The 121,682-nt window shown below is 37.9% G+C and overlaps 6 protein-coding genes across 13 annotated transcripts; 2 read left to right on the forward strand and 4 right to left on the reverse strand.

The window, feature by feature from the left end:
• The first annotated feature begins 9,603 nt into the window (after positions 1-9,603).
• On the forward strand, positions 9,604-20,814 carry LOC116266967 (ubiquitin-conjugating enzyme E2 variant 1C-like). Of its 3 annotated transcripts, XM_031648515.2 has the most exons (5): positions 14,273-14,342; positions 14,569-14,708; positions 18,489-18,614; positions 20,470-20,619; positions 20,708-20,814. In XM_031648515.2, exons 1-4 carry the CDS (start codon positions 14,273-14,275, stop codon positions 20,608-20,610), a joined length of 477 nt encoding a protein of 158 aa, XP_031504375.2. In that variant the 3' UTR covers positions 20,611-20,619; positions 20,708-20,814. The 3 variants fall into 3 exon arrangements, with proteins under 3 accessions (XP_031504377.1, XP_031504375.2, XP_049937142.1); XM_031648517.2 differs by lacking the exon at positions 14,273-14,342 and adding an exon at positions 9,604-9,864 and having other exon boundaries at positions 20,470-20,814; XM_050081185.1 differs by having other exon boundaries at positions 20,470-20,814.
• Positions 20,815-26,146: 5,332 nt separating this feature from the next.
• On the reverse strand, positions 26,147-27,231 carry LOC116267008 (probable CCR4-associated factor 1 homolog 11). The gene has a single exon (XM_031648552.2). The coding sequence runs from the start codon at positions 27,037-27,039 to the stop codon at positions 26,203-26,205; it is 837 nt and encodes a 278-aa protein (XP_031504412.1). The 5' UTR covers positions 27,040-27,231; the 3' UTR covers positions 26,147-26,202.
• A 4,324-nt stretch (positions 27,232-31,555) lies between these two features.
• Positions 31,556-57,399, reverse strand: LOC116267025 (mitochondrial-processing peptidase subunit alpha-like). 6 transcript variants are annotated; one of them, XR_004175507.2, is made up of 14 exons: positions 57,160-57,399; positions 40,970-41,221; positions 40,593-40,892; positions 40,325-40,492; positions 40,008-40,175; positions 39,814-39,894; positions 39,661-39,727; positions 38,951-39,048; positions 37,891-37,963; positions 37,722-37,792; positions 37,586-37,635; positions 35,592-35,704; positions 32,241-32,393; positions 31,556-32,118 (listed from the first exon to the last, which is right to left on the reverse strand). XR_004175507.2 is itself a non-coding variant. In XM_031648573.2 (13 exons), the coding sequence occupies exons 1-13, from the start codon at positions 57,193-57,195 to the stop codon at positions 32,347-32,349; spliced, it is 1,521 nt and encodes a 506-aa protein (XP_031504433.1). In that variant the 5' UTR covers positions 57,196-57,399; the 3' UTR covers positions 32,126-32,346. The 6 variants fall into 6 exon arrangements, 4 of the variants coding, with proteins under 4 accessions (XP_031504433.1, XP_031504434.1, XP_031504431.1 ...); XR_004175508.2 differs by having other exon boundaries at positions 31,558-32,059; XM_031648573.2 differs by lacking the exon at positions 31,556-32,118 and having other exon boundaries at positions 32,126-32,393; positions 40,593-40,889.
• Positions 57,400-77,992: 20,593 nt separating this feature from the next.
• Positions 77,993-79,484, forward strand: LOC116267144 (uncharacterized). The gene has a single exon (XM_031648729.2). The coding sequence runs from the start codon at positions 78,124-78,126 to the stop codon at positions 79,261-79,263; it is 1,140 nt and encodes a 379-aa protein (XP_031504589.1). The 5' UTR covers positions 77,993-78,123; the 3' UTR covers positions 79,264-79,484.
• Positions 79,485-98,828: 19,344 nt separating this feature from the next.
• Positions 98,829-99,980, reverse strand: LOC116267193 (transcription repressor OFP6-like). The gene has a single exon (XM_031648798.2). It carries the CDS (start codon positions 99,551-99,553, stop codon positions 99,068-99,070), a length of 486 nt encoding a protein of 161 aa, XP_031504658.1. The 5' UTR covers positions 99,554-99,980; the 3' UTR covers positions 98,829-99,067.
• An 18,206-nt stretch (positions 99,981-118,186) lies between these two features.
• LOC116267138 (uncharacterized) lies at positions 118,187-121,012 on the reverse strand. Its single transcript, XM_031648722.2, has 3 exons — positions 120,825-121,012; positions 119,199-119,531; positions 118,187-118,527 (listed from the first exon to the last, which is right to left on the reverse strand). The coding sequence occupies exons 1-3, from the start codon at positions 120,898-120,900 to the stop codon at positions 118,379-118,381; spliced, it is 558 nt and encodes a 185-aa protein (XP_031504582.1). The 5' UTR covers positions 120,901-121,012; the 3' UTR covers positions 118,187-118,378.
• Between the last annotated feature and the right edge of the window lie 670 nt (positions 121,013-121,682).

The following is a 121,682-nucleotide window of genomic DNA, read 5'->3' on the forward strand; positions in this document are numbered from 1 at the left end:
GGTGCTATAAAACTCATGGCAGAGAGGTTGCAAGCGGATCGTGTCATTCAATTTCTAATGAGATTGAATGACACATTCACTAGTACTAGAGGACAAATTCTATTACGTGACCTTTTGCCTTCAGTTTCCAAGGTTTACTTTCTTGTGCTTCAAGAAGAAAAGCAAAAAGAGGCCCAACAATCCAGTTGAGAATGTTGGTATGTCTGCTATTGGTGGTGATCTCAAGTTTGTTAAAGGCCGAAACAACAAAAAATCTCAGTATTACTGCAGCTACTGCAAAATGTACCAAAGAGAGATGCTTCAAACTAAATGGATATCCTTCAAATTCTAAAGATGGCAAACAGAGGTGTGCAAAATCTGCTTCCTACTTGGCTTCTGATGACCACGATGGTAAAAAACCTCAATCTACAGCTTTAGCTTCTACTACAATAGCCAAAGATCTCAATTAAGATTCTGCTCCTTCTTTTACAATAGAAGAATACAATCAGATCAAACTTCTTCTTAAAGATCACTCATCAGCCCAGTGCAGTTTTGCAGGTATGTCTGTTCATTCTTCTTGTACTTAAATTTTGGACAGCGGCGCAAGTGATCATATGTGTTCGTCATTAAATATTATGATCAATGTGTCACTTCTTCAATCCCCATTTCCTATTAGACTACCTAACATTAAACTAGTTCCAACTACTCGTATTGGTCAAGGCCAGTTGTCTCCTAACCTTACACTGCAAAATGTCTACTATCTTCCCAATTTTGAATTCAATCTTATTTTCATAAGTAAACTTCTTCTCAACTCGCATTTACGAGTTCTATTTTCTGCTCGTGAGTGTTTTATGCAGGATTCGACTTCAATGATGATGACTGGACTCGGTGAGTTGGTGAATGGGCTCTACATCTTCAGATCTCTTGACATTTCAAACAGTCCAGTAGCCTTGAACTCGACCACAAATTAAAAAGATATCTGGCATGTTCGACTTGGCCATCCATCTCAGTTTAAGAGCTCAGTTTTTTTAGAATGTGATAAGTCTATCGTGTTTTCTAAGTTTTTTTGCGAAACTTCTAGGCTTGCAAAACAGACTATATTACCATTTAATAGAAGTGAATCTGTTTCAAATAAGGTGTTTGATCTCCTTCATTGTGACATTTGGGGTCCATATTTTCAGGCCTCCAGTTCAGGAGCACACTATTTTCTCACCATCGTGGATGACTACTCTAGGGCAGTATGGACCTAAATGATGAGATTCAAAAGCGAAACTTTCTGTTTACTCAAAAAACTTTATAAACATGGTTGAGAAGCAATAAAGTTGTGAAGTACTAAGCATAAGATCTGACAATGGGTCAAAATTTTTCTCAAATGAAATGAAAGATTTCTTAAGTATGAAAGGCATTTCCCATCAACATTCTTGTTGTTACACACCACAACAGAATGGTGTTGTAGAACGTAAACATCGCCATATTCTTGATGTGGCATGAGCATTAAGATTTGAAGCTGTGTTACCAATATGTTACTGGGATGAATGCATCAAAACAGCCACATACTTAATAAACAGGATTCCTTTATCTACCTTAAAAAATAAAACTCCCTTTGAAATTTTATTCAATAAAAGGCCTTCATATTCCCATTTAAAGGTTTTTAGATGCTTATGATTTGCATCAAATCTAATGCCCAAATCTAAATTTAATTGTAGAGCTAGTCGTTGTGTGTTTTTAGGCTATGCTATTGGACAAAAAGCTTATAGAGTGTTAGATCTAGAAACCAACAAGATTTTCTCTAGTAGGGATGTTGTTTTTTTGTGAGACTGAATTTCCTTTAAAAAATGTTCAAATAGGTTTGCAGTCTTCTATAATACCTCTACCTGTAGAAGAAATTCCTCTTGAAAAAACTGGTTCTAGTGAGAAGGAGCCAAGTCGAGATGAAGAAACTAATAAGTATCAAAACCTACAAGTTTCTGAACCTAACGTACTACTTCAAATTGAAATACCCAATCTGAAAGTCCAGAAAAATCTCATGATCAACAAGAACCAGTTTCTCAGTCAGAAAATAATATCTGTGAACAACATTTTGTCCATGAGCCATCTTCTATTCTAAGACGTTCAACCAGAAAACCTAAACCATCTGTGCTCTTGAGAGATTTTTATTGTGGAGCTGCTCTCACCAAGGCATCTGGTTCGGCGTCAACTAAAGAAAGGTCTTCATCCAAGTACCCTTTGTCCAAAACTCTCTCATTTGATCGTCTCTCACTTGCTCACAAATCCTTTCTCTTGAATATATCACAATATGCCGATCTAACATCCTATATTGAAGCCAAACAGGATTATCAGTGGATTGAGGCTATGCAAGCAAGATTAAGGCTTTAGAAGAAAATCACACATGGTCATTGGTCAGTTCTCCAAGTGAAGTTAAACCAATTGGCTGCAAATGAGTTTATAAAATTAAACACAATGCCAATGGACATGTGGAGAGGTTCAAGGCGCGTCTAGTAACTCAAGGTTTTTCTCAAGTTGAAGGGATTGATTTTCATGAAACGTATGCTCCTGTGGCAAAACTCATGACAGTGCGTTGTCTTCTTGCTGTTGCGGCTAAATGTAGGTGGCATTTACATAAGATGGATGTATATAACGCCTTTCTAAATGACGATCTAGATGAGGATATATATATATATATATATGAGACTGCCACTAGGTTATGGAGATCAAGGTGAAACACGTGTTTGCAAGCTACATAAATCAATTTATGGGCTGAAGCAATCCCCACGAAATTGGTTTGCAAAGCTATCAACAACTATCACATCATTTGGTTTTTTTGCAGTAAAAATGTGACTATTCCTTACTTACATTCTCAAGCAAGGAGAATTTTATAGCAATGCTTGTTTATGTCGATGATTTAATCATCACATGAGATAATTTGCAGAAGATTGAAAGTTTTAAGAGATATTTGTGTCAGCAATTTCGGATGAAGAATCTTGGGAAATTGAAATATTTCCTCGATTTAGAATTAGCTCAGTCAGAAAAAGGAATTTTTTTGTCACAAAGAAAATATACATGTGACATTTTGGATGAAGTGGGTTTAATAAATTCAAGACCCATTGAAGTGCCTATGGAGCCTAGATTAAATCTCTCTACATCAAATGGTAAGGCGTTAAAAGATCCCTTTGTTTATCACAGGTTAGTTGGTCGGTTAATCTATTTGACAATTTCAAGACCAGATATAATGTATGCAGTTCATTCTTTAAGTAGCACATGCAAAGTCCATCTACTGCACATTATACTGTTGCTTTGAAGGTTCTACACTACTTGAAAAGTAATCCAGGACAAGGTTTGTTCTTCCCTGCAAATTCATATTTTAGGCTTATAGCTTACTCAGATGCAGATTGGGGAGCTTGCAGAGACACTAGGAAATCAATAACCGGATATTGTGTGTTCTTAGGAGAAAGCTTGGTTTCTTGGAAAACCAAAAAACAACCAATTGTGTCTCGATCTTTTGCTAAAGCAGAGTATCAAGCATTAGCAAATACTTGTGAGATACTCTGGCTCAAAAATCTATTGGGTGACTTTCAGGTAAAACATACAGTTGTAGTTCCTCTTTTATGTGATAGTAAATCAGCATTACAAATTATTGTTAATCCAGTCTTACATGAGAGAACTAAACATGTAGAATTAGACTGTCATATGATTCGTGATCTTGTAAAAAATGGAACAATTATTACCAGGTATGTGCCTTCATAGCTTCAAATTGCATATTTGTTTACTAAGACAGTGTCTAAAGAAATATTTCAAAGATTAAAACCCAAACTAAGCATATGTAATTTGCATGCTCCCGTTTGAAAAGGGGGTGTGAAAGGTTAACGCAGGAATTTCATTTTATGCACCGTGGTAGGCCACGATGCCTTTTCTGTTATAAGCTCCCATCAGGGCTGTTACGCTTAGCAGAAAATATCTCACCGTGAAAGAGGAGAAGAATAATTCTGTTACAGAAGAATGTTCTATACTATTCCAAAATGTGAAATTATGATTCGATAAAATTCGTTAATTCTTTTCTTGTTTTCTTGCGTAGTACTTCCTTATTGTAACTATAAATAAGTGTTGAGTAATGAATTGGTGGAGTGCCCTACTCTGTTTGTCATTCTTCCTACCCTTTCTCTGTACCATAGCTCTGTTTCTGTACAGTAGGCAGCAAGATTATTGACACTATTAATATTTGTACACCCATATTGGTTTGTGTGCAATAGGAATAATATTCATCTCCTTTAATAGAGATTGACCACACCACTTCAGCTGCAGCACTAGGAATACCTCTATACTTGACCTTTGTGCTTGACCATGGAACAACATATTGTTTTCTTGAGCTCTAGGATGCCAAGATGGGTCTTAGATACGCAGCATGTCCTCAAGTAGAGTTGTCATCTAGGCATTCCACCCAATCAACATCAGAGTAAACATATAGATGTCTAGCTTATGAGGTCGTGAAGTGTAAGCATATCGAATAGTATATTTTAAATATTATCGAAGAATATGTTTTATCGCAGACAATGAGCCACAATAGAAGCATAAACTAGTAAACTTAATGTATTAACACAAAATGCAATGTTGGTGTGCCTTATAAGATACTACAGAGCTCCAACCATGCTCTTATATAGTCAAGGATTATCACAATCTGCAGTATCACCAACCTACAACTTAGTTGTGGAAGTTGTCACGACCCAAGTCTATATATATATATATATATATAGCATAAACAAACATTGAGTCTTACTCTAAGCAAACTTGAGTAACGACCAAAATGTAAACAAATCAAACACCAACAAAACATCCCACACTATTTTAAGAGACATCCTTTTTTAATCTCACATAAAGACACTTAGACTCAAACAACTAGAATAACCTCAAAGCCCAGACTCGACGCAGTGTCTAGATTGCCAATACCAGTCCATCACAAAGACTGAGGATGTCAATCCTATAGCCACGATCTCTCAAGAACTACCTGTAGAGATAGAAAAAAGGGTCACATTTGATCTGAGTATGGTAACATCCAGCCATGAATGAAACATAGTTAGGGAAAATAAGTATATAATTATGTCAAACAAATTCATATGAGGACTTTATGGTCGACATCCATAAGTAATCAGTCCATAATGCACCTCAAGGTTATATCGTATTACCATGAGTGATGTATACATGACTTCCATATGTTGCGAAACTACAACGGTGATCCATTAATAATGATCATGGTCATCGTGACGAGCAAACAATAAAAAACTGTGGGCACAACTCACAGGTAGCACAAAACATGTCTTCACCAGGCGATCCAAATAGATCGAAGGTAACCTGTAGTGAAGTCTCTTGAGATATCCCAAATCGCGTTATAGCAGCAGGGTCCAACCACTGGCATTACCTGTAGTGGTGGACCGGCCCCTCTAGGCACCCGGGTTGAGGGACCAAGAGATGTCTCGCTCTCCAACCAAAAGTATAAAAAAATCCCCGGCTCTTGTGCTGCCCAATACCCTATGGGCCATTCAATGCAGATGGAGGAGCGTGCAACCACCATGATCTCGTGTTATGCCACTACCTCTTGGGATAAAACCAACCCTAGACCCGCTCGCACTTCACATGTCATTGTTGAAGCAAAATTGATGCTTTCCTCAATATAATTATTTATGAAATTATGAATCACGTTTTAGAGTTTAAAATAAAGCACAACTTGGCCACAAATCCCAATGCACAATCAGTCTAATCTACTACTTGCCTAAAAAGCGCATCAGCATAAGGGAAATGACAAATCATAACAAGATCCCATGTCAATGTCATCTAGAAGTCTATATTTATATGTGTCACGACCCCGCCCTTATGAATGCATTTGCGTAGGTTTATATATATATATATATATATATATATATAAACCTACGCAAATGCATTCATAAGGGTGGCACACATAAATGTTATATATATATAAACCTATGCAAATGCATTCATAAGGGCAGGGTCGTGACACATATAAATATAGACTTCCAGATGACATTGACATGAGATCTTGTGATGATATATATATGTATCCTCGTTTATATATATATATGCATATATATCTATTTATCCATATCTATGTTTATGGTTGAACCACACTATGGCTTTATGCTTAACCATCCCCTTGACAATCTGTTTATACTAAAGTACATGACTATTTGCATTTAAGCACATGAGGGTTAATCTATGTTTCTATGTTTATTATTAGTCTCAGTCCTAGGCCCATGAGGCAGTCCTATTACACCCTACAATAATAGCTTCTATATTCTGGAATTTGGTGGTTTCAGCCAGGAATCTCAACCCAATATTAAGATGTTTAATTGAAGACTTCAATAAGTTTCAATTTGCTTTATTCTCATTTTTTGTCCTGTAAATTTCTGGTTCAGATCCTACTTCTGAGTTCCCTATTTCTTGTTACCTTTGCTCATTGAATGAATTTCTGTAATAAGCAAAATGATGATTCATTTATAACATTCATAAGCTAACCTTAATCAAAAGGGATATTCTAGCTCTTTGGATTTGTTTCCTTTATTTTTTTCATGGTTAATTCATAGGTAACCTGGGAATTATTCTATCCTTTAATTAGATCTGCAGATTCACCAAATGATCTTATTTTCCAACTTTCCTAATTCTGTGAAGATACTCACTCTTGCCTAGCATGTTAACAGAAGACAAACGACTATTTCAGAAACCCATCACCCAAATCAGATTGAGTTCTGTTATGTGTTATGATATAAACATATGAAAGTGTAAGAACTGCATGCTTCTATTATGATAAAATATTTCCCTACATGTCTAGTATTAATAACTACAAACTGAGTGATATTCATAGAGTGCGAAGCAGCCCCCTGCTATGTAGGCCTTCTATCAACTGTATCATGCTTTGCACAGGTTTAGTGTAATGTAAATGCAAGACTATCACTCTTTTTTTTTTTCTGTGTGTTCTGTTATGATTTATACATTAACATAATGTATGAGTTCTTTAGAAGGATAGGACAGAAACATACTAGAAATAGTTTTGAACTATCTTGCTCATACTAATTTACACATATATACTTCTCCAGTTTTCCTATTATCACCAGGCCCATTCATGAAGGAACTTGCCACCCATATCATTTCAACATGCAGGAATGTTTATATTTAGTCCAGCTACCGAAACACACATCCCACTATATGAATACATAGCTATGTATGACTATATATAAGTATATACTGTATATTTATACACACACATGCGTACCAATATATATATATATATATATATATATATATATATATATATATATATATATATATATATATATATATATATATATATATATATATATATATATATATATATATATATATATATAGAACATGAATTTTCCCTGCTAAGTTTATTTTTAAGCAACATAGGCTATAGAAATATCAGTTTATGCACTTCTGAAATTGAGGTATCATCATGTCAAATCGCCCTTTCATTTACCATATGTCATAAGGCTGATCATGCAACATGCTTCCTTAATAAATCTGATTATATTATAAATTGCAAGAGCAATTCTATAATCATGTTCAACCTTTCATTTTAATGTAATGCATATTAGCAATTTCAAGCTAACAACCTACTTCTTACTCTACTTACTCGTATACATATTACATATTTACATTTACACATCTATATTACCATAAGCATAACATACATGAACTACATGCTGCATACATGTCTGAATATTCTCATACCTTATTGCTCAAAGGTGCAGTCAATTCAATGTACTTGCAGTGCTGTCACTCCATGGCAATCCAGCAGGATTCCCAGGGTCACTCTAACTGTGCAGCCCCTTGTTCCGACCAGCAGCTTCCCAGCTCCTTTGATCCTCCAAGACGCGGATGACAGGCATGTAAACCAGTCCCTCTTAGCTCTTGATCTTGGCCCCAAGATACAGGAAAACAAGAAATAGCTCCCACTCTTTCCCAATTTCTAGTTGTTGGGACCTTTCTTCTATGGCTTTAGCAAATGGGAAACTAAAATGCTGCAGTATAGAGTTAAATAGGGCCAATACATGGCCAGCAATACCTCCTTATGAATTTTCTAAGAATGGCTTCTCAGCTGCCCTCAATCTTCCTTGATTTCTCATCTAACAAATTCAGTTACTACCTCCAGCCATGTGTATATTAATTAACCCCTTTATTTTACAAGAACTGCAATTCTTTATGACATAGTTGACACTTTCAACTAGACTTACCTGTTATTTAAATGTACCATTTATAGCTTATACCCATATTAAAGTTTTTTGCAATAAATAAAGAAAAATGAAAAAAGTTGGGCCTTACATGTGGAGGAGATCTGTCGAGATTGGTTTGCAATCATACATATCCACTTTCTTTAGGCCTCGTTTGATGCACAGAAAAAATCCTGTGCATCGGGTGAAAAACATACGGCGAGGGGAAATTTACCCGGTGAGTGGTGTGTGCATCAAACGCCGGAAAACTTCACCCGCAAAATGTGTACGATGACAGTAAAATTCACCCACAAAAAAGTCCGACCTCAAAGCTCGGACTTTTTAACACAGATTTAAACAAATCTCGTTTTCTCTCCTCTTTCCCCTCCGTCGCCTCTTCCCCTCTCCTCTCTCTGTCTCTCTTTCCTCTCCTCTCTCACAAAGCCTCTCCTCTCTCGCTCTCTGCTTCCTCTCTTCTCTCACTCTCTCGTTCCTCTCCTCTCTTGGTCTCTCGCTCTGTCGTTCCTTTCCTTTCTCGCTCTCTCTTTCTTCACACGCAAGCCTTCAGACACCATCTTCAACAAGAAATTTCTGTTCTTCCCTCTTGGCTGCTTCTTCTGTAATTATTTGTGGATGGTATGAAATCATGTTACTTGTTTTTGTAGCTTCAATTTTTTAGGCACCGGATGCTTTGTTTGTTGTTTTCAAAAATCATCTTTCAATTTGTTTCCACGTGAAAAAAATCAATAACTACTAATGGTTTTAAAAAAAGTCTCTCATGCATCAAACATGGTTAATTTTACTATGCAAAAAACTACTTTGTATCAAACAAGGTTAATTCTACCATGCAAAAAGCTACCCTGTCATCAAACAAAGCTTTCGATTGAAAAAGGAAAAAATTTCATCCTGTATTTTTTTTCCAGTATTTTTTTTATGGTAAATTTACCAGGTTAAATTCTTTCCGATCATCAAACGGAGCCTAGAATCTCTATGACATATTTTTGTTGATACAGAGCCGAGTGACTTAGAGTTGAGTAGTGAGTATACCATTCTGTGCAACCAACAAATATGACAAAAAATTACGTAGAAGTTAAGGTATTATTATAGAGATTTTTAGAAAGGAAATCTTTTAACCTTTTAAATATTTTTTTTATCTTTATAAAATGACTCCCATTTTTTTACTGCTGGTCAATGGTATTTTAATTTTTTTTTTGTGCTGCATATAACCAACCAGCTTCCATGTATAAAAACCAGACCACCTCTTTAATTTAATTTTAAACAAAAATCCCTTTAAAAAGTTTCGAACTTTCTAAAGAATTTCATTTTCGAACTTGGTCCGTCTCGTACCCTCCGGATAGACGCAAATCTTTATATCCCGCGAAAAGCGAAGCCCGCCTGCCTCTGGAGTTTGCTTTATTCTTGCCAAAGCTGGACCCTCGATGCATTTTTCTCGTTTTGCTTTTCGCAGGAGGGCTTGGCATCTAAAGTGATTGGTCCCATTCTTTAACGAGAATCCCCTCCTCCATCGTCCGTCTCATATATCCACCTCGGTGTTCCACGGGATTTTTCTTTTCTTTCAAAGAAGGGAACGAAGGGAAAGAAAGAGCAGCGCTCATGACGATTGGGTCTGGAGGATCTAGCGTTGTGGGTATGTGCGTTACTCACGATTTTGTGGGAGAAGTGTGCGTCTTCTGAGATGGGTGGTCCTTTTCTTCTGTTTCAAGAATTGGTTCGTGGTTTTAGCGAGTTGTTTAAGACCGCTTCATGTGATGATTTTCGAGTTCTTCTCGAGTTGATTGAGTGTTCTTCGTGCACCCTTGCTTTCTTCATTTTTCTATTCGGCCCCAAGTTGTTCCGACACTGGCAGGAGATTGCCTTGTTATTCATGCCTACACTTTTTGGTTTCTGTAGTTGGAAAAATTTTGTGATACATGTTTTCTCTTCTCCAATTCATCCTTCATAGCAATCAGGTCACAGAATTGATTAATCTTCGCTAAGAGAGTCGGATTCACGCAATTGGGTCAGCAGACTGTTACTGTTAAGCGCTTCTAACTGGGTAGAATTCCACAAATATTTTTCCCTGAGGAAAGGTTTGTTCAACTACTGAAACCAAACAATATGTTGGGGTTGCTTTTAGGTTTCTTTTTTTTTTCTTTCTTTTTTATTTGTTTTATTTTCTGCTTTAAAGTGAGGTGCTGTCGAAATTAATCCTAGAAAAACTACTTATTTGATGGAAAGAATTTCAATTTTCTTGGAACTTTGTATAGGGAAATGGAAGTTAGTCTGAACGTGGAAAGGCGGAATCGCAGAACTCTATCCTTTTGAGGAATATGGACAGGTGGTACCAGATAAAGAAAGGTGCAGTGAACGAGACAGGCGAATCGATGTTAGTGGAATTTCATAATCTGCTAGTGGCGTAAAAGATAAAAAAACCTTATCTTGAAAACGTGGGAATCTGCATATCTGGAGAGTGGCCATTGAGGGAGATGACGACCATGTGCGTACTTTGAAAGTTAAAACTGGATCCTACATGTTTCTAAACGACATTGACATCCTTTATCATGGCCTGAACATATTTCACGTTTATGCATATAAAAAAAGAATTAACACCCATGTTTTAAGTAATATTCCTTTTGTCATTTGCATTACACCGATCGCACGACGTGCTTGTTTCTTGCATGGTTTCTGCGAACGTTTTTATTGCTTATTTGTTGCATATTTACTCTATGTAGCACACATAAAAATAGAATTAACATGCTGGAATTTGGTTTTCTTATTACAAGTGCATATATATATATATATATATATATATATATATATATATATATATAGAGAGAGAGAGAGAGAGAGAGAGAAGGTGGATCCCTCCAGCCAGGAGGGTTCCCCTCCCATCAAGCCCGCCTGAATGCTTTTCATCTGGTCTCCTTTCATGCACGTGCCCCAATGCACACATTGGAGCACTATAGTTGGGTCTTGGACCCACCATAATAGTCTTGTATCGATGTAATTCATGATTTAAACCAACAGCATATCATGTATATCAGTATACTTATGAACACAGAGTCTCGTGATGAGAAAGACTTGCAATTCAAAAATTCGGCCGGTTTGGGTAAACCGGGCCCCTCTTAGCATTTCTCCTCAGCCATTTGCTGTGAGGGGCTGGATGAAGATGGGGGATTCCTCCAGCCAAACCCGGCCAGAGGAATCCAGTAATCCTTTATATACCTTACTTTCTTACCTGATAGGCTTTTGGTCCATGAAGCATAGGATTATGTTGTAGTTAACTTTAAGGAAAATGCAATGATACTTCCGTGGAGGACGCATAGGCTAGAACAAATTTGGAATTTGCCTTGCCTTTCTACGTTCCTTTTGGATTTTGAGGTTTGTGGGAATAGTTGATCACACCCTGGCTTGTTTATGCCTGTTTTGCCAATTCAGTTGTTTTCGTGGTGTGCATATGTGTGTCTTCTGGTGCGGACACAAGATGTGCATTCTAACTTAAGTTCTCCATGTGAAACAGCTTTAGATTAATACATGACAAAAGAATAGCTGAAGGTATGATATGCTTGAGAATATGATTTTAAAATCAAGCCTTGGTGAGGTGTCACTTTGCATGAAGACCCTGCATGACTTAACACTGGGTTATGGATTTGTAGAATGCTATAATTAAAATGTTACTATTGTTGTTAGGTCCATAAATTGCAAACTAGAAGTTTGAGTTGGCAATGTCTCGATACCTTATGAGCTATTTAATAAAAAAAAAATCAACTTCAAAAGTATTTTCTCTATTTTGATAAAAACACAAAAAACAAGTGAAACAAAAATCAAGAATCTACTGTGATATTTTGAAAATACTGTCAAAATGAAAATACCACTATATTTTTCGTGATATTTTCAGAAACTCATTTTCTGTATGTTTGAAACACTTTTTGCCATTTTAATAGCTATTTAAATTTTGTCAATGTTTTGGAAGAAAATTAGTAGAAGACTCATACTTAATTTTGTTCTCTGTAACTTTGCTTTCCCAAAATTTTCTTGAGGAAAACAAACTTTGCAATTGATATCCAAGAAAACCTTGCCAAGAAAAGCACAAGGTGGTGCCTAGAAAGAGGGCCTTTGAAAAGGACTAAGGCGAAGCCTAGGCAGGCCAAATGAATATATAAGAAAAAAAATGAAATACAGAATATTGGAGAGTCAAAACATATGATATGCCTATAAATAACGTGCAGCTGAGCATTAATATATATATATACACACACACACACACACACACACACATATATATATATATATATATATTTCATATATATATATATACATGTGTGTGTGTTTTCTCATTCTCCCCCAACCCCCTTCCCCCTCTTTTTTTAACAGAGTAGACAAAGTACCTTTTGTTTTCTTTTGATATCTCAAGGATGATGAACCTCAGTTTTAAGAATTGAATAGAGGAGAAAAGCCCAAAAATAGAAACATCTAATTATATGGGGGAACGGGCAAACAAGGAAGAGAAAAGAGGAAAAACACAAAAAAGGAATGCAAAAAAAGAGGATAAGATCGATTTTCTATGGATTGAAAAATCCCTTCTCTCTCTTCTTTTTTATTATAAACGATGGAATTGACCCCGGAGATATATAGAAAATGATGTAATCACTCTCTTCTTTTTAAAATTGCACTGTATCCCCACCCATGTGACCTAGATACCCTAGAAAAGTTTGCTGTTAAAAACAGAGAAGAGAATGTGTGACAAGATGTAGTTATAACAGGTATAAGTAACAATGTAATAACAACAAAATGTATACCTGACAAGTTTTGACAGTATATACAACAGCAAGGAAGGATATATAACAATAACAGACTATGTAGAGGGTAACAGTATATAAATGGACAGATGAAGAAAGTGGTGGAAGAAGAAGTAGAGAAAGGAAGGAGACATTTGGGTGCGAGGGTGCTGGTGAGACATATCCCAAAAAATTGAAGTGCGAGTGTGCGGCGCGGGTGTATATATATATAATATATTTATTTTTTATATATAAATGTATGTATTCATAATATATATATTTTTAGCTTGTTTCTTAGCTTAGTCTGTCCTTCCTTTTTACTTTTATTACTATACATAAAGAAAGAATTAGAAAGGGACAGGGAGAAGAAAAAAAATAATGGAAAGTATTTTGAACTTGCATAAGAAGGGACACGGTTGGGGTGCGTGTCGGAGCTGCACCAGTACCAGCACCAGCGCGTGTCGACACGGGTGCGGCCTCTTTTTTGAAGAGTCCGTGTGACATAGGAAACGTGATTGAGGGCCTGCTATCTTGTTCATATGATGTTCTCAAAACAAATTAAAGGGTTGATGGGTTGTTCATCTTTGCATGAATGCTTTCTACTTGGTCCCAGTAGAACAAAAGCAGGATTACATATGAACTGCATACTGATACTGCCATCATCAGTCAAGGAACCCATCTTGCTTCATGCTAATAGCTTCTTAGATAAATGATGAGCATATTAAAATCAGCGAAATGACCTTGTCATTTTGCAGACATAAGACTAAACCATGATGGTGCATCCTTTCATTGTTTACATTTATAATTGGTTCCTCTGAAGGTTACTAAATTGGTTATTTAGCTCCAAAACAGTGGCTCTTGCATGGAAACCTGTGATGCACATAAGTAATTGCTTTACTTTCATTTTTCAGTATCATTAATTGCTTTCTGAACTGATCCTGCGTTTGTGTATAGAATTTGTGAATGTTGGTCGTCTAATTTGGAAGTGTGTCCATGGGGCCATCTGGCATGTGCTACTTGTGCTGGTTGTAAGGAGCAATTTTACCCATCTCTGATTTTTTCAAAAATCTGTCCTCATAGATGAGGTAGGATTGTCTAAGTTTATGAGCCTGAAACAGAAAGGATTTGTAGAAACCTGACATGCAGGTGTGATTTTATGGTCCCCCTTATCTCTTGAAAAATATGAAGCATCGCTTTTGATCCCTTGTAAAATTTGATTTATACACTCATTTTCATGATTTTTTATGCAAATAAATTTGGACGTTTTGCGCCATTCAGATGGTTGAGTTTCAAAAAACCGGCTGGAAGAAGGCTGGATGGCTGATAGTATTGGACAGTGAAATCCATGGTGTGTATATATATATATATATATATATATATATGTGTGTGTGTGTGTGTGTGTGTGTGTGTGTGTTTGGGTGTGTGTGTGTGTGTGTATACAGGACGTGGGTTTCTCTGGCTGTCCAGATGCTCCAGTCTCTCACACACGCAGCTTGATGCATTACATCGAGCAAATGTATATATATCATGGTCAACAGTTATGATTTTTAATTTTTTTTTCATCTGTTGTGCAGTACCTCGAAATTTCAGATTGCTGGAGGAGTTGGAGCGTGGAGAAAAAGGCATTGGTGATAGAACAGTTAGCTACGGAATGGATGATGGAGATGACATTTACATGCGGTCCTGGACGGGTACCATAATTGGTCCCCACAATGTAAGGGGATTTTCCTTTCCCATTGCTTAAGCAACTGGCTAAACAGTTTCAGGAAATGCCTATGAGATTTTGGGGATAATATCTCGTCTATTTTACTTCGAGTGTTGTTGGTGATATCATTTCCAAAATGGATGATAAACTTATGCTTGTCATGGCTATTCTTTTTCGTGCACATTGCCAATTTCTAGATTGTTTTTTTTTTTAGCATTTATTATAAGGAGAGAATCTTGATCCCAATTTTCTGGTTTGATTAATCTCAAGTTGTTGCAGTGACCTGGAGCATTTTAATGACTCTAGCCTTAGTGGGATAGAGAAAATAAACATTTGTTGGTGATCAGGAATGTGGCTAGCCATATGTAAAAGCATGTAAGAAATATTTATTATATTGATTTGTCAAATACTTAAAGAACATACAAAAGGAGGATAGATGACACTGTCTGTACACCAAGACTGAATGATTCAGGGCTCGACTTGGATTGGATTGACCTCGTGCCTCATGGGGACAACTATGTGGCTCAAGCTAGTTTTGACAACATTTTTTACGTGAAGTATACTTACATATGTGAAGAATAGTGTTCTTAGTTCAATGCAAGATTGATGTATTATATATAGTATGCATAACAACGTATATTGGTATATAAAATGCAAGGATTTTAATAATATGCTTACTACAATCATGTTACTAGTATTTCTATATGCAGATCTTTGTGTGTAATATAATGAAATTTGATAGCATATATGTGTGTGTGTGTGTGTGGGTATGTATATCATTGTCACTAACATAACTCTTGGTTTTTTAACGGCTAGGTTTTTGTTGGTTACTTTTTTTGGCAAAGTTGTTTTTTAGGAAATTTTGGGAAATTTTTGGGCGACTTTTCTAAAAGATAAAAAATTCCTAAGAATTAGGTAAAAATAAAATGAATGGGAAACTAATAAGAAAACATAAAAAATTAACTAGTTGAAATGATGAAAATTATCAGCAATGATAGAAATGAAGGTAATAATTTAACTTAACTTTTAAACTTTAAAGCAAAAATAACGTAAATGATCCAAAGAGAGCGTGATAACGTAAATATTGGGTGTTTTTGAAAAAGATGTGATATGTGCGATATATATATATATATATATATATAATATAGCAACACATATTTAAGTTATCCATTTTCGGCTTCTTTGTGTTTTTTGAGTCGTAAAAAGTCAATGGCTTTTATATAGCATGAGAAATTAATGATGAAAATCAAAATTTTCTATAAAATTTCCTTGGGAATGCCTTATTGTTATTGATTATTGTTTTATGAAATTTTAATTTTCTAACTTTCTTGAGGGGAAAATGCCTCCTATATCAATAATTCAATGATATCTAGGATGCTGGTTGCGTGGTATAGTAGGAAATCTGAGTTTCTACATTTTTGCCCATTTACCTTTGAGGAACAATATCTGGGAGGAATAGCTTGGGCTGGTAGACGTGAACAAGGGAAGGCGAACAAGGCAGGTCCACCGGAATTCCTGGGTGGAAACAACAGGATTTTAGTGATATCAGCAATTACAGGGATAGAAGGTTTGTTGTGGAGGGAACTAGACAACTAGTAAACAGAACATACCACTCCCTTTTCTTTGTTGAGAACTGGACGGGAAATGTGACGACTGCTATGAGGATAATAACCAGTTGGTTATCCCCCACAACCTAGACAAGAAAGGCAGCTAGGTGTTGAAACATCAGGGGGTCAAGATGCTGCTAGAGCGACATGTCTATCCACTTACGTCAACTGAATCTTCAGTGTCTTTTCATATTTAATTCCATGTCAGCTTCCCTGAACTTTCAGATGCTAAAACTTTGGTTTCCTGGCTATCATATGGAACCCAGTAGTCAATGGTCATCTTTAGGAAGGCAGATCCCATGTTGTAGTTGGATGGATCCGATGGATCCATCCAAGCTCATAGCTAGGGTCACTAACATCAACTGGTTCTGGGCTTCCCCGACTTTGTTATTTGTGTTACAGTTCCATGCTTGGACAACATGGTAAAAGAGGACATGCTCCTAGCTTAAAAGTGCGAACAGAAATTGAGAACTTTGTTATTAGGAGTGGCATTTAGATTATTTATGGTGAGGAACAAACCTTCACATCGTTTAATAATTGCAAAGGTGAAGAGACCATTCTATGCTGTTTGGACTGGTTTGACATTTTCAACAATTAGAAAAATCTTCAATGGTAGCACAAGCCTCAAGGTTAAGACAAGGACAACCTCTGGCCTCAATGTGCTGGCTTTTTACTCAAATGATAAGATCATAAGACCAGCTTCTTTCTCGGCTGCTATGCCTTCAAATACTTCAAGCGTTGGTTGGTCAAACAATTATGTATTCAAAGTTTCAAACTATGAAGGGCAGATGGAACATCCCTATTCATGGCATCCCGTGATTTGGACGATGTCAGTTCTTGAAGCTACCTGCTGAAACCTGGCTAAGTGGAACATGAACTGTGTTGGTGACATCCCAAACAGGATCCAAGTCTGCAGGGTAAATTGAATGAATGTAATGGCGAATTGACACTGGGGGCTACTGTGTGGCTGATGAGAAGCAAGTTTTGTGGCTTGACCTTGATAATTTTCTGGGACAAAGAAAAGCGCTACAAAGGCAAATTACTTGTATTAGTGGTGTGAATTGAACAATGAGACTGGAACACCAATTTCTTTCACAGCTTGGTTAAAACCCAAAAGTATAAGATCAAGAAAAAACATTTTTTCTATCACTCTACAAAGGGAAACCAGGTCTGGCCTGAGAGAATTCACCAGCTTTGTGGAAACTATTTCAAAGACCTTCTCTTGGCTGATAATTAGACAGGGATGCTCCCAAGGAGCTTGCCGGTCTTTATGTCAAGGACCAGGATAATGCTTTGTCACTTAGGCAGGTCATGGATGAGGATGTGAGGCATGCTGTGTTAACCTCAGATGTTTGAAGTACCTCCAAAATCAAGATTGGATGGTTTTCCTGTAAGCTTCTGGCAATATCACTGGAAAAAACATTAAAAGTGAAAAAGGTGTTGCAGTTAAGAGCTTCTTTCAAGTTGGTGAAGAAAGCACATCATTTCTGGTTCTCATCCTGAAGACACGGGGTGGCAATTTTGTCTCCAACTACAGCCCTCTTGCTCTTTGCAACGACCTCTAGAAGTTCTTGAACATAATTATAGCCACTAGAATGATATCTTGGTCACATAATATCTAGGGTGCATGGGAACCTTCTTGCCAGTGGATGATTTAGGACTGGTTTTAGTGCACCTTTCCTTTTTAAGGGTCTTCTTGAAAAAATGATTATGCAGATGTGTTTGCACTTTGCATGTTTATGAACATATAATCCAACATAAAATCATGCTTTTATGGACATGAAAGACGAGCTTTAGAAGCTAAAAGGGTTCAGACTGTTGGTTTAAAATCTTATCTACACCTTTAAAAAATATCATGTTCTTTTAGATTCATAATGTTTTGATTGTAAACATCACATCCAGAGAGTAAATTACTGAAAAATAATGAAAAATGTTAAAAGTGCAAGGTAAAACAAGTTCCATTTTTTGTAGGTTATTCATGTTGGTTCTCTGCATTCATAAAATGCTGCCTTCAAATTTTCATCATTTTTTGCAAGTGTAAGACTATTTTTCGGTGAAGTCCTTTTATGCCATTTATTGTAAATGAAAGGATGCTTCTTCTGGTAGTTGTTTCTATTTGTTTCTTTAAGAATTTGTCTTAGTGTTTAGAAGTTATTTACCAGTTTACTTTTTCCGTTTGCAGTCTGTACATGAGGGACGTATCTATCAATTGAAACTATTTTGTGACAAGGACTACCCAGAAAAGCCCCCAAGTGTCAGGTTCTACTCACGAATTAATTTGACATGCGTGAATCATGAGACTGGAGTGGTAAGAGTACCATCTGTGCTTCTTTCTGTTGGTTCATGTTTTGATAAAACTAATTAAACTGACAATTAAAAAGAGCCATATCTAATTTGGATTACATACTATATATATATATATATATATATATATATATATATATATATATATATATATATCCTTTGTGCCCTAGGAAATCACAATATTCGATCCAGCAGTTCACTCCTTGTTCCCTTCCCTTCCTAAAGATATCTAGCTAGATAGGTGTGCAATCCACCACTCAATTGATCTAATCCACTTAAAAGTTCGTGTAGATCCTGTTTCCTAATGTAGATGGTCTTGTTTTTACCTATTCGTTGTTTTGTCATTTCCTTTTTAATTGGTGACACTTCTAAAGACTAGAACATATAGATCATGAAAGCTGAACATTTAATAACGATATTACTATAGGTTGTGCCTTAATCTGGGTTGAGAATGAAAGCTCTACAGTGTCATTTCTGAGGGTGTTTTTGGCATCTTACATTATATTTGTTTGATATAAATGTCGTACTGCAGATCAAGACAACTCCAAATGATGATGCTGATATCTGCACATACATGCTATTATGAGTCTATTTCCAATATATGAGAGGAGAGAGAAAGAGGGACAGATATATGTTAACGTAAATAAAACTTTTGTCTCTTTTGAGGGGTATTTCGAGCTCTTGAAGAAACCACCTGACTTTTATATTTGCAATTTAACCTCAACTGTCTGATACATGAGGTCTAGGTGCTACCTGTTTACAACTTTACATACATACATACATACATACATACATACATACATACATACATACATATATATATATATATATATATATATATATATATATATATATAGAGAGAGAGAGAGAGAGAGAGAGAGAGAGATCTGAAACTGCAAGGAGTGAGGAGTGGATGGGATCTAAAAAGCTGGTCTAGTAGAGAGGAGGATCTTCCCCACCAATCTTCTCAGTTGGACACTGCAGTGTCTTCCTAGAACTTGTCTTCTTTAGAGCAACCCTTCATTAGACGTTGCAGTCATCTGTTCAATTTGACGTCCTCTGCTAATATCCATAACGGGATCCAAGTGTTGATAAAACTCATCTTTTATAGAGCAACCCTTCTCTCAGTCCTGTTCAAGTTGATTCCTTCTGGAAATAGCTGTTTGGGGTCCAGCATTCATACGTTGTGCGCCCTACTCCAGCCTCTATATGTTTTGTGTATCTTTATTGTGCATCTAGTCTTGTCCCCTTTTTTGTTTGGATGGCAATATGGGATTTGCGGAGCCCAACCAGATTGTTAAAAAAGGAGAGGGATACAAGAACGACCAGATTATGAAAAAAGGAGAGGGATACAGGAAGTGTAAAATTAACTTAAAAAAGCAGACAGGTAACTCAAAAGATATTCATTATGTACAGGATGGTTGGACGGTCCTATCCTACTTCATTGCTGGACTATGCTACCAATCACGGCTACCTGCATGGCCTCCGTGCAACATGGAATTCTTCTCACTGCTGAATAGCATTGTAGCGCTGTCTTCTACAGATATGAACATGTATCTGGTGATATTGCAAAAGAAACTGCAACTCTTCAGCTGTCCCTGCAGTCTTCTCACTGTTGAAATAGTGCCGTCTGGCTGGCAATGTTTGGCCAGCTTGGCAAAGTGCAGTTGGCTTGAAAAAAGTGTTCATTAATACTGCACTATATTGGGCTTGATACTGCTGGAGTTTATTCTGAAGAACTTGATCCTTAGTAGACCTGTTGAACTTGCGTGATCAATCGTTACAACTGTTGACGTTTGAATATGATATTTTGTCATGTGAATTTTGGAGGAATAATGATGTGTTTCTTGTGGGTGCAGGTTGAGCCAAAGAAGTTTGGGATGTTGGCAAACTGGCAGCGGCAGTACACAATGGAGGACATACTGACGCAGCTTAAAAAAGAGATGGCATCTCCACACAACCGGAAATCGGTTCAGCCACCGGAGGGAACGTTCTTCTAGCAACAGCTGGTACTGTATCTGCCACAGTTCCATTATCTAAATGCCCATGTCCGCAAACACGGAAAGGCTTTTCACACTGATTTCTTCTCTCTCGTAGGCCTTTGTTACTTGCTGGAGAATTGCTGTCTTGGGTTTTATATTTAAAATGACTTGAAACATAATGTTAAATATATTGCAACTGTAAATAGTTCTGGTTACTGTTTCCGCGTTGGTGTTTGAAAAGTGGATCTTTCTTGGAACTTTCGATGTTGCTAGAGAACCAATCGTTGCAGCTAGAAGCCAAAGAATTGTTTATGCCGCTTTCGTCAGGGCCCTAAAAAGTGATTGTCCATCTTCTCCTGCGTCACATTCTGCGAGTAGAGAAGTGCACGCAACGAATGTCCTATATTTTCCAGTGGTAGAAATCATCCTCTAGTTTGTGGGATTCAGTATCCGAATATGGGTGTTAGAGCACTGGCTTGGGTCAGTGGCTTGTAGGTGGGCAGTTACTTGTTTTTGCATGGATGCGCACACTCTTTGTGCCAATGAAGAGAGGCGATGCACCAGTTGATGTGCAATGTAGGCGCTGACGCAGTCCTGAACCTTAAGAGCATGGGAGGTGGAGAGGGGGGCTGGAGTTCTCATTTGAGGGGTAGAGAAATATGCTGGTAAGAGGAAAGTTGCGATTGATGAAGACCCGATGTGGCTTCAGGGATCGCAATAAGCGCAGTTGTTACTGATGAAATGATATCCAATCGCAGAGCATGTATTTGGGAGGTTGAAACGAGAAATAAGCCAATCTTTAGTTACTTGTTAAGTCATTCAGTAATCTACTGTATCCACCTCGATTTATGCTTCTAAAACAAGCTTTTGGTCACATTTAGTAAAGTTCAATCAATTTAGTGCTCAATTACCGATTCAACGTGGAGTTCTCTTACTAAATCTGATAAACACCCCTGGCGGATTGATATCATAATGGAGATTACGTGGAAAATTGGATTTTACGTTGCCTCTGGCAACTTGTGAACATGCATGCATTCCTGGAATCAAATCTAGGGGACGTGACAACGGCTTATTTGGAATCCACTTCTTGCTTTCTTAGACTTTGAAGAAGGGACCGAATTCCATGTTTTTAGACGGCAGCTTTGGCTAAGATGGGATTCATCGGGGAAGCACTCAGCAGAACAGCCCCACCCAGAAAGGGAAAAACAAAGGATTCCATCAACTTGGTTGTCTTGTTCTTTACACCTGTGAAGAGGTGAACCCAACTAACCAATTTATAAAACAAGGAACAAAAAGGAGACCTTTGAGTACCTCGCAGCTACCTTGGATCCACTGCGCTTCCTGCACCAACGGAACGTGCTTGCTTAATACTCTTCTTAAATGGTAAGCACAACAAAGTTGAAAAACACGATTTGCTTTTATTTTATTTACATATATGGGGAGTGCGGGACAAGCCAATGGTGTTATCTACTTTTTTTGTTGCTTTGAAGCTTACTCTTTTTAAGCTAATATGTATGACCTATAGTTCTGCCACATTGGGTAACCACACAATTCACTAAGGCTGGGCACCGGGCCTGGCCGCTGGTGGGTAATTGGTACTCGGCTTGACTCAGGCTTGGAAAAAAAGGGCACCGGGCCGGCTTGATAATTTATGAAGCCAGCCTGGTTGGGCCTGATAAGCTCAATTGAGCCCGATAATTTTTTTAATATATATTTTATTGATTTATGTATATATATATAATATTTTATTACAATTAATTACATATATATATTTATTTATATTAAAAATATATTTTTTAATTTAATCAGGCTGGGCTCGGGCTCGAGTTTTAATGGTCGGGTTGGGCACCAGGCCAGATTTATGGTGTTTTTTTTTCTGCTTGAGCCCGATGCCCAGGCTTACAATTCACCCACAATAACAGGTGAGCAAGAGGAGACTAACCCCACCACCCAAATGAAAGCCGAAGCTTTCTCCTTCCTCTCTTCTCTTTAGGGTCCATGGCTGTTTTCCTGTGCTTCGAGGTGACACCTCCGCTATACACTCCCTCGGTTCCACCAACCCCATCAAAAATGGGAGAAAAATATAATTCACTTTCTTGTATAAGTATACAAAAAATTATATTTTCTATAGAACTTGCATCGAGGATTTTATATCCAAAAATGCCTAATTTTCAATTGACGTGAATGCGATCCTAAAGTTGATTTAGTAGAAAATGTAAACTAATTAGTTACCATTTTTTGAGTTTAAATGTGTTTCTTGAGCAATAATCGACTCAAGTGTTCCTATTACAGCAAGAGTTTCATATTGGAAAATATAATTGACGAGTTAGTTATGGCAACTAGTGGGAACTTGTGCTATGGTGTTAGACAAATGACTCAAAACTTTCCCGTTCTAGAAGGACCATTTAAAAACTCAAATGATAACCACCAAATTGATTTTGTAAAGTTAGGTTTCATCTAACAATGCAATTTGACCTAACCACAAAATGGAATTGTGATTTCTCATATTTTAAGAACCAAAAAATGACAATGTCAAATCATGTTCTCTCTACTTGACTAGCTAAATTCAAGACAATACAACCAGTCAAACTTTAGGTGCGCCAATCGTCTTCTTCTTACCTTCCAATGTTGTTGGTTGGACATATTAAATTCAATCGGCTTTAGTCTTAAAATCCATGCCGTTCGAGGCTGCCGGAGCAACTCCGGCACTCCCTCTCTCTCGTTTTTGACGGGGTCGACGGTCACGCTAGAAGAAAGGCAGGTCAATAATGATAAATATACAGATGGAAAAATTGAAACTTCATAGCACTTTTTCTCAGATGTCTCACATCAATTTAAATTATATAACTAGAGTCTTTCGTCAAAATTTTCGGGCTCACTGTAAATTGCAGGGCTTTTTGGTCGAGCGTCGAAATATTTGGATTCGTGAGGCAGTTTGAATAGTTGGTTCCACTATTCATTTTAGTAGGCACTACCATTCTTCTGTCATGGGGATTGATTTCTTTTGTTTGAGTAAATCTGTTCAACATGGAAGGAAGTTTTAGTAGATACAATAATAACTAAAGGTACGTGAGTGGATGTCAAAACATGTCGGAACCTTACCAAGAAAGTGCAGAACAGCTACGGACCTTCAGTTACCTCAAATGGCTTCCCATGGCTAATGCATATGCAGGCACTTTGTATTAAATTTATGATGTTCTTTCAAGGCATCTGTAAAGTTTATCAGTCCCTTTTGTCCACTATCCACAATGATAATTTATTTTTCTTATTTGACATGACCATTAATAAAATGAAGGCATTTTTAGGATGAACAAAGTTAATGAGAGAGATCGGGATCAACAAACACAAAAAATGAGAACAAAAGCCAAATAACTTGGACGGTCGTTCCAGAGTACTTTTGGAAGAACAAAAGCAACGGTAAAAACTTCGAATAAATGTTCACTCAAGTAGTGCTGCATTTATCATATCCTCCACTAGAACAGATCAGAAAAAACCAAGAGTGAACTATTTTCAGTACAGAAGTTAAAAGCATCGCACAAGGTGACGCATCTTCTGAAGTATGGAGTAAAAGGCCAATCACTATGAAGTATGAACAAATAAGTATCTATGTAGAAACTAACAATGGGCTTCTGACTAGTTAGTAAGAGCAATGCAGCCCACCACCGACTTATGTCATGAAGAGTCATTGCATCTAAAATCCGACTAGACATGAACAGTAATTCTCTTGTTCTTCTGTTATTTTCCCTACCAGAAATTTACACAATATTTGCACAATGAAGACCAGCAGTGAAAAAAGAGTCCATGTTGCAGTACCTCTTGCTACATGAATTCCAAAACTTGCAAATGAACATTAGAAGCATGTATCAAGATGATGACCAATCCGTCAACCAGTGGACTGCTTTAATCACAAACTTTCCAATGAGACTTGCACGAACATCTTGCTCTCAAGAGGAAATAGTTGCCCCCGCAAAGTCTAGGTGGAGCCTACGCAGACCATTTGATTGTACAGTGTGACGTCCAGTACCATTAAGTATAATGTACAATGTTTCAGCTTCCAGGTTTAGCTCAGTCACCGCCTGCAAGTACTCTGGTGAAAGAAAAATTGAAATTTAACCTTGTTCAGCAGAAACTATGTTCTACATGAAATCGTTAAACTTCAATTCCTGTTTCCTTCTTTTCTCTTGAACAGGCCGATAGTCACGACCTTCTACGGTTGTAGACAAACCAGTTTGGCAGGAAGCACGAAAGAAAAAAAGAGAAAAATTTAATATAATGAATCAGATTGTCCAACGCACAAGATAACCTGCCAAGACTTAAAAGAGTTGGCAGGCACTTATCTTACCACAAAGTATTGTTTGTTTGAGTCGCTGGAAGCATGCATCACTGTGAACTTACCTTGCCCGGATGAAGTATATGCAACAGGTTGACGTGCCTATTATTTGATATAATCATTTTGCCATTGCTGCAAGGATGACGGAACCCAAATAGGCAATTGCTCAAGCTCTTCACGGAACTCAGAGGCTCCACTGGATGGTATCACCATCAATTGGAACCATCAAGACCTAGTCTTCTATCTTTACCTAGGCATTAACCTCATCAATCAGGAGGAATGAATGGCTATGCTATTCATGAACCCCACTCTCGAGCCACCGATAGGAAGAGGTTCCATACTGAAGAAGAAAAACTACAATTAACTTGATAAGAGAGTCATCCTGTAGACAAAGTCTGATACAGAATAGCCTGCAAAAAGGTTCAGGTACAGATATGATATTCAACAAGGGGTTAGCAATCCTATCACAGCCTAGACCATCTACCAAGTGGGAGACATAACAAGCTATGGACAATCATGGATAAAAGCAAAAGCGGGTTAAAGTTATCAGCGGGTGAAAGTGCGCCTCATGAGTGAGAGACGTCCACCTCGGCACAAACATTGAGCCATCGGAATTTTGAACTTCGGAGTTCAGGCCTTCAGGGAGAGCTCAAGTATCGGAAAATCCTGTCAACTACTGGCAAAATGTGTAACTGAACCCTGTTTATGGGAAGAATTTTCCAGAGCCAAGTAGAAGGACCATTCATAAGAGACGCATTCAAGTGGGCAGGAAGATTATACCAATGTAGTCAGAACTCTATGCAAGAAATATATCGAATTGTTGGCACGAAATGAATTTCCACGGTTTCCCTCATCACAAGATCCAAAAAAGGCCGAGTTTCTGTAACCTAAGAAGGTCGTTCTATTGACTGATCTTCTTCTTCTCTCACCCTTCCCCAGACCAACTTGACCAGAACTAATCTAATTTTAATGCTAAATCGAGCTCACATAATAAGACTATGGAGGCACAAATTTGAAGCAGTTGCAAGGAATAAGAAATTTTTTAAAAAAAAAGGCCAGTAAACCAAGAAAACATTTCCCTATGCGAACTGTTCAATGCATCGTTAAATAGAAAGGTAAAAGAAGAAAATTTAAGGAAAAGGCGAAAATATGGAAAGGCAGAAAAACATACGACGATAAGGATAAGGCTAATCAGCAGGTAGAAGAGGAAGAAGAAGAGGCAACTACTCAAAAAGAAACAGTTTTTCATTTTTTATTTATATTATTTATGATCATAATTTTCAATAGCCAACACCCTCGAGTCCATAGAGCACACCCGCGTACTTCTCCGTTGTGCCGCGGAGGATGCTGTCCTTCATGCGGAGGAAAGAATCCCATGTGAGCAGGCTGTCAGAGCCAGCCTGGTGGCACTTTCCTGCCCTGCGCTCAACGTTCAGCGAGTCGGCGAGCCGATCGAGCCCGCCGTGGAGACCATCGGCGTACCGCATCAGGTGCTTGAGATCGTAGACCTTGCAGAAGAAGATGCTCAGCAAGCTGAGGAAATCAACGCGGTTGTCAGGCAGCGACCGGCAAGTCAGGATCTTGAGCAGGTAACCAAAGTCGTAAGCGCTATGGAAAGTCACCCAAGAGATGGCATCATTGCAGACGAGACCGGACGACATAAGGAGCTCAGCGAATCTGGCGGAGTCGATCCCGTCGGTGCGGTTCCGGGCGAAATCGATGCCGCTGCGCTCGAGGATGGCGACAGAGTCCGGCGCACAGATGTCACGGGCGGGATCGAAGTCCCGGAAGTTGAACTGCCAGATGAAGGACGCCGAAGGGTCGCCGAGGTCCGGCAGGACGCCGCACTCGTCGGAGAGGGTCAGCCCGACCTGGATCAGGTTAAGGACGCCGACGTTGGATCTCAGGGTGTAGTACAGGTAGTCGGAGTGGTGGAGGTACTGCAAGGAGGGGCGGAGGACGACGCCGGGGAACTCTGTGTCCATCGCGACGAATGGGAAGCTGTCCACCGCCTCCCGGATCAGCTCGAACTCCTCATCCAGGTTGTGCGCCCACACCTCCCGCACCTTCACCGGCCTCGTCGTCGCCGTCGTCGTTGTCGTCGTCTCCGGCGGCATCGTTGTCGTCGCTCCGGCTGCTGACGCTCCCGGAGAGAGGTTTCCAGGGCGGGTTTCCGCACCGAACGCGGTTTTCCACACCTGTCTTTCGCTTTTCCTCCTCCTCCCCTCCTTTGTCTTTGTCTTTGCCTTTATTTTTTTTGCTTTTGTTTTTCTCCCTTCCCCACCGAGCTGTTTCAGTGGGAAATGGTGGGTTGGTGGTTTCTCTGCCATTTTATAGAGAGAGAAAGTTAGAGAGAGAAAGCGGGGGCTAGTCTTTCGAGGGGTTCGAGTTCGGCACCGTCCTTCAAGGGCTCCCGCTCTTTACCCTTTTCTTTTCCATTAAGGACGTCGGAGTCCCTTACTTCTACCGCCCGGTCCACGTTTTGGTATAGGGCTAAAAATGTAAATATCCCTGAGTTCTCCATTCGAACTCTCCCTTGAGAGTTCCTGCCTGCCGACCTCGAGGCAAAGTGTCACACCGGGTTGGATCGTGGACCCGAAAACCAAATTAAAGATTGGGCTCGACTCACGAGTATTTTGAAAAGGAACTGGATCGAGTGGGTAATTGACTTGATCCCGTTTACCCAACTTGCAATCTCCAAAAGGCCTAAATTTTGATCCACAGTCCAAACCTGGAAATTTGATTCGGGTCCGGATCCACCGGGTCATTCGACCCGCTGAGAAAAGATAGTTGGCGTTCATGGCCTGTGGTCCAAAATGAAGCCACGGTCCTCCTCACCTGTCCACACCTAGACATTTCATGTCACCCTTTCAAGCCCACACCATAATTGGTCGGTTAGTAATAGCTCAATTTGGTCGGTTCATTGATTTGATTTTCATAGATACTACTCTTAAACTGCGAACGAACCCACTTAAGTGGTTCATTTTCATAGATGTTATTACTCTTAAACTACGAACCAACCCACTTAAAACATGGTGATTGATCAAAACACTGGACCGAACCACTGAGCTCAGTGGGGAAGCTCAACTTTGACCAACGTCCACGTCAGATGGACATGGAACCCCCATGAGGTAAAATTACAAAAATGGACAAAACTCTCAGTCAGAGACACAAATTGAACTGTAGAGGACGAGCCAGGCATACGTAGTCGGCTACCCTGTGTGGGCCATTTACCTCTTTCATATTTATTTATTTTATTTATATATGAATGTTTCTTACATTTTAAAATTTAAATAATTGGTCCGAATATGGGCTTAGGGTTCACTAGCTTGATGAATCGCTCGGCAAATTCGACCAAACTTAATACTTTAATTCAAAATAGTGAAACTTTATTATATGACGTAGACTGATCTGTCAGCACCATAATTGGCGTTTGGTCACCGGTTTTATTCTCTCTCTCTCTCTCTCTCTTTAAATCGAAACATCTGTTTTGAAAAATGTTTTAATTATGTGGAATGAAATTGACCCGACCCAATAAAAAACCCGGGTTCAGTTGAATCGTCTCGGTCTCGCTGAACCGAGTCGAAAAGGAACCAACCATGTTTGACTGTTGAAGGGAAGGGAAGGGTTTGGACCGTGTCGTGTTGAAAAGAGGGACGTGGGCCCCGCTGCCGCTCATTATTGATCAACCCGCGTTGCCAGCTACCTGCTGACTCGACGGCCGCTCGACGTTTCGTGTATCTTACGGCAAAGTTCTCAACAGTTGTCGTAAATTGTTTCTAATAAAACGAATACCATTAAAACATAGATTATTTGGGTGTTATTAAATAATAATAAAGAATTTTGATTTTGGAATTTTAAAAGTTTCAGTTTGACCTATATACAAAATTTGGAAAATTTATATTTTAGCATCCCTACAACAAAAAATTTTGTGGTTTCCCTTTTGATCTTACCTGAATCCAAATTTTAGAATTTTTTTTTCATTTCCTTTTCGGGCACAAAGCACGAAAATTTTAGTTTCCAAATTCTAAAATTGTAATTCTTTGCAAAACAAGAATCTCACACTATGAAATTGAAAGGAAAATTAGAAGTGAAAAATTTTCATTCCAATGAAGTGGAAATTTGATTCTGGAAATAAAATTCTAATGCCCCCTTTAGTCTGGTTAAGAGAACAAATGAAAAATTGAAAAACGTTTGACAAAATTGAAATTGGTCAAAAAATGCATCCTTGTCAAAATCAATCCCTTTTTTCATACAATTACCGATTCTAGGTTCCTTGAATTCTGCCAATTTTAAGTTGAATCGCTTCATAGGTGATTCAAAGTGAACCACTCGGCCCGAGCAAGGGCCCATCAAGCCGGCCCAAGTAGGTTTTACTGGAGTCTGATCTGACCCGATAACTTTTAAATAATTAATTTATTATTATTATTATATATTTTATTATTAAAAAATATTTTATATTTAAAAAATTTATTTTATAATTTTAAAAATAATTTTTTATTATAGTCCAGCCCGAGTTTCGAACAATGAACCCGAGCTCGAGTTTCGGATATCAAACTGACCCGAACCAGTTGTTACGGCCAGGTCTAGCATCAGCCTTCCTAATCTTGGATCTAATCGTTGATCGAAGTTGGTCCAGAATCTAGGTGAGCATGCTTTCATAAAGTAGCTCAACTTATTTTACATGTAGATTTAAACTTTAAACTTACGAATACTTTGTCATCAATTGCCTGCCAACTTTATAATTAGTTGTTTTAGATACGTGCAGAATAAATTGCATTTTTGACCAACTTTTTCGACAAATTGGTTTCAAAATGTTGAGAAATGCTTATATACTTTATGAAAATAATTAAATAAGTGAGTACTAACTAGCAATTGGAGAGGTGCAGTTTATCTATTCATTATTTATTGAAGCATGAAAAATGCATTTGCTCAATCAATAAAATTGTTTTACAACAATTGAAGGCAACATCAATTTTCGACCGTTTTTTTACGAACTTGACAATATTATAAATGGTATTTAGGTTATTAAATATGTGGGCACATGGCATTCATACAAAAAATTTATATATAAGGGTATTTTAGTGTTGCTGATGTTAAAAAAGTTTGGGTAAGGATGTTGAAAACCTTAAACTACGTTTGACAAATTAAAAGAAATAAAAGTTTTAGATTCTGGAAGCTTGATTTTATATATTTTATATGTTACATATACATATTAAAATAATAGAAAATTTAGACATTGTCAGCTTAACAGAGTTTATATATATATATATATATATATATATATATATATATATATATATATATATATATATATATATATAGAGAGAGAGAGAGAGAGAGAGAGAGAGAGAGAAATTTGTGCACGTTTTTGGTGTATCGGAGATCTTAATGAGCGTAGAAAATAAAAATAAATATTCTCAGAAAAGCAAAAAAAAAGTAGGACAAACCATTTTACTCCTTGTACGGCGCATAAAAGACAGATAAAAGTAGTTTTTGAAAGAAAAAGTGTGAATGTATTTGCACACGATGCCTATTTAGGTTATAATTAATTCATATATTGCTGTTGTATGCCATCTTTCACTTATTTTCATTTATATTTCTTTATTTTTTTATGAAGTGTTTAAGATTTTATATTCTCAATTTTCCGATGCTTTCATTTTTAAGAAAATTTTCATCTGATTTTTTAAGTTAAAGCCAATTTTTTTTTATCAACGATTCTGATTCGATTAGTCTTCCAATCTGATCGAAAACCGATTTTGATAAAGCAATGGAAAATGTTATTTTTGAGTTTTTTTAACGAAGTATTTTCGTTTTAGAAAAAATAAAATAATGATTACAAATCTGTTTTAATAATTTTCAATAATAAACCCTATGTTGTGCGACTTATTTAATTTCTCAATCAGAACTCGCATGTCAGTGTGAGTATTTTCCATTTCTCAAACGAGAAGTCATTATCGTTAAAATTCTCAATGTCTTAAATAATTCTGCATTAGGAGTTTACTCTCATTCTCAACTGTTTTGTCCCATAGAGAGGATAGGTGAAATCGGGTGGTCATCCCATAAGTACCGTTCTTCTGAACTGTGATTGAGGGATGTACATTAATTATTATTATATCTCAAAAAAACGCAAAGATTACAGCCTCTTTGAGCTATCTCAACAAAATCCAATATTTTATTACAATTTAATTATATTTATATATTATTTTATATTAAACATTCATATTTTTTAATTTAATCGAGCCGAACTCGAACTAAGTTTTAAGTGATAGGCCAGACTCAAGCCCAGGTTTTGAGAATCAAGCCGGCTGGGGCCCAGCTTCTTATTGGGCTAAGCCGGCTGATGTCCAGAGATCCATTAAGATTTTAGGACTTGCTACGTTCACTTTTTTTTCCTTTTAAGTAGATGATAAGATTTATTCAAAAGGCCACGATTCTGGTGTCAATTTTCAATGTTTATTTCTCAAAAAATCGCGTCAGCTTTTGACAAACACCAAACAATAAAAATCGTGATATTTTTTTTCACAAACGAAGCAGTATGGGGCACATCACATGGCGCAGCATGGAACAGCTAAAAAACAATGCTGGAGGGTTCACAAGAGGTCCCAATCAATAGCGTTTTATGAACCAAACACGTAACGAAGCCACGCCTCCCCAATGGGGCCACACCATTAGCAGGTTTCATTGTCAAACACAGCAGAAAGATGAAGACCAGAGGAAATAAGTGAGAAGCCTCCATAGAAGACCCACCTTTTTTATTTCTTCACGTTTGGCACCATGTTCTTTCAGTCCACCACAATTCTCCTTTTCTTTTCTTTTTTTTTCTTTTCTTTTCTTTTCTTTTCTCCACCCTTTTTCAGTCTCCAATTTCCAAACCACTATCACATATGACGCATCACAAATGATTGGTGCCGAAAACGACAAAGTATTATTAGTTTAATCAGTCTGAGGGTTTCATTGTTGTTTCCAACCAATCTGAGGTTCTTTAATAAGTTCTGCTCGTCGGATGATTAAAAGGAAAAGAAAAATCAACGTCCGAGTTTTATTGATTTTCATGGAGACGGGGCTCCTTCTGTCAACCCCCTAAAACTGACCAGGTTCCTGTTTGGTCAAGTCGGCTCTCCTGTCAACATCGAGCTAGAAAAAGAAACACGTTATGATGCCATGATATGGACAGTGCATGTCAAAGCAGAGAACTGCAAGGGCATCAACAACAGTAGTGAAATTTTATATTCAATGAATTAAAAGATATGCATCAGAGATGTACATAAAAGGAATCAATTACTATTGCAGCGCCAATGACATTGGAATACAGTACCTCCAAACAAGCCACAGGAAGTCCATTTCCTTCATAATGATAACATAAGTTATGGGGAAAACCAGATGCCAAATTTCAGCAGGTTTGGAGCAACCAAAACTCAATTTTAGTGGAATTGCTGACAGACAGAATCATAGCTCGGGACACGACCAACTGCAAAAAGGAAAAAGAAAAAGGAAAAAGAAGAGTTCAGTAAAGGGCAAGCCGTCCACGTAATGGAATGCAATGAATGGTCCATCGCCTAAAAGAACTATTTGGAATTTGTAACAATGCGATGCTACCAACAAGCTTTTACTCTGGGCGAATTTTATAAGAAAAATTGAAACATAAAAGAAACCGAGTGGTTAAACGCCATTTGGGAAGCAAAGGAAAGGTTCAAGAGCAATAAAAAAATAAACAAATATTCAGCAAAGGAAAATCAAATGTCACCAAGTCGGATGAAGAAGAGGAAAAAACAAACCACAAAGAAAGGAAAACAAGCATGCGAGGAACTGAGGATATAGGCAAGTTCCCAGGACAAATAGCAACAAGAAAGAAAAATGCCTGGATCGATTAATATGGCAAAAACTCTTGGTAGCACAAGATTCAACAAGAACTTAAAGTGTAATGCTCCAATGTCATACACAGCTAAACATGAAAAAGAAATAGATATAAAGTTTTTTTTTTTTTTTTTTTTTTTTTTTGGTGCAGCGAAAGCAGAACATTCACACACCTACGAAGTTGGCGTAAGCACGAATTGTCTATTGTGTACAAATAACTTGCTTGCATAATTAGCCCACAACACTATCTGCCCTAACAGCTAATGGTGCTACGAAAAACACCTATTAATAAAAAACATTACTTTATATATATGTTGGAGAGCCACAACTCTCAAAGTCTTATTCTCAAACAACTTAAAAAACTGTATAAGTATGTACAAACAAAAGTACCTAGAGAAAATGTATATGACATTATTGCATCTCATGAATTTTTATGATGCATACACATGGACCCGCATAAGGCTCATCGGTGTATTTAGGGCAGACCATTGCACAACTTAAGGTCCCAAACACTGAGTCATTGGGAATACTGACATATTTTGGGGTAACCATTGCCATGACTCACATTTCGTTGAGCTCAATTGTGTTACTGCATTCCCCACTCGTTGCCTCACGCCAGGGATGGGCTCTCTAAGTAACCCGAGAAATGAGCACTTTATACATCAATCCCTACATTCAGGGAAGGTTCCAATCACGCGGGTCCTCGGACCCCTTCGCCACCCAACCTGGCCCCTTTTATGTTTTACAGTTGAGTTTAACTCTTTATAATCGCAATATGTACCGATCACAGACTTTTCATTTTCGATATACTGGGTCGTTCTTAGACTCTCCTTATACCATCAATTTGAAAATATAAAACTGGCCCCAGGCCATTACCCCCATCATAATGATAACTTAGGCCATGAGCAAACATTTGTGTAAATAAATAAACAACCATCACGCTCAATAATTCAATGCATGAGCATACTTTCACATCTATCATCACTACCCTGCTTGCATTAACTATTTGAGTGGCACATACTTCCGAAAACAAATACAACTAAATAACATGCATGTATCCATGAACATGTATTCAAAGAATTAAGCTGAACTTAATTAACTTAAGCCATTTGCTTAAACTTACAACTTAGTTCAAGACTGTTAAATCTCAACTTTGCTAGTCTAAGCACGCTATAAACTACGTGATTAATCTAATTACGTATTATTAACATTAAATCTTAACTAAAACTCTGTGTAGTCAATTGCCTGTCCGGCTTGATCTCAACTCTAGGTCCGACCAACGTTATTTAACCAAAACTGCTTCATAGCAGACCAAGATCTACTAATAATCGTGGCCGATTAAGGCTAGCTGGGTCCCACGGCCTAGCCTAGCCCACTGTCAAGTTTCACGATACAGTAAACCAGTGTGCGGTTCAACATAGATTTCGATGCAGCCTACATAATTAAGCCACGTGAACATTGTTGGCATCCGGTTGCTCGTATGCACTACACGCAAAACAAGAGGGTTCAAGGTTTCTAACGAAAACTCAACAACATCTCATTTACCGCTTTTGATTTTCTGGATTCCGATCCATTAGAATCATGAATATTAGCTACAAAGTGCAGCCTAAGAGAAACAATTAAAATTTCTATGGCAAAAACAATCTTAAATTTTCCATGTAGTCGGAAAAAATTGCAATAACTTTCATTATACCTGATATTTTGGTAAAATCTCTGCTCCAGGTGATTACAATGCGTGAGAGGAAGGATTCGGCAAAGTTTCATCAAAGAAGGATACTTTCTCTCTCCTTTCTCTCTCTTTTTCCTCTTCTTTCTCTTTCTCCTTCTCTCTCTCTTTTTCTCCTCTCTTCCCTCTTTTTCTTCTTTTCTCTCTTCCTCCTCCTTTCTCCTCCCCTCTTTCTCTTCTCTTCCTCTTCTGCCTTAGATCCAAAAGGGGTAGCAACCCCCATTTATAGCCAAAAGTTATTATTCTTTTATTACTCACTATATTCTATTTTATATTATTCTATCTTAAGGAGGTTTAAAAAAACAATAATATATTTTGAGGAGGTTTGTTCAATTAATTAGATTTAAATGATTAATTTCAATCCAAGTACAACTTAGTGTCTAATCCTAGCTTAAGAGTTCTAATCCGTCATTCATTGGGTGCCTAAGCTCTTAAACTGTCATTAGCTAAAGTTAATCATGATTTACATAATTTAATCTCGATTAGCCAATTACTAATCTACCCTTGATCATGGCTGAAAATTACAAGTTTGCCACTGACCAATGACCAATATAACTCGATTTCACTAGTTCTTGGACTATTTTAGCCTCCTAGTTTGATTGCAAATTTCGTAACCACCGAACATCCATTTCCGTATGCTTCAAAAGGAGCAAGACTAAGTTGCATACTTTTTATAGGTATTATTAGTTTCAAATTCTGATAATGTCATAACAATATACACACAGAAACACAGTAGGGTCCAGAACTTTTAGGGCTAAAACTGTAACTATAAATTGTAGAAACACAGTAGGGTCCAAGAACTTTTTGGGCTAAAACTGTAACTCATAAATTGTTTCTGATGCCAAGAAGCTGTATGTTACATAAAAAGGTCAAAATAGCACACAAATCATAAACTCTTAGCACAAAATAAGAACCATCCAGAACTTAAAAGGGGTCATGTTTTTTATTCTTGAGACAGATTCTTCACAAATAATAAGAACAATTTAAACCTTTCTATTTCCAACTGGAAAACATATATGGTAAGTTGGTAAACATATATGGCAGAAATGCATATGAAATGTCACGGAATAATAAAGCAGAAGATACCATCCCCCCATGAAGCCATTGTAAGTGGAGAAGCAACGATCTTCTTAGCAATCATTGTAAGGCCATCAAGAGTCAATTCATCTATAGCCTTCAGAAAATGCTCAACCGGCTTCCTGTGAACAAGCATCATGTCTGGTTATCATACAGACAACAAAAGTGTCCAGTCAATGCATGGATAAGGAAAGTGGTACACAATTTTGCCCCACGTGAGTTTGTATATGGTATTTTAGTTAAATGGACGTACCAATATCTTTTGGAAATACTATTTGCATTGCATACTGTTCAGAAATATGTTGAAAGCAGCAATAATTTGAATGGCCCTGCCTCACCTGAGATACCCTACATAAAACATCTCGCAAGTTGTACCACGGGAAAGATGACAACCAATCTGATAAATCCAACAAGATGGGTATCTTGTTAGTCAGACCTCTCTCTCTTTCTCTCTCTCAACTTTGGAGTTAGGCAGACCCTGACCAGAGACATTCAGTCATTTATATATCTGAAAAGGCAGGAGCACAGTCGGGCCACACATGCTCCTGGATCACAAGGCTAATGGCCAATACTTGATCAACAATAACAATATTTCCTTTTGCAGAACCACATAATTTACTCTGTTCTATCCTTAAAGTTTGGTGGCAACCTCCAAAGCTAGACCTGAGTTTTTACTCCTTCCTTCAAACTCTCTCCTCATTTCACTCACTACATCAATCGTTGTAGAGGTCACTATTAGATTATCCACAGGACCCACAAAACAACACTTCACTCGCCCTCTGAAAATGCCCTATATACACACAGAACCCAACAATGGGAAAAATGCCGTTAGAATCTCTAACTGCGTAGCTAGCATACCAAGACCTCCTCCAATTTTGAGATGCTGATAATTTGAGCCACTCAGTAGGAGGTGGCCACCATCTTCCAGTATCAAGCTATCTTTTAGTATAGTTTTAGCCTTTTAGGAATAAGATCCTCATGCCTGGCACCATGAAAGATGTGACTTCAAATGGTGCCAAAAATTTAAAAACAACAACTATCTTCAAACACCTGAGAAGCTAACACACCAAAACTCCTTCAATTTTGAGATGCTAATAGTTTGAGCTACCCAGTAAGAGGTAACCACCATCTTTCAGTGCCGAGTTATCTTTTAGGAATAGGATCCCCATGCCTGGCACTATGAAGGATGCAACTTCAAACGGCGCAGAGCATGTAACAACAACTACTATCTTCAAACACCATATTGTAAGAAAATGTTCCTTATCACCGAAATACAGCTTATAGCCACTTGAGACACCATAAATCAGTACGCTGCATCAGTTCATCACATAAACTTATGCCAAACCAAACATTAGCCAACTTATCATCAACACTGCTGAACATCTCCCATCTCTCTCTCTCTCTCTCTCTCTCTCTCTCTCTCTCTCTCTCTGAGTCTCATGCACACACACACACACACACAAAAAAAAAAAAAAAGCACATTAACATCCAAATCCTCTCAATCCAATTAGATAAAATAGATAGTATTAGAATACCGAACATATCACATTTAATGCAAAACACACAATAAATTCAATATATAATAAAACATAAATTAACCTGGCAAATATGATACAAACTGAAGTTCTTAACAGTCCTCTCATGCAGGCGTGACAAAATAAATCACTTGAGGGCTGAATCATAGAGGATCACAAAAGTATATTTGCAACTTATTCTTACAAAATGACTCCTACAAATCTTGGACACAAATTACTCTTCAGGACATTGGTTTTACATCCATGACAATTCCAAAAAAGGTTTGCACACAAGGATCTTGCATCACGCTAGGCCAAAGGAAAATGCCAACAAAAGGAAGCTACAGATAGGAGGAATGGACCAGACACAAGATAATAACAGCTCCTTGCATATTAAGACTCATAGATGATAGGATGAACAAAACTATGTATACAGGAAAGTTCAAGAAAAAACTAAAAGTTTCACAGATGAAAAAGTTAAACAAATACCAGTTTCCATATGTCAAAATTTGTCTGCCAATATCTTCACAAATGATCATCTAAACAAAAAAGAAAAAGAAAAGAAAGAAATTAAAATAATCAACATGAATAAAACTTCAGCTCAAGAAATATATGAGAAACCTACTCTTGATTCTAGGTTCATCAAAACAGCTGATCTGGTAGCATTCTTGGCTCGATACAATTCCGCCTCAGTAACTGTAAAACCAGAGTAATATATAAATAAATGAAACAATATGAAACAGGGGCTGAGGAATCCATAATACAAAAGTACTCTTTAACTTAAGGAAATAAACCTTCTCCAGGGATAGCAACAGCCAGTAATTCTTCTGTTGCAATTTCAACTGCATCTGCCACAAAATCTGATCCCTGAAACAGTCACAGTTAGAATCTTTTAAAGTACATACATACATATATATATATATATATATGAGAGGAGAGAGAGAGAGAAAGAGAGAGGGAAGTGAATAATGCCCAACTGATGCCTATCAAATCCATGCCTAAATAGAAAAGGAAGATCATTAAAAAATAGGAAGGGAAAGAAAAACCCACTGTCTATCCATGCAAGATTGATGGTTTTAATGATTAGGCATGGATCAAGTAGCCACCATTCTCTCTCTCCCCCCCTCTCTCTCTCTCTTTTTATACACACACACACAGTCACACACACACACACACACACATATATATAAGCATAAATGTGTACCAACTTACAGTTCACTACACCTACCATGTGAGTCAGATACAGGTGACTAAGCCCACCCTTTCCTGTCCAAGGCAGGTGTGCACCTGACCAAAGTCAACATCGGGTCCAATGCGGTCAGACTCTACAAAAGGTTAGTGTTGTCCTTCTATGGAGTTAAGAAAAAAACAACCCCCTTAGGGTTTGTTGCAAGTTACAACATCACCAGTCACCAGACCACTGAAAAGCATGATTATTCTACTTTTCATCTCTCTTTGATTTCTGCAATTGACGAGTGGTACAAGGATGATGGGCAATCAACCAATAGCAATGGTGAGACAGTGACTGGCCACTGACAACCAGCAACAGTTTGTTTTCAGGTTTCTCTATTCTCTGCCTTTGGTTGACCAGCGACTAGCAAGGACAAGTGGAAACTGGCAACTGGTGACTGTAAGGGTGAGGCAGTGACTGGTCTCTGACAACCAGCGATGGTTTGTTTTCAGGTTTTAAATTTTTATTCTTTGTCATGGAAAAAAACTCTTAATAGAACGTATCTTCAAAAATATATGAAACAAGATACAGCTTCTATAAGAATACTTGAAAAAATAGCAATGTGACAGTAAGCATTTTCTGAAAAGCATATATGACATTCCATGTATGCACTCTGCCCTTACCGTAGTTATATGGATTCCGAACATCCCAGTCTGATTATATATACTACTGAAAGAAGAGAAGGCATCGATCTGCAGGTATTTATTTAAGACACGTAAATCTGCATCAACCACAGTAGAATTACAAGAAAGAAGCAGCCACAAGAACATTTACATATTTGATATTTGTGCAGCATAGAATAATACATTTGCGCATATAAATGCAGAACCATTATTAACAAGTTCAGTTAATTAGATGCAAGTATGATTAACAAACTTTTATTACTTCAAAGGCTCAAAAAAAATTTCTTACCTAGAACCAATTCGAGCACCAATCATAGCAAGTTGGATCTGCTCCTTTCAATCTTTTACATGAGGCTACATGCTGACCCGGATCTAATGCTAGCACAGGGGTCCTCTCTCTCCTTCCCCCTCCCCCTCCCAACCCACATAAATGTACATGCAAACACACACATGCACACAGAAAGAACATCCATGTTTATCAGGCAATTAACCTATACCAGGAAGGGAAGGGAACATCACTAAAATCCTAGACAAAGTATGCTGTTTGAGTTAGTCCGCAAACTTGTTATCTTAAATCTGACTTCCCCACAACCTATAAATATTAAATAGCCTATCAAAGTGCAAAGAGTGGATTAGATTACTAATTCTGATTAACAAAGCAAATTTGCATAATCTTGTAAAAAATCATAACCAACTTTTTAGCCACTCACATAAGCGAGAATGCATCCCCTTCCCTGGGCCACCAGCAGAAAATGAACCGCCGCCTCCCATGAGGGTCTGGCACATAAACGACAGTATGGCTCAGAATGAGAGAGTCCTAACTGCAAGGCATGAAAAAATAACAGCAAATACATACTCCACACCTGCAAAACAGCCACTGCTGTTGCATCATTCTCTTCACGCCAACCTCCAGGTACTTCGAAAGCTAATGCCACATGAGTCTTCTACAGCACAAAAGGAAAATCAAACACCAGGAAGAAAAATAAGCTTAAATGTATAAATGAACCAACAAGCACTTGAGGAAAATAAAGGGAATACCCAGGTATAGCAAGATAACCTGCGAGTCTGCTGGGTACCTAATATCACCACCAACATAGATGGACCTTGGCTCCTCCAAGGGAGCACCACTTCTTACATCACACAGCAGTGGTTCTGCAATAGTCAATAGTTCTTCATGATCCACCCCAGATGCTGCTAAGACCATCCTTTCAGCAGTGTAATTTTCCTGGCATTTAGCATGTTACACATTACGAATGTTTCAAAATGCACCGAGCACCTAAGAAGTAAGAACACTAGTATGGAGCTTTGCTAATTATAAGGAGGCAAAATGCTTCCATTTAAACATGTCAAATTAAGGAATTAAAACAAACTTACATCAACAAATTTTCTTATGATAGAACCATCCAATCTGTCTATAGCAGATTCAGATGCCATCAGCGAATTCGCCAATGCACCAGAATAACCAACAGGATGAAGAGCTTCCAAAAGGAAATTTTGTGGATTGTCTGAAATTTCTCCAATTTCTCTTTTTACCTTAGTTAACTGCAGCCATCTCAAACTGTGTGAGAGGAAACCATAGAGCGAACTAAAAAAAAAAAAGCCAAACTCAGTACTAACAAGGTAATATATAAAAAAAGATGACCTGCTCCTTGACTTCGTTTTCAAGAAACAAGGGATTTCTAACACAATCGATAAGCAATCCAATGGCCTGAGGTAGATAGGATTTCAAAACATCATATGAGTAACCCATCTGCTCCCTTGAGGCAGAAGCAGAAACATTCCCTCCAACAGCCTCCATCTCACGTACAATACATAAATGACTTCGGTTCCTCGTGCTTTTGAATGCCATTCTTTCTAAAAGATGTGTCACACCATGGGACCATTCTGACTCATATATGGAACCACAGTCAACAAAAAGACCTATGCAGGCTGCGGGCCCCTGCTATCAGGTAAATTGCACCGTTAAAATAAACAAAACACGTACAAGATCAAGTAAATTAGTCAGCAGAATTGGTTTACCAAGATGTTCTCAGATGCAATCTTCAAACCATTTGGAAGTGTAGTGATCTTTGTAGGGCAAGGTTCCACATAATCAGACAGACAAGGAGGAAGTTTAAGGCCTGGAAGATGATGAAAAAGAGGAGGGTGCACTAATGATTTTCCATGGGAATTGGTATGAGATCCCCGTAGTGATTGGTTAAACAAAATGTCCTGTGCCTTGTGAACCTGCGCAGATGTGCATCTGACAGGAGCCAATCCATTTTCAGTGATCTGCAAAGCATGAACACGGTAAAGAGTGGGAGCAGCACACAAATATATAGATTGGGCTAGAAACTAACAGAACGGAAGAATCCATGCAGGAAAAATCCAAAAAGTGAACATGTAGATAATAGACTACAAGAAAATCCCGACGACGCTTTCAAGGTACAACATTTAGAGAACAGCATACAGGCAGGACAATGTTATAAATATTAGCTTCTTCCATCTCATCTTAGAAACTTTAACAATGGCGTAGGTTACGAATGCATAAGTAAGGACCTGTTTGCACAATTCTTATGTAAAATTTAATAACTAAAATAAATAACATTTAAAATAATTTAATAAAATTGAAAAAATACTTATTTTTTAACCCATGTGTCAGCTAGCATCCTTTCAATTTGCAGGCAATATTATGTATCAGAATCAATCATAAATGCACAGTGTCAATAGCATTGAACAGGACACGTGATAATTCCTTTAGCTAAGGCAACCAAAATGCAAGGTTGCATTTTTTCTTGATTATCATAAAATGCAAACTTGTCCAATATAGTGCACACATTGAGTATCTCTTAGCTCTGTAACTGTTACCATTGGCTCTTGCATGGAAAGAGAACAGAGTGGTGAGGCATTTGCTCAGTAACAACTGCTGTATATTTCTACCTTGTGGAGAAATGGTACATATGTATCTTCTACGGTATTTCAAATTTGAGATGAGAGAAACATTTCATGGGACACATGCATATGATATGATACAGCGGGAGGAGATCAGGATAAAGTCAACATGAAAATTGAAATTCTTGAGAACCAACCAGTCTTTGGACATTCTGTCTCAGCCAAGTGTATTTGGGCCTCATGCCTGGGCCTTTTACACTCCCCTCAAGTTGAAGCTCCTGGATCAAGGAGAATCAATTTGCTTCTTTGGAAAATTGTTCACATCCCAATGGTTTGGTGAAGAGATCTGCAACCTGGTTGTTGCTGGATATGAACCTTCTTTAGACCTCACACCTTTGATTTGAACTTTTTCATTTGTCACATAGCTGTCAATCTCTTTAAGTTTCACAGACTTGTGTAATAAAGGGTTAGCCACTATGTATCTGTCTCTTTGACTGCCATAAACTCACAACAGAGGCCCATAAGTTGATCATGCTTGACTCCCAAATCTGCAAGTATCTGATCCAGGTTAATTCACAGCATATTAAGGCCATAGATCTAAATTCAACTTCAGCAGATGAGCTTGATACTATTGTTTCCCTCTTGGTTTTTCCAAGTAAGAGGGCTGTCTCCGTCCATTGTACAAAATCCGATGGTGTACTTTTTCATCACAGGAGATAAAGGCCAATCAAAATCAAAATAGCTGTCTACCTAAAATTTGCTTGCTGATGACAACACACTCCATGTGTTTCCCAAATATCTAAGAAGTCAATTCGCTATATCCATGTGAGGAGTCTATGGTTGGCTCATGAACTGATTCAACATGTCGACTAAGTGAAGTATGTTGGGCCTGGAATTGTGAGATAGATTAATCTCTCATCATTCATCAATATTGCACTGGATTTTGACTTAGTTCTCCCTTTTCAGGATCCAGCTTTAGATGTTGCTTCCTTGGAATCTTTGTAGGTCAAGCTTTAGTAAGCCTACATCTTTCAAACTATCTCTTGCATATTTCCTTTGAGAGACGAATACTGCTTTGCTGAATTAGGCCACCTCAATTCCAAAAGAAATATGTTAATTTGCTTGAGTCCTTCAGTTGTCTTCTGTAATAATGATGTCATCTGCATAGATGAGGACAAATAAGCTCTTGTTTGTTTTTATTCTAGAAAAGGAGGAACAATTGGCCTTTGGTTGCACAAATTTTAATTGGATTGGACACTGTCAACTAGGCAAACCAATTTTTAAAAGATAGTTTGAGGCCACAGATAGATTTCTTCGTCATATATGTTGCTCCCCTTTTTGAGTGAAGTCTGAAGGAAGATCCACGCGAACTTCCTCATATAAGTTTCCACGTATGCATTATTAGCATTAACTTGGTGTTCCTTCATGGCGATCAATGCCTTCAATATGCGTTCTCCCTTAGCCACAAACCGGGTTCATAACATTTATGTTTGGAGCCATCAAATTTATATTTAACTTTATAGATCCATTCACGACCAATGAGTATTGTAGAAACACGAACAAGAAGAGGAAGAGAAACAACGATCACGATGTAACGTGGAAAAACCCTCAACAAGAGGAAAAAAACCACGAATGAGGAGGAGCCGGTGCCCACTAGCCGCCAGACTCTCTCTCTCCTTTGTCTTTCATTCACACCATAAGGATTAGGGTTACACAACTTAAATAATGCCCAACAAGGGCTACAAGTTGGATCGGATACGGATCCGGACCCGGTCCCGAGACCCATCTAACATACTTCAACACTCCCCCTCAAGTTGGGCATACATATCAAACATGCCCAACTTGGATACATTTCTCTCAAATGAGGTCGAAGATAAAGCCTTCGTCAGAACATCAGCCGTTTGGTCTTCAGATCTCATGTAAGGAAGTATAAGTTCTTTAGCATCAATTCTCTCTCGAATGAAATGTCGGTCAATCTCAACATGCTTTGTTCTGTCATGAAGCACAGGGTTGTTGGCCAAGTTAATTGCAGACTTGTTATCGCAATACATCTTCATTGGTTCTTCAACTTTTATACCAATATCAGTCAACAATACTTTCAGCCACAAAAGCTCAGAAACTCCCATAGCAACAGCTCTGTATTCTGCTTCAGCACTGGAACGCGAACAAACATCTTGCCTTTTACTTCTCCACACTATGAGATTCCCTCCCAAATAAATACAATAGCCAGAGGTGGACCTCCTAGTGTCAATACAGCCTGCCCAGTCTGCATCTGAATAACCTTCAATCCCAAGAGTGTCTTGCTTGACATATAAGAGACCTTTGCCAGGATTCCTCTTCAAGTAGCACAAGATCCTGTCAACAACCTTCAAGTGGGCATCCGTGGGAGCATGCATGAACTGGCTCATCACATTCACAGCAAAGGTAATATCAGGTCTAGTGAGAGTAAGATAAATTAACTTCCCTACAAGACATTGATATCTTCTTTTTGCCTCTTCACAGAGTGGCTCCCCGTCTCTCAGACTTAGCTTATGGCCAGCATCTAGAGGAGTAGAAGCTGGTCTACACCCTAGTTTCCCAGTCTCCTTTAACAAATCTAGAGTGTACTTCCGTTGATTTAGCACAAGGCTAGTCCCAGACCTAGCAATTTCTATGCCAAGGAAGTATTTCAACTTACCAAGGTCCTTAAGATCAAACTCGATCGCCAACAGTTTCTTTAACTTCATTATTTCATCTTCATCATCACCTGTGACAATCATATCATCAACATATACCAACAGAATAGTAACCTTTTGCTTATTTCTCTTCACAAAAAGTGTATGATCTCCATTCCCTTGATGGTATCCACATTGTCTCATGACAAGTCTGAGTCGTTCAAACCATGCTCGAGGAGATTGCTTGAGCCCATATAAAGCTTTCCTTAGCTTGCAACATTTTCCAGGTTCCTCATATCCTGGAGGCATACACATATATACTTCCTCTTCAAGGTCTCCATTGAGAAATGCGTTCTTGACATCAAGTTGGTACATCTTCAACTCCTTCATCACAGCTAAAGAGATAATGACTCTGACCGTCTTCATCTTCGCAACAGGAGCAAAGGTCTCCAAATAATCAATCCCATATTTCTGACTAAACCCCTTGGCCACAAGACGAGCTTTGTATCTTTCAACACTCCCATCTGGTTTGTACTTGATGGTGTAGACCCACTTAGATCCAACCAAGTGAGCCGCCTCAGGAATCTTTACAACTTCCCATGTCATGTTTCTTCGCAAGGCTTCCATCTCTTCTTGCATAGCATAGGTCCACTTAGGATCACTCTGAGCCTCAGCAACATTCCTGGGAATCATAGTCAAAGAAAGAGAAGATACAAAGCATTTGTAGTCCTTGCTCAGTCTAGAATATGAAACAAAGTTACCAATAGGATGTTGAGTACATGACCTGACACCCTTTCGCAGGGCGATGGGAAGCTCTTCACTAGCAGCAACAGTCTGAATCTCTTCTTCAACAGGTTGCTTCTGCGCACGACTTGGGTCATCCAGGGAAGGACTAATTGGATTGGGAGTAGAATTCTCACCACCTGTCATCTCATCTGTACAAACTCTTCGCCTAGAGTAAACTTGCCCAAATAAACGATTGCACTTCTCTTCTGCCTCAGTGGAACACTCTCCATTTTTCTCCTGTTCATGCACCTCACTAGATGGACCAACAGAGTCACGCCTGTAGTCCAAAAAATCTGTAAACTGAATTTCCTGACTCGGAGAATACTCTTCCCGTGACATAGAGTACTCCCCCTGAAGAGGATTCTCACCAAAATAGGAAACATGTTCAAGGAAAGTGACATCTTTGGTAACATAGGCCCGACCAGTGGAAGGGTCTCGACACTTGTACCCTTTTTGAGTGGGAGAATACCCTAAAAAAATGCCCTTAATAGATCTTGGATCAAGCTTTTTAATGTGAGGACTATGGTTGTGAATAAAGCAAACACAACCAAAAACTCTGAGTGGAAGAGAGAAAGGTTCACGAGTCCCCGGTAACAGAGAGTGAGGCGTCTTCCCATTCAACACGCGACTAGGCAACCGGTTTATAAGATACGCACTGGTCAACACAGCATCCCCCCAATACTTTTTTGGAACATGACGTTGAAAAAGAAGAGCCCGAGTCATATTCAATAACTGACGATTTTTTCGTTCAGCAACTCCATTTTGAGGAGGGGTATAACTACAGGAAGTCTCATGAACAATTCCCTTTTTTCGAAAGAAGCTATCAACAGACTGGCACATATACTCTCGAGCATTGTCAGATCGAAATGTCTTAACAGATGCTCCATATTGAGTTTCCACATAGGCAATGAAAGTCTCTATGACAGTAGGAACTTCACTACGGTCTTTCAGCAAGTAGACAATAGTGTTACGAGAATAATCATCTATAAAGGTGATAAAATATTGAAAACCATGACAAGAAGGAATCCCTGCAGGCCCCCACACATCAGAATGAATCATGGCAAATACCTCATTAGACCGATGGCTAGACAATGGGTACGAAGCCCTAACATGTTTGGCCAGGTGACAGACATCACAAGACACCATAGTCATATCTAACCTGGAACATATATCAGGAAACAACTGTCTAAGAAGGCCAAAAGGCAAGTGTCCAAGGCGCTCATGCCACCGTAGAAGCAACTGAAGGGAGTCCTCTCTATTCTTCGTGGCTTGGCTGACTGCCGTCATGAGAGCCTGAGCAGCACGCATAGGTAAACGATAGAGCCCGTCAGAAGCTAGGCCAATCCCAATCCTCTTCCCTGTCACCAAGTCCTGCATAACACAGCGATCAGCGGAAAATATAAGTTCGCAATTTAACTCCTTCGTGATCTTGCTAACCGACAAGAGATTCAAGGGAATATGAGGAACATGTAGAGCATTGTGGACTAAGAACTTGTTCAAAAGTGGGAGACTCCCTTTTCCAGCCACAGAGATAGATGAACCATCGGCAAGGGAAACACGATCCTTTCCTGATGAAAGCTTATACCCATGAAAGACCTTAGGATCGCCGGTCATGTGGTGAGTAGCGCCACTATCAATGATCCACTCTCCCATACGGCAATCCGCCATAACGTCTATAGATGAAGAAGCTGCCATAATCACAGATAGTCCAACAGGAGGCAACAAGAGATGCACCGATGACAACAGAGAGCACCAACGGGCAGTAATATCCGGATTCCCAATCAGCCCCAAGAGTGAACAGAATGTCGATTGGGGGAAACGATCGTCGATGTCGCTCGACGGAAGCGGTGCCTTCTCTCTCTCGGGCTGCAATCTCCCACGGGTAGAGGTTTCGCCACACGTTCTCCTTGCTGGAAACAAGATCCAAGAGCCAAAAACCAACAAGTATCAAGGTATAGAAGTGAATAGGAAATCAACTTCGAGACGAGGAAAGCCTTCACCCGTAAGACCAATTTAACCCCGGTCTTTTGTAAGGAAAGGGGGATGCGATCGCCGGAACGCCGGCAAACGTTGAGGCAATCCTCAAGTTACGCTCCTCTCCTCCTTTACGTCCTCTACCAAGTCACGGACCAGCCACCTCTTCTTGCACGGTGGGCGCCAAACAAAAACAAGAAGATGGAATCAAAGATCAACCAAGCAATATATTGCAGGTAAGAGGCGGATGCACTTCACCGGATTTGCAAAAGACCCCTAGGAAGTGACATGAATAGGGGGAGGCAAGCTTAGGAAGCGCCTAAGCACGCATATCTTCTTTCTTCTTCGGGAAGCAAGACTACGGCGCAAAAGGCAGTGGCGCAAGGGACAACGGTGACGGCGACGGTCAACAACACAAGAGCGACGGCGCAAGAGCGACGCCGCAAGAGTGGCTGCGATGGCGATGGCGCAAAGAGTGACACCGGCGGCGGCGGAAACAGCGACAGTGGTATTGGGTACACCGGCGGCGGTGGCTGCTGCAGCAACGGCGGCGGCAGCGGCGGTGGCTGCTGCAGCAACGGCGGCTGCGGCGGCGGCAGCGGCGGCGGCGGCAGTGGCAGCGGCGGCGGCGGCAGTGGCAGCAGCGGCGGCGGCGGCGGCGGTAGTGGCAGCGGCAGCGGCGGCGGTGACTGCAGTGGTGGCGATGGTAGCGGTGAGAGATATTAGGGTTGGAACTTCACAAACCCTAAAAATTTCCCAAACTCGTCGGCTCTGATACCATGTAGAAACACGAACAAGAAGAGGAAGAGAAACAACGATCACGATGTAACGTGGAAAAACCCTCAACAAGAGGAAAAAAACCACGAATGAGGAGGAGCCGGTGCCCACTAGCCGCCAGACTCTCTCTCTCCTTTGTCTTTCATTCACACCATAAGGATTAGGGTTACACAACTTAAATAATGCCCAACAAGGGCTACAAGTTGGATCGGATACGGATCCGGACCCGGTCCCGAGACCCATCTAACATACTTCAACAAGTATGATTCAGTATTTTGCATTTAAGAAAGAGCATAATCCTGTGAAAAGTGACTATAACAGTCACAAAGAATACATATAATACCAAAAAGGCACTAAGGCCAAGTGAAGAAGAGTAATACTCATTCAATAAACAATATAAAGGCTGTAAAACACAGCTTATCCTTTACAAAGACTGTTACAAGGATATTTATAAGAGAGAATAAGAAGAGATGAGCTAAACTAGCCGTTGGGCTAGTTCCAACAGCTCTTAATAGAGCTGTTGGAACTGCCAACGGCTAGTTTGGCAGAAATAATAAAAAAATAAAAAAATAAAAAATAAAAAATAAAGAGAAAAGAAAGAAATAAACTAAATCCTAAACTAATTCCTAACTAATCCTAAACTAGCTCTTAACTAAGATAATACCTAATTAAGAGATAACAACAATAAGAAATCATATTTCTTAACACCCCCCCTTAAACTTACGGTGCTATCACCGAAAGTTTATCTAAAAGAAAGTTGAATCTGGGAGAACATAGAGGCTTTGTGAAGAAATCAGCCAGCTGGAACTCGGAGGAGACATATGGAAGTTTGATAGTCTTCTTCAAAAATTCTTCACGAACATAGTGACAGTCCATTTCTATATGCTTTGTTCGTTCATGGAATGTTTGATTCTTGGCAATGTAGATAGAACTCTTGTTGTCGCAGCATAAATCAGTGGGTTCTTCTATCTTTATTCCCATATCAAGGAGCATTTGGCGAAGCCAGACAATTTCCATAGTTGTAGAAGCCATGGCTCGATATTCAGCTTCAGTAGAGGATAGTGAGACTTTCTGTTGCTTTTTGCATTTCCATGAGATGAGTGATTCTCCTAGAAAAACACAAAATCCAGTAGTTGAGTGTCTATCATTAGGATCTCCTCCCCAATCAGCATCAGTATAAGCAATCAAGTTCAAGGAGGAAGAGGAAGACATAAATACTCCCTTGTTTATTGTTCCCTTAATATATCTGATGATACGAAGAACAGCTCCCATATGAACGGTTGATGGAGCATGTTGAAATTGACTCACAGTATGAACTGCATGAGCAATGTCAGGCCGAGTGATGCTAAGGTACATCAAGGATCCCACAAGTTGTCGGTAAGGAGTGGGATTGGCAAGTGGAACTCCATCATCAATCTTCATCTTGCTTCCTACTGCTTCAGGAGTTTCTGTGACCTTATCATCTGTTATGCCTGATTTAGCAATGATCTCTGCAGCAAACTTAGTTTGTGACAAAAAATATCCTCTAGTAGAGTATGCAACCTCAATACCCAAGAAGTACGTTAGAAAACCTAAATCTTTCATTTCAAAAGTTTCTTGTAGTAATTTCTTACATTCTTTAATACCTTCCTTATCACTACCTGTAATGATCATATCATCAACATACAGTAGAAGAATTATGATACCTGCAGTAGTATACTTAACAAACAAGGCAGTGTCAGTTAAGCAAGAATGAAACCCATAATCAGAAATAACAGAATTAAAACGGTCAAACCAAGCTTTAGGAGCTTGTTTGAGGCCATAAAGAGCCTTCTTAAGTCTAAGAACTTTCCTTTGAGGAACAGACAACCCTGGTGGTACTTCCATATAAACCTCTTCCATAAGATCCCCATTTAAAAAGGCATTTTTAACATCCATTTGATAGATATTCCAGTTTTTAACAGATGCTAAAGCAATAAGGGTCCTAACAGTAGTCATTCTAGCTACAGGGGCAAATGTTTCCTCATAGTCAATACCATATTCTTGAGTGTAACCTTTGGCAACAAGCCTTGCTTTATACCTTTCTAGGGATCCATCACTTTTAGTTTTCACCTTGTATACCCACTTGCATCCAATAGTCTTTTTCCCTATAGGTAAATCTTGTATTTCCCAAGTTTGGGCTTTTCTCAAGGCATCCAATTCTTCTAACATGGCATTCTTCCACTCAATATATTTGGATGCTTCATTAAAAGTAGAAGGTTCAAAGTGAGAGTGAATGGCATTAATTCTAGCTCTATGAGATGGAGTAAAAGTTTCATAAGACACAAACCTATTGGGTTGTCTTACATTTCTAGTGGATCTCCTAAGGTTTTCTCCACTTTGAGTTGGTTGGAGATCAATGGTCTCATGATGTTCTTCTTCACCAACTTCTTGTTGCCGGTTTCTTCTATGATAAGTGATTATATCCTTGGCCATTCTACTATCATTACCACCAGTGTTGCTATCATCACCATCATGCATTTCATCATCACATTGAGAAAGGAACTTAAATAAAAAGGAATAATCATTATTGTGTTGTGACTCCCCACAATTTTTAAAACCACTTTCATCTTCACAAAACCTTACATTCCTTGAGACAATGATCTTGTCTTTAATTGAGTCATAACATTTGTAGCCTTTTTGGGTTTCAGAATAACCAATAAAAGCACATTCAATAACTTTTGAACTTAGCTTATCAGCCTTGTCATTAAGAACAAAACATTTGCATCCAAAAATACGAAGTCTATTGAAATCGGGTTCATACTTGAATAATTTTTCAAACGGAGTGGTATTATGTAAAACTTTTGAAGGCATTCTGTTTATAAGATAAACAGAGGCAAGTGCGGTTTCAGCCCAAAAGTTTTTAGGCACATTTTTGGAAATAAGAAGGGTTCTTGTTGTTTCAATTATGTGCCTATGTTTTCTTTCTGAAAGTCCATTTTGTTGAGGTGTTCTTGGACAAGATTTTTGGTGGACTATCCCATAGTTTTTCAAATATCTTTCGAACTCATTTGAAATGTATTCACCTCCGGAATCAGTCCTTAAAATTTTTAATTTAGCATTGAATTGTGTTTGTACTAACATGTGAAAATTTTTGAATATCTCAAAAACTTCGGATTTATGTTTTAGGAAATATATCCAACAATACCTAGTGAAGTCATCAACAAAGATCACATAATATGATAGCCCTCCTTTTGACATGATAGGAGAGGGTCCCCATACATCGGAATGAACAAGCTCAAAAGGCAAAGAAGAGAAGAAGTTCCTTTCTCCAAAAGATAAAGATTTCATTTTTCCATGTATACAATCATTACATTTAAAATTTTCAATACAAATATTCTTGGTAGGGTTCATCATAGACAATTTTCTAACATTTGGATGACCTAATCTTTGGTGCCAAACATTGATGTCCACATTTTCAACATAGTGACAAAACTTTTCTTTGGGGATGCATAAATTGTCCATGTAGTAAAGGTCCCCTCTTCTAAAACCTTCCCCAATCAATCTCCCGGTTTGGTGATCCTGCACCAAACATTTATTTGATGAGAAAACAACATCAAATCCAAGATCTGAGATTTGTGACACAGAAAGTAAGTTAAGATTAAGTTTAGGAACATAACTAACTTTTGGAACAAAAAATTTTTGTTTTCCAAATTCTTTTTCAAAATTCCCAATCCCTTTAACACTTAAAGAAGTTCCATCGGCGGTAACAACATTTGATTCTTTTCTTGTTCTTTCAAATTTGGTCAAAGATGATATATTTGGTGTCATATGAAAAGATGCACCAGAATCTAAAAGCCAAGAAAACATACCAGGAGTGTTGGAGATGGATGCCGTTGTTGCTAGTGCTCCGGAATTTGACTCCTTGATCATGGGTTGAAGGGCTGTCATGATTTGATTCAACGTTGTGGATATAGATGATAGATCACATCCTTCATTTGTGACATTTGCGGCCTTTCTTTGATCAAATTGTCTAATGTTGTAATGTCCACCTTGAGGAAATGAAATTCCCCGGTTGTGTTGCCCTCCTTGTGGATATGAAGTTCCTCCTTTGAGAAAATTTCCTCCAAGATTCCGCGATTGTCCTTCATTGTTGTTCAACTTTGGGCAACTAGGTCTTATGTGACCCGGTTCATGACAAAAGTGGCAAATAACTTTATATTCTCCTCTAATTTGATTCTTAAAGTGAGGAGGTCTAAAAGACTTGATGTTGTTTCCAGGTCTAGAGGCGGCTAAGGCTCTTTCTTCTTCTTGTTTTGAGACAAGAACACTATCTTTATCCATTTCTTTGGATAATTTCATTCTAGTTTCCTCTCCACTTAGCTTTGTAAGAAGTTCATGAATGAGTGGAGGAGAGGATGAAGAAAGAAGGGCTGACCTTATTTGTTCAAATTCGGGCCGTAGCCCTTGAAGGAATTGAAAAAACCGAAATTCATCTATTTCATTTCTTCTAATCTCATGGCATTTGCAGTCCAACCCTAGTTCGGGACTTAGTTGATCTAACTCATTCCATACACTAGAGATTTCCATGAAAAATTCTCTAACATTTTTCTCTCCTTGCTTGATACTTTGGGCCTTTTGAATCAAAAGATACTTTCGGGCCATATCTTTTTGGGTGAACATTCCCTTAAGATATTCCCAAACTTCACTAGCCTTTTCATAATACATAAGATTTTGGGCAATTCTAGGTTCAATACTTCCATAAATCCATTCTTTAATCCTAGAATTTTTAGCTTCCCAATCGTCTAATTTTTTGTAATATTCATTCATAGCATTTTGTCTTTCCACTCCATCTAGTTGTTTTTCAATCCCATTTTCTATTTTGGTCAACTTGAGAGTGGGAGGGATAGACGTACCTCTTATGAAGCCCCATAAATATTTTCCTTTGATATGCATTTCCAAACATTTTGCCCATAGTGTATAATTGGTTCCGTCAAGCTTGTATGGAGCATAATAGCTTCCTCCTTCAATTGAAACTTTGGAGTCTTCCATGAGAGCAATACTTGAAACAATAATCTCCAAGGAAGTCAAGAAAAAACTCTTCTAGAAATTTCACCAAACAGTTGGTGAGCAACCGCAGCAAAAAGGCCTTCAAGAAATTATATCCTCCAGCAAAGAATCTCTTCAATCAAACCAGCAACATAAAATCTCAGCAGCAGCCTTTAACAAGCTTTGAGAATCAGCCCAATGGCTCTGATACCATGTGAAAAGTGACTATAACAGTCACAAAGAATACATATAATACCAAAAAGGCACTAAGGCCAAGTGAAGAAGAGTAATACTCATTCAATAAACAATATAAAGGCTGTAAAACACAGCTTATCCTTTACAAAGACTGTTACAAGGATATTTATAAGAGAGAATAAGAAGAGATGAGCTAAACTAGCCGTTGGGCTAGTTCCAACAGCTCTTAATAGAGCTGTTGGAACTGCCAACGGCTAGTTTGGCAGAAATAATAAAAAAATAAAAAAATAAAAAATAAAAAATAAAGAGAAAAGAAAGAAATAAACTAAATCCTAAACTAATTCCTAACTAATCCTAAACTAGCTCTTAACTAAGATAATACCTAATTAAGAGATAACAACAATAAGAAATCATATTTCTTAACAAATCCAAGTGTCATTTGTTTTTGAGGATTTATTCAATCACATAGTTTGGGCTCCTAGACTATGGTGTCCTTATGGCAATCTATTTGATTGTATCGAAAGGCCCAATAAATTGGGATTTCCCTATTGGGTCAAGTCATTTCGAGATAAGCGGATCATTTATGATAAAGAGGATAAACTTCAAAAGAATGATTTGAAGTTCTTGCAAAGTGGAACTGTGTAGTACCAGACATGAGATAGATCTTTCAAAGAACAAGGGTTTTTTTTAATAAGTTCTAACGCCCAAATATCAGCTGCCATAACATCAATGTGGACTTAGCAAGGCTTGAAAAGGATTTGCAGTTTGAAGTAATTATGAACAGCTGCAAGAAAAACTCAGTTATGTGAATATTGTTCAACTCACAAGTAGGGAGCAAGGGGTATAGTGTTCCCTTGTGATTCTCAAAAGCTTGCATTAATAATGAATAGTAGTAGGATGAACTAGTGGTGGTATAGCACTAGTAGTCTTTGAGGTGCGACGCTAAGGTCCAATGTTGTGAGAACCTTGGAAGACATTCATGTATGTGAGACAATACACTGGGGTGGTAAAAGGTGGTTGGGATTATGTTTACTGGTGGGGAAGTGAGGAAACTTGAAGATCACCAGTAAGTAGATCAGAATCAGCTGCAGGTGAAGGTAATATGCATGCTCTTGGGGATCCGGTCCACTATAACTATGGAAGGGAAATTGAAGTTCCACAAAGTGAACATCATGGTTGTGAATCGACTTAAGTATCAAGGTTAGAAACTTCTTATGCAGCTTGGATATATGTACAGCACTATAGCTAAGAAAAGTACATTTTTGGCCTGATCATCAAATATATGGGTCAGCTTATATTGTGCACATGAGAAACAAAACCAAATAGCCGAAGGTGCTTCATATGGAATTCCTGAAAATAGAGGCTGGCTCAGCAATTTGTCTATTAAATATGCAATTGTCAAAATGATTTTCTTCAAAAATGTAGAGCGAAGACTTGCCTGAAATAAAATGTGCAGGCAACATTGAGAAGGTTCTTATTTTTTTTGCTCACCAATATCATTTTGTTGTGGAGTGGTAACACAAGAATGTTGGTGTTTGATACATTTGGTATTTAGGAAATCTAGCATTTCATTTGAAAAAAAAAAATTTATTAGCACTCTATTTTAACTTGCTTTTCAAATAGTTTTTATCATAGTAATAAATTTTTTTGTGAAGAAAAAGGTTTTAGATTTCTAAAGCATGAGACAAACACAAGTTTTGACCTAAAAAATGCTAAAATGATGGTCAATGAAGGTTGCAATAAAGGATCTGCGGAGGAGATAGGCTCCCCAACTATTTATTAAGTAAAAATGAAATATATATACAAGTTTCAAGGGGGAAGCTTTGCATCAAACAAAACACAAAAAGATCAGACCCAGTAGCATAACCTAGCTACTGCAAAACCGACAGAATACCCCTCTCAACCCGAGCTAACCAACCAAGATAATGGCTTTAAACGTAATCATCTCTTCCATCTTTTCTCCCATACCTCATTATAACTCTCCCAACATCAATCGTTGGGAGATTCAGCAGAAGGTCCACTAGAGAACTATACTGAAGGAACGAGCGCCATTGTACTGCAATGGTTCTTCTTCCTACAATTATGCCTCTCATATGTCTCTGACTCTCTTCCATCCTGAGTTATTAGTAATGATGCATTTCCTACCGCGAATGTGATCTATGTAATCAAGCCATTCCATTAGGATCAGCTGCCGCTCAATGAAGGTTGTTTCCCATAAATCACAGTGCAAAAGTTGGACAACTACATTCATTTTGACAGAGCTTTCAGTAAATGGAATTTGGCCTTCACATGATGAAGATGTGATATAGCTGAAGGAGATCATGGCAAAGGCAAGATAATGGAAACTGATATCCTTGAGAAATAGAAAATCTTCAAAGATTCAATTGCAGCCAGGTGGATTTGGGTGCGACACCTAGGTCTTCCGCATTAACACTTTGTTTGGATGGAAGGAAGGAAGAGAAAGAACAATCAATTCTTTGTTTGGTTGATTAATTAAAAAGAAGGGAAAGGAAAGGAATGTAAAATGTTGTTTAGTTGCAAAGGAAGAGAAAGGAAATGGAGCTCTAATGTAAATCCAATCTCTCCAAAATTGGAGGGATTGGGAAGGAAAGGAAAAGTCTATCCCTTTCTACTGTGTATACCATTTTCACCCGCCCTCAGAAGAGACATCAACCGACCTTGTGTGGCTTTATCTCTCCCTTCCCGCCGTTGGTCAAGACTCCAATGGGCGCCGGGTCTGTCTCTCTCTCCCTTCCGGCCATTACTGGAGACTTGGATGGTATTTCACAACTTCTATCAAAATCAAGTTTTTGTCATTTTTATGTCATCTAATTAGTGCACTTGAAAATGGCATTTTGTTTGATTGATATAAATTTTTATCATATTTATTGCTATACAATGAAATGTCGGGTGTAAGTGTGGCTCTTCTTTTATTGAATCAGGAAATCAAATTAAAAATATTTTTATTTGAATGATAAATTTTTGAATGTTAGGGGTATTATCATGAAGTATTATAAATTTTATCCTTTCATTTCTTCTATGTAGTCCAAACAAAGATGATTTGAACGATTTCTTCCTTTCTATCCAAACAAGCTTTATAATCACATCTTTCCTTTCATTTCCATTCTCTTCCTTTCCCATTCCCTTTCCCTCTCTTTCCTTTATTTTCCTTTCCATCCCTCCCTTTCCTTCCCTTTCCCAGTTTCCCTCCATCCAAACAAAGCGTATTGTCATCACACTAAATACTAGTGTGAACTCACTCGTCACTTACTTCCACCTTTATAACCTTTCCATATTCTACGGATCATTAAGTTGACATCTCTCAGAATTCAAAAAGATTGAAGGTCATTCAAGGACCAGCTGACATGTTCAGATTAAGTGCCACTGTGATAACCCTTTGCCTAGGATATGAGCCTGACTCTCTTTCTTTTCGTGATGCTAACAGCAACATCTTTTAAAGTCATCGATTCCTTTTGCGACAGAAAAAGACTATCCAGCAGCACAGCCACTTCCCCATACCCCAACGCTGCTGCTGCTGCTACTACTACTACGATTAGGTTACCACCACCATTGTTGCTGCTATAATAATACTATAAGGCAGATATATTCACATTCAAGAAACATGAAACATAAAAATTCCTACAATAAGGTTTTAGGGGTCCGTGAAGTACTTTCGTTCAATCAACCCCACCAACGTGCCTTTTGCATGCCGAGTTAAGACTATTAATGCAAACCACACACACGGAATTAGTTGGAAGAGATCAGGAGTTGAAGGCATCAGAGAGGCAGCACTTGAACAAGAAAAATGAAACGGGAACCAAAACCGCGGTTATTCATATGCTCCATCTCCCATTGAAACCGATTAAGATTAACGTCTGGAAGACATCGACGAGAAAGCGCAAGCCAGGTCTCCACGAGAAAGAGAGAGACAGAGAGAGAACTAACCTTGAGGGGTCGGAAGCGTCGGGCGACCCTCAACATCTTCTTCTCCTTCTTCTTTTTGTCTGAGACTTTCCCGCCGCCTTCGCGGATGACTTTTGCTTACAAGTTTGAACCCTCGGCTGCGCCCTCGACCCCTGTAGCTTCATCCAACGCGCGGAGGAGCCGCGCCAGCCGGCCAGGACCGGACCGGACTTGGAAAAACCAGGTATGCGCGGCAATCTGCTCTGTTTTCAGGGGTAGAGAACTTTTTCGTTCTAGACACCAAAGTTTCAAAAATTTAAAAGAGCCAAAATATAATTTTTCAAAAAAAAAAATTATATAGCTTAAAGCAAAATTTTAAATTTACATATAAAATTTTGATTTTTTTTTTTTAAATGTGAGGAGCTGCTACGACCCAATTTACATATAAAATCTTCACCGTATGCATTTCATAAGCCTTTACGAAGGTTTTGTTAGCTTCAAATCACTTCATTGGGTGCATACACGTACTTTTGAATTGATTTATATGATTTGCATGTTCAAGGTGGTACATGTACCATCTGATAGCAGTGGAGAATATGTGGTAATGAAAGCTTTAATTTAATGAAGATAGCACCTACATGATCAGTGCTCTAAAAGTAGACCCGCAATAGTAACTTGTTTTCGTTCAGCGGATTAATGACACGCTTAGCATGGTGCTCCCCAACAATAAGAAAGTATGTTTTCCCATTCAGAGAACAATAATATATAGGTGCAAAGAATTGAAATGATGTTGATCCATATGTTTTGATGAATTCAGTTTGATAACGAGGATGGCACATATATTCAAATTTCATGATGATTATGCTCTCCAACATATTTTCAGTACTAGAAAGTCATTTGGGTAGCGCTGGATTGCTCCAGACCTTAGATTTGGGGCTGACTGTAGATCCGAGCATATTAGATCCAAGGATGAGAGGTTTCAAAAATCCTCGTCTGATGTTTTCTCACAAATTCTCTCTTTATCTCAACCATGGCGGTCGGTGATGATATGTTTTTTTTTTTTTTTCCTCATCTTCTCTACCACCGAAGAACAAGGTCATGGTAGATCCTCTCATGGTGACTCTCTCTCTGCATATCAAGCCCTCATCCAATGGTGGAGGTTTGTCTTTTTGCCTTTTGGTTATGGTAGCCAAGTCTTTCTCTCTCTCTGGCCTTGGCTGCCATGGCTAAAGCTTTCAAATGAGAAATATAATACACAAAATTTCTTCGTAAACCATGTTTTGGTACCTCTAATTGTGTCTCGTTTGTTAATGTCACAGTGTAAAATGGCATTTTCACGTTACATTGTGGAAGTAATTGTAGTATTGGTGTTGCAACAACAAATTATTATTTTTGCAAAGTTAGATGATAGTTACAAATAGAATATTCAATTCACATTCATGGATTATAGAAACTATCTTGAGGATGAGGATAGTGAAGACCATGAAAAATGCTGAAATATGTGTTCTGGTTAATTAATTGCAAAAGAAATCAAGCAAAGGACCTTGTTTATATAATGTGATGCAATAGATGAAAATGAATATGCAACAAATATGTTATGAGCAAGGTCATGGTCAATAGTGGATTACAATTTTACAAATGCTTTATTGATGTTCTTGTTTTTTAGATGACAGTGAGCATCGATACTCATCAATAGCCGTTTGCTCAGGTTTTGTACATGAACTATCAATGACATAATTGCATTTTTAGTGGCACATTTGTTGTATAACCAAAACGATAGATACCTTTAAGTAGTTGTTTAAACACTTTATAGAAGCAATGAATGGGGCACACCTTTACATTGTACTAATAGACTATCATATATGGCTGGATGCACATCATGGCTTTTATTTGTGACATATTTTTCAAAATGCAACAAATAACCTAAGTTGCATGAGTGCGCCAAATATGGTGGCGCACCCACGTCTACTCAAGTGTGGGTGTGGCCCGACATAGCACCCAATACGGTTAAACCCATCGGGTGTTGCTGACCCACGTCTACTCAAGTGTGGGTGTGGCCCGACATAGCACCCAATACGGTTAAACCCATCGGGTGTTGCTGACCGTACCCATTCTTCTTTTCTCTTTTTTCCCTTCTTATATGTTTCCCTCTACTACATTCCGCACCAGCACCGACACCCATGTGACATATCAAATAACATAGCTTACACATTTAGTCAAAGACATGCTCCAAGAAAAGTTTTAGAAGGCTTATACTTCCATGCAAACATACTTTTGGTTTTGCGTGAGAATAAACTATTAAGGTGTACAGCCTCAAAAGGAATATATGATTGCAAAAGTCATAAAGAAAAAAAAAATTGGTGTTGACATACGGAAGATAATTCTTTTGTATATATATGATAAACACATAAAAAGTTGAAAGCATGCATGCTAAACTTTGTTTTTAAATTTTTATTTAACATTTTTGTATTTCATGCATAGTGTAAATTATTTATTTCATGGCCTTAGGTAGTTGAAAATTGTGTGAAAGACTTCATCACACATCCCATGGCTTTGGGCATGAGAAATATTATGTGAGCCATAGATTTATACCCCCACAACAACATTCAATGGTCTAAGGAGACAAATATCCAAGCAATGAATTATAACATATAATTTGACATAATGCACAACTACCATGTGACATGAGAGACACAAGGGCCTTTTAAGACAGGAGGTATATGTTATATAAAATGTTGATGATGGGGCAGTCAATACTTACAAAAAATATAAATTGAAAACTATATTATATAATAATTCATCAAAGGTATTTTATGGGGAGAACATTAAAGACGTACATAAAGCATACACTATGCAAAGATGGACAAAACACATAAACATGTAAGATGTTAACTACAAGTCATGTAAGTCCTTTAGGTCTGTGCCGTCTCCTATTACCAACTCTTATATAGATCACTCATGCATGTTACAGAATAGGCGTTAAGAAGCAGAGAAGCCTACCAATACATGAAACAATTAATAAATGGTACACTAGAAAATGTGTCTTTCCTTCACCATTAGCCCATTCCAAGGTCAAAACAATAAAAGTGCAAGGTCACAATGAAGGTCCTACAACCCTCAACCCAAGAGAAAAGTATCATCTAAATTTAAATGCCATCTTCAGGAAGTTAGAAATCAATGTTGCAGACTGCAGTAGATTGATGCATATAGCAAATGGTGTAAAAAAGAATTCAAAATTTGCTTGTAGTCATCAAAGAATGATGTTAACAATATGAAATATAGTCACAAATAACATGTCGGAGTTTTAAACGGCGAGGTTTTTCTCGGGTATAATACCGTGAACCTAAAAAAAAGGAAAAAGGGGAAAAAATATTGTAAATTTAAAAAAAAATTTAAAAACTAAAAGTGAAAAAAAAATAAAATAAGTGAGACACTAATAACACAAACATCAAAAGTAGATTTGCAACAAATAAAAAAAAGTTTGACATTAAAAAAACTGAAAAAAATGAAAAAACTGAAAAAACGCGAAAAAATGCATTAAAAATGCATATTTCGTTTTTAATGTTTTTTTTCAAAAAAACGTATTTTTTTAAGTTTTAAACGGCATTTGCATGAACGACCAAACCATTCATGTGAGCACCATAGACTGTAGGAGACAAAAAGAAGAATAACGTAAGCAATGAAGAACAACAGAGCCATCCGCGAGAGCAACCAAGCCTTGATCAACATTGTTTGTATTAGCATAATTATTTATATGAATAATTGCATCAATTTTCAGTTTTATTGTGCCAATAAATCAGTCTATTTATTGCATCATTGTCTTTAATTACACTATTAAATAGCATTATTATTCAAATAGCCCTACAACGTTAAATTGCTCACGTTTTGTTGCATTGTTCATCTTTATCTCCAAATGACAATGGAATCGCTCTCGTGTCGCTTCACACGTATGACTAAATCACTTAACTTTGTTTAATTTGTTGTGTACATAGTTTTTACTATGGAGTTTCATGATATATGACGCTCGCTTTGACTGTGCATAGTTTTAGCTAGGGGTGAACACGAGCCGAGTCGAGCTCGTTTTCAATCAGCTCGAGCTCAGTTCGACTAATGAAACCTCGAGTTCGAGAATAGCTCGATGGAAGTAACTCAAGCTCGACTTGGCAGTTACATGTCGAGCTTGAGCTCGACTCAATTAAGGTTTAACAAACTCGTTTGAATAGAATTGATATTCATCGTTACATGTTGAGCTCGAACTTGACTCGATTAAGGCTCGATAAACGCGTAAACTTGTTTGAATATATAGACTTGATTAAGGCTCGACAAACTCTTAAACTTGTTTGAATATATAGACTTGATTAAGACTCAATAAACTCGATTAAGGCTTGAGCTCCACTCGGCAGTTACGTGCAACTTGATTACTTACGAGTCAACTCATGAACTGAACTAAAGCTCGAACTCGTTCACGAGCCGAGCTTTAACGAGTCGAACTCATTCTTCACCCCGAGTTTTAGCATGATGGTTTCACAATAAAGATGGTTTCTTTCACAATAAAGATGTATATAATGATGATGGTGTAAGATTAGCGTTTCACACAATAATGAAGATCATTTCTCAATAAAGATTGAAACATTGATGATACTTTTTAGGATTAGAGTCTTAATAACAAAGAACATCTTTATAGAGAACTTCTATCACTACAAGAGTTTTAACATTCAACAACGCAGATTACTACTGCGTTATGGTTGTGATAGTTTTCCTAACACACGTGACGCGCTGCGTTAGAAATACTAGAATTCTTTTTAACAAAAGCGTTGCGAATTCCTACCAAAGCACAATTTCTTCGGCATCAGGGAAACCGAAATGCCGCGGGAACTCTTTCTTTTTCCCGTGGGTTCTCTATTTTTTTCATCTTCTAGCTTCCGCCATAGGCCCAGAAGCCTCTTTCTTTCTATGTGAAGGGGAAAGAACGAGGAGGAAATAGCAAGGAGTAATGCAAGGTGTACTTTGGGCCATCGAACCCTCTCAAGCCTGTTGAAGAAGGCTGCCCCTGACCAGCAAGCATTCACTCTACATGAGCTTACGCTACCTTCCCCAATGCACGGCCTGTCAAATGCATTCATCAACGATCGGTGTCTTCGCCTCGGTGCCCGATGTGGCGTTGCGCTGACCTTCCCCAATACTGTTGAGGTGAGTCGCCCTTCCTCTGCTTTCCTCACTACAACAATTTTTAGCTGTAGGAACGAAGATCAATGCTAGCAGTCTCAAAAGGTTTCGTTTCCCCTGATTTTTCTAGGCCATGTTTTCATCTTTAGTTGCAACCATCACAGATTGCAGGAAAAATTCTAAAAACAAGGAAACCAGATCTTATCAAGATAAGGAAGAAACAGTAGCAAAGTGCCTTATAGCGTAGATCCTTAGTACGCTGTATATATTTCCTTCACACCATCTGTACTAATCAATAAGAATTTCTTGGTGTGTTTCTCACCGTGGACGTAGGCTTTCTTAAGCTGAACCACGTTATATTCTGTGTTTGCTCTGCTCCTACTCTGTTTTTCTATATGGTATCAAAGCCAACGATGGCATCTATTCCATCTTCCTCCACGCTGGTACAGATTTCTTATTATTATCCTTATTCTATCAACGTCTCCAACTTTGTCTCTCTTAAGCTGCAACCAGAGAACTTTCTCTTATGGAAGACACAGATTCTCGCTCTTATTGAAAGCCAAGATCTTCAAAGGCTTTCTCACTGGAGACGTTGTTGCTCCTGCTGAATTTGTCATTGATACAACTGATCCTTTAGGCCAGAAAAGGACTGTTAATCCCCAGTTCACGGCTTGGAAGAAATCAGATTGCCTCGTCAAGGGATGGATAATCAGTACCTTGACCGAAAGCGCTCTTGGTCGAGTTGTTGGTCAAGAGACATCAAGGGACATTTGGAGCTCTCTTATGGATGCCTACTCTTGCAAGTCGAGAGAGAGAGAGAGAGTTTCATCTAACTCATTTGCTAACATCTCTCAAAAAGGGTGATGATTCTGTTGATGAATACATTAACAATTCCAAAGCAGTCTGTGATGACCTTGCTGCCATTGGGAAACCTGTTGATGATGGGGCGCGAGTTTATTGGCTGCTCCAAGGACTTGGTGATGGATATGAAGCCTTTGTCGCTGCCATGATTCGACCTCCTGCTCCATCCTATGAAGAAGTTGTCTCACTCCTTCAAAGTTTTGACACTCGCCTCAAAGCTCCCATGCCCCCTTTTATGGCTATGGTGAACCAACATCAACCTAACCATAGTCATGGTCGCGAGCACGGTCGCGGTCGCGGTCGCAACTACAATAATAATAGAAGACGCAATCACAATCAGTTTCAAACCAACGATTCCCACTTTTCCAAATCTGATGATAAGAAAAACAAAAGTGTTGTTGTTTGTCAAATATGCAGAAAAAAATACCATTCCGCTATTAAGTGTTTTGAACGTTTCAATCATGGTTATCAAGCAGAAGACGCTCAACAAGACATGACTGCTCTATCCCTTGATGATGCAAACAATGCTGAATGGTTAGCCGACTCGGGAGCCTCCAGCCACATGGCTGGCAATGCGGGTAAGATTTCTAACAAGTCTATTTATCATGGTTCTGATCGTGTGATTATTGGAAATGGTCAATCTCTGCCCATAACTCATATTGGTCAAGGAAATTTGGTCGTTTGTGACTCTTATATTCCTCTCTCTAAAGTGTTATACGTTCCTCAATTGAAGAAAAATTTGTTGTCTGTAAGTCAAATAACCACAGATTTACCTTATACCTTTGAGTTTTCCTCTTCATCTTGCTGCTTAAAGGACAGGAGAACGGGCAAGACAGTGGCGCAAGGCAGTAAGAAAGATGGAGTTTACATCATTGGAGATTCTAATGGCACCATTACAGATTCTAGTCATTTCCATGAAGCTTTCTTTTCATCCAGATTTAGGCGTGTTTTTGCTGATTTTGGCACTTCAGGCTTGGTCATCCTCATTTTGGCGTCATCAAGTATCTTCATCAAAATAATTTAATTGACGTCAGCTCTTCAGTTTCTCAATATACCATCTGTCATAGTTGTCAGTTAGGCAAAGCATGTAAACTTCCGTTTCTTGAAAGAGATAATAGAGCTATGGAAGTTTTTGGAAAAATTCATTCTGACTTATGGGGACCGGCACCTGTTGCGTCGCATCTTGGGTATCGCTATTATGTCATTTTCATTGACGAGTGGTCATGATTTACATCGTTGTATCCATTAAAATGCAAGTCTGAATTTTTTGATTGTTTTGATCACTTTCGTACATTTGTCGAAACTCAGTTCAATACAAGAATAAAAATTTTTCAATCAGACATGGGAGGAGAATACACTAGTTCAAAATTTACTCAACTTTTGGGCAGTCTTGACATCAAACAACAATTTTCCTGTGCTCACACGAAACAGCAAAATGGCATGGCCGAAAGAAAACATCGAAATATTACTGAGTTAGGCTTGACTATGCTTTTTCACTCTGGGGGTTCCTAAACGATTCTGGTTTGAGGCTTTTAGCAGTACATTTTTACTCATAAATCGTCTACCCTCATCCTCCTTGAATATGGATTCGCCATACCTGAAATTTTTTGGTCGGCAACCAAAGTATGATTTCCTGCACATTTTTTGTTGTCGTTGCTTTCCATAAGGGATTATGCAAAGGACAAACTTGAGCCCAGATCCCTTCCTTGTATCTTTCTTGGATATAGTATACAACATAAAGGATACCGCTGCATATATCCGGGGACAGGCAAAATTTTCGTTTCTCGTCATGTTTGCTTTGATGAACAATATTTTCCTTATAAGAATCCTGCAAAATTATATGATGGACGTGGACTAACTCCGGATTTAATTTCTTTTGATGAATGGACTGAGCTGCATGGCTCACACAGTCAGAAATCCGTTGAACATCCTCCATCCAGCGTAGTTGATGATCAGCCTACTATTCATGAAGGAAATGCTGGCCACCCTCAAGACATTCTCATACAGTCTTGTGTTGGAACGTCTCTTGACACTGCCCAAGAACAACTAGCAATCGATCATATAAGTTCAGATAGTTCTACCCATATGGATCAACATCAGGACGTCAATAGTGTGCTACTGGATACAGACCATCTTGCAAGCCCTGAAACAAATGTTCCATCTCAGACTTCTACGGATTGTATCGCTAGTCCTGTGAGAACCATGACCACCAGATCTATGGTGGGGACATATAAGCCTAATCCAATGTATGCTAATCTTCATGTCTTATATGAGAACATTCCCAAAGAACCCACTAATGTCAATCAAGCTTTGCGACACACTGGATGGAAGAAAGCTATGGACGATGAGGAGAAGGCTCTCATTGAAAATAGAACTTGGGTTTTAGTTCCTTATGACCACACGATGAACTTGGTAGGATCCAAATGGGTGTTTAAAACAAAGTCAAAATCCGACGGGACCCTAGACAAACTGAAGGCCAGACTTGTTGCTCGGGGATTCTCTCAAAAGGAGGGCATAGATTTTCATGAGACATTTTCTCCGATTGTGCGACAAACCACGGTTCGAATGGTTATCATTGTTGCTCTTGTTAAAGGATGGGCTCTCAGGCAGCTGGATATTTAAAATGCTTTCTTGCATGGGATGATTCGTGAAGACGTGTACATGCGGCAACCCCCTGGATACATAGATGAATCCAAACATGATCATGTCTTTATATGGTTTGAAGCAAGTCACAAGCATGGTATGTCAGGTTAAGTACTTTTCTCCTTGATTATGGGTTTTCTATCAGTTTTGTCGATCCCTCCATGTTCACCTTGCATCAAGGACCTGTTACTCTCATACTTTTAATATATGTTGATGATATGACTCTAACAGGAAGTTGTGCTTTAGCCTTGCAAAAATTTGTTGATACCTTCTGCAGTGAGTTTCCTGTTAAGGATCTTGGTCACCTAACTTATTTTTTAGGCATTGAAGTTGCCTTGACAAATTAGGGCCTCATACTGTGTCAAACAAAGTATGCAAAGGATATTTTGGAAAAGGCTAAGATGGAAGACTCTAAGCCCTGTAACACTCCCATGAGTACAAAAATACATAAACTACAAGCAGAAGACAAGTCTTTTGACGATGTTACCTTTTATAGGCAAGTTGTTGGTTCACTTCAGTATCTTTGTCTTACTCGTCCGGACATCTCGTTTGTCGTCAATTACATCAGCTAATTTATGCATGCCCCGTTACACTCTCACTTTCAAATGATTAAACGTATTCTGCGTTATGTGAAAGGAACTCTACATTTTGGGCTTCAAATTTTGAAGCAAAGTACCTTGGATATATATGCCTTTTCAGATTCTGATTGGGCAGGTTGCTCCTATACCAGACGCTCAACCACCGGTTTCTGTATATACCTTGGTGCTAATTGTATTACTTGGAGTGCCAAGAAACAAAATACTATTTCTCGGTCCAGTGCTGAGGCCGAGTACCGAGCCATGGCATTGACAGCAGCGGAGCTTACATGGGTTCAGTTCCTAATGAAAGACAGGGGGATTCAAATAGATAAGGTCCCCATGCTATATTGTGATAATAAAAGTTTCCTCTTTATGGCAGCAAACCCTGTGGCTCATGGAAGAAGCAAGCACATTCAAATTGATTTTCACTATGTTCGAGAACGTGTCACTCGAAAACAGCTTGCGACAAAATTTATCTGTTCCAAAAATTAGATTGCGGACGTCTTTACCAAAAGTCTAGCCAAGCAAGTCTTCAATAGTTTACGGATCAAACTCGGTCTTGTTCTGCGGCATAGTTTGAAGGGGAGTGTTAGCAATTATGGAAAGAAGATCACCACAGATTGAAGAGAAAATCAGTCGCATAACAGCCAACGGCCTGATCTTTTGGTTAGGGATGAAGATGGCAAACCATCACAGATTGCAGGAAAAATTCTAAAAACAAGGAAACCAGATCTTATCAAGATAAGGAAGAAATCTTTTGTAACAAATGCAGTAGCAAACTGCCTTATAGCGTAGATCCTTAGTACGCTATATATATATATATCCTTCACACCATCTGTACTGATCAATAAGAATTTCTTGGTGTGTTTCTCACCGTGGACGTAGGCTTTCTTAAGCTGAACCACGTTATATTATGTGTTTGCTCTGCTCCTACTCTGTTTTTCTATACCTCCGTCAACCAAAAGGCATCTATCATTCCTCCACAAAGAACATACTCATGACACGCCAATTGTTCTCGCCATGTATCTCTCGTGGATTGCATATGCTTCTGTCCTCCTTACATGATTAACCAGCTAATATAAAGGGAAAATTTTGTTTACATTCGTGTACTATCTATGCACTTGCGTAAGAAACAATTTTATAGAGGAAGGCCAGCAATCGACGACCTGATTGACAATAGATAGTAGTTGAGCTAGGTTTTAGCAGCATTTTCTTCAATTGTTCCGGTAGCTTTTCTCAAATCCCTAACTTTTTCCATTCTCTTGCCTCTTCTGTAGTAATTATTGTCGATCATTGTTTAAGAACAACTAACAGTTTTTTTTTTTTTTTTGGTCTGCCTTTTTTGGTGGAGGTCCAGTTGAGGGCCGCAAAGGTCTCAGCCACTACATGTGCGTCTTCGGCAGGGCGTTGCCACTTGAAAGCAGAGGTGAGCGTGAGGGAGAGGGAGAAGGTGAATAAAAGGGAGACGAAAATTAGGCGAGACATTTGCGAAATGTCTTATTGCAGATTGTGTTTAGTTTGTAGGCGAAGGTAGACGCAAGAGTTACTCCCCTTTTATAATCTCTCTCTCTCTCTCGGTGCGTAAAAGATATTTCTAAGTGGAATCCATTGACTTACACGGGACGGCTGGCTTACGCGTTTCTGTGTGTTTTCAAGCAGTTCTATTCCTGTTTGCCTCAATTGGAACTCATGACGTGTGGAAAACTAAGGTATAAAGGAGAATCTTAGTATCTACCTACCTCTCTCTTTCTCTCTCTCTGCACATAGTTCTATCCATTAGAGCACCACAAATGTTGAAATTTCTTTTGTTTGTGAGCATTAAAATTGTGTTCTAAGTGTCCCGCATGCCCCATCATATTTATGGTTTTCAATTTTCCAGAGGGACTAATATCAACCATTAATGTGAGGCAGAGCTGTTAGAGAGTGGGCGTCAGGCGAGATGTAGTCCTTTCGTCGGCAGTTATTGGGAACCAAACTTCGTATTTCCCTGGTGTACCTTGCAATGGGCATGGAAGGGAAGGTGCTGCTTCTTCCTTTCTTCCCGGGCAATGATCGAGTTCAGTTCTCGACTAATTGAGCGAGTGTTAACATATAGTAAGTGTACCCGTCAAACCTTGGTTCTGTCAGTGTTTGACGAGTTCTCTTCTTTCAATGTCATTGTTGAAGCTTCTGAAGGTCAATTAGACCAGAGCAATGGCTTAAGGTCAAGTCACATAAGAGCAAAGCCTTCTTATTAAGAGTGCTTCTCCTATGTGAGCTCATTCGTTTCATTGTTTTAAGGAAGGGAATTCATCAGAGTTTGATGTTGGGCACCATTCATCATAAGGTTGAATTCATTTCAGTAAGTGCCAATAACAGTTCGTTGACGGGAACGGTCATATCCATCTATTACTTCGGATACCGATGATCTGTATCAGCCCACATAAAATTTTTGTTGGTTCTATCTAAGTCGCTTGGACCATTCTTAAAGATTTTTGAGAGCCCTTTGATCTGGAGTATAAATGGCATTCAACTCAAGATGCCTTGTACCTGATCCACGTCGGCTCTGTTCATGACAGGGGAAGCGATGAGCAAGAAAATTATCTATTCCATTAGTAGATATGGTTTGTAGGATTGCTTCTTGCTTTTCGCTTGATGATTTATTTTTTGAGCTTCTTTCTCACTCTGGTTGTTGATGAGATAAATGCGTTAGTATAGTATACGTTTTTTATTGAATATAATTAGATGCTTGTTGGCAAATCATCTTTCTCTTTTGTTAGTAGCATGACAGTAGCTTCTCATGTAATTAAAGCAAGCTGTTTGAAGCTCAAAATGTACCCACTGAATGCTAGGTATTTCTTGAATAGCTTCTTATATCTGTGAGCATGTTGCAAGTTTCTCTGTATCCTTTAAAAGTGGAATCACATAAAAAATGTCAAGCAAAGATCTTCGAGTCATCAAAACCAAAGCATCAGTGATCTCATGTAAATTATGTGATCATTCTCAGAAAAATCAGCAGTTAATTAATTAATTACTGCTTAATTAATGTTTTCTATATATATATATATATCATACTCACAAAAAACGTGTTTTTTTTCCAAAAAAAATGCGAAGTGAACACTGAAACAACATAACTACAAACTGGAACCTTGATCTCCTAAAGCTAATGCTATTATGCGAAATCCACTAGAACAAAAATTTAACTATTCTATGAATATTGCCATGCAATGAACATAAAGCTAACCTACATGGGAGATAACTAAAACTTTGAACACTTATGCGTATAAAAATGCTAAACTAGCTACCTAACATGCAGCTCATACTTTAATGAAGAAGCAAAATCTTAAGATGTACACACCCTCAAATAGCACATAAATCCTCAACCTACTCCAAATGACTTGATCTTCTCCAGGAGAACTACCAGCCCCTAAGCTACATTGAACCTGATTATAAAAAAGTTAAGATTAATGCGTGACTTTTTTATTCTAGCATGACAAACTACCAAAATTAGCACAAAATGAAGAAAAATGATAAGCTGTGCATTTGATATTATGGAATCAGAGTTTCAATGCAAGGGATTACGAACACCATGAAACTCTCTCTCCAAGGATGAAATGCAAATGAAGAGGACGTCCCCTATATCCAGCCCTAGTTTCAATATTTTTCAAAAGCACAAAATTAATACTTCTTTATAAAATAATTTATGAAAACCTCATGAAATTTTTAAAACGCATCCTTGGTCCTAGGCACCCCTCTTTAAAATTTCTTTGAAATTTTTAACTTACGGCCGAATATAGTGGCATGGGGTGGTTCTACATCAAAATTTGTTCCAGAAGTCCATAATATGAAGAACTTTATTGAATATGGCCTAGATTTGCTCTGAATCATGAAAGCACTCACATCTTCCTCAAATTAAGTCTGAATTGATTGAAATATGAAGTACAACTCCTTGGCACATTAAACAACAGAGACATGAGTTTTACACACTCAAAAGACCAATGAACACATCCATTTAATAATGGAAATATGATACATTTCATACATCATCAAAATTCCCCATGCTTTGCTAGTGTCCAGAGATAACCTTTGTGGTGGCCCAAAATAATACAGATTTGTTCACGTTGTAGTAGTACAACAATCATATGGATGTGTGAAGTCCAAGAAGAGTTACTCAACCTACCTTAAGACACCCAGGTTGAGAAGGTGAGAGCCCAACACTCCAAGTATATCACACAACGATACTCTAGGGCCTTGCATCGCCAGTACTCCGAGCATGCGAGACCAGTGGTGAGGGCGGAACGTATTCCAAATATATTAGCACAACCCGCTGGTCTCTAATCAATTATTCTTTCTTAACTTATCAATATAAGAGCACATTCACAATAAGTCTGGCTAGCACATGATGTTGGTTCACTTCACGAGTGCATCTATACCTCAAATCACCTCCATAAAAAATGTCACACATTCAATCAATACTCTTAGTTAGCCATCATATTTGATGGATACTTCTACCTGTTAAGTGCATTCAATCAAAATCACTGCCCAATGGCAAAGCAAACAAAAATTTCATAACATTCACAACAATCAAACAATAACAATTAAGAACCACAAAAAGTAGTCTCAATTCATGATTGGCTCATAGCTGTCCTATACAAATATCAAGTTAGGATGCTCACTAATGCACAATCGAGGTCGATGACATACTCAATTCTATACTCTACCAAATTTATCCTAAGTAATTATAATTTTTAGCAGGCATATACCGTCACATAATAATTTAAAAACAATCAATCAATCTCATAATCAGTCAATCTCACACATGCATTCACAAGGCAATAATCACGTTATATCACACATCATTCCCACAAAACACAGTCATATGATCCAACGATCCCAAAAAACCCATGCTTAAGAATATAACACACACTCCATATTTGTTTTCAGGTAGGGATTTGGCTAAAATGCCACCATACTTATCACGTGTCTACACAAAGACCCAAAATCGCCTTGAGCTCCAAATCCTATCACTCAAGGTCTACTTGATGTGCTCGGTTCACTTGCAAAAGTTCAAACGATAAGTTTTTCGCTTCACTTCGCTCTAAAATCTATTTAAGTAAGAAGTAAGACCATTGAAGTATAAGTTATTGTCTCAAGAGAAACAGAAGGTAAAATCGGCTCGTAGAATCCTCCAACAGGTTTTTTCCATATTTCAAAGGTTATGACCGATCGATTTAAGCTCCAAGACCTCGATTCAATCTATCAATAGTATGTTTCTCAACTTGCTTTCTTAGTTGAGGCGTCATCCTAGCAATCATGCTTCTCCATTCGTCAATTCGATTATGACAACTCTAGCTCACTAGTAAGAGCGTAAAATTAATCGAATCCCCAAAAATAAGCATTATCATCGCACCCTAGTGTAGGCCTGAATCCTAATAATTTACACGTTCGGTTGTCCCTTCAAATCATAATTTCACATGTAGACCTGCATTAGTATTCTTTCCCCACAAGCGACGTAATATTCATATCACAATAGCATGCATCAAAAGTTCATTAAAATAGTCCTCTCCACATTATCAAAATATGTACCATGCTCCTTAACCACTTCATGTATTAACCTATCATACTAAAAATATCATTATGTACATTCTTAGAGTAAACATCTACTTTAGTCATACCCACCCTTTTTACATAGTCTTAGCTGTTGTAGGTATGCCCGGCAGCCACCCGAAACACTTGATCAATCACCAAATGGCAGAGACTATATTATGCTGTCGTCGCCTCCAACATACTCCATTTGCTGGTATGTGGTGAAAAACGTATTCCTCCAATACCAAAACCAAGACAATCCTAAAGAGCGTGAGAATGAGCAAGAGAGATCAAAAGAACAATAGAAGAGGGCATCCAGTTGAGAGGGAGAAGGTTCGGCTGAGGGGCTGAGGTCGAGAATGAGTGAGAGGTTGATATAGGGTTCGGCTGAGGGAGACACACACGGAAGAGGGAGAAGGACAGAGAGACGAAGGGGGAGACAAAAAGGGCGAGAATGAGAAGCGGGGAAAAAGAAAAAAAAAAGAGGAGAGGGGGAGCGTGCGGGAGACCAGAGGGAGTCCGTGAGAGAGGACTCAGTTAAGGGAGAACTCGAGGTGAGATAGAGGGTGAGAGTGAGAGACAGTGTGCGCGAGAGAAAGTTGGCGGCAAAGAGAAAGGAGACAGAGAGAAATCGAGAGGAAGGATGGCTTACCTCAACGCCGCTGCCCTTCACCTCTGCCGCCTCTGCGTCTTCCTCTACTGACTCTTAAGTGCCTATAGAAATTTGGCTTATGTACACTAAAAGACATGGATTATTTTATGTAATGAGTAATAATGGGTTATTTTATGTAATGAGTAATAATGTTTTGAATGTGGACGTATGTGAAACTAAGTCCACTTACCAGCCAAAATTTAGTATATCTAAGTGGAACAAGCCAATAGAGTTTGTCTATAAAATCATAGAACGAAAACAAAATTTGTAGTCAAAGCCGCATGCAGTTGCACATTATAATATCAGACGTTCCATATGTCAGAAAAGTTGCAATAATCAGCTTTTTCCTTCAGTATGTAGGATGCCATGTTTTCAAAGTTGTTAATTTTAACACAATTTGATTTCATAGCCAGGCTCATTCAACAAGATAGAAGCCACGAAAATCGATTATTGGCTCCATTTTAGGAGACGAACGCTGTGTTCCTTTAAGTGACTAAAATTTGTTTCCGCATTGGATTGTGGAACACTAGGAGATCGTTACAGATTTAAACGGTTAGCTAGGATATGGTTTTTGTGCTTCAGGGGTGTCATGTTTCGAAAGAGCCCCGGCAGATCCTCCCATGCTGTTGCCAGCTATCACCGGGGAATTTGTTGTTAAAAGAAAATCACCAGATCATGGTTTATGGTATAGTACTCAGGGTTTATGATGGCTTTAGTGATGATTTCAGGCAAGAACAGGGCCAACAATTTTTCATAAGTGTGGTCGCATTATAGTTTCAAAAATTTTGACATGGGCTAAAATGTTATTTTTTAATTTTTTTTATATAAGATGTAAGAACTTTTTTAGGTTTTGGCACTCATTTCAGATTTTTTTAGCGATCAATTTTTAAAGTTTATGTGTCTATAACTATGTAACATACACAACATTATATATATATATATATATATATATATATATATATATATATATATATATATATATATATATATATATAGGGGCGGAGGGGGGTGGGGCCGCCCGGGCCATGGCCTGGATGAGCGCAAGAAAAAAAAAATTTACATTGAAAAAATCAAATTTTTTTAGTTTGGCCCGACTGGTCGCTCCTCATCGCTCTTCTTGGCCCGGCCCGCGAATCGTTTTGGCCCGACCCTAGAAAAAATCCTGGCTCCGCCCCTTTACATATATATATATATATATATATGTGTACCGTCAGTAACGTACCTGCCCTTACCAGCTGTATATGTGAGAGATTGAGATGGACGAATGATCGGAGGAACTATATATATATATATATATATATATATTCACAAATTAATATTAAGAGTTTGCATTCATACTAGGCTTCTTACATAGGCATGGGCATAGGACTGGCCTGACATCCGAAACTCGAGTCGGGCCTTGCCTGGTTAAAATTTAAAAAATATATTTTTAATATAAAATCATATATAAATATAATTAATGATAATAAAGTATTATTGTTATATATAAAAGTCAATAAAATTAAAATTAGAAAAATCTTATTGAATTGAACCAGACTTAGTGGGGCCTACTCGGGGTGACTCGATAACTTATCCGGCCAGATGCCATTTTCAAGCCCGAGTCAAGCCGTGTACCGGGTAACTGGCCTGATGGTTAAGCTTAGGTATGTCAAACGTGTAGATATGTGTGTGTCAAACTATGGTGTCATTCTATGCTTGAACTTCAGCAAAATAACCGTTAAAAAAATGAGTAGTCAAAGGAAAAGATTACATTCATCACTATGGTGTGCCAGCAACGTTTATAGTGTGCCAGCAACGTTTATGTCCCCAAAAAGATGAGTAGTCAAAAGAAAATATGGTGTGCCAGCAACATTTATGTCCCTCCGCGCACATTATTCCCGTTGTGTGGGTGCCTTCCATTAATCATGTGCCAAAGGTTCAAACAAGAAAATCTCATATATCTTTTTTTTTTTTTTCAATTTATGTTGCTTCATTAGTACACCAGCAGTCTGATTTCGCCCATGAGAAAGTACCAACTTGTCCTAGACAACATGGACAATACAGAACCCGTTCTTTTCTTCTCGGGAAATTTCTTGCAAATGCACTTAAAATTTTTGATATTAGGAAACGCACACGTTTGGCTCTTTCATCTTGTTAAAAACATACCCTGAGTTCTGCATCATTTGTTCAGTTAAACCTAGGTTGTTACAGACCTAAGTAAGGTTAACGAGCTTAAATGTCTAAAATAATTACAATAAAAGTGAATTTTATATTCATTACTTTGCATTGGTCGGCCCATTTAACCATACCTAATAATATTCTTAGACGTTGAGCTATATGCTAGCTAGTTCTTTTTCATTAATATCTGCAATATTAGTTAATTCTTTTTAATTAATGCTACAGAGTTGCCAAGAGAAACCTCAATATATTTCCGACGACCATTGTGGATAATAAAAACATTGTTTCAGGTGGGCCGAGAGACAGGCTGAAGCCTCTACCCAACCCCTCATTTTATTAGGGTAGAGGGCATGTTTTCGCTGCCTTGGGTGCTACTCCTATTATGCTTCAACTTTACATGTTGGTAAATTTCATTCTGATTTAAAATAAGCAGAGTCAAAATATTACTTAATAGTTGATATTTTTAAAGTAAACTCATGTGTTTTTCCCAAATTAGCTCAAAAAAACCAAGGGTATGTAATTAGGAGTATTTTTAAGTACAAAAAATTTTATGCATGTTTTGAAATATTTCTTTCTTCTTTCTTTATTTGAAAATTGAAAACAATTTCAAATTGCCTAGTTGGTAGTATTGATGCGCCTTAATTTGATATTGACTTCACGGGCCATGTATATATTCGCCAAGCAAATTACCATACATGATAATCTTGAATGTTTTTTGAAATTTGAGTTAGTGTACTGTGTTTTGTTGTTTAGCCTGTTGAGGAGCCAACCCGCAAACGCTGAGATCCATGGACCCGGGCAAGATCTATATGACGCCTGCTCCGGCCCAAATCCAAGTACGGGAACACCTCAGATGGTTCAGATCCAACAACCTGGACAGGGACCCAGCTCAACCATGGAGACATAAGAGCACGTCCGACACATATATAGTCAGGGAATGGCATGGTGGATCTGAACCAACAAATAGGACCCATCTACCATCATGCATCTCATTATACCATTTTCAAATTGATGCTCAAGTTTATGAATGCAGAGATAATTAAGAGATAGTGAATGCATTTCAGATAATGAAGAGATAGAGAGAGAGAGAGAGAGTGAATGTATTTCAGTTTGATTTTCGTATGTGCTATTTCTTTCAACTATAAAAGATGGATGTATGACCACAAACAGAACCAAAATTTTTTCATTAGGCGGACCGAATTAAAGTTTTTAAATTTTGACTACAGTCAAAATATCATTTTTCAAAATTTTTATATAAAACAAGCAAATGTATGACTGCTCCCCACTTAGGTCCCGATCCTGCCTTGTCTCCGCCCCTCTGCATGGCATGCTAGTTGATATATGACCGCTCCCCACTTAGGTTTCGATCTTGCCCTAGACCCCGGGGTATCTCTTTGGTGTTATACTTTTCTTTTTCCATGTTTTTGATTTGGATCTTGGATCAGAGTCCAAATAATCAAATATGTTGGCAAGCAAGTATGTGATCCATATACGCTCACAGGACTGGGTTCAGCATAAAGTTTGCGCTTGATTTTGTTACATCCGAACCTGAAATCGGTGGTAAGTCCACATAAGGCGTGTTGGATGGTATTGGATCTCAGATCTGAGACTGATCTCAAATCCCTCTATACAATAAACAAACACTGGACTCACCATTTAATAAAAATAAGGATTTGAGATCGATCAGAGATCGGAGGCAACAAAAGCCTCTACTATGACGCATAAGATGCCATCGATCCGGGTCAGAAGTCTTATCCAAATTTGGTTCTGTCAGGTCCAATTAAATCGAATCTGGTTTCACGTTCATCACAGGTTGAGAGAGAGAGAGACAGGACCATTTCACACAAAGACATCATGAATTCCGTGATCCAAAGTCCTGACTCCAAATGGACCGTCAACCCATTCACCTCCCGCAGAAGAGAGAGGAAAGGACAGATCACAAGAATAGCAGTAGAATCCACAACCATTTATGATGCAAGAACAGAAAAGACAGAACAGAAAATGGAATTAATGGTGATTCTCTGCGACGATGGCGGAGATTCATAGGAGATAGAGAGAGAGAGAGAGAGAGAGGAGCGAATTTATGGCGACATGCCTTGGAGCAGCAGGAGCAATTTAATGAGGAAAGGCCACTGCTCTCTCATGCCATGAAGACGAAGGGTGCACTCATCCTCATAAATGAGGCCGTGCCAGGCCAACCAGACTTCTCTTCCACTCAATTTGACCGCTGTTGCCTCTTTTAAGAAACTACCAACGGTCCACGACCCACTTGAACCCCCCTTTCTCCCCTTTCAGATTTAAAATTTGAAGCACAGCTTCTGTCTTCTTCGTCTTCTTCTGGTCTATTCCAGAAACGAAACATGCTTGCTAAGTGAAGTGAAGTAATTGGTCACCAAATCGTAGTTGCAGTGGCGGAGTTTGGATTTTTTTAGCTGAGGAATACATGGAGTCGCCAACTTCTTTGGACATCACATGTGACTGAAAGGATGTTTAACAGAGTTTTTGAAGGTCTGGTGCGAGTATTTGCTCACACCAGCCACACTGTAGCTCCGCTGTTGTGTGATGGGTAACCAGTAGCTAGATAGTTAGACAATATCAAACGTTCACTTAATTAGTTGCACGCAGTGTATTTTTGTAAGTAGATCAAAATTCTGCCCGTGGTTCTTATGCTTCAAAGTTTGTGCATATCTTTTATCTGTTTCTTTGAAAACTTCTTGCAACTTAAGCATCCTGTTTGAAAATTGTTCACAAGTTAAAGATAAAAACGTGTTTTTGAAGTCTTTGCCAAAGCTTTCATTTGTCAAAATTTTTAAACCCTAGCTCTTTAACCTGTACAACAGTGACAAAACCCCACTTTTTAGTCCCAGAGGATCCAGAAACATAGAAAACAAAACATGCACAAAAAAAATTGTGTTCCAATCCCCAAGACAATCTAAAAAATCCATAGAAAAAGCGTCGGTTTCGAAATTGCACGATAATCCAAGAAAAACAAGTCATTAAAATACTTAGAAAAATGAGGCTGCGAAATACCACCAGCAGACCATGATTTAAAAAAAAGAAATGAAATGAAAGAAAGAAGGAAATAGAAGAGGCCAACCAACATGAGTGCAATTAAACTAATGAATTATTAAAGTAATTAAATGCATATTTGGTGGAGCCCGCCACCCTTTCAACACCGGGCATCAAGCAGCCTGTTCCCTTCATAACAACTCATTTCTTCTGTACCGTCTCCTTCTTTATAACAGCCCCTGTGCCCACCCTCCCAGAACCGCCATTAATGCCCTCCCAGAAGTAGAGCCCTGTCTCAGACGAACAAGAAGAATACAGCCTCTCTCTTTCTCTCTCTGCGATTCAAAAAAACCCACTCTCTTTCTCATTGCAAAGATGATGTCTCTCAAGTCGCTGTTCACCCCTAAGGAGATGTGGGCATGCGGCCACCCCAAAACTGAGTCCTTCAGAGTGGCTCCAGATGCTTACAGGAGCGTCAACAACATGTACGTCTACTCGGAGGCGAATGATGCCGTCTCTGAGCCCGGCAACTGGTTCGAGTCGGACTCGTCGGCGGCATCGACGTCGGAGGTTTCCTCTTCGGGGGATTCCGGCGAGGCAGCACCGGAGCTTCTGGTGGAGGGCATGAGAAGCCTGCGGTCAGACAGGTTCTTCTTCGAGCCCGACCGCACCAAATCCATAGTGGAGGAAGGCAAGGACAAGCGCAGCTGTTTCGTGCCGTTTTTGAAGGTCGAGGGCGGCTTAGAGAGAGAGAAAAGTGCTGGATTTTTGTTGGTTAAGGAGGGGAAGAAGGTGGGGAGTGGTTTACAGGGCGAGAAAGAGAATGGGTTTTTCTTGTTTAATGAAGACAAGAAGGTGGGCAGTACTGGCTTAGAAAGACAAACTGGCAACGGGTTTCTCTTGCTCAAGGAGGATCAGAAGGTGGGCAATGGTTTACAGAGAGAAACCAGTCATGGGACGTTTCGTTCAGGAAGGGAGAAAGTGAGGTTGGTTGGTGGTTTCAAGGAGGAAGCCGGTGGTGGATTACTGACTCTGGGGGCGCAGCTGAAGGTAGAGAACGGATTCGAAATGAAAGAGGATGATATCACTGGTGATTTTGTATTATCACAGAGAGAAAGGAGCAGGCTGTTGGGTAGCGCGGATTGTGAGAGGAAGAAGAGCGATGGATTTTTTGTTTATGATGGGGATCTGATGGATGTCGAGAGGGAGAAGAAGGATTGGCTCTTGGGTCTTGATCAGGGAGATGCTGCCGAGGTCCTGACGTTTGACGAGAGCATGATGATGGTGATGGACTCGGAGGACCCTTACAAGGATTTCAGGGTTTCCATGGAGGAGATGGTGGAGGCCTACGGATTGAGCGAGTGGGAGTGCTTGGAAGAAATGCTGGTGTGGTACTTGAGGGCGAACGGGAGGAGTGCTCACAGGTACATCATGGGCGCCTTCGTCGATCTGCTTGTATCGATCGTTTCTCCTTCTCATGGAAATGGCGCTGAAATCCTGCGAAGATTTCGATGAGCAGAAGATGAAACGAAACTAAAGCGACGAGCTTCTGTAGAGAACTGCTGAGTTGTGGCTTTGAGTGCGATTCTTGTATGTATATTACTAGTTTTAGATTATCAGAAAACCATTACTTCTCTTGCTCTCCCTCTCTCTCACGACAAGCAAGATGAAGAAGTGAAGATTTTCATTGTTGTTAGTGCGATCTTCCACATTTCAAGCAATGATGCTTTCTCCAAGTTTTGCCTGAAACTGGACTAGTAGTCTCTTGTGTTCGCCTTGAATCGTTTCGTTTCTTTGCCGTCGTAACTATAGCGACGTACAGACTACAAAACCGCAGAGACGAGCACACACAGACGGAGACATGCGCGCGTGCGCGCAAGAGCAGACGCACGCACACGTTAACAGGGAGACTGACATGGAGGCGTGCGCGTGCATGCACACACGGACAGAAAGCTCGTGTGCTTTTCTCAATTCTCGTGGCCATAATCTCTCTCTCTCTCTCTCTGGGGGCGCCGCTGTTGGGTCTGAAACGGAAGAACACCGTCCGGTTTTTCCATGTGGGTCCCACATGGGACCAGGGAACGACGTATAAAAACTTAGAATGAGCCATTAATTGCTTTTTGGCGATATACGATCCCTTCAATTTAATGCCGGCCGATGGACATATTTTTGTTATCTAATATTAATTTTACTTAGACAAAGATGATCTTGATTGCAAGAGAGAGAAATTTTCATGTCATATAAATCTTCGTGGAATCATGAATACCTAATGCAATGCCATATAAATCATCTACCACAACTCCTGCGCGACCGGTCTAAAAGGGAATCAACTTGCATTTTATTGTATAAACTGTGGCTGTTTATGCACATGCACATCTATCTGTTCCTTCCATATATAATTTCCTGCTTGTTTATTTTGGTTAAGAGATCATGAATCTCACCTAATTCCTTTAAATCTTCATTTGTCTACATGGTATGGTAGATGAGGACAAAGAAAGCTTCCTAAATAACAAAGTTGTCGCTTCATAGGCAAGCAGAGTAGGCCTTGATGATTAATGTCAACCACTTTCTTTCTTTTAAGGCTATTGTTATTGTTTTAAATATCTTTAAGAAGGCATAGCCTTTTCAACCTTTAGCAATTCCACCTTCATCACCAAAGATTACAAGCACTTTTGTAATCTTTGATAAGACTAAGAAGCAGATTAAGTTAATTTCCACAAAGAAAACATGGGAGCACACATCTATTCCCAATTACTCAAGCATAATATGTTTTAAGTTACCTATGACAATTTGGCACATATTATCACCTAGCCTAATATGGGCTGGTGTGGCAATTGCCCACATCAGTCCCATGAAACTTATTTGCTTTCATCTTAATGCTACTTATTCATATCTTGACTCTCCCTTAAAAGTTTCAATTTAAAGTGTCAGTGCTTCTAACCCTTTTCCTTGAGAGGTGTAGCATAGCTGGTTGGCTTACATCTTCAATTTGATTGTCTTTAGTGCTATTTTTCTAGGCTACAAATAGTGGTATGAATGACACTCGAATTGAATGGTGTACTGGCATATTCAAACCATAGAAGTGGGCAAAACGGGGGTGGCTTTACTTCTTATAAGCCACCGGTGCCCTTGAGTTTTTGAAACCAAATTCAACTAGATGAATTATACTCTTTTAGATTCGTGGGGTTCAAATTTGGTTTTAACCTCGATCAAAATTAGCTTGTAACACTAAATTCCATTAGAGCTGAATTATACTTTGTTAGAGAGAGAAAACCCTAGACAACCTCCAACTACCAACCTCTGTCAGGTGAATACCATGAGAAAGCTCATACTCCACGATGACAGTAATGTGAGACTTGAGCTAAAGCCTTCAACTTGGCACCATTCACAGTTCCAGCTTCTAATCTCATGTTCACTAATTGAAAGTCATTAAGGGCTTGTTTGGTAAACGTAACCTTTTGTAATTATTCCATACATATGCCTAAAAATTGAAACAGATTCATAAATTACTCTTGAAGATGATTAATAAATTTATTCCAATCTTTAAGTTATTTTCGTAAAACTATTTGCCAAACATACCTTGAAAATATGTATCAGCTAAGGCCAAGGGGTTTGAGATCAATGAGAAAACATAGATTGGAGTCCATCTAACAAATTAATTTCACGTTCACTTTTGGCAGGTGTACATTTCATTAGTAAAGAGAATCAACCCCATGCAACATACATTGGTGCTCATATTAACACAGAACCGTTGTCACTACATCCAATTTGTGATGCTTTTACAGGGTCATTGATTCCATCCATTCATTCTTGTAGCTCTTACTAGAAGATTAACATGAGCAGCTTAGGCCAGGCCTGGGCAACGGGTCAGGCTGGGCCGGGCCGGCTCGATTGGGCCCGAACCCGATAGATCGGCCCAGCCTGATTGGGCCCGGTCCCGATAGGTCGGCCCAGCCCGATTGGGCCCGGGCCCGATAGGTCGGCCCGGCCCGTTTACATTAAAAGTTTTTTTTAGTATTATTAAATGTATTTTATATTTTAAAAAATTATTTTAGAATTAAAAATAATAATTTTTAATTTTAAATGGGTCGGGCCCGAGCCGAGACCCAGGCTATCGGGCCGGGCCCGGGCCAGGCTCACCGGCCCAATGCCCACCCTTAACTTAGGCAATCATCCATGTAAGCACTGCATGATATTTTTTTTTAATGCTTATTTGGGGGAAACCACATTCGGTGTAAAACTCTCAAAACTATATGTATATATTTTTAAGGTTCTGTGTTTGAAGACTTGAATGAATATATGGTATACCATTTGAGTGTCGTGTTTGCTATCATTTGTAAGGTTGATCGAAAGGTAATTCTTCATTATGCTAAATATTATTTACGTTACTTATGGCTAATGATATTTGGCTCGAACGTCTGTTAATGTTTGGTTCCTATGTAAAACGCTTTACCTGCCACGTATGGAACAGTCCCACTTTCACTGGGTCAACTTGTCAGCAGATGTCCTTGTATGTGGATCAATTGTCCGTATCGTCCGCCTGAAATTTTTTTTGAAAAAAAAAAAGAAGACAAATTATTTAATTACTCACAAGTTGGTGGGCTTTTCCATTACTTTGTATGGAAAAATTAAATTATTGGCTTTTATGGCGGGCTGTCGCTTGGTTTAGCAATTACCAACAAGTACGAAGATTCTGTTTGTTTGTCGACCGAATCAAACGGTTGATTATGGCTAAAGAACGACTATTCATTTGGCCGCTTTCCTTATCATTAATGCTGGGAATTTACATTTGGCCATTAATTCTTTACATTCTCAGCACTTAAAAGCATCTATTCTTTCTCTCTCTAACCTATTCTTTCTCTCTCTAACCAAGTGGTGGGGAATTTCACCGGTCAAGTTGGGTGGCACCACTTCTTTAGTTTGATTTTTGGAGGGTGCTATCTTAATAACATTGAAGAATAATGTTATTTTTGACATTAAAAGTGTTATTATGAGGCTAAATAGATCAGTTTATATCCCCCCTCTTCTCCCCTCTCCTCTCTCTCTCTCTCTCTCTATATATATATATATATATATATATATATATATATATATATAAGATTTGGTCATTCAGCTTTTTTTTGGCCAAAATTCTCTTGTTCTTCCACGAAATTGAATATTCACAAAGGTGTTGATCAAATTTTACAAGAGTTTCAAAAATGAAATGGTCATGCTGTAAAATTTGATTAAGATATCAGTTTTTATGTTTTTTCAAACCTATAGTTATGGATAATCCTACAATATTTGTGCGCTTGAAATTAGTCAAAAATAGTCAGAACCGAGCAAAAAACAAATGAATAAATAAATAGATATTAGAAAAAAAAAACATCTGAATTGCATTTTTACTGTTGTAGCCGACTGTACAGTCAACATTGTGGTTAATTAATTAAAAGCAGGGAGAAGATGGGGGGGAAGCAGTTCCAACTGTAAAAGATATTTACTGTTTTTGGATTGACCAACGGCTTCCTCTTGATGACATCACACGCCGCGCCCACATAACAAACGGCACGTTATGTGTAGTCCCTTCAATCCTTCATCAATGTAAATATGGCGATTTTATAAAGTGTTTGCTTCTCCAAATATGCATTTATTTTGCCTTTTGAGCGCAGTCGTGGGCCACAGGTTTGATGTGGAACACCATATGTCCAACTCAATTACAATAAAAGACTTCAACGGCTGGCACGAGTAGTAGCCAACTCTAGTCACACGGTAATTTTTGCAAATCAAACAAGGAACCAAACACGGGATAAATGGTTTTCCATGGAACGCCAGTGGATGGACATTCCTGTGCCACCTTTGTGGATAGCTGCGCCTCTCTGATAATGCTTCCGTCTAAGAATGTTTTACTTAATGATTCCGATAAATACCCAATAAGTGACAAAATATTAGACCATATCTTTCAAAAATCGTATAAATGATTTTCACAATGTGGTGCTGATCAAGTATCGTAACGTTCATGTACATTACAAAGCTAAGTCTGCAATAATCCTATTCTTATTGCAAGGGTTCCAACATGTGAATATGTACAATTTGATTTAGGAGAAGCCATATTTGACGTAAAACACTCAAGATCCTATTCTTATGCCTTCAAGATTCTGGCTTGCTTCATGAACAAAATAAACTTATTATATACTCTTTAACTTGAGTGTTGCAAACAACTGAAATGACAGCGGCCATAGGTTTTGGACCTTGAATCTCTTAAATGTGAACCGCATGACCACCCTATTTTTCTATACCACTAAAAACAATTATGTACATATTTATTTCTTCCAATTTACCCATCAATCAAAAGAATGTCCCATACACCATGCGTTTTATTTTCCTTTTAAGAAAGATATTTTCGCGTCATTTAATTAATTTATAATCGATCTCCACGATTTAGCATCCATGAGATTGTTAGCTGTTTGGAGACTGTTGAATCTAAAGGAACCTGCAGCCATGTGCAAAGATGACAAAATTGATGAGAACCGCACTTTTGGCGTACATAAGAGAGTGGCGGAAACAGAAGATCTGGAATCCATCACATCACGTCATAGCTTATTTAATTACTCTCCCACCGATGGATATAAACTGGTTAGCTGCTGCCAATCAGTATCGATATGACAGCTTACAGGCACACCATATATATATATATATATATATATATGTCTCCCGAATAATTGCACTGCGACACTTTTAGGTGGCCGGAAGAGCAGTTTTTCTAAAGCTGCAGATTAGGTCATCCTGGCGGTGCATTTTCTTAGCTTCAACCAAAAGGCAAAAGCAACGTGCTCTTGATAGTGCAGATCAGGTCATGGAACAGTGAGTTGCAAAGAACATAGCGTTCAATTGCCCTCTCGTGGTCATATACTATCCGTAAAAGAAGGGATTCGGTCTTTTGAGTTATTACTCTATCCTGACTATATATATATATATATATATATATATATATATATATATATATATATATAATCAAGGCCATGCAGACAACACTTCTTCACACCAATGTAGAAGTCGCAAGGCTTTTACATGCGACTTTTACATGGGGTAACGTAGTCAAGAGATCAATTTCATGTGACAAAGATATTTTGTCGTGGTCTGACTCATTCACATGAAGGCAAGATAAATAAGAACTATTGTTTATAGTGCTACAGTTTTTTTTTTCTTTTTCAATTGAATGGGTGGGGGCAGGCAGATCCCCAACTGCTTCTGCATATGCTATTCACTGTGGAATATATCACAATCATTAATGTTCAATAGTGCGAATTCACAAGAGAGAACTGTATATTATCATTTCATCATTGGGTGGCAGAGCTAGAAATCTAAAGAGAGAAACCATAATTAAGATTATGGAACCCATGGGAACCTGCGTAGTGAAAATTTTAGATCGGTGCATCAAAAGTAAATTTGTAAATATAGCATCTGCTCAAACGCGACGAACATTCACTATGATCTTACAACTTATTGAGGAATTGATCAGTGACCTTCTGAACCAGTTTGGCAATATTAACAAGTTGTTACTGTCTTATAAATCTACGACAAAGGTTGAGGTGAATTCATAATACACCATGTTACCATAGTCCATATATCTATCCCAAACTTTTAGATAGATTCATGAACTAGAAACAATGCAGTTTATGAAAGGTTTAAGTACTTGATCTCTGTCACGCCGCCTCTCATGAGAAAGTTTTTTTTTTCTCCTTTATGTAAACTTATATCAATATTTTGCTAATTGGTTATTCAAATACAACAAATTACATTTAGATTATCAAAAGAGTTTTTTGGCAGTAGAGGCACTTTGTAAGTGTTCTCTTGGATTTTATGAAAATTGAGACAGATTTATAAGACAATATAACTATTGTTTGGTCAATCTACCTCAAATTTTAGGCACATTTATGAGACATTCATAAAGTGTCACTTACACAAAGCAACGGCAAACCATTGTTGTCCGATTCTCTAAATTTGGCTGATTCTCCAGTTCAGCTGAATCGATTGAGGATCGGTTATAAAGTAATAATAAAAAACAGTTATATTGAAAAATATAACTCAAAAATATTTAAAATAACTAAAAATGAAAAGTGTATAAAATGTGCGAAAAAAATATATTTTAAACAGATCGCACAATATGGCAGTTTCGAATAGGATATAGAATTGAATCACGGATTTGATTCCAATTGGCTGATTGATCAGGGCGATGCTATTAATAACACCGGTGCAAAGCTTAGCCTTGCCGAGCTTAGTTTACTGTGAAGCCTGATGACAAGAAATGTTGGGATGATTGAAAAAAAATTATTTATAAAAACTTTACAGAAAAAAAGGGCATTAAATTTTTGGCGTGGTATAATAAAATCATGCTCAATTTAAAATTTCTTTCGGTGGTTCATGGAAACAATTCAAATTTAAGCCTATTAATGGTTAGCCTAGAGAAAAACAGAACCCGACTGTAAGTTTTTTCAGAAGGAAGTCAACTCCTTGAGACTTGCATGCGTGAAACTCTGCGCCGGAAGAAGAAGAAGAAGAAGAAGAAGAAGGAGGTTCTGTCGCCTCCCGTCATCCCCTCGAAGCGGCATCCATCGAGCCACACGCATAAATGCGCTGCTGTTTCATTAATGTGGGTTTCAACGAGATTCACCGTGAGAGAGGAAGGCGGAAGAAAGAAAACACTCCTCGATCCTAATCTCATTGCTTATGATTAGTTCTTAAAAGCCGCATTGCCAAAAACTGGGTCAAAGTGGAGCTGAGAATTTTTTCTTGGGAGAGCCAAGTTATAATTTTCAAAACTTTTGCAACGGGTCAACCTATATGTTTAACTTTTTTTATAAATTATAAGAGTTTTTTTTTTTTTTTTTTCAAAAATTACAGGTGAGGCTATGACCCCTAAAGATGTTCAATGAGTCGGCTAGGTTCGAAACTCGATTAATTAAACTCCAGTTGAGCTTCAGCTTGTCATGTTGATTAAACGAGCCGAGTTTGAGTTAAAAAGTAAATGAGTTCATGTGAGGCGAGCTTTGATTGTGTATAAACTCAAATGAAGCTAGTAAGAGAACATGTACAAAATGATTCAATGTTATTACTCCCCTTGTTACCAACCTTGAGGTCTGAGTTTCAAATTCTCTCGTTCCTTCTTTTTAAAAAAAATGATCTTCTTTAATAATGTCTCGGCTAAGCTCCAACTAAAACTCAGCTTGAGCTTAGCAGAGCCAACTGAATTCGAGCTTTCTTAAGTTTGAGTTGAGGTGAGCTTGAGTTAGTCCACTCAATCTCGAGCTGAGTTCGAGCCCAGGTTTAATTTGAGACTTTAGCCGAACTCAACTCGTGTACATCCCTAATAACCTCTGTCAGGCTCCCTTTCGTCCATCCCATTTAATCAATCAAAGGTTTCAGCCAATATTTGTTTATAAGAGGGGATGTTTTATAAGTTTTAAAATCTTTTATAGGCACTAAAATTAAACTTTTTTGAAAATGTTTAATAGTAAAAAATTTTATTTTTCAAAAACCAGGGGGTTATGGCCAGCCATTGACTAGATGCCTCAGGTGCACCTCCATGAATTTGACAACTGGCCTCCACCTTAACCTCTGTTAAGTTAGGACCTTGGCTTTGGTGGTCTGGTCTCAGTGAGCCAAGTAGGTTTGGGCATTGAACCCACTTGTGTCTGCTCCTAAGTAATCGAACCTGGTTCATGCATTATGCCATATGAACGATTTAGGGGGCATTTGCTTCACTTGGAATCAATGGAATTCTAAAATCATTATTCTCATTAGAAGTTTATTAACAAAGAAAGAATTTTGATTCTGAAATTATAAACTTATTTCAGAATCAAAATTCTAGAATTATGATTCCACCTTAAGGGTGAAATTATGATTCTAGAATCTTTTTATCTCACTTTGAGACACAAATCAGGAAGGTCTTAAGTCATGCATTCTAGAACTTTAATTCATTAATTTTAATTCTATTATCATAATTCCATACTGTTAAACTCAAAAGAAAAATTGAAACTGAAAATTTCAGTTCCAATTTCAAGTTAAGGTGGAAATTTGGTTTTGAAAATTTGATTCTAGAATCAAAATTCTAAACTACCAAACGCCCCCTTAAAACATTTTTTTTTCTTGAAAATCTACCGTTCCAGGTGAGGGGCAGATGGAATTCCACCGTGTATGCTTTGATAAAAATGTCCCCAGTTGAAGTTTGTTTTGGGCCAATTATATTTTGGCCTTCTTGTCAAATATTCGTATTGTCAAAATTTTCTCTTTCCCGTGCCAAAGAATCTCTCTCTCTCTTTATATATATATATATATATATATATAGTTTTTCAATGTGTGATCCAGTAACCTACATTGTCTCTAGTTATGAAACCTAAGGTATCCATGTGCCTATCCCGATGAGGTGCATGCTTAGGTTTCTTGTCCCCCATTCGTTCTTGAGTCACCAGCATTGCATCGCGCTCTGGTTTTTATAGAAAATTCGCATGTTAATCATTTGATCTTTTGCCTTAATTTATATAGTTTATGGAAAAAACTATGGATTTTCCCTTCATTATTGATGGGGTTGTGGTGTAGCCAAGTTGGTGGGGAAGCGCCAGATTTTGATTAGTGAACCTTTTCTCATGACATTTTACTGTTGGTGAAAGGTTTCTAGAATTAAATAATTCTGAAGATACTGACCCTTCATGTTTCTGCAAGCAACCATTGTATATCAGCAACTGGCAGCAAGAGGAGTAGATCCATCGAGCACTAAAATTTCATTTTTTTTTTCTTAATTACCGATCTAGAAAATGAAAGTATTTATTGTCCGTCTAAAGTCGGCCAATATATATATATATGTCGCATTTTATGCTGATGATGATCATTATGTGGAAGCATGAAGTTGCTAGTTTTTCAATGCGTGTTGCATTAATAACCTATATTGTCATTTTATAAAACCAAGGATTCTGAATTTAATGTTCATGGTAGCCACAAGTCTAGGATTGTCTGACCTACCCGTGAGGTGCTTTTCCTTTGTTGATTATGTTGCGGTTTAGGAAGGAAACCAAAAGATTTTTTCATAAAAAAAAGTCACCTTAGGGTTTTAAAATTTTGACAAGAGTCGAAATATCATTTTTCAAAATTTTGTATAGAATACATGAGTTTTTTAAAATTTAAATGTAAATTAAAATTGTCTTTTTTTTTTTATGGGGGCCAAGGGCCCGGACGACCTCCCTTGGCTCGGATCCTATTGTGGACATTTCGTGCAGTAATTGAACGGTCGGTAAAAGGTTTTCAAGAATTAAATAATTGTGTAGATACTCTGCCTTTTTTCTACGTGCATGCATCTGGCGGCGAATTCTGTTTCTTTTTATGTTTATATTAACATCTTCAAATGTCGACTCTGTTATTTTTTTCTACGTGCATGCATCTGGCGGCATTATCACAAGGAATTCTGTTTCTTTATTTTTATATTAACATCTTCAAATATCGACTCTGTAGAAAGTTTTGGCCGGGAGGCACTAACCAGTCTTAGTCCGCAACAACCCTGCCGAGGAAAGACCCCTTAACCTTTTATTCCAACAGTATATATATACAACAAAAATTGGCAATCACTTACAATAAAATTGTAAAGAACTAAAACCGATCCAGTAAAGAAAACAGTAAGCAAGAAGATGCCAAAAAGATGAAGGAACCGGATTTACAAATTTTGAGATAGAGAAGGAACAAAAAAATAAAGAATTCAGAGGGTTAACCATCCAGCAAAGTAGGATCAAACATGATTTTTTTTTCTCTCTTTTCTTTCCCTAGTGTGTGACGTTCCCTAATACAAAATAAAGTGAAACAATACAAATATGTATTAGAATGGGAGCTCAAACTCTTGTATGTTTCCTTTACTGTAAAAGTCAAGGGTTGTATCGGTAGTCAAGGGTTGTATCGGTGCCTACTGTAAGCTCCAAATGCATGTCTCCTAACGAATTGCTCGTATTTTATTGATGAAAGCCAGGTCGGTACCCATGCCACTCAAACCAGTGACCTTAATAGCTCCATGGATCCAGTTCAACACGCTCTACTTTAAATTTGAGGACAGTAAGTCCGTGTAAAAGATCAGACCTAGTTTGATCTTCTGGCCAAAAGACCCAGTGGCGGAGCCATGATTTTTTAATCGTGGGGCACTTACCTTGGCGACACAAATTTGGGGTGGGTACTGTGATGTTGGGACATTATAATTGAATTTTTGAATGGTTGACATGGGCAGTGGCTCACCCCAGCTAACAAGCAGCTCCGCTACTGATGCTACTGCACAAGACAAATTAAACTTTTTACTTTTTCCATTTTTTTGCAAATTAAAAGAAGTTGCAGTACTTTTCTGAATATCTTTGGCCGTCAAAATTCGCAGTTTACACACCCATGTTTTTAATAAAATTTAAAAAGTTAAAGAAAAGAAGAAAAAGGATGGCCGGTGGGTTTAAGCGAAGGTTTTATGCTGTCTAGATTTTGTTGTTCCAAACAAACATATGTCCATCAAGTGTAATCTTATACCTATAGTATAGTATAATAAGAAGAAGAGATCTTTCTCAATCACCTCCCTTGTCCTTTGTTAAGAGAGAGACTGAGAGAAAGGGGGAAAAATTTCTGCTAAAGAGGTCCACCGCTGCCGGCAGCCCGCTGCTACCTGTCCATGCGGCCACCACCACTACCTGCCTTCAAATTTCTCTCTCTCTCTCTCTCACTCACATGGCAGCACTGGCCATGGCCAGTACTCTTCTTCTCTCCTCTCTTTCACTGTCTCTAATGGCCAGCAACTGCCATACGGCCTTAGAGAAGTTATACTTTATCAGTTACAGGTTCAGTTGGGTTAGCTTAATTTGGACTATTAATTTCATCACTAACTAAAAAGTTTCACATAATCTGATGTTTTCAGCAGTAAATCCTATGCATTATTTGACCTTTCTTTGATACCATCTAGGTTCGCTTTAAGCCAAGATGGAATCTAGAAAAATGAAACAAAATAATCAAGAAAGCAAAATTCCTGCAACTAAATGAAGAAGAAAAAAGGAAGCATTTACGGCTCCAAGTAATCCACTTAATAATATTGTAAAAACTGATCAATATTGTTCTCAATGGTTATTCATTGTTGACTTAATGATGTTAAACTTCAATCAGCACTTGGTGATGTTAACTCAGATTTACAAAATGTTGCGTTTTTTTTTTAGATTTTATGATGATCGCAATTCATTTAGCATTATATGTTTAGACCTTAAACACACATCCTATGATATGGTTTGCTCTTACTGCTCATCAATTCTTTTGCCTGGATTACCTGATATGTTCTTTCTTGTTATTTTAGTTGTTGTTGTTTTTTTTTTTTAATTTCTTGTTATTTTTATACTAATTATATAATTTACAAATTAGTTGTTGTTCCTTTTTTTTTCCCTTTTACAACATTTGTGTTAAGTGGGGCTGCCGTATTCTAACTTTTAATTATTATCCTCTTCTCTTCCAAAAGGAACATTAAAAGTGATCATAAGCAGACATTTTCAGGTGACAGCCGGAAACAGTCATCTTGCTATTGTTATTGCATGCGCGCTGTTTGGCGTTCAGTTTCATGCACAAAAAACACTAAAAGCTGCCCGTCGGCGTCTTTTCCACAAACGTAAGGTGGAATTTCTGATCATTCCACTCAATGGCAAATACTTATTTCAAAAGCAGAGTCGCTTTTAAGTTGGCCAACATACTCATGATCTGATCCTAAGCAATTCCTCGGTGCCAACTTGGAGAACAGCATATTTTTTTAAAATCTTTCTTATATTGAAAATAGTACACTTGCGTTTATAAGTTTCACATAAAGATGTCAATGGATTAGATTCGAATTGTATATACTCATATTCGCTTGTTTAAATATTGAATTGGGATTCAAACATAAATAAAGAGAAGTCAAATCCAAACCCAAATCTGAAATACGATTTCTGGAATCTGATCCGCATATGATTTTACATTCACATTCAACAAATCCGAATTTTGAACAAGATCTAGCCAATTTTCAAAATGGAAGGGCGTTGAGTACACTATATTTGTCTAAAACTAAATCGACCATTGGTTATTCATATATATCCGACTCAGAATCTGATTGGATGTCATTTCTTATGTCTCAATCCAATCTTAATCGGTTATTAAATTTTTTTTTTTCATATCTGATTTATTCAGCATAGTTCTGTCGAATGTCCCTTCTTTCTCATTAATAATATACATACTTTAATATATATTTTTCATATAGTAGACAACAAGTCTTTGGTAGGAATGATAGAAGTAGTAGTTTTCATATTTATTTTCAGTGTTCATAGATGCCATTAACACTTAAATGTGTGAGAATTGCGGGATTGGCTCCTCCAAAATAAGCGGATCATGTATCACAATCTGGTGTCAAGGGTGTGGACATGTATAGTAAACTGAACTGCAATCTTCCTTTTTTATTCGCCTGTGAGTTACTCGGATGAGGTGTAAGCGGCTCTCTTTCAAGTTGGATCCAGTTAATGAATTGAACCTCAGACGATCCCGTGTAATCAAATTTAAATTTGGTCCCGATTCACAAAACCAGATTTAATATTTATATCTGGAAATCCTTTGTAATTTGCTGGATTGGACTTAGGTTTGGATTCGCTTAATTAATTAAGAAAGTGCTGCATACAAAACACAAAACCTGCTTAGTGATTTGATCTGCATTTTGTTATTAGATCCAATTTGGTTCAAACTCAGAACAACAAGAAGTTGTATATGATCGATCCATTTACAATGCTATCACAAAAAGGGATGTCAATAAGTTCAATTTGGATATGATATGAAACCGATTTTTTAAAAAACATGGATTGTAAACAACTTTGATACCCAAGAAATTGGATCATATTTGGATTTGAAAAAACAACATCCAAATATATTCGATTTTGGTTTTTGAATCTTCAGATGGATTCGGATCAGGACTCAGATTAGATTTAGTTTTAAATAAATATCCTGTACCTAATGTCCAGACATTTTGGAAGTTGGGTCTTAACAATTGTAATTCGGTTTGGATTCAGTTTAAAAGTCAATCCAGATTCAGATATGAATTCAGATATGGTATAGAATTTTCTTCATTCACATTTAAATCTGAATTTGAATCTAAGATGTAAAGCAGATATGGTTAAGAATACATCCAAAGCAGCAAGCCAATTCTCTATTTACGTTTCCCTGGTCTCTTCCTTTCATTTGGTTCTCTTTCTCTTCTTTGTACTCTTTCCCATTTACTTGTTGGCCTTGCAGCTTAGGTGGTTGCGGGGCCAACTTTTTCTGTTTTTTTTTTCAAGCCAACACCAAAGCAAGTCTGAATTTGATCAACAAAAACCATTTGGAGGTATTTTAATTAATGTAGTTGTCACATGAGGGATATTAATCACGGTTAGTTTTACTTGATCAAGAAGGAAAGGGGCAGACAAGAAGCCAATACCATAAAAGTACATTTCTTTATTGATGCAAAAAGAACATCAGTAAAGATAGCAAATACATCAGTAAAGCCTTTACTGATACTTCCGCTTATGCAAAAGATAGCAATCGCCATGATAGGCGAACTTGTCAAGGCTAAGCAAAGCTTAAGTTTCCCAAGTTTATGAGAGATGACTCATGATTTTGGTGGTTTCCGTGGAGCCATATGGATGGATTTGGAAGATTTGTGTGAGTAAATACCGATGGATTTAGAGTATGAGTTTGAACATCACAATGTCAAGCTCTGAAAAAGATAAACTAGATAGGGAGGGTTTTGCTTTAATTCTTTGATAATTAGCTTTTGGAAGCGATATTCTGGCTGGAATTCCAACATATATATATATATATATATATATATTATTGGCCATATATGACATGCCCAAAATCATTTTTTATGAATTGGGCATGGCCTATTTTTGTTGGTATAGGATAATCATGTAGTTGGAGAACTTAAGCAAGCCCCGTACACCATTATTATTGTTAGCAAGGAAAATAGGTCAATCTTAGGATGATGGACTGGGCCAAATGAGAGTTTTGATAAAATCCAATCCTTCACACCATCCATTCCATGACCATATTAGGTGCCCATAACAGCCAATCATCTACTAAATTCTAATAGAGACACCAATTCTAGCTTGATAATCTGCTGACTGATAAAATTTTTAGAATTCTAGTTAGAGCAAGGATTTAAATCAGTACTAATTCATGAGTTATAAGAACAAATAACCATGCCAGTACTCAATACTAACTCTGGTGTAACTTGTGTTCTCCAGTCACAAGAATTAGCAAGATGGCTTACTCAAACTCGAAATACCACTTTCACCATAAACTTGTTATTTTTTTGAAACTTTTATAGGACTAGAATCCCATCTATGAGGTTATAGCTCCTCAAAAGTTTTCACTTTCATCAGCAGTATGTAACAAGTTTATCCTTCACCTTGGAAGAAGCCTGCAATTCTTATTGGGGAAAAAAAAAAAATCACCTCAAGGGAAGTTTTGAGCACGTATGCTAATAAGAACAATATTTGTCTTGCATCAAGCAAACTATACAAAATCCCATTGTGCACCGAGGATGATAGCATGCTTCTGAAAAGAAACGCAAACAGATTAAGCCACAAAACTTTTTTGCAGCAATTATCGACTAATGTTTATAGGCCACCTGCATGAGCCGGTGATTTTTTTTTTTTAATAAAAAAATAGATAGAACACGAGTGACCATGCTCTTGGAACAGTAATAATGAATTGTTCAAGAACAAACTCATAAATTGTGGCATATCTTTTATATACAGTTCAATTCTAAAATTACTGGTTGATAGCTAAAATAAAGAAAAAAGTACTCCATGACAAGTTCGTGTAAAGAGATTGATAGGGTGCAAACAAAAGCATTTTAAATTAGGAGTATACAACACTATCCCTAGATCCTTTTCTCCCTCATGTGTTTGATCATTAAGAACCACACCACTTAATAGGCATCGCCATCAAACTCATCATTGGCACTTACTGAAGATAGTATGGACCATGTGAATTAATGGCATTGGGAAGAAAAAGAATACATAATTTTTTTTAATAAAAAAAAATATAGACAGCATACGCTGTCTTATATACACACACACATGCAATTTGTGTATGATAAATGTGTTTGTCGGAGCACTTTTTCTCAGAAAAGGAGAAACCATTTTCGAGGGTTGCGTACAATTTAATATGAATGTGGTAAACGGAGGTCAAAACTCCTTGAGAATCGGTGATCTTCATGACCTTCACCATGTCCCGTCATGAAACCATGTGCATGGAGAAGAAGGTTCTGTCCCGTTTGCCTGGATTACTGGTCGTGGATCTTTGAGCAAGCTTGGTTTTATACCGAGTTTGAAAAACATAAAAAGATCGTTGCATAGAGCCACACAACTTCCGCGTCCCTGAAATCCACCTCGACTCTTGAAATATATATATATATATATATATATAATGGAAGCGGGTTGATTTGATGTTCTTTGACCTTTTTGATGGAAAGTTTTTTCGAATCCAACGAAAAACCTGTGTTTGATGCTGCAGGATAAACGGTACAAACCTGAAAAGTTTTTCAGCGTTTGCACAGTGTTTTTCTTGTGTATAAAAGGCATCCTTATTCTTTTGAAACTCCTGAAATTTCTCGATCCCTTGAGTTGTGCAGGACCCGTAGTTTTGTGTTTTTTCGCAAGAATTCGCATCATTTTTGTATAATTTGGGAAACTGTGCTCTGTTTCTTATCAAAGACGAGTTACAGACAGTCGCAGTCATCTTTTGAACTGCACTCTGTTGCACCATTCCTTTTAGTACAATTCTTCGGCCAAGAACTAATAATTTTGTCCCTCTCTGGCTCCGGGCATGCAATTGAGGAGTGGAGTGGTCTTGAAACTTAAGATTCCGATGACAACAACATGGTGGAAGCACAGGGTCGAAGCACAAAAATGGAAAAGCTGCCCAACTCTTACTCCTTCAAATATTTTTCAAACTACAAATTGTTTCCCAAAAGTGCGAGCTTGGATTCTCGTGTAACACTCAGCCGGCATCGATTGAGGCCAGGTTCCGTGTAAGTTGGCCCTAATTTTTGAAATCTTTATTTTCACCTTGGTAAAAATTTTTGAAAAAATTTGTTTCAGCCTTTTTAAATTCTGAACTTTTCATCCTGCCAAGAAACTAGAAAATTTTTTTGCTCGGTTCCTAACGCCTACAGTACAGTGAGATTCAACCGTACTCCAATAATGTCATAAGCAACAGTCAGTGTGTGGCAACTCATTTCATGCACGACAATGTCCGGTAGTCGACCCTACAAAATTAATGTCTGGGTTCCACTCAAATTTTTTATGAACATAGCCGTTACCTCTATGGCTGGATAATCTTTTTATTATTATTTTGTATCGCTGAAATCATCCCAAAAAATGCATTTAAGATAGCACTTGGTTGGTCATAGTTTTTGACAATAGAATGCACTTTTTACAACAGTTTTTAGCAACAAAATATGAAAAAAAAAGACCATTTAGCCATAAGGTAGCCAGCAGTTTTCCATGTATATATATAAGTCTGTTGTTAAAAAAGAATATATAATGCAGTTCATATTTGATAAGTTGTGAACTTAACTATAGGATTCTGGTCATATTCGGATTTAAATTTAAAAGTTAGACTCAAATACGTATAAAGTTTTTCAACTACCAATTAAATTCGAAGTATGCGAACATACAACGAACGGAATATGTAAAAAAGATTCATGCAATTTGAATACAATACACTAACTGCATCCACCTCGAACGTGCTCAATAGAGACAATTCTAACACAGGCGACCCTAAGAAACAGCTGCTCACATGGAATCTACTCCGACATCCAATTCTCCTCTTGAGCTTCTCGCTGCCTCAAAACAAAGACAGCTTCAGCGATGAAAATACAGTCTTTCTCCTTGAAACCATAGACTGCCACTTCCAACATGAAACAATTTGCAAGCAAACTTCCTTCCCACCAATAGAAGGCCAACCATCCGGGATGATGCCATGAGTGGACCAGACTCTACGCTCATCTAAAGCAGGCTGGTACCAATCTCTGCTAAACCTTCAAGAATTCTAGTGGCCCATCACCTTCAGAAAACTAGAGTGAGACAATCTTTTACGTATAAATTTTAATGCAAATGGCTTTCAATTATTTTCACTTCATGGGTAATTAATGGCTTGCCAGTTGGTATACAATTAATTACATTTAATCATGATCAATAATATTCAATATCATGTGTTTGAGGGAACCAATTATTGTACTTCAGTTGGTTATATATATTACATGAACACCCATGAGACTATTTGCTTAGTTGCAGGCCTTAGTTTTTAAAACCCCATATAGAAGTGCATATATTTACATGTTAGTGCTTTTTAATCCAATTAAAAAAATTATATATTGGCGTCCCTCTCACCAAAATTTCTACCTCTTCCAGTACTGCTGGCTACTTAGCAGGAAACATATGTTGATCAATTTGGAGCTCCCTTAAACAATCCGCGAGATCCAACGGCGTTTATAATGTATAACAAATGCTCATATTTACTGGTACTTATATTCTAAAAACTATATAACCTAACTCTCATATATTTTTATCTCCGGGACAACCCATCAGAACCAACTGATCGGAAGGCCAAGATGCATTCTATTTTTTTCCCACTCTCCCCAATTCCCTATTTCATGAATACTTTTAAAAATATTTCATTGAATCTCCTCCAACTTTTCCGGCAGATTCAGAGAACAGTTACAAGATGCATTATATTTTTTCCATTTGCCAAGCAAGCTACCATCTTTCTCGCTGGGCTAAGGACTGTTGGTCCTTAACAATAGATAACATCATTTATTGTTCTTAATTTTCAACCACGCTTTGTATAAGTCGAATATTGAACTTTTGCTTAAAAGGATTTATATTCATGAGGTGATCAAGGTGGTCTTCTAAGTGAATATCCTAACGTGATACTATCATTACCACCACGAGAGAGGGAAAGAGAGAGAAATATTAAAAAGTTATCAAATTCCTGTCCAATTTAATAATGTTGGAGGCGTCATTACAAAAGTAATTTAATATAAGAAAAATCTATATATTAAGTCATTTTTTAGCTTCAAAGTGCTTTTTAAATCACAAAAAAGTTAACAGCTATTAGAACACGAGAATGTTGGCTGTGAAATATCAAGTTTGTAAGAAAAATCAATTTGAATTAAAACATAACACTACTGGATATTCCTTTCTTCTTCTTCCCGAACAATAACAAAGTACCTCTAAGCAATGTTTTTTTTTTTAGTGTTTTAGAATCTAGCATCCAAAAATAGTGGCATAAATTTGTTGCCTCTGAAGATTACGCTTGTAATTTCGGCAGACCCGTCTGCCGGTTCATCTTGTAAGAAGAAGCAGACATCAAATTAAAAAGGCAATCCATCATCGATCTCTTAGTGACCTTAGTTCTGTCACCTCTTTGTTTCGGACAACTTCAACAGCCTCTGCCATCAACTATTGCCTTCCAAATGCACTGCCATCTTCCATCTTGTCCGTCTCAAAAAGAGAGAGAGTGAAGAAAACAAGTTGCATTCCCAGTGCTGTCTTCAATATATGCTGTTGCAACTCTCTCTCTCTCTCTCTCTATCTATATATATATATATATATATATATATATATATATATATATATATATATATATATATATATATATATATATATATATATATATATATATATATATGAAAACCGTCATTGCTGTCCCTCAGTCATTGAACTGGAAGTCAAAGCAAAAAGAGAAGATCTTCACTTTGCAATTTTGAATTGGGGAGACATCATAAAAACCTTGACAAGATCAATAACCATACTGCGGGTTTTACAAGGCCATTGACTATGCACGCCGACCACCTACCACGTAACAATGCCTTTTACTTTTCTGTTAAAATGCCCCCACACTGACCAATTTCGTACTGTTGCCCGAGAACCAGGCCCCCCTTTTCATCAAATCAATGTTCCCATTTAAAAATTAAGGAAAATCAAGGCGAAGAAGAAGAAGAAGAAAACGCTACATTGCTTCTAAAGACAAAAACAAGAGAAAGATAAACACAACCACATTTCGACATTAGTTAGCTGAGCTTTGGTAGATGTTACAAGAAATAACTCTTTATAGAACAAAGACAAGAAAAGAAAGACAAGACCCTTTTGAGCAAAATGACGGGAACCACCTCGATTTCACTCACGCTAAGGCAATTCTGTGAGCGCATGAAAATGCGAGGTCGTTTCGGTCATTCTCTCAAACAACATGGTGCTTGGCGTAAAACGAAAATCTGCTCCCGTTTTCAGGGGAAGAACCCGTCCACGACGTCGGCGAAGGCCCGGAGGATGACGTCACGGTGGTAGGCGGAGTTGAGCGAGAGGAGGCAACGGAGGAGCTCGTAGAGGCCGTCTCGGCCGTAGATCTCGTTCTCGATGATCATCTGGAGAATCGAATTGCGGAAGTCGAGATACGGGTCGTCGGAGGTCTTGACGACTGCGACGCCGCCGCCTAGGCTCCGCGGAAGGGCGCGGGAGTCCGGCCTGCAGCCGGAGACCGTTCGGCTGGTCTTTGTCGACGAGGACGACGGAGCGGTGCTGCTGGAGACATCGTCGCTGGAGAAGAACCGTTCCCGCGAGCTCGAGGTGGAGGAGGACGGTCGCGGCGGGGCGGCGGAAGGGTGTCGGGGCTTGAGCAGCTTGGTGGTAAGGCCGGCGACCTTTGCCCGTCGGCAGTTGCAGCCCAGGGAGACGACAGGAACGTGGCGGAGGGGCTTTCGTCGTGTTGACATCAAAGATGCCTCCGGCCTTCCTCCCTGTTTCTGTGGCGGAGCTCGATGAAAGAGGCAATGGAAGGAGAAGAAGAAGAGGGACGGGGCAGGGGACCGAAACTGAACTTCCAAGTGATCTCTTGGGGTTTTTCTTGTCAGTTCGATACTGTCGTCGTCGTTATAATCGCAGAAGGTCTGCTGGGAGTGACAGAGAAACACACACAATCTCCGTAGATCTTTGTCTCTCTTCCTCGCCGCGCCCGAGACGAGGGGAATGATCAGTCCACGGAGAAGTGAACCGATGGCTTGGAATCAGGTCGTGGCACGTACGAGAGAGAGAGAAGGATCGCACGAGTGGTTGCAGAGAAGAGGAGGAAAAGGAGGAGAAGGCAGAGGTCCCACTCCCTCCTTGCACTGCGTCCAAGCACTCGCCTGGTGCCTGCTCCTTCTGCTGCCACCCATGTGCACACTTGCATGCTTCTTATCATTTATTTAAATGAAGACTTCATAAAGAAATGAAAAAACGTATCTGCTAATTAACGTGGTAGATATGCTTTTAGCAATAGATTATTTCAGAAACATGGAGGCCGAAGAAACGACAATTGGAGGATTTGAAACAGTTTGAAAGTGAAAAGTGTTTATAACGCGATATTTATAATTACAAGTGCGTCAATACCTTGTTAAAATACCGATATATGCACTGTAAATAGCCATAAATGGTCACGGTTGAAGATATCGCGGCGAGATGGGGATTTTAATTGACAAGCGTACCTTCATCTTTCTCCTTTTTTTTTTTCTAAAGGAACTCGATTACATTTGTAGCCGCCATCCGTCATGGCCTGAACAGATGATCTTGGGATTTAATCACCAGGTTCTACCATTAGAAGGCCCAGATATGAAACAACAAAAGGCATCTATTAATACATCGGACCGGATTCACATTCAAAGAATGATTATCCTGGCACGTGGATTTGGTGGTTTTAAATAGATATTGGATTGGATTCAAAATAAGAGATTCAATTTCAATATTAATTTGGAATATATGTATTCTATATCTGATATGCAAAATGAGTGAATCGGTGACTTTGGTTTTTCAAAGTTCTCGAACCATTTAGCATCCTTCATTGAAGTGGATGGATGGTTGAGAGAAAAACAAGAAAAAAAAAGTATGAACTAATACGAGATGATAAAAATGTCCGTCATTTTTTTTTCTGTTAACCATGTATTATGTTAAATCAAACAGTTCAGATGAAATGACTGAGTGACTCTAACAAGATATTCACCATTCAATCTTCCTTTATATATCCATATATGTTAAAGTAAACTCTGCACATATCATTATTTCCTTTTTTTATTTAAAAATCAGTTTCAGATTTGGATGTGAAAAGTAAAGTCAGTTTCAAATCAAATTTTGACTATGAATTTAAAAATAGAGATAAGATACTATTAGAATTAACCCAATTTTGAATCTGAATATATGAATGTCCACTAATAGATCATACATGATTAAAAAAAGGTACATTCAATTAGAATCCAACCCATTAACATCCATATCCCTAAATAAGCCCAAAGGCAACCACTTAAAGTTCATAAAATGTCAAAATGACATAATGCAATGATAATAATAAGTTTAGCAATTTTTTTAAATGTTTAATATACCAACATAAATTTGGTTGGTTCAGGCAATCCACCTGCATAAACTGGCTGGGTTTGGCTTGATATTCATAAGATAGGCTCAAATTCGGGACATAACCCCGATCTGGCACTTTTTGCTGCATTTGATATGGGTTTGGGTCACACTCTCTGCAGTGACAAAATTTAACACCATGTTACAACACTTTCCATGTGGGGAAATTACTCCAATTATGGACCTCTACTCTAAGAAATGATATGATAATAATATTTAAAAAATATTAAACATTAATATATATATATATATATATATATATATATATATATATATATATATATATATATATATATATATATATATATGTGATGGATTAATTCCTTTGAGATCAGTTCCTATTCTTGTGGGCACTACAAATTTGGACTGCAAACAATACATGCATGACACTTTAGTTGATGGGTGTTCCTCTTTCCACTCAAATCCCGAAGCAACCGTATACCCCAAAGGCAGGAGAAAGGAGAAGGGGCTTCGACCTTTTTGAGATGTCTTCTTGTGAAATGAATTATTCAACTTAAGTTGGCTCATTTAAGCAAATTTCCACCACATTGGCATAATTTGCATTCTCGCCTCAATGTATAGACAAAAAAAATTTCAATCAGAAGATACTCAGAACTATACAGGGCCAACATCTTTGTCTCCTGAAGATAATAAAGATATGATAACATTACACAAAATTGACAAAGCGATAAGATTTTCTTTACTTGGCCAAACATTGTGTTCGCGTTGAATATCTAACACCTTATTCAAAGTAACCAAAGGATGCAGAATGCCTGTGAATCTCCAGAGACTGGTTGGACTAGATAAATATCAAGAGTCTAGTTAGTCAATGGTGGAATATTGTCTATAGCACCACAAACTATCAATCAAGGGAAGTTCATAGAAGCTGGTTACTTTTGAAGGTCCTTCAAAGTAACTATATTATAATGGATTCATAATATGTAATTGGTAGATCACTTATTCAAAAATTGGTTACAGTTTTAACCTCATCATTGAATCCAATCTTGTTCATATAGCTTAAGACATTAATTGCAACGTAAAGTACCGAGATGCCACAAATAGCACTATTTCTAGGGAAGCTACGAATCTTTCACAAGATTTTAATAGTATTGTTGCTACCTAGAACAAATCGTAAACAACTTTGTCCTAAACAAGATTACCAATTTGGTTGGTTTCAGTCACAAAATAAAACTCCTGAGTGGTCTACTTAAAACTCTTTTAGTGTACTCCTTAATTAAAGCTCTTTTATAAATGCATGCCCAAATTATATTCAAAAATCAGATGTTGAAGCTCCACTTAATCTCACCTTGATATCCCAAAAGAAATGGTTAAGCAATCTTGCTTGGTACAAAATAAGAACCACATGGGAAACTCTTGATGCAAAAGGTGATGTGTGCGCAATCAAGAAAAGGAGTCCTCCACCATTAGCTAAAATGCAATGATGATAAAGAAGACACAAATGATGAGGTGGTCGAAATGCATGCAACGTAGTTATAATTAAAGAAGATTTCTCATCTCCAAACTTGATGACAGTAGGCAGTTGATGAAAAAATAGTGGAACTAAATGCCTCATAAAAAAGAAATCCCTTTAGAACATTAGCATGAAATGAAGTTGTCAACCTCAGTTCTGTGATATTTCAATTCCTTCTTTCTTTGAAGCCATTGTGAGCTTGTGTATGAGACATAATTGTTTAACTTCAAGGTTACCAAGAAGAGAACAAACTTATAGCTGCTATATTTTCTTATTATATTAAATCGAAAGACTTTGTTTTGTTGACTTGGGTTTCAACAATCTTTGAATGACTAAATCATAAAAGAATCTGCTTTAGAGGATACAATCATTTGAAACTTAGACCAAGTCAACACAAATTGTCCGCACAATCCAACAAGTGTGTTTTTCTAGCTATCCTAAAAACTGAAAAAAATGTTCTAGTTGTATCTTTATTGGATGCAAAAGTATGTGTCTTGCTCACATGGGTACATGACTGAACAAATTATTTCCTGGATTGAATGACAGACAATGTAACAAGATCATCGGCACACAACCTGCTATGTTGAATGAGGCCATAGAGATGACCAATGGATTTGAGGAGGATTGAGTTCGAGTGTAGGAACAAGCGTGAAGGCAGAGACCCACTGTCATAGGTGAGAGTAGTTAGGGTACGCCAAAAAGGGTTTCCCCTTCTACGATAAGAGGACCCACACCCCGCCTCTCCAACAATGGGATGCAGACCGCCTCCATCAGGACAAGACTGTAATATTTATCATTGTCTCCATTCTGGCTATCCCTATTCGAAATTGTCAGGTGTCTGCTTATTTCATGGAGACCAGTGCCATTTTATTCAAGAATGCCCAAAGTGTCGACAACAACAACAAAAATAGTCCTAGCAATTCCAACTACCACGCCTCTCATCTGGTAGGTCGTCAGTCTCTTTCAGTTAAACAAATTCCAATTAACCGTCAGGCAAGAAGGTAGCAAGGCATTTGTATTCCACGATAGTTGAGGACCATCAGATTTCCAACAACAATCTAATTGAATATACTCTTCTTATAAACTTGAACGGAAAGCCAAAGAAGAAGGACAGAGAGCATGAGACCAGAAGGAAAGAGGACAACATAAAAGGGAAGAAAACAAGCCAAACGATTTTCATTATGAAAGGCTTATTTATACATTTTACAAAAGATGTTGATCTGGAATAACAAATTGATTCTGAATGATATTTCAACAAGCTTCCACAATCACAATTGATATGTAGAACAAGTTGAATCAATTAGGCATTGAGACCTTTATACCATCTACAAAACATCTGCTATACAATCACTACAAAAATTAAATTCTTCAATACTCCCCTCCCAAACTAGGTGCATGCATATTGCAAATGTGCAGCTTAGATTTCAGAAAGGCAAATTGAGCTTTAGAAAGAGATTTTGTGAGCAAATTTGCTACCTGAAGCTGATGGTATATGCCTGACCACCACGTCTACTCGTTTAATCATAACTCTAGCAAGATGGTAATCTAACTCTACATGTTTTGTGTGTTCTTGTAGAATTGGATTGGGTGCAATTTGTAGTACAAATTTAACGTCACATAGTAGCTTTGTAGTAGATGAATGCATAATATGTAAGTCATTTAGCAAGTATTTCAATCAAGTGATCTCGTGGCAAACATTCGTCATTGAACAATACTCTGCTTCAGTAGAGGACTTAGACACTGTAAACTGTTTTTTGGTTTTCCATGAAATTAAACTTTCACAAAAAAAAAAAACAATACCTATTGGCTGACCTTCTGATTCCCTTGCATGCTGCCCAATTAGCATCACAATATCCCTTAAAATGAAAATTATCATTAGGTAGGAAGAAAACACCCTGACCAAGATAGGGCTTGAGATGTCAAGACTTCTATTGCTGCGTTGAAGTGTTCTATTGTAGGACGTTGCATATCGTGACTCAATGAGCACACTATAAAAATGATACCTGGCTTGGTTGTCGTCAAATAAATAAGACAACCTACTAAATGATGGTACATTGAATGATCTTTCAACAACTCACCATCTTCAGCTCAAAGAGTTAAACATTTATTACATGCAACTATCAAATCTTCAACATAGCATTTAGCAGACCTGCTTCATCTGAAATGTTGTATGTGTATGTTCATCGAGAAATGATTATACTTGCTTTGGTTTTGGATATGACCCAAAAAATATTTTAGTGCTCCTAAATCTTTTATCCAAAATTGTTTGCACAAATATGGCTTGAATTCTCATTTGTTGTTGATTATTACATGTGACTATCAAATCATCAACGTAGCTGAGAACTGCATTGAAGGAGTCTTCATGTAGATAAACGTACGAGAGTAATCAGCTTTTGATTGCCTAAACCCATATAGTTCTATAGCTAACGTCAATTTAAAGAACCAATTTCGCTTCAGTTTTTGCTTCAGTCTATACAATGACTTATTAAGCTTACACACCCATATTTCACTTTCCTCGCCATAACTAAGTGAACTTTTCATGTAAACTTTTTCTTCTGAATTTCCATTTAAAAAAGCACTATAAGCATCCATCTGGTGCAAAATCCAATTCCTTTTTGCTGCTACAACTAAAAGGCATTGTAGAATTACCATTTTAGCAACATGTGCATATATGTCATGATAGTCCATTCCTTCCGCTTGGCGATAACTTCTGGCTACTAATCTCGCCTTAAACCTCTCTACCTCACTGTCCACTTTGTACTTAACACAATAAACCCAACGACAACCTATTTATTTCACATGCACTGGTTGATGAACTAGTGTCTAAGTGTTATTTGATTCCAAAGCCTCAATTTCTGCTTGCCTTGCTCTTTTTCTATTTGAATTTGCTCAAAACATGAAGGTCCATGGTGCTAAACAAGAATGTTTTTTGTGAACCTGAAAGGTAAGAAAATGAAAGACTTGTGATATTGGGTTCCATGGACGATCCTTTTCCTAGCAACCATGGACCTTGTAACTCTTATTGAGCTGCTCTGCAATAGAAATCCCTTAAAAGAATAGATGGTTTAGTTCTTTTAGTTGATCTTCCAAGATTGATTACCTAAACAGGCCTTGTAGTGGTTGCTTGATTTGCATTCATATCTCAGAAGACCGTTGGTAGTTTGTGAGGTCAAGTTCTAGGGTGTTGGAATTTGTGGATTCATTGAAGGAGATTGAGACAAATCTGAAATTGCATTATGAGAATTTAGACATACATCCAGTACCTTTTCATTGGAATATTCATTTTCTGAATCATGACTATCATCTATAGGAATTGGAACAACAATTGACTGTGTATAATTTTGAATTTGTTTGAATGGAAATATTGTTTCATTGAATGCAATACATCTACTAACTATGATTTTCTTATTTTCCAAATCATAGAGTTTATACTCTTTCTGGTTGTGAGGGTAACTGATAAAAACACAACGATAAGCTCTCTCTTTCAATTTATTTTTGGGAGTTAAATTTGCAACATAGCTCAATCAACCCCACACCCATAAGTGAGAATAAGAAGGTTTGCTTTGAATAGCTTTTTCCAATGGAGTTTGCAAACACTAGACAATGTCTAGTTGGTAAGGTAGACTGCCATTAAGACACATTCATCTCATAACTGGATTAGTAGTCCTGATTAAAATTTGAGAGCTCGAGCAATATTTATAATATAACGATGCTTCCTCTCACCAACTTCATTCTGTTATGGTGTGTCAATGCAAGAATACTAGTGTACAATTCGTTTCTTTTGAAGAAGTTTTTTTACATTGGCATTGAAGAATTTATTTCCATTGTCTGACCTCATAGTGAGAACCTCAATTTTATATTGTTTTTCAACCAAGTTAATGAAGTGCTGCAACAAATAACTTGTCTCACTTTTAACTTCATTAAATCATCCCAAATGACTCTATTGAAATCATCTACAAAAGTCAAAAAGTAGTGAGCTTGGAAGTGTGATGCTTGTGAGTAAGAACACCAAACATCGCAGTGTAGCAATTCCAAAGGCCTATTAGAGCAAGTATTGTTTAAACTAAAAGACAGCATACACTGTTGAGAAAGCTTGCAGATATCACAATCATTATTCTTCATCTTAATATTAGAGTCATGCACAGAAAATTACTTGGCTTGGAGATCGACGGATGTCAAAGTCTGAGATGCCACAAATCTGGTTGATGGAGATGGGTCTAGGACCATGTAGCATGACAACAAATTGAAACTTTTGTAGAGGAATATCCCGATTACCAAGTCATTCAGTCCAATCATTGTCTTGGACTTTAGGTTCTACAGAACAACCAGACAAATTAAAAATGATACAAAAATTGTTTTGATTCATCAATTTGCTTACAGAAAGTAGGTTATACTTGAAATGTGAAAAAAAATAAACCTGCGCAAGAGTTAGAATAGGAGACAAAATGACACGACCTATATGTGTGGCATTAATTGTTTCATTGTTAGGCATTTTAATGGGAAAAAGAGATTTCAGTTTGGCAAGATCAGACATAAACTGAGCAAGTATGGTCAAGTTTTCGAGTAATCCTAAAAGATATAAAAAAATATAATTTAAAAGCAAAATACTCTTTATTAAAAAAAAACAATTATCTGAAAACGTCCAATATACCTCAAATCTTTCAAAACATAGCTTATATGCATACAACCTGTTAAAGGTTTTTGAAATATTAGAAAGTGAGAGAGGAGGTCTTTAAATACTTTCTTATAGTAGTTGGACCGTTTTTGTAAAGTTTGTACTGCCAGCCCTAATCTCTTTAAAAGGAGATTAGGGTTACGTTAATGGATGATCTCTTTGGCTCATCTCTCTCTCTCTCTCTCTCTCTCTCTCTCTCTCTCTCTCTCTCTCGTCCTCTCCTTTCCTCAACATCTCTCTCTCGTCTCCTTCAATCTGTAACATGGCATCAGAGCCCTAAACCTAGGATTGTGCTATCTAGGGTTTCACATTCCTTCCTTCATTTCTTGCCTTTTCCTCCAAGTTAGGGTTCACGTCTATATTTTTTTCTGTTGATTTCAAGAAAAGCAAATAATCTGTTTGGTGAAAGGGGCAAATCTCGTTTAACATGTAGAAACGTGATTAGCACCCTTGTGTTGCTGCTGCCATGGAAGACATGGAGAAATGTTGATGAAGTTGCTACCATGGAAGATCAGATCTGATTTTCTGCTGATTGGTTGGAAGCAAATCTATGAAGTCTTGTATCAGATCTGCCCTAAACATATCTGATTTTTTCTTCTTTTTTTTTTCTTTCGTGGAAGAAGATCTGTTAAGTTATATATCAGATCTCCCTTTTGCTGTAGTGTGTGGAGTCACGCTGTTTGAAGGCTGGTGATTGGTGTGTGGAGCAGAAATGACCTGCTGATCGTGGGGGATTTAGCTGTTGTTTGTGGGTGTAGTTTGTCATGTGGAGCAGAAACGATCTGCTAATCGTGGAAGCTATTTTAGCAACAACTTGACGTGGATGGTGTTACGCTGATCATATGTGGGGGGCAACAACAAAAGTCAGCCATAAGTAGTAAAGATCAGCAACAATCTTTTGGAGTTTTGTTCGTGGGTCTGCTATCATCCGCAACAATTGATTCAAATCTTTGTAATCTATTATCTACTCCCTTTTATACAATTTAGATTTGGTTAGTTTCTGTGATTACAGATTCTCCCTTATTGCATAACGTGTGATATTCGTATAATCTTTGAGGATAGTAGAGATTTTTTTTCTATGGTGTCTGACTGTTGCTTCCTATATATTGTGTGCCATATGTGGGTGGTATTAAGACATGATCAGATTATCACGTAGTTCATGTGGAGCAGAATGGTAAATTGCTAGAGATATGTGCAGCCGTGTGTAGAGTTACTAAGTTTGGTGTTGTAGCTGCCATCTAATATTCAGGTGGAATAGAATTGTGGATTGTTGGGGGTGTGTGCAGTCACATGTGGGTCAACTGGAATTGGGACTGTTGGGACTGCTTATTATTATTCTTTTTTTGGAGTCCTGTGATTCGTAAAGATACATTTCTTGATTGAAGTTGACTACTGCATCTGATATATACATATTGTGCCCAAAATTTTGTTTGGAATTTTACGATGGCTGATGGTAATGTGTTCGAGGGTTCTAATGACTACAAGATGACTGAAAATTCCTTCTCATATGCCAATAGTATTGGAATAGACTCAGCCTTCTCTGTTGGTGCTCCTACCGATGGCCCAAATATGATGTGGATGATAGATTCTGGCGCCTCCAGGCATTGTTGTAATCAATCACACATTTTTTGATCCTTAGTCAGATTCTCTACACCACAGCATGTCAGACTGGCTGCATGCTATCTCCTGTGTTGGGCAGCGGTGATACCTATATCCCACATTTAGGCACTATTACTCACGTGCTCTATGTTCTCAGTTTCCTGTTCATTTGTTATCTGTTAAACAGCTGGCTATTGACTTACAGTGTAGAGTCATTTTTTACCTTGGTTCATGTTCTTTTCAGGACTTATTAACTGGGAAGGTGATTGGTGGCGGCCATGAATGTAAGGGTCTCTATTTCTTGTCTGTCCCAGTAAATGTTGCTGCATCATCATTTTCCTCGAAGTCTTCTCCTTTCTAGTGGCATCTCAGACTAGGTCATCCATCAGTGTCCAAACTTCGTCGTATGTTTCCAGGTATTACTGCATCAGAGTCCTTCTTATGTGATGCTTGCTAGTTAGGCAAACATGCACGGATCAACTTTTCATTGAGTCATAGTCTATCTAGTCAAAGTCCATTTGATCTCATTCATGTGGATGTGTGGGGTCCTAGTCAAGTTCCTTTTCACTCATGTTTTTGGTATTATCTTGTTTTGGTTGATAATTTTACTAGAGTCAGTTGGGTATTCTAGTTACGAGAAAGATTAGAAGTCATATGTATTCTTCCGAAATTTGTCAAAGAAATAAAAACTCAGTTTGGTTTTATTGTCAAAAATATTCGCACTGATAATACTCTTGAATTCAAATCCTCTGTGCTACTTCAATTTTATGTCATTCATAGAATTCAACCTCAATATACTTGTCCTCACACGTCCCAACAAAATGGTGTTGCCGAACGTAAACATCGACAACTCCTAAATGTGGCCCATACCCTCATGTTACATTCACACATGTCTGCCTATTTTTGGGGTGATGCAATTCTTACCGCATGCTATCTCATTAATAGATTACCCTCGTCAGCCATCCAAGAACGTATTCCCATTCAATTTTTATATCCAGATCGACCATTATTTCATATACCTCTCAAAGTGTTTGGATGCACCTGCTTTGCACACATCCTAGGCTCAGACAAAAACAAACTTGCTGCCCAAGTTATCAAATGTGTATTCATTGAATACCCTGGCAATAAAAAAGGATATAAGTGCTTTGATCCCCAAACCAGGAAAGAGATTATCAGTGCGGATGTTACATTCTTTGAATCTCATCATTATTTTTCTCCTTCGAGTCCTTCTCCATCTGAGATGCCTATACCACGCCCTCTTACCAGTGTCACTTGAGTCGATCCCTCCATTTCAATCTATGTCATGTGAATGTTTCCTTGAACCTTCATTAGTTTACACTCGTCGTCTGGGTCCCTCTCGCAACTACCCACCAGCGTCTTCACAAGAGGTAAGCTTCAGTGATAAGACTGACTTAGGCTTAAATGATGATCACACTGCAGATGATCTCCCCATTGCTATTTGCAAGGGCAAGCGATAGTACACACTACATCCGACTTCTAATTTTGTCTCTACTGACCATTTGAGTACAAGTTTGGTGTAGTTTGATCGAGCTTTGTCTAGCCACATCATCCCATCTTATCACCATCATGCCTTGTTAGATTCATGGTGGCGGCAAGCCATGCAGGAAAAAATGGATGCTCTTATATCTCGGGAGACTTGGGATTTGGTGGATCCACCGATGCACTGTGATGTAGTTGGCTCCAAATGGGTGTTCACCATCAAGTATCATTCTAATGGTTCAGTTGAACGGTTCAAGGCACGTCTTGTTGCCTTTTCGCTCGTAGCTCGGTTGGGCACTATTCGACTGATTATATCTCTTGCTGTCCAGCGAGAGTGGCCTATATTTTAGCTAGACGTGAAAGATGCTTTTCTATATGGAGACTTGTCTGAAACCGTCTATATGCAGCAACCACCTGATTTTGAGCGACAGAGGGAGTGTTCCAAGGTATGCAAATTAAAGAAGGCTATTTATAGACTTAAACAGAGTACTCGTACATAGTTCCGTAAGCTAACTGAGGTTTTATCTAAGTGTGGATTTCAACGATCTCAGCTTGATCACTCATTGTTTATCAAGCGAGGCACATCCGGTATAGTGATATTGATTGTATACGTGGATGATATTGTTCTCACTTGAGAAAGTAATCAAGAAATAGCTCAGACAAAGGAGTTTTTACAACAACACTTTGTCACAAAAGACCTTGGACAACTCCGTTATTTTCTTGGTATTGAGGTGGCTCGTAGTAGTAAAGGAATTGTAGTGTCTTAAAGAAAATATGCTCTTGATGTTTTGCAGAAAACAGGTTTATTGAGGGCTAAACCTATCACACTTCCCATGAATCCCCGCATTCATATACATGATGAAACAAAGCCTTTTGACTCTAGATCTTACAGATCTCTGATAGGGAAACTATTATATTTGACTGTCTCTCGCTCCAACATTAGCTTTGCTGTGAATAAGCTAAGTCAGTTCATAGAAAAACCCCGGAAGGTTTATTGGGACACTACTTTAATGATTGTCAGATACTTGAAATCAGTCCCGAGAAAGGGGTTATGGTTCAAAAAGGGAGAAGGTGTTGACATCGAAGCGTATAGTGATACTGATTATACAGGATCTGTAGATGACAGGAAGTCTACTACTGGTTTTTGTGTTTTTGTGAGAGGTAATCTTATTTCTTGGAGGAGTAAGAAACAGAATGTGGTAGTTCGATCTAGTGCTGAATCGGAATATAAGGCTATGGTTCAAACTGCGGCTGAAATGTCATGGGTCAGATAATTGCTTCTAGAGTTGGGTGTTTCAGTGAATCTCCCAATGAATATGTATTGTGACAACAAAGCAGCAACCTATATTGCTACCAATCCTGTCTTCCATGAGAGGACGAAACACATTAAAGTGGATTGCCACTATGTTCGGGACCTAGTTCAAGAAGGAATTGTTAGCACCATTCATGTCTCCTAAGAAGATCAGACAATTGATATTCTCACCAAGGCTCTTCCCATAGGCGATTTTCTGAGATGTTGTAACAAGCTAGGCATGATTGATATATATGCTCCAGCTTGAGGGGGGTGTTAAAAGGTGTTTTTGAAATATTAGGAAGTTAGGGAGGAGGTCTTTAAATACTTTCTTATATTAGTTGGACTGTTTTTGTAAAGTTTGTACTGCCAGCCCTAATCTCTTCAAAAGGATATTAGGGTTACGTTAATGGATGATTTCTTTGGCTCATCTCTCTCTCTCTCTCGTCCTCTCCTTTCCTCAACATCTCTATCTCGTCTCCTTCAACCTGTAACACAACCAAAGTGGATAGAGTCAAGGAAGGTATACTACCCAAAGAAAATAATAAGTCACAAAATCAACTTAGAATTCAAATTCTCAAAATCAGACATAAAGTTGAGACTTGAGAGTAAAGCACAAAATAACTGTATAAGAGACTCACAATCAAAAGTGTGCATAAACTTTCCCACAAATAAACAAGAGTTGCAAAATCCCAAATTGATGGTGGTCAACATTATCAATGTCTTTTAAGAAACCTTCCCATAGAAACTTTCTATAATAAAACACCTGCAAGAAAACCTCAAAACAAATCTTCAATAGATCAAAGTGCAGTAAAAAAATAGTGCACCAAACTAAATTTAATCATTTCACAAGAACAATACAATAGAAACCACAGAAAACCTTCTTTGCGATCAATCAAATTTCTATTTATGGTAAAATCATCCTCAAACAATGGCAAATATATCAGAACAGAATTCTCAAACTTTAGAACACAAGGAATTATATTACTGAGAAAAACTGGATACAAAGATAGTGTGGATTAGTCGGCTCAAAACTTTAATAAACACAAGTGTGCACTCAAGAAACAAGACAGAAAAACTAGCCTCTCACCTACTGAAAATCTTGATTTTTTTTTGGGAAAATCTCGGGAAAATCTCAATTTCTTTTAATAAAAAATTAAAATCTTAGGTAAATATGCAAGAAATGAAAAACTAATAACTATTGAATTGCATTTAGGAGGTCATGTTAAATTCCTAAAACAAGAGGAATTAAAACAAGAAACGAACGTTGAAAAAAAAAACAGAAAAATAAATGAAAAAATCACGATAAAATAACGATAAAATCGTGATAAATTCATTTTCTGTGTTTTCAATTAATTGCGATATTTTCCCATTTTTATCGTTTTTGTTATTTTTTCGTTAATATCACGATATTTTCAAAACTGTCGCAATACATAGACCTTTAAAAGGTCCATGATCTTTGGAAAATAGAAACATCTTGAGGAAAAATACTGAAAATGGCATATTTCAAATATTAAAAAGTGAAGATCTTCATTTATAGTAAATTTCTTTGTTCAGAAAAACAGCATGGTGTTCTGGAAACCTCCAAAACAGCCTCAATCAAACAAAACATAGTGTTCATGTATACAATCATAAAGGATAGAGTCAAGGCAGGTATGCTGGCCAAAGCATTAAAGTTGGCCACAAAAATCAAGTCAGATTTCACAATTCTCAAGATCAAACATCAAGTGGGAGTATAAAATAATATCATAAATGCACGACCCTAAGCAGGCACAAACAAAACAGGGCTGTCCAAGCAATAGACATGATCCCTCAACCTAGAAAATTAATGCTTTAGGAAAAATAGATAGTCACACAAATTTGGTTTCTTGAGGAAATAATCCGCTTGTTTAGGAAAATAGATCCATCTTCTGAGGAGCTCCAATACAGCCTTAAATCTAATAAAAACGATTTTTCATGCATACAGCCAAAGACGAGTTTTCATGCGTGCGCCATTGATGTAGTTGAAGCAACTTGGCGCCACCACCTTTAATGTCCCAACTTCGCTAGCCTTGCATTCTCTCTCTCTCTCTCTCTCTCTTATGAACACTTGCATCCATCTATTCAAAATATCTCCCTTCTATGCACTGAGTGAAGTGCATGCATGTACACCCACCCACACACACAATTTCTAATGGATCTCTATTACGCTATCTAATATCAACATAGGTGTAGACTAAACTTACTCTACCCCAGTGATGGAAATGGAGCATATATGTAAAGAACTTGTTTGAATTAAAACCATGACGAAAGCACTAAATACAATGTGAATCTGAACAAAACCTAAGCAGGTAAACAAAATCATGATTCCAACCAAAAAATATTGAAATTTCTTCATCTAGGTGTTTAAAGTTTTGTTTCAGATGTACATTCCCCATTCTATCAGACAACTTAAGAGAAGAGTGTCCCAAAAACTTTACCGTGCTCTTGAAAGTGCTACCTCTTATCACCCCAAATTTTTTCAAAAGACCGTGTTCCCTTTATTTGAACAAGATTTCAGTTATTTTAACCATTTTTATAGAAACTTCGATCTAATTTGGGACCTTGGGCAAAAGCTCACCCCAAAAAAACCTTTAGATCCAGATCTGAGTACAAATGCAAGGTTTAGATCCAAGATCCAACTTTAGATCAAGATTTAGACACAAATCCAAGTCCTAGATCTAAAATTGACACATAGATCCAACACCCCAGCTCCAGATCCAAAACAGATCCCTAAATCCACATTCATATCCAAATTATAACTCTAGATCCAAAACAGATCTCAAGTTCCAGATCCATCCCCAAGTTACAGCTCTGGACCTAAAATGAATCCCTATCCAAATCCAAGTTCTTAAACTAGATCCAAAACATAATTATAGATCATGCAGATCCAAATCTCAATTCTAGACTCATTTGATCCCAATTTGTTCCTTTGATCCAATTTAGATGCGATCCAGACCAAAGATCCAAAATCTAGATCCATATCCTTGTTCGGTTCTAAATTCTTAATCTAGATCCAAATTTAGATCCAATTCCATGTTTTTACTCAATTCAGATCTAAATCTGAATTTTAGGTCCAAATTTAAGATCCAAATCCATATATATTATTTTTGTTCCATTCCAAGCTCTTGATTTAGATCCAGATCCAAATCTAAGACTTAGATTCATTTTTAGATCCGAATCCAAGTCAATGACCATTCTAAGGCCTAAGTATCAAGATATTATTATGATCATTTTTCAAATACTAATAATTTTTCATTCAAAAGTTTCAAAATACCCTTGATTTTTTGAAAATTTCATTAAATTTCTGACAAAACTCTTGATTTTCTCCTTATTTCCAAAAATAACATTATTTTCATCAAAAACACCAAAATACCTTTTGTGGGGCCCACCACCAACATGGCAGGCTGATGAGGCCTGGTCCGGCCATATCTAGTGCAGCCGTGCCTGACCAATCTTCTTTTTCATTTTTTCCTGTTTGGCTCTTCTACTCATCAACTCCAAACCTTCATTTACAACAAGAAGAGACTTTCGAGCAGCTTGTGATGGACTCTTGAAGAGCATCTTGAGCCCGTTCAAAATGCTATCAAGGCTCTATGCCTGGAATAGATAAAGAGTCACTGCTACACCAAATCTCTTTTAAAAAAATATTTATAATTTTTCTTTCTACCATTTTATTGTTTTTTTTTTTCATTACAAGCCCAATAAGGTCTAAAGTCTCTCGGGAGCTACTGATCCTCCTTGAAGACCCGAGTGCATGACCAAGGGAGAAGTTTTCCTCATCTTTTATTTTGACTAAGATCCTTTTTCATCTCTTTTAACTCATCGTCTTACCGTTTTAACTTGTTTCTCCATTTATTTTAACTTGTTCATCTCTTTTAATCTTGCTTTCTCTCATGTAATTCTTTCTCTTTCAAAATCTCTCTCTCTCTCTCTCGTTCTCATCGTTATTTTTCTCTATTTGTTTTCACCTTTCTTTCTTTTAATTTTTCTCTATCTATTTTCTATTTATCATCATATATCTGTCTTTTTCTTTCTATATCTATTAATCTTTTATTTTCATGGCATAATTGTTTGTGGATATGTATTATCATGTGAGGATTTGGAGTGGGCTATTTTTCTATTTTCTTTGTTTTGAGGTTGAGACGTGCACCTCGAGAAACACCCAAACACGCTTGATGCACATGTTAATTTGCATTAAGCCTATCATTTTCGATTTTTTAAATTACAAATCCATCTTTCATATTTTTCCAAACATTCATTGTTTTCTAGTCTTCCCATGTTTTCAATACACAATCACTTATAAAATTCATGAATGTTCACAAGCATATTGCTAAGAAGCTTATTTAAGACAAGATGAAGCCTTAGTGAGGTGATAATCGAATTAAGGCAAAATCTTAAAATTTATTTCAAGTTAAAGGGAAACACCCGTACAATTTATAATATTTACTTGTTTCAAATATCAAATCTTTACTCCTTACATATTATTTTGATCTTTGCAATGTTGCAAAATCTCTCTCTTTGGCCTTATGATGAACAAAAAATATAGACATCATCCATCCATTTTAATGTCTTATTTTTCAAACAAAAATTGAAAAGTTTACTCTCTCAAAGCATGACAAGTTGAAGCCATGTTTTGCAAAATAAGGAATTTAAAAATATGTTTCTAATCATATTTTTCCAAACTAGTTAAAAATTTTGTTTTAAAAAAATTAAGGTTTTGTTTTGAAAAGAGAAAAAAACAAACTTAAAAAAACCAAAATAAATTTTAAGATGCAAACACTACGAGAGTGTAAAACACCTCAGACATTAATACCATTGCATTATTGATATTGATATTGAAGCAATCTATGCTTTACAATGTCTATCACAATAGAATTAAACCAAATTTGACAACTTCGACTACGATGCAAATCCATAATTGTTTATGAAAACCATTGGATGTGCTTGTCATCACTTTACCAATATTTAGTAAGAAGATTAATAGGAAACAAATTTTTTGTTTTTATTCTTGCTGATAATGTTTTCTATTTTTCAATTTTTTTAGTTCCCAAGATTTTTTAACAAAACATACTTATCTATTAAATACATGAGAAAGACATCAACTACAAAAATCCAAGAATGATACTTGCGATAATGCCTATAGGCGAACTAGTTTTATGTGTGACCTATTTTCCGACTAGATTCCTTATCTGCTGAATTGGAAGGACACATATAGGTAAGAAAGGTATTGATCTGATTTTCTAATTTTAATTACTTACGAGTACAATGTCTTGTGAGAGATTGGCATGTATGTGGTGCATGCTAATATTCCTTGATAGATTATGTGAATGGGACTTTTTAAAATAGTGTTGTTATGAGCATGTCAGCTGCATGTTGAGGTACCAAATAATATTGAAGCTTGTTGTCATTTTATGTGCGTGGTCCATAAAAGTTTCTTATGCATGTGAGAACGTTAATGACATAACATCATGGATGTTTTGTTATATCATAGTGTTTGCGTCAGATCCCAAATCCGAGGCTGCAATTAAAACCATGGATCGGTTGTCACACAGTGGTTTTCACAAGATTAACACATGTTTGAGATCACCAGTTGAGATATACGCTGTTTAAGTTACAGATTAACATTGATTTAAGATCAACCTCAGATTTGATTAACACAGATTTAAAATCCATAAATTTGATGTGGCATGCTTTTGCTGATAAAAAGAACTACAACAAATTCCACGATTAATCAAACCAAGGATCTATCAAACAAATGTTCTTATCTAGACTGAAAATGCTTACTTTCTCTTTTTGCATTGAAAAAATTGTCAGATTCACGATTCTCAAATCATAAGGATTTTAGGTCAAGGGCAATGAGACCCCCCCTAAGTGTTCCTACTGTTGGGTTTTCATTTTTCTTAGTTTTTTTCCAAATCTTGGAATGATACAATAACTCTTCCACCATTTCTTCATCCATGGACATTTTAAAAAAGGCAAAGGCACCTTCCTTTTCTCTCTCATACTGTGCTTTGGTGGTTCATTGGCAGAATTAATTGCATATTTTGTCACTCATTTAATAGCAAACTTTCTGGAAGATAACAGATAAAAGCTTTATTGATGCAAGAGCGGAGCAACAAGATCTTTTGGATTTTTATTTATTATTCTTGTTGTTTGGATCTAGACCCTTAGATCCATTTTTTCCCTATTTAAGGGTGCTTAAGCTTTATTTAATCCGTTTTTTTGAGTTAATGAAAAACCCTAATGGTTATTTTGCATTCTGTTTCCATTTTTTTTGTTTCCTTTTGCATTTGTTTCGTTTAACCCTAGATTAGTTAGATGTTGATTGTGGATTAGAGGAGGAGTTTTCTTTTCCATTGTATCAACTTGGTATCAGAGCCTTAGTTCATCTTCTTAGATAGATCACATAGTGAACAGAACGACAATATGGTATTTAATTTGCTTCACGTCAATGGTACACAGTGTGCACAGAAGAACGATATACGCTTAAGCCTAAACAGTTATTCTGAAACAACAAGCCGCAATGAGCCCTAATGGGGCATACATATATAACAAACTAATTATTTGCCAACATATATATAAAATGAAGACCACCATATATACTAAAATGGTGCAGGCGCGGATGCAACTGGTGCTGCAGACGCTGGTGCAGGTGCGCCATCTCCAATGGAACCTGATTTGAATGTTGCCTCGGCCATTGCGCGTCGTGGATTGGATTTTAAGGCATCGCACAAGTTGGGAAGGAAAACACCTGCACGCGAAATTCATGCATATATACATAAGAAAGCTCATTCCTGGCAGAGTATATTAATAACCGAATGCACCTTCATTCCACTCGTGCTTTCCGAGTCGCATGTGCTATATGTTGGCAGCCCTGTTGTGTTCCCAAATTGCAATTGTACGCAAGTTTTCCATGGAACAAGGTGAGGCCGTGTTTGCAAGCAAACATCGGCCGAAAAATGGGCTGAATGCTCGCGGAGAGCACCTTCACTTTATCATCAATCAATATTATACGCACCGTCCGGTGCACATAATATTGTGCCCTATCTTGCATGAGGACCATATTATTCCTATTTATAATAAAAGGAGATTTTTTTTTTTGTATAAGGACAAAAAAATATAACAAAAAAGTTAAAAGTCTAAAATGATTTTTTTCGAAAACCCCAAATCCCACCATTTTTTCTGGGGTGTATATATATGTTGTGCTGTGCATGCAACTCACTATCTATAGGGCAGGAAGCTAATGGAATCACATTAATCGTATGGGATTCCCCAGTCTGGTGCTCAAAAGGGGAAAAATGCCCCTATTTAATCCCACGATGTAAATAAATAAATGCATGAACATCACCTGGAATTTATATGAACTTCTCATGATTTGGCAAAAAAATTATGGTGTATATATATATAGCCTAAGTTAATTACCTTCTGCTAAAGCAAGGTTGAAGTAGAGATCCACTATTTTAGGGCAACCCTTGTAGCAAGGAGGAGAGCAGAGCTTGTCCATGAAATGAAGATCCAAAAGGGGGTCGGAGGAGATGCCGGCCCAGCTCCGGTCCACCCCACACGCCTGGACGCACTCGTCGGTCTCTATCCACCCGCCGGCCTCATGCAGCTTATCGGCCCTCACTTGCGACGTCACGCACTGATAATTCACCTCTCCCCTTTGCACGTACTTCTCCAACACGCACCGCATGCCCGACGACGATATTGCGAACGCGCAGATGTCCGTCGGCAGTTTCTCACACACGATCTCACCTGCTCGATCGTGAATGAAAAAGAGTGGAGTGCAATTAGATAGCTCTTTTTTTCATAATTTATTAGATTTAAGGATGTTAAGGGATCAGATACATCCTTCATAGTTTTTGTTTTTCCGGATTTTTACATTCATATCCTAATTCAAATCTAAATTTTGAACTGAATTTGACCTATTTTTGAAATGTAAGACATATATGATATGTATTTAAAAATAAATTTGATCCCAATCCACATTCAAATCTGATCAGATGTCATCTCTTAAGTCCAAATCTGATCTGATTTCTTACTTGGATATTCATCCTTTTATTTCTAATTCTTTTTGGATGATTCAGTCGGATATATGATGTATCGATTATGTTGACATCCCTACTTAGATTGGAGTGAAGTTGTGAAGAAACATCATGATTTTCACAATATATATACCAAAACTTACAAGCATTTATACTTAGGTGTGAATTGGAATCAGTTTGCTAGTTTTGTGGTTGGATGCTTTTTTTTTTCATGTCGCTAAAAACATTACAAAATGTGCATTTTGTGGTTGGATGACTATTTTTTTATATCATTAAAAACCGCTGTAAAAGATGCATTTACGATTGTCATTTGCTTGGCCATAAATTTAGCAACAAAATGTACCTTTTATAATAGTTTTTAGCAGCACAAAATAAATAATAATAATAATCATCCGACCATAACCGACTGATTTCAATTTTTTCAACCGCAAGTTCATGCTTTTAATGTTTGGGCAAACAATAAATAAATTACCGGCCAACCATAAAACGTTAACTAATAGCTAGGCGCTGAAAGAAATCTTTAAAATATGAAGGCAAAAACATTTTTCTCGGCTAAGGGAAATGTGAGTCGTTATAAGAGGTACTTTGTTGTTTTATATTAAAATCAACGTCTTATTGTCATTTTCAACATTTATTTATCATTTGGACTAGTAATACTGTTTGAACTCAAACTCAAAACTGCAGTTTAGATCATGATCTAAATCCAGATCTCGATTTGGATCCAGATCAGCAACCAGATATGTCAACGGTATGAAACTCCCTAGACATTGTACAGCGAGATCGCCAAATCGCGAGCACAAATCCAATTAGATGGAACTCCCTTTGAATGAAATTAACAAGGGATTGTTAGGTCAAGAACTCAACGAATTCTGATCACTTTGGCCAAACTGTAGCGCAGAAAATGATCACGATCGTGATTATTGCGAGACATACGAATTAGAAAGGAAGAGATGTTGCGTTATGAAATTCATCGCCAGCTAATGAATCTGAAAGGCTTCATTACCTGAAACGCATTGAATTGCGGCCACGGAAGCCAAGAACAAGACGAACGCATTGGCGAAACCCTGGAGCTTGGCCATGATCGACGCCTTCGAGCTTCGGGTTTGATGAAGAGGTCGAAGATCAAAGCAGAGAAGGGGTTCTTTTTCTTCGATGCCTTCCCTTCCTGGATTGATGAATTCGTCGCTGGTGGTGGTGTTATTTATACTGGGGATGGACTCAGCGTTAGACTTTTGGGGCAGTTTTGGACTCATTGATTTGAAAATAAATAAGTGGGCCACTTTCATAATAAGAGCCAATCCTTTCTCCGTAATCCCAAAACCAGGCATTACAGTCTGAGCTTTTGCGGATACGGCCTCTCCCTCTTGCACAAACAATTTTGGAACAGATGACCTCTGCTTTCCAATATTGTACTATTAGGTTGTGTTTGATTGCCTTGGATCTTGGATGCGAGGCAGATTTTACAATCTCAGATCTAATATCTAAGATTTTGAAAGCCTTTGTTTGATGCATTCCTTCAGCATTCTCTCTCTCCTCCCCTCTCTACCTTACTTTCAATTTGAAATCCATAGATTTCAGCATTCTTACATATCTGAAATCTGCGAAACATGATAAACCTTAGATTTATTTAGAAAATCTGTTTCGGATCTCAAACTTGAAGCTATCAAACCCAACCTTTTTTTTTTTTACAGTTGATGAGGAAAAAGAGGCCCCTACTAGGAAAATATAAAGAGGAAGCCCTTCCCTGGAGAAAATGACGAAGAAGTATCTAAGGCTTCATTTAAAATTCTTTGGCACATAGTTAACAGTATTTCAACGGGGGATGGAGTTTCCGGCGTGAAGGAGAACGTGAGAAGCATTC

Source organism: Nymphaea colorata, chromosome 13 (genome assembly GCF_008831285.2).
Source record: "Nymphaea colorata isolate Beijing-Zhang1983 chromosome 13, ASM883128v2, whole genome shotgun sequence".
NCBI lineage: Eukaryota > Viridiplantae > Streptophyta > Magnoliopsida > Nymphaeales > Nymphaeaceae > Nymphaea > Nymphaea colorata.

Excerpts from the sequence above, each read along its gene's own strand:
- LOC116266967 (XM_050081185.1), top strand. The coding sequence starts at position 14,273 with ATGGTTGAGTTTCAAAAAACCGGCTGGAAGAAGGCTGGATGGCTGATA. Across the intron at positions 14,709-18,488 it reads CCATAATTGGTCCCCACAAT|TCTGTACATGAGGGACGTAT; the intron begins GTAAGGGGATTT and ends TTCCGTTTGCAG. Across the intron at positions 18,615-20,469 it reads TGAATCATGAGACTGGAGTG|GTTGAGCCAAAGAAGTTTGG; the intron begins GTAAGAGTACCA and ends TTGTGGGTGCAG.
- LOC116267008 (XM_031648552.2), bottom strand. The coding sequence starts at position 27,039 with ATGCCGCCGGAGACGACGACAACGACGACGGCGACGACGAGGCCGGTG.
- LOC116267025 (XM_031648571.2), bottom strand. The coding sequence starts at position 57,195 with ATGTTGAGGGTCGCCCGACGCTTCCGACCCCTCAAG. Across the intron at positions 37,636-37,721 it reads TGATGAACCTAGAATCAAGA|ATGATCATTTGTGAAGATAT; the intron begins GTAGGTTTCTCA and ends TTTTTTGTTTAG. Across the intron at positions 35,705-37,585 it reads ATTTTGACATATGGAAACTG|GAAGCCGGTTGAGCATTTTC; the intron begins GTATTTGTTTAA and ends GCTTGTTCACAG.
- LOC116267144 (XM_031648729.2), top strand. The coding sequence starts at position 78,124 with ATGATGTCTCTCAAGTCGCTGTTCACCCCTAAGGAGATGTGGGCATGC.
- LOC116267193 (XM_031648798.2), bottom strand. The coding sequence starts at position 99,553 with ATGTCAACACGACGAAAGCCCCTCCGCCACGTTCCTGTCGTCTCCCTG.
- LOC116267138 (XM_031648722.2), bottom strand. The coding sequence starts at position 120,900 with ATGGCCAAGCTCCAGGGTTTCGCCAATGCGTTCGTCTTGTTCTTGGCT. Across the intron at positions 119,532-120,824 it reads CGCAATTCAATGCGTTTCAG|GTGAGATCGTGTGTGAGAAA; the intron begins GTAATGAAGCCT and ends ACGATCGAGCAG. Across the intron at positions 118,528-119,198 it reads CAACCTTGCTTTAGCAGAAG|GTGTTTTCCTTCCCAACTTG; the intron begins GTAATTAACTTA and ends TTTCGCGTGCAG.